The sequence below is a fragment of the Oncorhynchus mykiss genome, chromosome 7 (assembly GCF_057628025.1).
Source record: "Oncorhynchus mykiss isolate SJ-2025 chromosome 7, ASM5762802v1, whole genome shotgun sequence".
NCBI lineage: Eukaryota > Metazoa > Chordata > Actinopteri > Salmoniformes > Salmonidae > Oncorhynchus > Oncorhynchus mykiss.
The window spans coordinates 18750911-18877500 of NC_143028.1; the positions used below are offsets into that span (position 1 = coordinate 18750911).

The following is a 126590-nucleotide window of genomic DNA, read 5'->3' on the forward strand; positions in this document are numbered from 1 at the left end:
AACCACTTCAAACAGAAGCTGGAAAGATTGCAAACTAGCTGCACTTTGTTTCGTTTGACATTTTGTTCCATTGACATTTCTTTGTGTATATCCATAAAAATGATGTCAGCTGATTCGTGATTTCGACTGGCTGACAAACGCTGCCTGCCTGTCTGTCTCATCCCGACTCCCGACGTGTTTATTACTATGGGACAGCTGGAGCTTGAGTTTGAATATTGTAGTAATGTTTCAAATGTCAGAGAGACAGACAGCAAGGTTTATACAAATTAGTCTAAATGAAATGTGAGATAACATCTAGATGCTGTTTATTGCGGCGATCAAGTTTATAAATTGGCTGGCTGGGCTGATGAGTCAGGTGGAACAGAGTAAATAGGCATTTTAACGTCATATATTTAGCCGATGGAAACTTCTGGAATAGACACCGGCTGGAATGGGATTTTACACAATCAATATTCCGCATTAGGCCAATCTTTTGAATAAAGTTGACTAAACAACTACTGATTTAGAACCACAGAGTTACCTCAACTCCGCACAAAGACAACAGTAGCACCGCCTCCGCTATTCCAGCACCATTTTAACTTCAACATTTAAACATCATCAAATCAACAAGGCTACATGCACTTAAATTCAACTGGCTTCCCTTGGGGGACATTTTGCTCTGTCAGGACAACCCACAGTTGAGCTCAGCTCAACGCTGATTGGCTAGTTATTTATTTATTTATTTATGAAGGGAGGCCAAATGCCTGCTGGCATCAATCAACCAAATGCTACGGCGACAACATGTCATGCTCTTTTGTTCCAGACAGCATCAGAATCATGAGCTACACATACTGAGAGAGAGAAAATTATGAAAACACAGAGAGAAGAAAGATAAATTATTTTATATTTTATATTTTTTTTATTGGCCACTGCCAAGGGTGTGCCCCAATCTCAAGGGAATGTATTGAATGATGTGTACCTGGAACTTATCGATAATACAAAGTCAAATACATAATGTTGAGATAATAAGCAGTGTATATATTCTGTCATTCTCCCCATTTATAAGGTCATTCCACATTCATTCTGCTTGCTTACAACTGAATCAATTTGATTCTCTGCATTTATGGCTGAACTAAATTTCCCAATCAGGAAAGACACCGCACATGAACTCATCAAGCGGTGGAAATCAACAACATGGAATATATGAATCTTGAAAAATGAGAATGATTCTGATATCCACCTCTCTCCTCCTCCCTCCATCCCCCACAGTCTACTTGGCTGTGTAATCTACTAAAGATTAAAAATTACTATCATAAAACAGACATTCCCTGAAAGTAATCCCCCCTTCCTAAAAAAAAGGGGGAGGGAGAAATCTGCACCAAAGCCTTTGCTTCTAGTTATGTCAGACTGTATTTTAAACAGTTCTAATCATATACCTTTGTGGACACTTAATTAAAATTACAAAACCAATTTTAATCTGTAGTCCAATTAATATGCAAATATATGCAAATGTGGTAAAACAAGGTGGTGATTAAGTTAAGGACACTCTATTTCATGTCTCCTTTAAGTGTGAAAACAAACCATCCTTTTCCCCGACACTAGTTCTGATGGATTGTGATGTTTACTGGCTGCGTGCTGGGCTGAGTAAAATAACCTTTCCAAGTATCCTTTCAAAAAGGGAAAACAGCGAACCAAAGTGGCACAGTTATTCAGTGCCTGTGTCCCTCCCTAATCCACACATCAAGTCATTTTACACACACATCATGGTGATTCTCTTAAGGTCAGTACAAAGTTGCACGTCCACATCGGCCACTTCGCAGAGGGCTATTTGAAATGCAATACTTTTTCAAGGCTTGAGGTGAGAGAGAGTTGACCATTCTAAAGAGGGGATGTCAATTCTATAGTCTTTCAAAGTCATATCTGGAGGGAGGAATGTCCATAACAGGTCATGGATGTGAGTGGCTCTTAAATAACTTTCAGTTGGAAAAAGCAGGAGACACACATTAGCCAGATCTAGATGAGGGTAGGTCCTACAACTTTTAAGATGGTTACTCTAGTTAATTTCCTACTTTTGGCAGAACATTAGCTACATATTATGATTTTTACTTCATGAAGGCAGCTTTAGCACACAATGTTAATGAGTGAAAAATAAGTGCGTCTGTAATATATTCCTATAAGATAAGAATAATTATACCCATTGCTGATAAAACTGCCCAAACAGTCCAAACACTTTTGAAAATGAGACATTGAGTCGAGCCAAGATATTCACTTTTTCAGTAAGTATTGTCCGTCTTCAGTAACATAATTGCCTGTTGTGTGGAGGATTCGTTCCAATTAACTCTAAGGTTCCTTTTTCTCAAACATTTCAAACTTCTCCCCTTAATATGAGAAAGGAAACTACTCAAAAGCAAGTGTCACATTGTAATGTATGAGCCGTGTTTTTTCAGCTGGCTAATCAAATCAAATCAAATTGTACTTGTCACATGCGCCGAATACAACAGGTGCAGACCTGACAGTGAAATGCTCATGTAGAGACTGTAACCAACAATGCAGTTAAAAAATATACCTATAAAAGTTACAAATAATTAAAGTGCTGCAGTAAAATAACAACAGTGAGGCGATATACATGGTGTACTGGTAGAGTCATTGTGCGGGGGGGGGGGCACCGATTAATTGAGGTAATTGAGGTAATATGTACATGTAGGTAGAGTTATTAAAGTGACTATGCATAGATAATAACAGAGTGTAGCAGCAGTGTAAAAGAGGGGGGTGGGACCTTTTGAGGATCTGAGGACCCATCCCAAATCTTTTCAGTCTCCTGAGGTTTCGGAGGGAGGTGTTTAGTCCCAGGGTCCTTAGCTTAGTGATAGGCTTTGAGGGCACTCTGGTGTTGAACGCTGAGCTGTAGTCCGCGAATAGCATTCTCACATAGGTGTTCCTTTTGTCTAGGTGTGAAAGGGCCGTGTGGAGTGCAATAGAGATTGCATCACCTGTGGATCTGTTGGGGCGGTATGCAAATTGGAGTGGGTATAGGCTTTCTGTGTTGATGTGAGCCATGACCAGCCTTTCAAAGCACTTCATGGCTACAGACGTGAGTGTTAGTCATTTAGGCAGGTTACCTTAGTGTTCTTGGGCACAGGGACTATGGTGGTCTGCTTGAAACGTGTTGGTACTACAGACTCGGACAGGGGCAGTGTTTGAGTCTGTAATACCTGACTCAGTTATTTTGTTACAAACAGCGCAAAAAAATAAAACGAACAAAATAACGCAGTTGGTTAGGAGCACATAAATCCTCTCCGGCGCCATTCTACGTCCTACGTCCTACATTCTACATTCTAATGGCATTGGACCCATTCCTCCCAATTATGCTGTGATGTTCAATCTACCGTTGATCCGACAAAAAAGTTTGTCCGAAAATAGCTATCATAGCTAATATAACATATTGTATGTTAAAGCTGACTGGAATGCATTGGATTGACCTACATGGTGTGTATCCGTATGGTCGTGTGTGCACGTGTGTGCGCGCGCACGTGTGTCTCTCATGTCTAAAATCCTTCGTGGGCAAGGTAGTAGGTGAATTGGATTGGAAGCGGCTTGTACAGTATAGTGTCATAGTGTTTCTCCAGACCTGTAAACCTGTAATCCTGTGCTGAGCCGAGCGGGTAGACCTCCCCACAGCAGGAATCCTCCTGAGGCCACCACTCTGCTCTCTGCTGATACCTCCCAGACGTGGACGTTTCCAGGTGATTTACACACACAAGCACCAGGGGGTCCAAGCACAGCTGGGAATAGGAAGAGCGGGCCAACTCACTCACAGAGCGCCAAGTGTATGGTGACAGAGAACGGTCCCATTTCTGACACCAACTGAGTGGTAGAATACACAGGCAATGGGCGTTTTCTACTTGGGCCTCTCACTTCTGACACCAACTGAGTGGTACAGTCAAGGATGTAATTCCGGTATAAAATTAACATGTGCCAAAAATGTACCCCATGGTGAAAAGAATGCCGTCAAAGGAATCACTGTGGACAGACAGCACTGTTCTCAAATGACAAGTCTTTGTCGTGCTCTGCTATGTATGTCATAACGCAATACAAAAAGGCAGGGTATTCTTCAAAGGGGTTTTAACATGGTAATATTCATTATACGTTCTGTGAGCGCCACCCAGTTAACTTGGTTCTTAGACTATCGGCACCTCAAGTGGTGTGCATGCACATGTTTGTGTATTATGGGCGTAATCTGGAGCTGAAATATGTGCACTTAACTTGCGTGCTCCTGTAAATCTTGCATTGATATTGATGTCAACGGGGATTTTGACTGGAATTTAAGAGTCAGACATGTGGAATTCAAGTTAGGAGACTCCTTCCTTATTTCAAGTTCTTCTCCCGAGTGGCGCAGTGGTCTAAGGCACTGCATCTCAGTGCAAGAGGCGTCACTACAGTCCCTGGTTCAAATCCAGGCTGTATCACATCCGCCCGGGATTAGGAGTCCCATTATGGCGGCGCACAATTGGTCCAGGGTCGTCCAGGTTTGGCCGGGGTAGGCTGTCATTGTAAATGATCATTTGTTCTCAACCAACTTGCCTAGCTAAATAAAGGTTGAAAATAATGAAGTTGATTGCCACCCACTTCAAACAATTACTTCTCAGCACTACAAGAAGTAGACTGCAGTTGACAAACACATTACCTAGATCCCGGTTTCACGAAGACACTGTGTGGTAGTCAGAGGAATGTGACAGTATTGATGTTTGTGTCACTTGTCCTCCTGCTCTGTACTCCACATTAACACCAAGCATCTGGGAGGACGAGATGTAGGCTAGCCCAGACTTCTGAGAGAAACCAACACAAGGAATCCTTTTGTTTAGCAAATATAAAAGGAAGCAAGGATGCTTTTTGTTGAGACAGACTCTTACCGAACGCACGCATCTCAAATTAGCTGACACAAACAAGCAGGGAGACAAATGTGCATTGCATAACAAAGGTGCACGTACAGTAGGACAGTAATGTGTATCCGTATTTGTGTTGTTGTACGATTTGAAAACCGTGAGTTATTTTACCTTAACGAAAGACACGATTGCTTGTCCGTGTTTGCGATAACAAAGGTGTTATTGCCACTGCCTTACATCCATATTATAAATATCTGCCATTATTGCCAAAAGCCACACCAGACAAATGAAAAGGCCCGGGAAGAGAGATTCTTGGTGATGAAGTGGAAGCTCATAGTAAAGGATAGAGTTCTAACTGCTCAAAACCTCTCTCGTCTAAAGTAGACAAGGAAGTACTTGTAGAAAGGTATTAGGATAGTAGTGTCTGGCATGTCCGGAGAGAATTCCACTCAATAGGCAAATTTAAAATTGAATGAGGAGGTTTGACTAAGCAATAAAATGGTGCTCTCTGTGCCAGTGAGAGCTACTTAGGAGGAATGCCACCCACCAATTATCTTATTTATAAATCAACGGCAATTTCACTGATGGCTTTATCTCAAATTTGATTAAACACTCATTTCAAAGTCTAAAAATTATTTGATCTAATTCCCTATATTGGTAATAATCACAAGTCTTCCCCATGGCATCTACTAATCAAAAAATGCCATTGATTTCCACTGGACTGGACTGGACTGGACTGGCGAGAGTTGGGCTTTGAGTGAAAGAGATGAGAGGAGATGCCATGCAAGAACACAGAGAGAGACAGGGCTCAACATTCACATCTCGTGTTCAAACTGACCAGAGAGCCTGCCTGGTTGCACTTTGGGCACCTAAAATGCATGTAACCTAGATGTCAAATGCTGCGGACCACTCTCGGTGATCATGACTCATCATTGTAATAATGCTCTACTTCAGTCGACTATGCCACGTTATGCACCCCGATGTAGCCAAGCTACAAAGCCTGCCTGAGCAGAGTAAACAAGGTTATTCAATTAACTAATCAGGTTAGAAGGGGAGATACCGAATCTGTCATTACACCAGAGGTGTCACTTCTCCACCTCAACACTATCGTCATCCTCATTGCCGCTGTCCTGTTACAGGTGAAGGCGCCTTGCTCAAGTGCAGCCGAGCCTCTGCCAGCCAGCCAGCCAAACAGAAAACACCAAGACTCTTGTTGCATGTAAAATCATATCATTACAACACATTAAAATCCACATTACAGCCATTACATTACAGCCAACCCCAGCAGTCAAGGAGTATCAGTGACTCATCGTAACACAGTTCACTCTCTCCACTGTGTCCTAATGGCATCTCGTAAGGACTGCCTCCCTACTGATTCTTCTGGCATCATGATCAGAAAGCCGCGTCTCGGTGTCCGTGGGCAAACTCTGAGCGATCAGTCTGACAAAAGTAGAAGGATTCATATCCTTATTTAAAGGGTCCAAATATGCTGGGTGAACTCCAGTTTGCCTTCAGTTCCCCTGTGAGATGGGAGCGAAAGAGAAAAGAAAAACTCAAAAAACAGAGGGAAAAGCAACTTCCATAATGAAGACTACTTTTGTTCCGTCTAGTCTCTAGAGACAACCATGGTAGGATAATGAAATATGCATATTATGTACACATTTTTACATTATACATCGTTTTGGTAACAGAGACATGCTATGGCAGTCTGGCTGCTACTGTATGTGTGGAGGCAAGCAAACTCTGACCTTTGGACAAATACAGTAAACACAATACAGTAAACACGTGCAAATGTTCTTATGGCTTTATGGAATATATTTTTGTACATTTGCATATGTAACACTAAATACCGTATGACATAAAAAGGATCCTATTTTCGAAATAGAGCAAATGCAGTATAGTGTACAGCAATCACACACTGGGAATGAAATCATCACAACGCTGTAATACTTTCCTTTGTGTATCATTAACTGAGTGGCAGGATATAGGACAATACATTTAAACGTGCTTTAAAACAGGCAAAATGACCTTTGACAGAGAGAGCAGACTATAGAGGAGGATAGATATGGTCATGTATGAAGAAGGCGACAGTAAGGGTAATGTCTACACAGGATCACCTAGAGTTACGCCTGAGGCAATTTAGTCTCCTGGATAGGAATGGAGAAAGAGTGTACACATTTGAAGAAAGACCAGAGGGGTTAGCAGCTTGAAGCATGGCACGTTCATACGTGTCCTTTTCATCTTATATTGGGCTCTAAAAAGTCATCTTAGGAGTTGTCCAGTCAAATTAAACTGTTACAATTGTTTTGTTTCAGAGGACAGAATATGTCCAAAATGAATCATTCCACCTTCTGCCATCTACCGTGATGCTGTCCCTTATTCATAAATGTCAACGGACAAATGCAGAACAATGGATCACAAAGGCACATATCGAGAGATATATCGAGAGACACCATACCGTGCACACGGAAAGTATTCAGACCCCTTCTGTTTTTCAACATTTTGTTACGTTTCAGACCTATTCTGAAATTTATCAAATACATTGCTTTCCCTCATCAATCTACACACATAATGTGTAGATAATAATGACAATGACAACGCGAAAACAGGTTTGTAGAATTTTTTGCGAATTTATATTTAAAAAAAACCCATAAATAACTTATTTACATAAGTATTCAGACCATTTGCTATGACGCTCAAAATTGAGCTCCGGTGAATCCTGTTTCCATTGATCATCCTTGAAATATTTCTACACCTTGATTGGAGTCCACTTGTGGTAAATTCAGTTGATTGGACATGATTTGGAAAGGCACAAACCTGTCTAAATAGGGTCCCACAGTTGACCGTGCATGTCAGAGCAAAAACCAAGTCACCTTTATTTAACCAGGTAGGCCAGTTGAGAACAAGCTCTCATTTACAACTGTGACCTAGCCAAGATAAAGCAAAGCAGTGTGATTGTGTCGAGGCACAGATCTGGGGAAGGGTACCAAAACCTTTTGGCAGCATTGAAGGTCCACAAGAACACAGTGGCTTCCATCATTCTTAAATGGAAGAAGTTTGGAATCACCAAGACTCTTCTTAAAGCTGGCCGCCTTGCCAAACTGAGCAATCAGGGGTGATCTTCTCTCTGACAGAGCTCCAGAGTTCCTCTGTGGAGATGGGAGAACCTTCCAGAAGAACAACCATCACTGCAGCAATCCACCAATCAGGCTTTTATGGTAGAGTGGCCAGACGGAAGCCACTCCTCAGTAAAAGGCACATGACAGCCCACTTGGAGTGTGCCAAAAACCACCAAAGGACTCTCAGACCATAAGAAACAAGATTCTCTGGTCTGATGAAACCAAGATTAAACTCTTTGACATGAATTCCAAGCATCACGTCTGGAGGAAACATGGCACTATCCTTACGGTGAAACATGGTGGTGGCAGCATCACGTTTTGGGAATGTTTTTCAGCGGCAGGGACTGAGAGACTAGTCAGGATCGAGGGAAAGATGAAAGTAGCCAATTACAGACAGATCCTTGATGAAAAGCTGCTCCACAGCGCGCAGGACCTCAGAATGGGGCGAAGGTTCACCTTCAAACAGGACTACAACCCTAAGCACACAGCCAAGACAACGCAGAACTGGCTTTTGGACAAGTCTCTGAATGTCCTTGAGTTGCCGAGCCAGAGTCCGGGCTTAAACCCGACCAAACATCTCTGGAGAGTCCTGAAAATATCTGTGCAGCAACGCTCCCCATCCCACCTGGAGAATGGGAGAAACTCCCCAAATACAGGTGTGCCAAGCTTGTAGCGTCATACCCAAGAAGACCCGAGGCTGTAATCGCTGCCAAAGGCGCTTCAACAACAAAAAACAAAAAAACTGTTTTTGCTTTGTCATTATGGGGTATTGTGTGTACATTTAGACGAGGAAAAAACACAATTTAAGCCATTTTAGAATAAGGCTGTATCAAAACGAAATGTGGAAAAGTCAAGTGGTCTGAATACTTTCCGAATGCACTGTATAGCCACAATCTAGACTGTAATAACCTACTGTAATACTCCTTGGGCTTGTCATCGTCTTCCATTCTACCATTCTACTTTCATGCCAGCTCACTGCTTCGTCTCGTTATCAGCAGCCTACTCTGCCTTCAGACGTGAATAAAAACCCAGAGGTGCAGGCGCTTCTTGATTTGCTAAATTATTCACCAAAAAATATAATATCAAATGCATAAAGTACCTTGGTATACCTTTGTGCTTCACATGCATGGGGAAATGGTTCAAACAGGATATCCTGCCTGCTGCCATGGTTACAGACACTCTTCTGTGTTCCAATTCAGACACCCCAGCATCCCAAATAACGAAATGAATTAGTTGGAATCGCACATGAGAAAATCTAGTCTTACCTTCGCTCTCTAACCATGTCTAACAATCCAAGTTAACCTGTTAAACATGAATAATCCTGTAGTATGTCCACTCTAACACCGTGGTACAGGCCAACCCCAGCTCTTAACTCCCAACAATGAAAACCAAGAAATGAGCTCTATGCCAGCATGCTTCCACAGTGATAAATGAGTTTGTATTGTCTGCCAGCCCGGCTTCCTGCTAGCCCAGGTCAGTCCTTATTAAATTACCACTTGTCAATGTCTTAAATACTGATTGATGAATGAGCATGCCAAATGAAGGACTCAAACAGTTTTGTGTCCCCGTATTTCAGATCCTTTCAGACTGATATTGACATCGAACTAAGGTGTAAAACTTCCTCTGACAGAGAAAGCAAGTTTTATATTTTGAAATTGTGGTCCTTGTGACGTAACGTTTTTTTTTTTAAATAGGTATTTGTCTGACTATGAGGATAACAACAAATTTCAGTCACAAATTATAACGCTGACATTTACGTATGTAGGTAAGCGTTTCACAGTAGGGTCTACACCTGTTGTACTCGGGGCATGTGACGACAATTGGTTTTGATTTGATGTGTATTTTTTTGTAATGGAGGGGGGCAAATTAAAGATTACTTCAAAGAAAGGAGCATTTAAAGTCATCTCACTTTTTGTGCCTTTGGTCTCTCCAAGCATGTTTTTTTCAAAGACTGGACAAACAAGAGCAGTTTGAAAAAGACCGGAGGCATGTTGAATGATTGTCAGCCATGCAAATAATCACTTACTTACACTCTACGAGTTTGCTTTGGATAAGGCAAATTACCATTTGAAAATGAGCTGAAATACACTCTGGGCAACAAGCTTGCATTTTGAATTTCAGCTATTTCACCACAGCTACATAAATAACCATACACAAACGCTTACACACGAACACCAACACACTTCCATCGACAACATATCTCAGGCGTTTGTGAAGATGACCTGCCCAAGCATTGCCTTGCATTTAAGGTCAGTGGTGATCCGTTTCTTTCTGAAGAGTGAAACATTGGCACTATATATCGGTGAATAACAAAGTCTCCCTCAACATTTTTTTTTATGATGCTTCTTATCTTTGTCTGACAAGACGTTATTTTTCAAAAATCCAAAATCAGCCAGTTTAGGTGCTTAATTGGTGATACTACAATACGTGGGGAAATAGTTATTCATGACACAGCTACTGAGTTAAACTCATCCTACTCTTCAGTTTCAGCCTCAACCTTTCCTCCTCAGGGAGGATGCTTCACGAACGTACTGCTGGGTGTTGCTTAGAACAATGTTTAGATATGTATACTGTTTACATAATGCCTGACATTTTCCTCTGTGGCCGAAAGTCTGGACTATATGGAACACTTACTATTCAAAAACAGAAAAACAAGAAGTTGCTGAGCTAAGATGAATGTAGCTACAATGCTGTTATTTCTCACAGCTCTGTCTGTCCAGACCTGACCTAAAAGGCATTATTGCAGTACAGTTGGATAAATAAGCTGACTAACCTCATCTTAATAAACACTTACGACACTTAATGTCATCGTATGCCTGTCTGTGAACTGTCATGGCTGTCCTCCTGTTCTTCTGGGGCTTTGTTTGGGCTTGACTTGAGAAACAACTATGCTGCTTTTTAATTAAGTCTGGTTATCCCTTGAAGTAAAATGACTGTCGTTAGGATGAAACAACCCAACCAAACAACGTTTGGGAAATTTGATTGTTAAGCAAAGGGCTTGACACTGCATGGATGTATGAGCCACAGAGTTAGTTAGATGACTCATCTTATACAGTGGCAAGAAAAAGTATGTGAACCCTTTGGAATTATTTGGATTTCTGCATAAATTGGTCATACAATTAGATCTGATCTACATCTAAGTCACAACAACAGACAAGCCCAGTCTGCTTAAACTAATAACACAAATGCATGTAGTTTTCTTTTCTCTATTTGAATACATAATTTAAACATTCACAGTGTAGGTTGGGAAAAATATGTGAACCCCTAGGCTAATGACTTCTCCAAAAGCTAATTGGAGTCAGGAGTCAGCTAACCTGGAGTACAATCACTGAAACGAGATTGGAGATGTTGGTTAAAGCTGCCCTGCCCTATAAAAAACATTCACAAAATTTGGGTTTGCTATTCACAAGAAGCGTTGCCTGATGTGAACCAGGACTTGAACAAAAGAGATCTCAGAAGACTCAAGATTAAGAACTGTTGACTTGCATGAAGCTGGAAAGGGTTACAAAAGTATCTTTAAAAGCCTTGATATTCGTCAATCCACGGTAAGACATATTGTCTATAAATGGAGAAAGTTCAGCACTGTTGCTACTCTCCCTAGGAGTGGCCGTCCTGGAAAGATGACTGCAAGAGCACAGCGCAGAATGCTCAATGAGGTTAAGAAGAATCTTAGAGTGTCAGCTAAAGACTTAAGTAAATCTCTGGAACATGCTAACATCTCTGTTGATGAGTCTACTATACGTAAAACACTAAACAAGAAGGATGTTCATGGGAGGACACCACGGAAGAAGCCACTGCTGTCCAAAAAAAACATTGCTGCACATTGCTGAAGTTCACAGAAGAGCATCTGGATGTTCCACAGCGATACTGGCAAAATATTCTGTGGACAGATGAAACTAAAGTTGTGTTGTTTGGAAGGAACCCACAACGCTACTGTATATGTGGAGAAAAAAAGGCACAAAATACCAACATCAAAACCTCATCCCAACTGTAAAGTATGGTGAAGGGAGCATCATGGTTTGGGGCTGCTTTACTGCCTCAGGGCCTGGACAGCTTGTTATCATCGACAGAAAAATGAATTCCCAAGTTTATCAAGACATTTTTCAGGAGAATGTAAGGTTATCTGTCCTCCAATTGAAGCTCAACAGAAGTTGTGTGATGCAACAGGACAACGACCCAAAACACAGAAGTAAATCAACAACAGAATGGCTTCAACAGAAGAAAATACGCCTTCTGGAGTAGCCCAGTCAGAGTCCTGACCTCAACCCGATTGAGATGCTGTGGCATGACCTCAAGAGAGCGATTCACACCAGGCATCCCAATAATATTGCTGAACTGAAACAGTTTTGTAAAGAGGAATGGTCCAAAATTAATCCTGGCCTGAAAACGTTTGGTTGAGGTTATTGCTGCCAAAGTAGGGTCAACCTGCTATTAAAAAAAGGGTTCACATACTTTTTTCCAACCTGCACAGTGAATGTTTACACGGTGTGTTAAATAAAGACATGAAAACATATAATTGTGTGTGTGCGTTATTCGTTTAAGCAGACTGAGTTTGTCTATTGTGACTTAGATGAAGATCAGGTCAAATTTTATGACCAATTTATGCAGAAGTCCAGGTGATTCCAAAGGGTTCACATCTTTTCTTGCCACTGTAAAATGTTTGGGTCCTCTAACTAACTCTATGGTATGAGCCATTTCAACTCTATAGGCCTGTGGTCTAAGTCTGGAATGAGCACTGTGGTGGTGGTGGGTGGAGGGACTCTTTCGGTGTTGACTCCAAGTTAGAACCGCACATCTGCCACAAAGTTGGAGTGAAAAAGGAGAAATTAACAATATACATGATCAGAAAACATTGTCCATGCAATGGGTACATCACATGTTTTAGGAAACAGAATCAGTCTTTGCATAATGCATAGTAAAAGTGTGAGATTAGAAAAGGAAGACTACTAAAATAACACAACACTAAAATTGTTATTGATTAACTTGTAATTAATTCAACTGCAGGAACATGTATTGTGGAACATTACGTTTAACATTCAGGCCGTTCCAGTTTTTTATTTTTTTTTATAGCAGAGTCTAAAAGAGGTTTTCCTCCACCCTCATCTTCTTTGTTAGTCCTGTCTCCAGCTTCTAGACAGGTGTGACGGCCTATGAGCCTGAATTGGATTGCACTGTATCCGTGTGAATAGCAAGGTGGTGGAAAAAAAAGAGTATTGCTCAAAGCCCATTTCCCATCTGTCCTGATGATCCGTTTACTTGCTGAGTCTCTGGGATGAATTCAGATCTCCTGAGCACAAAATGAAGAGTTTCCCAGCTTCCAGATTCAGTGGTAAGCAAAGTTTAAGCTACAGTACCAAACTAATGCCAGTTTGATTAAATGGTTGAGGACACAAACAGCAGGGGTGAGTTTCTGATCCCTGCAACAGTGCAACTATAGTTCTCTGGTTTACACTGGGATCTGTCATTAGACTCCCATGACACCATGAAGAGCATCTTTGAGAGAAACACCCAACACTGTCCGCAATAAGTTATTAAGACTGGAAATACTATGCCTTCATAACAAACAAATATTTTAATTACAGTAGGGTAATTATAGTGTGTGTAGACTTTTCTGGCAATGGTTAAGCAGAACCTCATGTCTTTGTCACAGATCCATTCCACAGTTTGTTTTCTGAAATGTAACACAGGCCGTAAATAACGTTTGTTTACCACTACTAAATGAAAGCTTATTTGTTTGAGATTATAAACACAAATCATAGCGATGGCAATTCAATTCCAATAAGGCCTATCTTATTCACCCATTGACTTAAACAGTTCACTTAAAGAGTCCAAAAGTGCTGCCATACAGTATTTGACAGGGTTAAATAAACAAACAAAGATGGATTGGCTGCATAATTTCGGAGAATAACAATTCTGTCCATTGGAAAAATAACAATATTTCCCACGACATTCGTCTTCTTGCATATTAATTCTTATCGGGGCGATGAATAATCCTGCTCTTTCTGAAGAAGAGAGACAGACAGCCCCACTTTGAGCTGTCATAGTAATTAACTGTCTTCTCTCGACAATGGGCTTGTGTCTCTCAAAGAGGATGCTTTATTAACGCATAGACATTATGTGAGATCGAAGTGCACGGATCTCTTAGGGACCACAGAAGCAACTGCAAAGTGTTTGAGCCTATTGTTTATGTTTTGCATTGTTGTATGGTACCGTGGTGCCAGGCAACCAACCTATAGGCCATTTCATTTCTGCTGGGCTAAGCAGAGAGATAAGACAAGGCCTGTGCCCCCCCCCTGGTCTAAATCTGTCTGGCATGGCATGGCTCTCCCTCTTTCCCATTCATTACCCATGGGGCACACACACACACACACACACACACACACACAAACACACACACACACACACACACACACACACACCTCATTAACAACAGTGGCCCTTGGCTATGCATGTGCGCGATTCACCGCCCTAGTACATAACAAGCACATTGCTGTGATGTTAGGATGAGTGCCCCACCTCATGGTTAGGTTCTTTTCTCCTAACATTTCAATAACATTGTAAAACGGTGACTAGGTTCATGACCCTGGGGATAAAATGGAAGAAAAAAATATCACACAAAAGGGGGTCCAAATGGAACAGGTAATGGAGATAAAGAAATAACAGCTGTATATTGTCTCGTTATACGCGAATAGGAGCCACGTACATATAAATGGATATATGATGAATACATATGAAGTAACCGATGCTTAATCCTGAGTTTGAACTAAATAGGCTGATCCACGGTGTGTACATCAAGGTTGATTACACACCTACGTAGAAAATGAGATGTAGGGTGACATCGACCTCGTTTTGTTTGCATTGAATACCCATGTCCTTGCTCTTTTTCTTCTTTTTTTTAGCTTTCCCTTTTCTCTCTCTCTTTCTGTCATGCAGGGCTAGGTCAGGTCAGAGGCGATGTGGTTCAGGCAGGTTGAGGCCGACAGGCCTGGTGAGAAACAACCTGGAACAAAAGACAAAGTGTTCAAGTTCTGTCACTTGCTCCAAACATTCACCTTCACCCCTCAAGGCCTCAGCTCCCTCTGCAACACACACACACAAAAAATATATCCCCTGTGGGGACGCTTCAATGGAGGCCTCTGAACGACGAATCACCGAGGTCTCGCCTGTGAAAAGTTTTGATCTCGTCAAGGGAAGTCCCAGTGGGACCTCGTTGGTGAGCTCTAATGCAGGGAGAAAACGGTGGAAAAGGGTGGAACGCACCTCAGTTTTCATGTGACAAAGTCTAAAGGGACAAAGAGTCTCAAAGGACCGATAACCTTCACAATCGGTTTCAAAGGTTCCAATGGTGACCAAACATTTTAACTGACTCTGTGGAAAGAGTTCTTTCTGTGACATCAGCACACAGAAGATTTAGGAAAAGCAATACATATGCATGATTAGATTCATTGGGCTAAATATTCTCAGTACTGAGAGGCTGAAGGGTATTTACAGTTTCAAATATTTTCAATCAAGTAATACATATGCTAATCAAAACAATATGCTATGAAATTAGATGAAAGAGTATTATTTTCATAGAGCCTCTCATATACTGATGAGAGAAGGCAATCCTATGTATTGAGTTTTGCAGATAAGACTTGGAGAAACATTGGCACAGGCCTGCTACTCATGTCAATTCATTTAGAAAGCGACATGGGAGACCAGGGTTTTGGTCTTGAGAAGAAGAAGTGAAAAGAGTTTGTTGTTTCACCGCCTTTGACTAAGGTCATACCAAATTAACAGTCTTTCTACTGCATAAAAATAGCACACCATTAATTTTTTTCTCTCCTAAATCTTAAAGGTTGACCTGATTTTTAATGTTAAACTATGTGAAGAAATGAAAGAGGAGAGGGAGAAGAAGGAAAAAAACATTCCGATAAGCAGCCTGCCTGCCTGAACTAATTTTAGCATTGTCGTCTGCACAGGTTTTCAAATGGGATCTACAAACCCTGAGATACTTTGGGTTCTGGCATGGAAACAATTAACAAAATTCAAAAGACCCCAAAAATAACTAGTGTTTTTCAATTTTTTGAATTAAAATGTTAAAAAATTGAATTTTTGTTTTCATTATGTTTGCAGAGATTTGGCAACTTTGTGGTCAACCAATACTGCAATCCCTAGAATTGTAATCAACTTTCAGGTGATAAAGCCATAGCTAACAGTAGGGGGGATAAATAGTTTAATTGTCACCACATTTGTTCGCTAACAGGCTTAGCTCTGCCTCAGTACTACGGTCAGTATTCAGTATTTAAATAGATACTAATTATTTCCAGTTGAAGGTCTTAAGATTTGTCAACTCTTGTGCAACACAATGATAAACGCACGGCGTCTTTCAGAACCTAATCATTACGAGTACATTAGATGAGCATAACAAGCTAAGAGGTTATGACTTTATTAACATGTGTACCCACTAGTAAAGAGGTCTGGCATTAGCCAAAGACAGATTATGTCTTCAAATCAAGCCAGAACTGATGATCGAGTCCCCGTAAACACAGTCAATTATGACATTTTCATTAGGGTTCTTTTGTGCTGTGCATTTGTTATTGTTAGCTTGATAACATGGAACACTGACTTTGGATTGACAAGGATTTACAGTGTTGGATTGTATATAGAGTAAAAGCCCATCCCATTCCAAAGACCATAAATACCAATTGGAAAGAGTCTACTGAAAAGAATTACTGCAGTTAAATGGTGATTTTCTCTAAAAACAAAGGAGAAAATCGAGATATGTACAGCAGAAGAATGATGGGCACCACTCACATGATAATATGCTAATTAGCCTCTGAAATACTGATGAACTTTATTATTATGATAATTGAGTGTTTCCATGTTTCAGTAATACTTATTTTAAAAAAGAAAAAAGTTGAGAATTACGTAAGTAATTAGAAGTGTCTGCCTAATATTGTTGACATTATAGAACACATGGTATCTAGGCTAATGTAAGCCGTCTCCATGTGATTCTAACTTCACTACATCTGGAGCTACCTCATAAGGAAAACGTCTCCAAGGTTATTTTGCATAGGCCACTGTACTTACACTGGAAAGAAAATGGTGGAGCGAAAGAATTGACTGGCTATCCTTCTGCTAGAGGAGTAGGATTATGCAAATGAAGTCCTGAGGTATTTGGAATGAAAGTCAAAGTGAAGTCCACCACATTTTGCTGAAACCAGACCCAACAATGCCGGCTTTACTTTTAGCAAAACGAACAAGTAACACAACTGCCCAAAAACAATATCATACACAATGATATCAAAATAAAACAAATCATTTTCGAATCTCTGCAGTCTACTATTCTTTCGCACATGAACAACTATAATCAGACAAGACGCCTGTCCCGAACTCTGTTTCCCTGATAGTCGATCAAAGTATAATTTATTGCTCTTCAGCTTTAACATAGTATCTCGCTTTTCCTCCATCGACAAGCCAACATATCATGGCAATTAAAGAACAAAGGAAAGGGTTACCCCCCCCCCCCCAAAAAAAAAACCTCAACAGTATTATGAATGCTATTAATAAAATGAACATCTAGTCCCTTCCAATGTGACAGGCGAACCTATGAGTTTTTGAAACTCCTCGGTCTCCCTAACTTAACCCAGTCCCTGCTCATCTGTAGCTCTGCAAGGCCTTTAATGTGGTGAGCCCACGAGCCACTCCTACTGCCACACAATCACGTCACTGTACATCTTCAGAATGGGGATTATTTGCACTTCCTGGTCCGTTTGAGCTTCAATCAGAAAGCCCAGGACCCACGTACAAAAGAAAAAGAAAAGTAGTCCGTAGACTCAAACCAGATGAGACTTCTCTATTTTTTACCTTTTCCTGCCAAGAAGAGTCTGAGACATCCTGTATGGTTAAGGTTTGTACCCAGTGGCTTTAAGAACTCAATTGACTGAGGTTTGCTGAAGGAACAAAGACTTTTGGTGAAGGAACAAAGACTTTTGGTGAAGGAACGAATTTCCTGTCCAAGTTTCTTTTGTACTCCATCTAATGTATTTTGATCTTTGATCTTTGGCCTGGCTAAAAAAAAAAAAGAATCCTAGAAGTTGCACGTTTACTTCAACGTGGCTGGTCTTCATCTTATCAAGCCTGCTGATGATAACTTGTTATGATGTAGAAAAACAGGTGCAAGAGGAAAAACCCTTATCACACACCCTCATCTGAGATGTACGACTTTTCAGAATGTTTTGTTGACAGGTGTGAAATAAACTTAAATTAGGTACTGGGTATTTCAGAGTTCTCTCCTCCGCCGAACGCTGCAAATTCCGTAGTGATTTGCTGCTCATTAAGGAGTGTCCCCCCTCGGGCAACAATTCCACACCTGTGACCATTCAAAAATGGCTCGCACAAACTACGTACAATCAGCAACCACCGTACTCTAAATAGGAAACAGATAACAAATATAATTCGAGACACCTATCAGCTTCTATGGTTCTAATCAGATTAGAACATAAAGAGGTTGAACAAAACGAGTCTTACGCTGAGACAAGAAAGAGAATCCAAATGAGTTTTCTATTGCAAAATGTATAGCACTTGCTTGGCCGTTGTACTATGGGTTTCTATGGGAGTACAATTCAAATCAAATCAAATCATCTGTTTCCTAACTACTCTCAGATCCATACGCATTCAGAACCGGAAATTGAGATTAATTCATTGTATTTAATTCTAACCTTTTTTTTTTACAAGTCAAGAGTTCTGCTGGGTTATTTCTAGTTTACAACTGGAGCTATACCAGCCATTAACGCCCTCCCGATCCTTATTAAAGACATTTCAGGGCATGCCATAGCCACAAGGCATGGTTTAAATATATATCATTTAGTGTCATTTTCGAAAGGAAGGTTTAAGAGAGAACTATTGTTACTCTAATTCTGTCCTCGTTTCTATGTGTTTTGAGAAACAAACACACCATTTTAACTGGATCTGTTTACAAAGACAATGTATTTGAATGTGATGCTTTTGGAGAACGCATTGTTATTACACAATTAACGGGAAATTCAGAAATGGTATCAAATTGGTACCGCTTCTAATGATTGCTAGTCGACATTCTGTGTCACAGTCCATGCTAAAGGTAGAGTGTCAATGTTTTGTGGTGTGTTGTGTGTTTAGAACTGTGCTCATTTGAGGCCATAGGATGTGACAGTAGCCTGGGTATGTAAGCCAGCTGGAGAACCAACCATCCAGCCATCCAGCCATCCAGCCATCCAGCCATCCAGCCATCCAGCCATCCAGCCATCCAGCCATCCAGCCATCCAACCATCCAGCCATCCAACCATCCAGCCATCCAACCATCCAGCCATCCAACCATCCAGCCATCCAGCCATCCAGCCATCCAACCATCCAGCCATCCAGCCATCCAGCCATCCAACCATCCAGCCATCCAACCATCCAGCCTTACTGTTTCCTTAGCTGGCCAGACAACATGTGGTTACCAAAAAGGATCACATCAAAACACACGACAAATCAAACTAAACCAAAGACAAAAACAAAACAACTCATTTGCACACAAAGGAAAACTGAATTAAATATGGCCTTCCTCTGAAAATGACTCTTGTAAACAAGGAGCTGTGCTAAGATGATACAGCTGGATATCCACTCTATACGCAACGGTAATCATCACTCACTGTTTTCCTCAGCAGCCAGCCGGTATTCCTCTCTCCCTCCACCAAACAGTCTTAGGATTCCAAAACAGACCAAACAAGGACGGAACACAAGTTCAGTTGGTAGGCTAAATTAAGTTGGCTTAACTTATTAAAAGGTCATGTATCCCTCTATTTCACCTTGCGGTAGATTACACAGAATAAAATTGATAATGGGACACTACGACATCTATTCGTTACTATGGAAATTACTGTTTTGTAGGCCATGGCTCTATTTCTGTGGCTAATCTCTGGTTATTCCAATGTGCCAGGTGTTCACTGGAAGAAAAATGCATGAGTTTACTGGCCGTCCTTGAATTCCTGATGTCCCAATAAAGAAGACTGTTCCCTCCCAGTCAAGCTAGGAGCTCATACCTCCATACACTGTGTTGCCACCATTGGCAATTACGACTTGTCGTGATCAACAACAAGAGACGCTGCTCAAACGTTCCTTTTCAAAATATTGTGCTCTAACTCCAAACTTGGAATCGAAACCGGAATAGTAACCCACAAAAGAGTTGTCATGCCCCTAAAGTGAGACAAAAATAAGAGTTGATCTTCTATCACTATGTTCAAAGTCTTCTTAACGTCTTCCTTGAATGACTGGATAAATATCCACAAACATTGGGAAACCGTTCAAAATGGAATAACATTCCTTTTCCAAGAAAAAAGGAGAGAAAAAGATTATCATATGCAAAGTGTTTTAATGTCTTTATATTCATGTTATAGAATTTAAACTACTTCATCTTCTCTTCAATTCTCTGGGGAACGTTCTCACCAAGTTTTTCAGTCGCACATTTTTTTTTGGGGGGGTGACTTTAATTCAACTTGGCACATATTTCTTAGAATACAGTGAGGCTCAGGGGAAAACATAAATGTGGTCTCACTTGTTAGTGGAGGTTTTGTGCTAAAAAAAAAAAAAAATCAGACAATGGCTGAGGGAAAGGCCCGCCGTACGTCTTGCGAGTTATTGACACAGGAGCTATTGCAGAACAAAGTGGCTCCGTGAGAAAGGAGAGAGAGAGAGAGAGAGAGAGAGAGAGAGAGAGAGAGAGAGAGACAGAGAGACAGAGAGACAGAGAGACAGAGAGACAGAGAGACAGAGAGACAGAGAGAGAGAAGATTATCTTAATTATCATTCAGAAGCCGTTTAGAGCAGCACCTGTGCATGAATAATATCATTTATAGGCACATTGAGATGTGCATAATTCCCCTTAAATCATACACATTAACAGTATAACAAGGGGACGAACAAGTCTGGCTCTCTCGCAGGCTCAGCTCGGAGCGAGGGGTAGTCATTGTCAGGCCCTCACCTCCTCAATAAGAATGTAGTTCTTTATTCAAAGGTTCAGACTTTCTTTTCATTCCAACATTTAGACTACTCAATGTAGTCCGGTGGAGAGGTCTTATTAGGCTGCGTATGCCCAATCTCGTATCTTGTTTTGGAGTTACGTTTTTTTCCAGCACATGAAATAACTACGAGTGTGTTTGAGATTGTAGGGCTTCAACCTGCATTAACTTCAAGAGGTTACACATGACATAGTCTAGGTGTGAGAACCAGCTCAGTTGATCAACAGTATAAGCGAATGACTCAGACATTCCCGTGTCACAAATAATCTGTTTCATTCATGTCACACTTCACCAAATCATACAGGATCATTTGGTGAATTACAATAAGCTTAGGTATACAATCATTTAGGTGAAAAAAGGGAATACTCATGCTGTACAAGACCTTGATCAATGCCAAAGAAAGCATGGAACAAGATCAGAATAACCTCCCCGACAAACTGTATAGCATGTCTGTATAGCATGTCTGTATAGCATGTCTGTATAACATGTCTGTATAACATGTCTGTATAGCATGTCTGTATAACATATAACATGTCTGTATAACATGTCTGTTGCAGACATGATTACAAAGGTACAGTGAAATGATTGTGCTGCGAGCTGCAACAACGCAGGACAACGTGAAATAAAACAATGCAAATAGATAACAATAACAATTGAAATAATATATATATATATATATATACAGTACAGCAACAAATGAAAGTAGAGTAGATCAGCACACCGAAATGTCAAGTATTCACCCACTGCAGACCACAACCCGCGCTGTCAAAAGTTCAGTGTAATAAGGGAAGCCTTTGTGTGGTACTAAAATCCAACAGGCCTCCGTTTGAGTGGAATACTTCAGGCTGAACAATGCCAACAGAGATATGGAATTTGCCTCCATACATCATGAGCCTGCTGACCGTCCACTACAGTGGGATCCATGCAGTGTGTGTGTGTGTGTGTGTGTGTGTGTGTGTGTGTGTGTGTGTGTGTGTGTGTGTGTGTGTGTGTGTGTGTACCCTCTACCCCTCTCAATGGAGCGTTGAACTGCAGCATCCCTCTACCCCTCTCAATGGAGTTCTAAATGACTATGGGTTCTTATGGCTGCTTATAGCAAGCGGTCATATCATTAAAAGGAGCTACATGTATCATTTTTCATTCTAATTTCAGAAATGGTCCATAATATAGCTGCAGTATATATTCTACAATGCCGACATTCATATTTGACACAAAAAGTCAGACAGGCTACTCTTGCGCCCTTCCTATCTTACATCGGCATCACTAAGGAAATCCAGAGGAAATCAGTTCGTATGAATATTCTAATATTATGACGTCCTGGTTTATAATTAAATATTTGAACTCTGCTTTATTTTTCTCCCCAATGTTTGATTTCTATAACATATTGCATCACAATAAATTATTCATGTCAATTAGCTTTTCATCTTCTAAGATACAAACTCATGTGATCCTTTCCACAGCTATTTATTTCATAGCGACACAGAGCTCTCCCTAGAAGCGTACCACTATCGCCCGAGGACATATCTCTTAAATAAAAGCATCAGATCTTTGCATACCTACGATTTACATATTAAAGGAATGGGAGATGAATGTTAAAAGAATTGGGCATAGCAGTCTAATCATGCCTACCTCTGACTAGAATTCTAAAGTCTTCTGGGTCTCCCTTCTGAGACATAAAAGAAAGAAAATTAAGAGGATCTTTTCAAGTTCATTATTCTCAAGACTATTCGAGTGCTCAGCACACTTTTACTCGGAGCGATCAGACTCGGTTGGTTGTACGGTGCTCTGATTCTATTTCTGACAACTCAATTCCCAGAATTCATGGATAGCCTGTATTCTATCAACGTGGAGTGAGTGTCGTTGTCTTGCAGAAAGTCTGTTGTTCTAACAAATTGAAGATGCTTTGGACGTTTACCAGATTGACTTTCTGTACTGTATTACACTGAGTGTACAAAACATTAGGAACACCTGCTCTTACATTGACAGACTGACCAGGTGAACCCAGGTGAAAACTATGATCCACTTCAATCCGGGCAGATGAAGAGTGGTTTAAAGAAGGCTTTTTAAACCTTGAGACAATTGAGACATGGATTGTGTATGTGTACCATTCAGAGGGTGAATGGGCAAGACAAAATATTATATAGTGTCTTTGAACAGGGGTACGGTAGTAAGTGCCAGGCGCACTGGTTTGAGTGTGTCAAGAACTGCGAGACTGCTGGGTTTTTTCACGCTCAACAGTTTCCCATATGTATAAAGAATGGTCCACCACCCAAAGGACATCCTGCCAACTGTGGGAAGCATTGGAGTCAACATGGGCCAGCATCCCTGTGGAACGCTTTCGACACCTTGCAGAGTACGTGCACTGATGAATTGAAGCTGTTTTGAGGGCAAAAGGGGGTGCATCCCAATATTAGTACGGTGTTCCTAATGTTTTGTACACTCAGTGTCTGTAGATAAACCTTTTGGATATTAGCCTAGGTGGATATCTGGCATTTTTGGAAGAATAACTTTTGGACGAATAATAGTTTTATTACCGTGAAGGTAATACCTTTGACAAGATAGAAACGATAACCATTTATGAAGTACTATGATAACACCTATGACCAGAGTGACAGTATAGAACATAAATCTCATCCACTAATCATTGTAAGGTCATTATAATGGAAACTGCCCTTGCAATTACAACCTATGCAGATAGAAGGTCCAGCGAGATGGCATGAACCAAACGTATCACCCTCATCAAGCTGGCACACCATTGATTCATGTGCCCTATGGGTATGCTTGCCCTTTATATGAGCAGGCAGGAAACGAGGTTGCCTGACCGTGGCTCCAATGGGTCAACGCCGTCATGGCATCACTGCCATACCATGTATCGTCACTTTGACCAGCCCTGAGTCTGACCCACTTGTCCGCCCGATCCACCCATCCACACGGGGAAGTGCGGCTTTCCACTACGTCATCCCCGACTGGGCCTGACACTACAGAGGTCATCAGTGATGCAATCTCACCGCAGGGCTAATTAGGATATGCCTTCATAGGACACCAGAGGAAGTAGATGAAGTATCCCCCACATTAATGCCCCTCCCAGGGGAGACAGCAGATTGAAGCTCCACTGATCACTTAAATGAAGGACGGAGGAGACACTCAACTCAACCAACTTCATTCCTGTCCACTCGCTGGCTAACTTCAGTTTGGGAAATGTCAGCAGTACAAGCAGTACCCCGGAGAGATAGTGTGTACGTGATTGGACTCAACAGTTGCACGTCAACATTGTAAGCATGACAACATTGTGCATCTAATCAAGCACCGTTACTCATTGAACATGTAGATGCCATGTTATTATAAATCCACATAATGTGGATAGTTCACTAGCAAATATCTAGAACCAGCATTGTCTCTCTTATTCAGCTGTAGTCCCTCTCGCGGAAGTTATCACGTTTCAATGTAATGTGCATGTGTCAAAGACAGCAGAAACAGAAGTATGTGATGTTGTCTTAACTGGGTAAATGTGTTCATTTGAAGGCATCGGTACACACAGAGGGCTGTGGAGCATCACCCGTCTATGGATGGATCCCATTAAAAGTGTTCCCTGGAAGGTCATGTCTCATATTACACACGGGACAGACATGGAGAGTTACAGTAAGACTGGCTTTGTTACACACAGAACAATCTCAGCTACCACAGCGGTACAGCCTGGTCCCTGCAGATAGCTAGCGGCTGCCAAGGTGGGCCACACCACCCACTTTGCTCTAGTATCCCCCTCGGCACGGCACAAACACGGCAGAAAACACGGCACAAACACGTCACAAACACGGCACAAACACGGCACAAACACGTCACAAACACGGCACAAACACGGCACAAACGCGGCACAGACGCGGCACAAACGCGACACAAACACGGCACAAACAGGGCACAAACACGGCACAAACACGGCACAAACACGTCACAAACACGGCACAAACAAGGCACAAACAAGGCACAAACACGGCACAAACACGGCACAAACAAGGCACAAACACGGCAGAAAACACGGCACAAACACGGCACAAACACGGCACAAACACGGCACAAACACGGCACAGGGGCACTTCCCAACATTCTTCTCATTCTACTCAACTCCAGTCTTAACAGACACAACCAACTTATTTTTGAAATGGTTCAGTGCTGAATCAAGTCTCTGGCGTGAGAGGTCTCTGGGATTCACAAACCCTGGTTTTAATGAAGTAAAAACAACACCCACACAACCATCGCTAGCTTTTCCCGTGCAAATGTGGAGATGATTACAAGTGAGAAAAGCAGAGGGGGTCTGGCTTTCTATCAAATAAATCATGTTCCCCCCCCCCCCCCCCCCTTCCTCTTCTTCTTGTCCACACATATTTCTAGGTGATTAGTGACGATGAACGCTCACAACCACAACTAGGTCTCATTTCCAGTTGATACAAGATAGGTCAACAACAAAAAAAAGACTTACACCCTTAAATCAGAACCTGCTTGATATTGACAACCGGTCAAGCTTATCTCTACATGTAGTATATTTTAGAAGAAAGATATACTGTAGATATTGCAGGTTAAGTGATGCAGGTGTCCACCTTACAAACCCTCCATGAATGAATAATCTAGTGCTTAGTAGCCTACTCAAAGGCTTTCTGCATGTCCTGGCAGACAAAATATAGAATGAATTCCTTTACATAAATACAGTTTAACCACATGAAATGACATGCAAATGAAGTATGCATAATGTTATACCCAGTGAATAAGTTGGTACTACAGCCTCGAAACCTTCCTTTTAGAGTGAACAAAACACTTTCACAATACCATTTTTTGGTGGTTTTACGTAACAGCCTATGATTGAATAATCATTTCTCGGGGGTCTTTGATCTCATAAAGGGGAGGCAACTTTAAATGTTGTGCCCGATTTAAGGTTTCAAAGCAAAAGAACGACTGAGGACCGTTTTTGCGGCACGAGTCAAGTATCGTTACACATCAAAAGTGCAGGCCTCACACTAAAGCTAATCATTAAATAAAGGAAAAAATACCTGATTATTGGGAGCCAAATACATATTATGAATCTCTCTTGCTCACAGAGCTGAGCGCTAGGAAATACATATTAGCCTTGGGGGATTATTGCTATGTTCACCAGCCTCACCACTTTCTGCATTACCAGCCAGGTTTGCTCCACTGACATCCATAGAAGATGTCTGAAATGAATTCCTTTGAGTACAATATTTGTATATACGCTTTACAAGCAGATGGCACTGTCCCTATCTCAACAACAAAAAGAGAGACACCGACTGACTTTACGAGAGAGGCGGTTCAGTTTAATAAAGTTACTTTTCCGGTCCGTCTCTGTCAAAAAGGACATCAATCTATTCAGCTATAACAACGTTAGTCCATAATTGGTCAGTGTTAGAGGTCCCCAGCTACACTTTATCATACAGAACAATGTGCTCTAAAGACTTGTTTTATTGAAGCATGTAGTCGCATTAGGTAGCCAATTCAACCTAACGAATTGGTGATGATTACGTGATATTATCAACACTGGCATATATGTCCATGGAATGAAATTAGACTCCCAAAAAGTGCTTTTATCTCAACAGTGTTTGTTATATTATTTCCTTTTCCTTGAGATATTACACTATTTAATTACCGTTAAGATCATTAAGGAGTGATTTGAAGTATAATTTGCAGTTCGTGAACTGTTTAAAAAAATGACACTTAATATAATTAACTGCTGTCGTTAGGCCTAATCCCAGTAGGATAGGAGGGAATGCTTGCTTTAAGGAATTACATATATGTAAAATTGCATACATTTCAAGGTTTGGGCTGCAAAGGTTTGGCTCCCTCAATGGCATAATTATCTATTTCCAGAGTGTGCAGTGTAGAAAAACAGTGTTAAGTCCATTGACTCAGGCGCTTATTCACCGTGCATAACCATATACCTACCATGTACTAACCTCGTAAATGGATTGCCAATGGCCTCTTCAGATCCAGCGCTAAACGTTGTACAGGGGGTTAGAGAGGCCATACGAACATCTGAGCTTCAATCATTCTAGCTATTAACAATACCCTGTTTACTATAATTCAGGCTGCGTACAAATCATAGCTTGACATCAGGAAGGAGGGCAAGCAGACAATGAGTCTTGCGAGAGTTAAATGACTACATGAACCGTACTTTGAATTACATCGTCCTTTTTTTCTGTCTGGTGGTGAAGTATCTAATTAAAATAGAGATATTTTCCTGTCAAGAATAGTGGGGACCATGTTTAATTAAGTCAAGAGGACAGTAACATATTAGTGACATGAAAGTCTAGGCAGTCATCCACCATTCGCATGATGCCTTTCATAAAAAATGCATGTGCCCATCTCGAAAGGATCACTATAATTTGTGAAGGAGCATTGTGCACCATTGAAATGAACATCCCTGGTAAAGTTTTGTACAGAAAACCCTGAAGGAGATCGCTAGCTTTCAGAAACCTGGCTACTATAGCCTAATCACCCTGCATGGATACGGGATCATGTGGTTAACCGTTTCATTGATAATGTTAAAGAAGTGTCACTTTGTTTTGGCCAATAGTTTAATCAATCATCCCATCCTCCTATCCTATGGCACCGGAGATTATCATTGTCGTCGGCCATAACTGACCAGTAATTTAAATAGATATGATTACACCTACACCGGCATGCTGGGCCTAGCACGAATTAAAGTCCCCTAGAAATGTGTAATGAGTGATGTTCCCTGTACCCAGCTGAGGCCCTGCAGACACAGCCATGATCCAGCATTCTAATCACCCGTCAGCCAAAGCCGCTGTTGCTTCGCATTAGAATCTGTGTTTGTGCATATCAAAGATTCCACAAACGCGTTGGCAAAACACATAATCACTTTCCCCTCAGAGAGAGAGAGAGAGAGAGAGAGAGAGAGAGAGAGAGAGAGAGAGAGAGAGAGAGAGAGAGGGATGGATTTTTATAAAGGGGTGAAAGTATGGATAAACAGTGCAGACTGATTTGCAAGGAAAGAAAAACAAACAAAAAGAAAGGAAGCCTTGGTAGAGAAACTCCCTGAAAACTATCAATGTGTAACATTGCCTCAACAACAGTGTGCCTTCTCTATGTCGAGCAATGGTTTGCTATGGTATGAGAGTGCATTGACGGACTGGGGGAGCAGGGGTCCAACTCACCATATCCCAAGACCAACATATAGTCTAAATAGCTTACTTTCATACAACGCCTGCTTTTCCCACCATGCCTCCTTTCCATACCACGTCAACTATGCTGCCTGGGTGTGAACAAGGGCATCAAATAATACATGCAAAATAATAAAAGTCTATGCAGGGGCCTTTGCTCCACACAACGCCCAACCCCCTCCGATTTTGGAGAGCATTGTTGTCTTTGTGCCCTTTACAGCTCTCCTTCCTCCTCCCCACTCTGCATCTGCCGCATTCATCAGAGTAGGGAATGCAGGCAGGGCAGGCTTGGCCCTCTAGCACTCCCTCAACTGAGAGTGATGGTATTCAGTCTTGATCCTTCACCTTGGAAATCAATGCATGAGATAATGTTGAAATATGTCAGAATTGTATGCTATTGGTATATAATGTATTGTGGTCCATGAATTTTCGGTCGGTGAAGTTGCCTGTGTTTACAGCCCTTTTGAATAAATCGAGTATTGTACATCATCGGTCAGAAATGCATGTGTGTCAGCATCTTTGTCGCAGATGGTGTAGTCTTTCATGATATGCAACACATTTAAAAAGTTGAGAACTCCTTGGCTTGCCACCATTCTCAGCAGTGCATTGGAGCACAAACTTCACGAGAGACTCTGCCCTTCAATAAGGATGTAGGTCTGGTTGGGTGATTTTCTTTTATTATTATTATCATCCTTTTTTTTTGTCTGTTTGTGTCCCACCACTGGCACACTGGTGCACCACCTGCTCTGGGTCTCTTTCTGCTTGGGCCAGACTGAACAGCTAACAGCTGGCTGCTCTTCTGACACTCTGATTGGCTAATCCCTACTGGTCACTTGTGCTTCTCCTGCCTGCCTGCCTGCCTGTGAACTTTCTCTCTCCCAGTGCCAGGTCTGGGCCTTCTTCACAGGGGCCGTCCTTCATACGCCCTGAGAATGATATGGGCAGCATATGGGGATATGTAAATAATTTAACGAGGTCAAAAGTCTGAGCTCTCCCTCTCTACCTCTCTTACCCTGGATATATCCTGGATTCTACATCAACCTCCTCTTATTTTATTAATTTTTTGCTATGTCTTTACTAAATGTTTTGGAAATAAACTAAAGGTTTTGGAATTAAGTTGCATATCCTTTGTTCAGAGTTAATTCTACTGAAAATACCTTTTTTTTCAGTTCAGTGGTACACACTTCTATTTTATTTTCTTTTTCATCTGAGAACTTGGGAATGCCAAGGGACATAAAGTTTCCCTATATAATATGTCAGCGAGGTACAGTATGTGTTGAGCCAATGACAACATTATGTAACCATAGTAAGACTTGGGAGATATCAATGGAAGCAATTGCACACCCTGAAGGCAAAATCTACACTTAATGTCTGAGTCTATACCTAAAACCAGTGGTGAGTCATCAGAGTTCATATGTTCCAAACACACCACCAATCTGGCCAAAACATACGGCAATATGCCATTATTAAGAGTTACTGAAACAGCATGTTGTCATTAGGTGTTTTTTTTCCTCCCAAACATTCGACTAGCTTGGTTAAGTATTTTCAAATGAAGCTTTAAAAGGAAACTGTTCTTTACTTCAAAATGATTGACTGGGGGAGAAACAAATAACAGTACAATGTAATGATCTTAACGTAATGATCTTAACGTAACAGAACAACCTCCTAACGTCATGATCTTCCTTTTTGTGGCTCCGAAGGGTACTAGAATGTGTCAAATGCTTTCTACCTGGAGTGTTCTATCCTCCTTGAAGGCGTCTTCTCCTTACCTCTGATCTCTGTGGAAGCGTCGCATTCTTAATCGTCCCAACAGTTAACAGTACGTGGTTCAATTCAATGGGCTAATCATTTAAGACCTCCCCTTTTATCTGTGAGACAGCGCCGAGCGATCAGATGGCATCAGGATCAATATGAAAATTGGAATATGCAAAGCATGCTCTGCGTTTGGCATTGCTCAACCTTTTCCCCCTTTCATCTCCTTAGCCTTTTGATGTTGCTTTGAATCTGCGTGTGCAGTGTGAGCGGTTAATAGCTGTAAGTATCTTCACGCGAATGTACTTTTACAGTAGCCGGCGTCCACTTTTCATTTCAGTGACTGAATTTGTTTCTTTGCTTTTTTTTCTCTCTCTTGGTCATGTGACTGTCATTAAACAACCATTAAGTCTGTTGAATGTTATAAAAGTATTGAAAATAAATATTAAAAAACAATGAATTATTGTGTGACTCAGTGTGTTGAAAGTTGGATTCATACGAGGCAAACTCCCAATTTTGGGGGAATGTGGGTCTTTTACTTTCAGACAACTCCTTTTCTGAGTGACAGGTGTAGTTATGTGGCACTGCTACAAAAGCACGAGAAAAAAAAGATGAAACATAAGGCCTTTGTGTTCTGTAATTTGGCTACTTTTATTCGAGCATGGTCATTTCCAAGAGAAATTACAAATGAAAAATTCAATAATACTTTTACAAAGACATTTCAGGAAAGATTTTCTTCAGTCATGGTATCATACATTGTATCTTAACAGTCCCTCTTCATTTTTTTAGCAAAAAAAAAAAAAAAAAAAAAGATGAAGAAAGTGGAATTTTTTTAGTTAAAAATACAGTGTTTTCACAATATTGTATAAAAGTTCCCAAATTTGGTATTTCCAGTAATTGGAAAATAAAGGAAATAAAACAAAATAATATAGTTGAAAATTTGCATTTCACAATTAATGTTTCAAAACACAATAAATGCTCTCTTTACGTAAAATTTGCCCCAATGATCAACGCCAAGTTCATTTTTACTAAAATATATCTATATATTGAAGAACTATAATACTGTACACTACAGTATGAAATAAATAAAATTAGGAAATATAAAATGGGCCACATAAATAAAATGTTATTCAACCTACAAACAAAATGAATGCAATTTTGTTGTTTCAAAAAATTGTTTGGTGTAATACTGACAAAAGTTAATGAAATAAACCTGAAAATTGCACAGACATATGTAAACTAAGGAGCTGCTGCCTAGTGTCCTAATACTGACATGGGTGCTTGAAAGAGCAAGGTGAGCTATCTCTTAATACCGAAGCTGGTGAAGAGGTAACATGTGTCACCCTCCTTTCACACAATACAAGGATGGCACTTGCAGAAACACACAGATTAAAAGGTTTGCATATAAGGCTTTTTCTTATCAAAAACACCTTACAAAGGCTTTCTCCTTCATTGTTCACACGATCCTTCCATCTACTGTACTGTGCTGCCAAACTGTTTCCCCTTCCATTTCAAGGTCTCTTTAAGACTTCAGTATCTTAAAAATCAAACAGATAATATCTGTTAAGTTCCTTCACAGAGAAATTCTGAGGCCTAAAACTGTGTGGCTAGCTGGCCTGACGACAGGGCAAAAACAATAGACAACACATTAAGTGAAAGATAAGTAATACAACCGATGGACTGTAGCGTGGACACTACTGCTTTTTTCAACACTGTATAAATATATACATAGGCAATACTTTTTTATTATTTTTTGTAGTGATTATAGAAGCGAAGTGCAATTTGTACAAGTCACTAGTTTGTGCTATAAAGACTATGGGACACAGAGATTTTAGGATGTTAGCACCACACATATTTGTAGGCCTTAATACTGTACAATTTTTTAAAAATGGATTCATTTATTCATTTTTCATTTTTGCATAATGCAGCCTCTTCTTACACAATCCCCCCAACCCCCCCCCGCCCCACCCCAAAATCAAACTTCAAATCAATGTCTCCTCGGGCAGACATATACAACCACCACCCCTTGAGTCCTTCAATACAAAGCTTCCTAGAAGCTTCAGGCACGTGCATGTACAGCTTCAACACAGCAGCGTTTAAAACCAAGCAGGTAACAATACTGAACAGAAAAGTAAGATGGGAAGCTTTTTAAATGCAGTAGTTTTATTACATGCCGTCCTCCATGTTGTCCTCGTGATCCGATTTGGTTTCTGTTTTCCCGTCAAAAGAACTATCGTCCATCGAGTGCTCGCCGTTCTCCTCCTCATCCCTCAACGTGTCTGGATCTGTGTCCATGCTCTTGTTCTCGCTCTCCTCTTCCTCCTCCTCAAAATCCTCTTCCCTACGTCCTATTTTCGCGTACGTTCCTTCAACTTCCTTTTGGCGATCTCTCATGCCTCCGTTCATCCCGCCCTCCCTCAGAATGCCCTCGCGGTCCTCCAGGTCGGGGTAGCCCTGAGGGGTCATGCCCTGTAAGTAGGCCCGGCTCAACAGTAGCTCTGTGGGCTCTAGGTGGCCCTTCTCCCGGGCCTCTCTCTCGGCCGCCTCCCTCTCCTCGGCCTCCCTCTTGCAGTAAGAGTAGCGGTGGTTCATGTGCTGGGAGTAGGAGCCCGAGTGAGAGAAGCGCTTCCCACACTTGTCGCACTGGTACGGTTTCTCGCCCGAGTGCAGTCGTGAATGTTCTATAAGGTGATGCTTGTGTTTGAATGCCTTCTTGCAGATTTGACACTGGTGTGGCCGTTTACCTGAGGAGACACAAAAGGGAGAGGAAAGCAGACATGAGTTTCCCAGCTCGCTACTTTGTTACTACATTTCACACAATTATAAACATCAAGAGGAGAACAAACACAAACTAAAAGTACATTCAGATGATTCGAATGGTACGAAGCAACTTGAACTATCATTATAATTTCCATGCTAGCTGTGTCGTAACTTATTTGTTTATTCCAAATGAGGGGATAAACAGCTTAAATAAACCACAGGGTCTGTCATGTGTTTACATTATGAAATTCCCTCCTATCGCTAAAGCATGGAGGAACAGAATCACAAACACTTCTTTTTCGGCGTAAGTGCCACACTGATGGATGCAAAATAAATAAACCACCGCAAACTAAACAAACAGAAAGCTGTGACAAATAAGTCAACAAATAGGAGATGAAAATTGAACAAGAGACTCCTATGGCTACCCTGATAATCTCAGAAGAATAATTGTAGTTTCTAGACGCCTCTGTCCCTCAATTATATTGGGACTCATCTCTACTCACCATGTAAGATGGGATACCCTGAATGCAAAAGTGTGAGACGAGAAACTCGAGTCGCCCTACATTGATGGAGTGTCATTTCATTACATCATGCTACCAAATGATCTGGCTAAATAAAAACTCCCCCAGCAGCCAGCAATGGTGGCTGGTCATGGTGTATATCATGGGGTGGGGAGTCGGGGACAGTTGCACCCCTTTTTAAATTTACTACACCTCAGCAAATCCGGAAATATAACAGTCTATCTGACACAAATCGTAAGACAGAGTTTCTCCTTTGGCATTTCAATCAGCTCGTGACGCCACTTGTGCCGCCAAAACACATCTGGCCAATTCCTAGCCACAAACAGCCGTGGAATGCCTTTGACACTTTCCATAACTGCCGTTCTTGCAACACACACCTAATACCACAACCAGATCAACTGCAGGCTACATCAAGCACGTTCTGCTGCGTGCATGCACAGAGTCATGTGTGTGAGGAACGACGCAACTTTTAGTGAAAGAGTTTCATTGTGGGAAGTGCAATTATTATTTTATTTTTTTTAAATAAAAAAAAAATGGCATGAACACACAAATGTTCAGTGGGTTAAACCGATCGATCACTGATTAGGGTGATAAGTCAACAAAGGACCGTTTAGGTCAAGTGATACCGTCAGCAGTCTGTCTCTGTCTCTTCACTAGTTATACGTGGGTGCGCCCGAGTGTGTTTTGCACATCATAATAGGGTTCATAAAGTAACATGTGATGGATATAATTAGGAACGGCCAAGGGTGACATTTACTTCAGACAGTGCCCTCATGCATTATGCAAAGCAATGACACAACATTTAGTTCGGGAACTTTCTATCCCATTTTGATTGAAGTATTTGCGCTCATACACGCAGAGAAAAGGTATTTCTGGCATAACCCCGATAACGTAACGTCTTTGCGCGACATATTTGAGCGAGTACATCTCCTCGCCCCTGTCAATGAAGAAACAAGTTAGGTCTCGATTTTACACACAACTGAAAAAAAATAAGAAGAGCAAAGCGAGAAAGAAGTGGGGAATGAACCAAAATGAAACAATTGAAAGGGTTTAGTCACACAACACATTAGAAATGAAAGCAACGGGGTAAAATAAGTGTTCCGGAACAGTATATACCTGTGTGTTCATATTTGTGTCTTAGGAGGGAACTGCTCTTCTGGAATGTTTTGTCGCACAAGTCACACGCGTACATACCACTTTCTGTCTTCTTAATCTTCTTCCGGGACAGACAGGAGTCTGAATCGGTCATGTCATCCAGTCCTGACATGTAATCGGCTGTTCCGTCGAGCAGCTCCCCCTAGAAAAGGACACGTTGATCAATCCACACATGTCAACTAAACACAGGTACCGTGCCTCCTGATGTTTGCCTGCATGAAAGACAGAGTGGAACTTCCTGTTTGGCCTAGTTGCAAACACCATTACAGACCTCAGGTGTAAATGAGCAAATAAATATATAAAAAACGGGCTACATTGTAATGGTTGAGAATCAACCCTGAATGTTTTTTTGTGTGTTTTTTTTCCTCAATCTCCATATATTTGAATCCACATCAGTTTAATTTTATACATGAAAGAGTTTTAATTCTATACGCATCTGTTCTTTATAAGGGATAATGAAAACCGAAAGGCATAGACTTAAATTAATTGGGGGAAAGTATTATTACATTAGGAGAGGTCATAATAATAAGAGAAAGCCCTTTGCGGGGCCATATTGTCATATTCTTCTCATTTCCAACTCATAATGATTAAATCAAGAGGTGTTCTAAATGACCAATATGGAGACGCACCACTGTTCTCATTAAGAAGTGCTCGCTCTGGTCTGACAATGATTTTGTCTTTCTTTACACTGTTTTTTAAAGAACAGAGCTACTATCATCCCGCCATCAATTTGAGCTAAATGCCCGTAGCTGTATTAAAAAAAAAAAAATCTAATCTAATTTAATAACTTAGAATAGGAAACATTATTAATACTTTTTTTTGTTATCAAAATGGTTCCCTCCATGTTAAACAGCCTTCAGCATTCAGTGGGAATGAACATGGAGCCTGTGCATTATTAACCTGCATGTAGAAACTCATTTTGGCTTTAGAGTGCTAATGTCTTTCAAATAAAATACAAGAAAGTGGCAGAGAATTGGAGTCGGAGTCAGATCCTCTGTGCTGTGTGCAGCTCCAGGGCTTACCCTTTTACTATTGCACAGATCATGTACACGGTTTCCCACACACAATTCACAACACACAACACCTAAGGAGAAAAAAACTAAATAAACTAGGCTGAGACAGATTGATTTTAAAGGGTACGTAGTCTAGGTTTTACTCTGGAATAGACTACACTGAACAGCTGGAGACATGATGCTGCCTGCACTCTGCGGTAAGGACAATTCACGGTGGAGTCTGGCAACAACTGAATCCCCCACATCATAACCTCTTCTCAAACAGCAATTACATGCTGATATCGCTAATGACGCCTGCTTGGAGAACTGAACGACTCCAGGCGCGTTTGACAGCTGGTTATCTACCTGACTGTGTTTTCTCCCTGGTTCAACATGCTGCAGGTGAGCATTTGAGCTCAATAGAGTACCTTTTAATTAGTGGCACAATGAGCAGATCATTTTAGAGAATTTGAGAGGAGGGAGGGGGGGGGGGGTAGAGACGGAGGGAGAGAGAGAGGGAGAGAGAGAGAAACGGGTTAAATATGGAGAGAGAGAGATGGGGGGTGGAGGGGGAGAGAGAGGGGGAGAGAGAGAAAGGGGTTAAATATGGAGAGAGAGAGAGAGATGGGGGGTGGAGAGGGAGAGAGAGGGGGAGAGAGAGAAAGGGGTTAAAGATGGGGAGAGAGGGAGAGAGAGAGAGAGAAAGAGAGAGAGAAAGGGATTAAAGATGGGAGAGAGAGGGAGACAGAGAGAGAAAGGGGTTAAAGATGAGGAGAGAGAGAGAGAGAGAGAGAGAGAGAGAGAGAGAGAGAGCGAGAGAAAGGGGTTAAAGATGGGGAGAGAGAGGGAGAGAGAGAGAGAGAGAAAGGGGTTAAAGATGGGGAGAGAGAGGGAGAGAGAGAGAGAAAGGGTTAAATATGGGGAGAGAGAGGGAGAGAGAGAGAGAAAGGGGTTAAAGATGGGGAGAGAGAGAGAGAGAGAGAGAGAGAGAGAGAGAGAGAGAGAGAGAGCGAGAGAAAGGGGTTAAAGATGGGGAGAGAGAGGGAGAGAGAGAGAGAGAGAGAGAAAGGGGTTAAAGATGGGGAGAGAGAGGGAGAGAGAGAGAGAGAGAGAGAGAGAAAGGGGTTAAAGATGGGGTGAGAGAGGGAGAGAGAGAGAGAGAGAGAGAGAGAGAGAGAGAGAGAGGGGATAAACCGTAGGCTTAAAAACTAAACCACAAGTGGCTTATCTATTTACCTGGAAACCAGGCTTTCGCTGGTATTTTCTCCTCTGCTGCTGCTGCATCTCAGCAAAGGTAGCTGCTCCTGTTGCATAAGTGTAGGCCATGTGTGGTAGGAAGCTCATCTGATCCAGCCCTGGGTACGGCCTCAGCCCAGGCATGCTGGCCTGCATCGGCGACATGAAGGTGGCAGGTGGGAACGCGGTCTGTTGCGGAAGCGACGTGTACATAGGTTTGGCACCGAAGGGGTTCATCCCGAACAAGGGGCTGGTACTTTTGTTGAAGTCTCCATTGAGGTGGTTCTGGCCTCTGCCTTCAAACTCCTTCTTGAGATAGGCCAGGTTAAGTGGCTCTTCGAAGTGTTCTCGTGGGGAGGGAACACTGGAGTGGTCATGGTGGTTAATACCATTTAGTTTAGGTCTGCTCTTCACGGTCATGGCGTGTTTGGGCTCCTTCATGAGCTTTGGCAGTGACAGGTCCAGTGGTTGTTCAGACAGGTTCATGTTGAGGTTCAGGTCCTCAGACATCAGGCTGTTTGGAGTATAAGAGCTACTCTGGGAGTTTTTGGAAGATGTGGAGGAAAGGTTCAAAGGAGAGGGTGTGCTGCTCCTTGAGAGGTGGTCCATTTTGGAGTGGTCACCCATGTGTTTGGTGTGTCCACTGAACGTGTTGGCTTTCATGAGTCTGAGTTGGTTCTCACAGTTGTTGACGTTGTTATGGAGCTCTGCCATGGAGGGGGACATGATATGGTGGTCACGGTTGCGGTCACGGTCATTACACTTGATCAGGGACACTGGGGATCTAGCTGCCATTGAGTCTTTAGTGGGAGTGTGGTTGTGGTTGTTTGCGGCTAATACCATATCTGCATGGTTGTTCCTTCGTTGTTCTAGTGGTGGAGTTCTTGGGGTGCCGTACTGGAAGACTTTCCTCTGTTCGAACCACTCTTTGACGAATTCCTGAGGAAGGCCGACCGCTATGGAGATCTTCAGTAGTTCCTCTGAATTGGGCTCCATGTTCATAGCGAAGTAGGCCTTGAGCACTGACATGTGGTCCTTGTACGGGTTGATGGGGCTTTTCTCAGACAGCATGGACGAGAGCAGGAGGGCATGCTTCTCCGTAAACATCCCCTGTTTTGTGGGCATAAGGTTCTCGCTAGTCTGGAGAACAGTCTTGATCTCCTCATTCATTTTACACAGGTAACGTTCATGCTGATGCAAGGGAATTGGACCTGGGAAGGCTTCTTTGCAGTATTGGCAAGAAAAGGGTGTAAACATAATGTTGTTCTCATGCATCTTATCCTCTGTACCTAAATCTAGCATGTGGTTGGATTTCTCACGTTTGATAGTGCTAATTTGCCTCTTTGAGTCCGTGGTCAAGCTCTGGAGACAAGCTTTGGCTTCGTTCACTTTTTCTAATGTGTAGTCGATGATGCTTTTAGTAGCACCGTTATGGCTGACGACTGGCAGACCAACCTGGTGACCCCCCTGTGACGTCAGTCCCTGTTTCTGCTCCTCGATCTGGTTCCCGAGCTCCTTCATGTAAGCCTTGAGCCTGGAGATCTCCTCCGGTTTGCAGTCCATCTTCTGCCTGCACACAGTGTTGTCCACGATCTGGAGCACCTTTTGGACCTCGCTCAGGTTGTTGCTCAGGGACGGGTAACCAAGGAGCTGTTGTTCGATCCCTACCCCCAGGTGCTGCATGGGGCTCTGGGCTGAGCAGTGGATCCCTAGCGGGCTGCTATTTCCCCCCATCCCTCCGTTCATGAAGGGCCCAGGCGCGCCGAAGCCATGGGAGGCCATCATGAGTTTGTAGTCGTTGAAGTCGAGTGGTTCTGTTTTGATGTTCAGGTGGTGGTTGTTCTGGTCCTGGTGGTGGCCCAGGGGCTTGCCGTTTCCGTTCCCGTTCCCGTTCTCTAGCTTGTGTCTCAGCTGGGTGATGGCGGTGTTAGTGGGGGAGGACGAGGCTGATGTAGGGGAAGAGCCTGTCTTCATGTTGTTGCGCATCCTCCCGTTGACTGCTATAAGGCCGATGCACTTCTTGCTGCTGATGTGTGAGCTGTAGGAGCCTGAGTGGGAGAAGCGCTTCTTGCAGTTTGGGCATTCGTATGGCTTCTCACCTGAAAAGAGACAACGTATACTTTTAAAAAACATCTGCCATGAACACATTTAGAATGGCATAATGAACACACGTATTCTCAATTATTAAATACAAGTGGGCTAAGGGAAAATGTATCAACAATGAACACCTTTAATGAATGCCAAACTAAAGTGTTAACACTGAACTGCTCAATTGTGAGATTGGCAGATAGAAGGAAACAAAGTAGCTCAAGTCATCCATTGGAACAGTGGGAGAGAGAAAAGAAAAAGGCAATCGATTTTAGCACACCCTGTGCGAAGTTCACCACAGTCTTAAATCAAGGTTATGCATATTCTAAGAGGAGTGCACAGGCCCCCTTGCTACCCACCACTGTGAATCCGCAGGTGTTCCTTCAGATGGTGCTTGTATTTGAAGGCCTTGCCACATTCTGTGCATTTGAACTTGCGGTTGCCAGCCCCCTGGTTCAGCAGTTGGTGCTATAGAGAAAAGAAGCAGGTATTGACATGAGTTCTGCTAACAACATTACAGGGGGAAAAGAGTTCACTAAATAATCACAATCAGCCCTCGGTGCAATCAACCGACAAGCCAAATGTCTCGCGTTGCTACACAGCCCATCTTGCCTCTTTCTACTTCCAACTCCAACGAGAGAGTACAAGAGTGGCGCTGATAACAGAGGGAATCACATACCTTTTCATTTCCTGGCTCTCGATGCCTTTAGAATTTGGCAGCCAATAAAATAAAATAAATGAAAGGGGCTCTTTAAAAAAAATATATATAGTTTCCCCCTCATTAGAGACAAGAGATCTGATCTACTTTTATTCATTTGGGGGTAATCACTCAAAAGATATTCTGACTATTTCACAAGAAGTCCTTCCCTGTATTTCACATACCTGCAAACAACAGTCATTTTACATGAAGAAAGAACACATTTCCATAAATGTTGAAATGTCTTAATTGGAACAGATTTCCACTAATCATTTGAATCCTCAAACGTCTCTTTAATAATCTTAGACTATGCTGGATAGGATGGGCCTAGGCCTTGATTCTCTGTTCAAAGGTAAACATCAGTTGCGGCCCCTCAAATTTGCAATTCAAACAGGGGGAGGCCTCTGCCTGTTTCAAAATCCAAATATAATAGTAATAACAACAACAATAACAGCGCACGTGCAAACGGGGGGGGGGGGGGGGGGCACACAGCAGGCGTGCACAATTAATTCTGAGTGGGAGGTGAACACGTTAAATGCTTAGGCAATACAAAAGATCTCTCAGCAGCACTCGCTACGCGGGCAGGCGTAGCAGAAAGATGCAGCCAGCGTCCTGATCCAGCCTGACAACTGCTGGGGTGTGCTGACTCTACCCACATTCCTGGGGAGACAGATGGCGTAAGGGAGGACACAGGGAGGATTGTTATAAACGGCAGCAACCTTCAAAGATCGAGCAGGAGTGGGTCTGTCTGTCGGTGGGGCCGCCAAGCGCCAGTCAGGGACCCCACCGCTCGTACGTTGCTGAGTTGCATAAACAAACGGCAACAGCTGCTTTGGCTCCCCCTGCTTCCCTCTGAGGACCGCAGTAAACTTTAGTTGTGCCAATAAGATACAATCATTCTCTAATCCTAATTGTCAATGGCACCAACACCAGCAAATGTGAATTTTTGGGAGAGGGGGACTTGCTATCCTACATGACTCAGGGAAGGTTAGGGATGGGATGGGATGTTGGATGTTGTTGTCGGGGCGCATGGGCTGGGTATTCAAATATTATTGGCTCGTATTAATGACATGTTTTCTCTTGATTGGTTAATTGGATAAGGAGAGTTATAGGTTATTTTAGAATTTTGTGTGGTGTTTATGGCGAGGGCATCTTTTCCTAGGTAGAGACAGCTCTCACGGGACATGGGATTGGGACTTGCCTGTAAGCGATGACACAATGATTCACTAACTTCACAACACATTTGATCTTTCTTTCTTCTTTCTTTTGTACCCCAAGAGGACTTAAATTGTCACTGCCGGTTTTGTTCAGATTCACTTATTTTTAAACATGGTTGGCAAGCAAATGTAACATCTATGAATAGAAGGTGTTTTTTTTTTCCACACAGGGAGTTGGATTTGATGCATGGAAATTGCCAACAAATTCCCAGGTTAGTTTATATTTAAAAAAAAGCACATTGAGAGTGAGTGAGACTCAATAATAAGTGCACTTGTTGATTCTGTTTACACAATGTAAGGAAATGGTGGAATGTATGACATAGTACTGCATAAAGGAAATGCTTGATTTTAAAGAACATAAAATCTACTAGTTGAAGTGAAATTAAGGAGCAGATAAAATGTCTAAATTGGAAATTAACATAATCATTCGATCGTGAACATAAGACGGCAAAATCATATCAGACGGGGCCATCAAAAAACCATTTAGGGCCTCAATTAAAGTTATTACCATTAAAAGATCTGCATCTTCAAAATGTCATGAAAAATTAATAACGACTGCCAATCAAAATTATATCATTTCCTCCAAGGGATCATAGCACATTAGAAATGAAGTGATAGGGGCATATGATCCTGGAAGTGATTGAAAACAGCAACCAAAAAAAAAAAAAACGAGGGCATATGATCCTCACCTGATCTCTGCCGGGCTTGTGCGTGGCCATATGTCGCTCAAGCTGAGTGCGGTAAGCAAACGTGTAGTTACACAGGGGGCAGGCGAAGTTCTCCTCGTTCTTCTCGTGGCGGTACTTGATGTGCTCCTTGAGCGATGTCAAGCGCTTGTAACCCCGGTCGCAGTAGGGGCAGGTCAACAGTTGGGCGAAAGCATCTGGAGTTCCAGGTGGCAGGTCTGGGTTGGGGAGACGGGGAGACGGGGGGAGAGAGAGAAAGCGGTCCAAAAGGTCAGTAAATCAATGGCAGCTAATGGGCGTACTGCCCGGAATGGTATGGGAGGTATCACTGCAATCTGCTCTACAGAGTGCCATCGTCTCAGGCTGGCATCCATGCCCTGACACACACATACACACACACACACACGCACGCACACACACCCACGCACACACACACACAGACACACACACACACACAGACTCTGCCCCTCCTTTTTTTATATCACATACTAAGACACCTTAAAATTCCCGCGTACTAAATTGAATGAGCTTTTAATTGACCGATACACTTCCGAATGTGTTGCATAACATACTTTTATCTTAGTTAAGTAATTGTGTTTTTTCTTTGACTTTTGATTTAAGACACAAACTGAACATGATATCTGATCTTACACTGATATTTGACAAATGTCAGTCGGAAATGAAGCACCTTGACCTGGTTTTTAAGAACACTACCTTACCCACCCTCCCCCCCTCGTCCTTCCTTGCTCCCCTTAAACCATAGTCCCCTCGCCTAATTGCTTTTAAGTGGCTTATTTAATACCATCCCCCCCCACACACACACACTTTCATAATTTCTGAAGTACAGATCATAAATCCATTCTAATTCAATCCCTGTTCCCCCGGGGTCTGGGAGGTGTACTATCTTATTTCAGACCTCTGGCAGCTGCTGCTGCTTAAAGACTGGAGAACCGAAGGTAAACACTGAGGCATCCAGTGAAGAATCTGTGAGACCAACAGCTGCCCATGTCACTGTGCCACAGAGACCAAGAAGAGTCCAGCCACACCACTGCTGCTCTGTTCTCTTCTGGGGAACGTATGTAGCAAGAGTCTCAAAGGAAGAGTGCTGATCCAGGATCAGCTCCCCCCTGTCCATGTAATCTTATTCATTGTGATCTAAAAGGCAATACCGATCCTAGATCAGCACTCCTACTCTAAAAGGCTTCAAACATATGGCCCCAGCTCACCCCTGCCCGTGTAATCTTATCCATTGTGATCTAAAAAAAAAAGAAGCAAAACTGATCCTAAATAAGCACCCCGTCTCTAAGACGCTTCATACATACAGCCCCTGTCTATGGATTCGTACCATTTTCCTCCTGGCCGTTTGTTTCAGACGCTTCGGGCGTGCCCATACGGGACAGCTCCTCTCCCTCGGGTGCTTCTGGGTAAATGATGGCAGTGTCGCCCCGCTGCAGGTACTCAGCGATGCTGACCACGTGGCTCTCCTCCTGGAGCTTGCTACGCTTGGCGAAGAACTCCTCAAACTCGGAAGTGCAATCAACAACATTCTTAACTGGAAAGAAGAAGAGAACGAGAGAAGGAGGAGGGAGAGAGAGAGAAAGAAAGAGAGCGAGACAGAGAGAGAGAGAGAGAGAGAGATGGGTTTAAAAAAAAATGGGATTCTTCACCAAAATAAATGTGTGTTACAGCAAAACAGGGAACTTGTCGGGTCTAACTGTGATGAAGAAATGCCACAACAGACATTAAGAATACATCTGAATTACTGTTTTATCGTGTCACACAACAGCCTCTAAAACAAGAAATGTGAGTTGAAGTACCACCTTAAATCATGGGGGAAAGTATTTAAGATAAACAGATTGTATTTACTTTAAGCATATTACCAGTGACACAATAAATGCGGGGAACACAATTTAAACTGGTCAAATGACTTCTAATGTTCTGTATCATACTTGACAATGAGAATCACTTGTATTTTACAATGTTGAATCTTTAAGATTACCGAAAGACATCCATTTATTTAATTACGACCTCAGCGTTTAAGCCTCTCGATTAACATTTTATTTACACATTGTGTAGCAACAGTACAAACAAATCCCCTGCGTATTGACTTCCACACAAGGGGTCAATAAAGGGCTCTGGTTAGTTGATTGGCTGCGGAACAGATTACTGAGGACAAACCACAATGTTGCACAAAAAAAGCTTTAACCATAGTCAAGAAAACACTTTTTAAAGCCGCCTTTCTGAAATTGCTGAAGTCACACATTACGTGTTTTCTCATATTCTCCAGTCCCTTCTCGTTGGGGAATCCCAAAGCTGTGGAGTAGAGATAGCTGTGGCTCCAGTAGCAAACAAAGCTAATCAAGAATCTGCAACCTTTCATTATTCAACAGAAGATGATAGACCCTCAAAGGTTCACGTTCATTCAAAGCTGTGCTATACAGCATTGCAACAATCTGAGGCGAGTCTACATTCTATTGCATTCTACATTCTATTGCCCCACCCCACCCCCCCCACCCACAACCCCCTATCATATCACTGTTATAACACTCATAAGACATTGTCGTGCTAAATATTACAGGACGTCACACAAACTGCTTTATTTTGACTGGATTTAGATTGTTACTTGTTTAATTAGACATTTCCAAGCCAAGGTACATTTTTTATATTGTGATTTGTTTGGCAGTGATTATTTTACGGGCCCAATTTGTGAAAGGTCAAGGTAGTGGATGCGGTTGTCAAAAGTGGCATGAAAATGTCACTGGTGCCAAAGGATCTTTTATGAAATCATATGAAACAACTACGAACTAGGCAGCTCAATTTCCTGCATTCTCATTAGGACTTTGTGGGAACAATTTGAGAATCATCTAATGTCAATTTAGAGGCAAACCTGGGAGGATGCTTGAACTCTCTACGTTGGATTCACATCTCACCGTTAAATCTTAAGGATTAGAAATACATTCAAAAGATCAAACATAGACTCATTTGATTTTGCAAATGAAATGCAATTTAGGAAGTCGCTGTATTGCCAAACAAGCTACAAGCTCAACCTCGTAGTGTCTCCTTTGAAATTTCCCCTCTAAAAAAAGAGGGGCTACTTTCTTCTCTGTAATAGAGGAAATCACCTGGATAAAAGAGTGCTTACAATTTTCATTTCTTAAATGACATCACATGTAATCCAGTGGTGGGTTTTTGCCTTCCAATGCAGTGCCACTACCTTGTTTCCACGACCTTAATGTCCTGAACGGAAACATTTGCGGTGTCTAAATTTCCACACCAAAAAAAAGGAAGAATAGAAGATTCCTAAGGAGGGATGCCCGTTAAGTGGTGAGTATTTACTCAAACGGTGCCGAGGCCGGTTGTCAGCAGCGGTCGGGATGATATCACGGAGGGAAAACTTAATGCCCAAGAGACTTGTGGGTGGAAATCAGCTTCGTTTACTTAATTAAAAATGGCAGGTAGGATTTGGTTCCACAGTTTTGTGTAGAAAGGACCATGCAGGGACACTAATGCTCTCACGGACACAGAGACACACAGCCACCCACACAAGGATTGGAAGGGTGGTTGGTCTCGGCCTCATCTTTCAACACAATACAGATATAGGATCTTCATTTGAGACAGTTTGCTACAGCAGGAAAATAATCCTGCAGCGACAGGAAATGTGAATTATTATGTGGATTATAATTAATGGATTACAATACATTTTGGTCCAGGACTATGCTTAATCTGTGTCTGGGAAACCGGCCCTACAAATTTTACATTTCCTTCATTGCAGAAAAGTTCTTCTGCAACAGGCTGATCAAATGAAGATCCTACATCTGTACATCAAATCACCTCACAATGGATTAAATCAACTCACCTGTACCGTTTCCAACCGTCTGAAGAGTGGCGTCAGGCCCCATAGTGTCATAATCATCTTTCATTTCATCTGTGGAGAAAAGTAAGGGAGGGAGGAGGGGAGGAAGAAGGGAAGAGGAGGAGAAGAGAAGTCCAGTTCAATGTTCAGTGCTGTAGTGTACCAAGCAAACCCAAGCCTCACAATGAAGCCTTCAGAGGAAGGTACGGAGATATAAAGGGCTTGCTGTGTTGCACTGTGCCGAGGCTTTGTGTGGCATTCTAAATGAATGCTATCATCAGAAACAGACAGGGCCTTATTTACCTTAAAAACAACAACAAGCAGTGGGAAAGAAAGCTGCTCTGTCATTCCGGGGGTAGCGAGAGTTGCCAGAAAGAAAGATTAATTCAAGAAGCCAGCCCCATCCACCTGAACAGTCAGACAGGAGTAACCGGCACAAAAGGCCTTGCAGTTGTTATTCCCTCACTGTGACACTACTAACAATCTACACGCGGCAGAAAAAAGGACAAACTATACAGGGGGGTTTTCACAGAAAAAATGACAAACTATACAGGGGGGTTTTCACAGAAAAAAGGACAAACTATACAGGGGGGTTTTCACAGAAAAAAACATGGGCTGTGGGCTTAGACTCTATTACCAATCAGCGTAATGCATAGTCTTAGGAACACCAAAGGCAGACTTGCATTTTGTCCTGGCACAGGTAAGACAGCCATAAATAAAGGACCCCAGATTGACAGACAGGCTCATAAACAAGGGAGGGAACAACTTTGGACATTGGTTGGTAAATTCTCTTGCCGTATAGGTGGCGGCGAACAAGAGGACATTGTTGGTGTTCAAGTCCACAGACAATTAACTTAAGGAGTCCTCTGTGACTCCTTTCTTCCGTCCTGTGTTTGAAAATTAAATCAAGGTACTTCCGAGAAGATAGTGGCTGGTAATAAAATGGCTCCTGTCTCTCTCTGTTTCTCCTCGTTTCAGCCATGTGATTTCTATGGTCTCAAGGATACTGTGTTGCCATGGAGGGGTAAACAAACAAATCAATGGATTAAGGGAATAGAGGATTTCTCTTCTTTACTGTCTCTTGTATCTTGGACTTAACAGAAAAACATTTTGGAAATGAGTTTGAAAAGTAGCTGACAAGCTGTGTAAAATCTTCAGAATAAAAAGTGAATTAGCAATCACGAATCAAATGCAGAAAAAATTAAAATTATATATATATATATATATATATATACTGTATATTTTGGTGTAGAGTGAAAAATCTGTTGTTTAATGGTTTGGTTCATTAAGCGAGGGTTTGTTCTGTTTCTTTCGCTTGAAGTGAGATGGTTTCCTTCTGCACCAAAAATATATATATATTTTTTAACAGCCAATAGCTTCAGAAAAAAAATGGACTCTTTTGAATGAAAAGTACTCAACTTTCCCTTGACATGAAGCTTGACTGTGTGGCGGAGAAACTTGCCAGCCATTTTCATTTGCATATGAGGGGGTTTGGAGTGCCGTTGTCTTCTCAGTAATGACATCAAACCAGGCTGCACTCTAAGGAAATGGCCCTTTAGCAATATTTTTGAAGATACACTGGAGTATTGTGAGCAATCAAAAAAATCCTCCACCACAGCCACAAATATAATTCTGGCGTTTAAGAGACCAGCATATATGAATAGTTACTTTTTTGTCATTTATAATTTACTGAATGTTAATCGAGCTCCCTTTTCCTCTTGCCCTCGCGTTTCTTTTTCCCTGGAAAGTGGGAGAGTTTGCAGGGATGCAGCCATTTTGGTTTTTCGCAGCCTTTAGTAAATCCAATTTCACTGCATATTTTTTTTGATATGACTCAAAGGAGCACAAGTGGGGATTTTGCTTTTCGTTCCCTCTTTACCTTGAACAGTCCCTATTATCTGCGTGAGGTCAAGGAATGAGAGTGAGGGAATTTCCAGCAGGAGGTAGGCTAAGACCACTTACACCTACCTCACTTCTATGGCCCTTTGCACAGATCCTTTTTGGGCCATTCCTATTGCTTCTGACAGCTACACATCCATTGGAGAGAGAGGCCCGTTTTTATAGTTGAAAGTGTAATGTGAGTCGAGAGCCAGTCTGGTCTGTCTCTGCCTGATAAATCATGCAAGGAGAGGGGGGAGCGTGAGCGAAGGCCCGCGCCTCACTGAAGGACGATGTTTAAGTTTCTGACTGCGACCGAGGAGGGGTCCAGAATACCTTTCCCCTGCCATAAGTCCACCTATTTACTTAACGCCATTGATGCTGTTTGTTTGGAAAACATTCCTATTTTTATGGCCAGTTACCAGTGGAACAGGGCGCAGTAAAAACAAAGGTCCTCCTCCTCCTTTCTGTTAGTTCTCTGAACGGCCTTGAACAGAGCCGGGCCAGGAGAAGAAAGAGACAAGGGCAGACAGGGGAGAATGCAGGTGATTTCTTTTAGAGTGATAAGTGATGTCATGTATTCCAGCCCACTGTGTCCACCGCCCCATTGTGGGGTGAAAGAATGCCAAGGACCATTCTAGAACACAAAACTCTGATTGTGCCGGGCACCGGAAAGGCACAGCTAAGAAACTTTTGCCGTGCTTTTCCGTTCAAAACCTGCCTCCTCCGGACAGAGTACTAAAGCTGACGTGGAAAAGGCAGGGGAGAAAAGCACAGCTTATCTCCGGGAAAAGTTATGTGCTGAGGTATCATTGTAGACAGTAAGGCACCGTGAGAGAGGAAAAAGGACAGTCAAACATAGTGCCCACAAGCTTGGGAAAGAGAAGACTCCCATCATCTGCACTAATGAACCACACAAGGTCTCAGAAATATGGCCGAAGACGTTTTATCACATGAGAAGCAGATTATCTGGGAATTGCGACATAGTTGAATTACAGACATTAAGGCACCACAGGCTTTTATCAAATAAACAATTACTGTACGCTTTGACTACTTGTTTATTTTTGATCTTGATTTGAACATTTCTGTTTTGAAAGAATCAAACCCCATATGAACTGTTACTAGCGGGGCAGAAATAGAAACAGAGCAAAAATAATACAGAGACTGTCTGCGACAACTATGTTTCCGATTTGCATGTCGATAATCAGCAACCACAAGGTGAACTTCCTCCTTTTTTCGATAGAGGATCCTTTTTGGAGCGCAATGACATTTCAGGGGGTGAAATATTTCCCCCCTTTCCAGCACTCTACAGAGCCCAGTTCATTAGTAGAAATGAATAGGCAACACACCGGCTCATTTAAACGGGACGTCTTACATGAGTTCGCGCGACACTCTGTTTCTGTCACACCGCTGCGAGAATCATTGACTCTTATTATACATGTAAATGGCTATCATAAAAATAAAAAAAAATCATTTAAGATTGTTAATGACTTTTGCAGCAGTCTGGCTTCCTTTAATGATTATCCCCTAGCCCTAATTAAAAGTATTTATCTTTCAAGCATCCATGACTAGGCTCTCTGCTCTCAGCGATGCTCCAAATGAAACTAAATGGAAGGCGCCACCAAAGTTGTACGCATCACCTGCCCGAAATGATCTAAACTAGATTATTAGCAGATGAAGCTACATCAATCACATACTGAAAGTCTGATCATATTGCGATAATGTAGACAATCGAAAGAGGGCGATTCTAAGATGCTCTTAATTTTTTTACGATTGAAAAGCTATCTGTTAATACCGTCTGATATAACTCTGGTTTATTTAAGTGAGGATAAAGACGAGAATAGACATGGTCGGAGATTTAGCGTTGGGACGAGCCGAGTGAGTCTCAGTCATGTGGGGTGTAGGAATCTCCGACATTCCTCTGCCATCTTACGTGGCACCGCCATACGTTTCCTATGTATCGTCAAGTTACAGTAATGTCTCCTGACTCTGCTTGCCCCTGTCAACTCACTGCATGTCAAAATGTGGTTTGATCTCATAAACTTCTTATGACTAGCAAGCGCGGTCAATCGCTGCCCCTGTTACTGCGGAGGTGGTGATGGTGGAGGGGAGGGGGGTTGGCTAACCTCTCATCTCATGGAAAACAAAATAAATCGGAAAAACATTTTGGCTGTGATCCGCACGCTTTTGTGTGTGTGTGTGACACTCACCAGTACCGTCGACTGAGGCGTGCAGCATGTCGTTGTCATGCCAGACATGGTCTACTCCGCTGTCCCTCATGTCATCGTCCTCATCCTCCTTTGTCATCAGGGCGTGGCCCACCCTCGGGGATCCAGCGTCGTGGTTGTTCAGGCTGGCAGGGCTGCCCACCCCGTTAAGTAGGCCGTCCTCCTCCGATACCAACAGCTTGTCCTCATCCTCTGTCTCTGAACCAGTATCCATCACATTCTCGTAATTCAACGCTGCAATGAGGGAGAACACAAAACAAAACAAGATGGGTCACTGCAGAGGAATTCATGTTTGGTGTTCATTGTACTGACCCTGAAATGGGAAAAAGGTCAAAGAGGATTATGTCCTCAGATGAAGTCATGATTGCACTGCACTGTTAGGAGCTAGTAAAACAATCGTTTCGCTGCACCTGTTATAACATCTGCTAAACTGTGTAAGAGACCTATAAACTTTGATTTTATTTGATTACAGGTTTAGACCCATTCCTGTTTGAGACGTGGGCCCTTTCTTCCCAATTACAACAACACCCACCGCGACAGACTGGAATCTGTAACTTTAACCATCATGGTGTGTGGAGTCAGTCAGCTGCTACGTAGACACGCCAAAATAGCCACACATTTTCTCCCGCAGTAGACTGCCTGAGATGCCAACCTAGCTACACCTTTCAGTTGGGGCTCACAGATCTGAAGCATACCCAACGTGGCTGAGATACTCTGCACTTCTGATATTTACAAATGTCAAATAGTCATACCACCCTGGATGGAAATGGCTTAACCCCTAGTAATTTCATCACATTCACCACTCCTACGTAATTGACGCACCTACTGTACTGTGTTTTTCCCTCAGAACTTGACAGATATCAACCGTCAAGTCAGATCTTGACAATGATACATTAAATAATATAAAATACCCCTAGCTTCATTGAAACAGGACCTGCATCCCGCCCCTTTCCCTCCGTTCCCTCTCCTCTTGTCTTTTTCAGGGAGTGTTTTCAATGAGTCATGGTTTGCGGAGAGAAACACTTGCGCAGTCGAGCCCCGCATTAAAATAACTCACACAAGTAGCGGCCCGCTTGATTCCACAACACTTGGTCCCAGACACATGGCAGCCTCTCTTAAAAATAGGCAGCCTGTAAATAAGGGCCGTGAACTCAATTGAAGGTGGCTGTTTGTGAATTAGTCTGCCCTCGCAAGGGCTGTCTCTCTAGCCTCTCCAGTCTACACACAAGGTCCATAAATTGTCTGTCCTACGAAGGAAGGCAAAAGACTTATTAGAGGAATAAACACAGGACGTTACCTCGGCGAGAGAAACAGGACCACCGCATCACACAACTCACTGCTAGTTCCTAAAACACTACTCTGGAGAAACAGACTCAAAACAACCGCAGATGGGGGGGGGGGGGAATCAGAGTATGACATCATGGGAACCAATTTCAAATGTGGCTAGGGGAAGGCGAGGAAAAAGCAGAGTGCAAAAATGTTTACAGTCCGTTTTAATTGCTGTACTGTAGCTATAAATGACTACTAAATACAACTCTAAAACCTTCTAAAATTCCAAAACGGAGAAGGGAAAATAAATCAGATATTTACTTGTTATATAGCACGGAGAGAAATAAGATTACTCTGAGCGTATACAGTACGTTCATACATGATCTTTGCACAATCCGCGGGTCTGCACTTGCCTTCCGAACAACAGGCGCAAATTACAAGGAAAACGGCTGCGTAGACAGGGCCAGCAGAATCAGCTGACCTGGTTAGAATACCAATTGACGGGGGAAACAAAACCTTTTCAAGAGGTGTGACCACAAGGGTTTAGGCAAGTTCAGACTGGGTAATGCCCTCAGACATGAAAAAAAGAGAAAGCCAAAGAAAAGCCAGAAAGAAAGTGAGACATTCAAACTCCTGCTGTGTGGTCCCCGATATACCTTGGCCCACAATTGATAATATGTTAGTATTATTATTGTATTTCCCCTTTGGTCCCTTCCCAACTTACCCCTAACCCCCCCCCCCACACACACACACACACACACACACACACACACACACCCCCTAACCCCCCCTTCTTAGCAACACAACGTGCTGTGGACTCCCTACTCCCCTTTCTCCCGGGCAGGTTTCTAAGGGTGGCCTAGCAGGCGGGCGGCAGGGGGTAACAAAGAAGCAGGAGGCCTGGGAAGCTATTACCCCGCCCCTTGCAGACCTGATCTCTGGACACAGCCTGAATACCGACGAATACCCAGGAGGGGTGAATGACATTATCTAAGGATGGACAGGTTTTAAAAGGCCTTTCTTTGCACCCCAAACCTCTCATAGGGCATTTTTCTGTGTGCTACAGGTCCATGTGCAGTGTATAGGTTAACGCATGAAGAGAGGCGCTACAATGTGACGTCTTCAATATTGAGCAACGGACCTGGAGACAATGGACCTCGGATCATAGAGGGGACGTGAAGATCACCCCACCCCCTGAAAACCTCTAGACATCTACGGTTGTCCAAAACAAACCATGAAGAGCTTCTAACGCCAGGTTGGGGGTCTGTGCTTCCATGCAGGTCTACGTGTTGGTGGGGAGAGGTAGGGAGTAGGAGAGGGGAGATCACTGGATGTGATCCAAGCTAGAACATTGGCTATCAGACAGAGCATTACTCACCAAAGAGCCTGGAGAAGACAGAAATGACCGGGTGCAACTTGTCAATCAAAGAAGCAAGTAGCATTGACTTCAGAAAGCCTGCTTTGTTGAGGTGACATCTCTGACAGACGCCTCAGTATAATGTAAGCACCAGCCTGACGTCGGGCATTGTACTCTGAAACAAAGTCATTTCGAAACCTACTAATGTTAGCCTACACTCTGCCATTATTTTGTTCTATACCTCGCCGCTAATCAATCTTTTGTGTTTCTAGACGAGATAGACAAAGAAATCATCATGTTTACTTTCTAGGGCTACGTTTTCTTTCAGATGACACTTTCTATTTTTCTCCTGCTTTAGTTTAAGTGCCACCCGCAACAAAGGCAATTACAGCTGGCATTTTGACTGATGCTACCTGTTACCAGCTGATTTCACCAGCTCTCTTCTTTCTCCTGATTGGAGGTAAATAAAGGGAAGGACTTTTACAGATAATTAAAATGACACTTGTAATTGCTCACTTTTTGAGTCTTGCTTAATATCAGGCTTATACGTGCCTGGCGTAACTCTTTCAGAACTCTGGTATTAGGCTGTCAGGCATACCAGTGCAGAGGGCAGTTTCAAAAGTGCATTGATTATGATGTCGATAACCTTCCACAATGACCGTGTTTTTTTTTTTTTGTGTGTGTGTGGAAGGACGAGAGAGCGAGTCACCCTTTCAACGTCTGTGGCAAAACAACAACAAAAAAAGAAGTCTGATTGAAATCTCATCAACTTTCTTAAAACAAATAAAGATCATCGATATTGACCATCGATATTTCGACTGTGACTGTTTCTCTGTACCCTTATAATTTTTTTTTTTTAAAAAGTCATCGAAAACTAAAAGATTCTACCAAAGTGAGAAAAAACAGCATGTTATGAACAAAAATGTGATTGTGTTTTACTGTCGAGCTGTTAAACAAACCCTAACTCTCCCACTACGAAATCTGCGTGTCGTACAGTCAGACATCAACCGTACAACCCTTGAGGCATACACTGACCATCTGAACATACCCAAAGCACCCACTCAAATAAACATACCTTGGGTCAATGTGCTGCAAACATGCATCTATGTGCCTACTCTTCCCCTTTTCATACACTCTTCCACAAATCCCCCTCAACGGGCTCCCGAGCTGGGAGGCGTTGGATCTGCACTCGATCCACAACGAACGACCCAGAAAAAATATCCAAATAACCACTTCTGTCTCACGGAACACATGACACAGGAAGGCGCCAGAAGATCTTCCACCCAGTGTGTCTCTATGTCCATCACAGTACCCTATATTTTGGGGGCAGAGACTTTCCCATTTCCAGCCAGCTTCCCGTTAGATTGTGATGGGGAAAGGTGGTAGGTGACTCACACTGAGAGCCTGGCTAACTGACCGCTGAGGCTTATAGCTCCAGGTAATGTTGTGTTTCCTGTGGCTATCGGCGTCGGTAATGAGCAAGGACATTCACCCTATTGGAGGATAACTGCCCTGTCTCATGAATGAGAAACATGCTGATCAACTGAATGGCTAGGAGGGCAGGGGGGGTAGAGGTGAACGGGGGAGGTAAAGAGGCATTAAGGTAGAAATTAGGTCATAGCCTTGTGGCTATGGTTGTTTTCTCGCTTTCTTTTAATTTACATTTTTTTACCCCCAATTTCGTGGTATCCAATTGTTAGTAGTTATTATCTTGTCTCATCGCTACAACTCCCGTTGCGCCCAGCCCGCTACAGGAGTCGCTGGTGCGCGATGAGACAAGGATATCCCTACCGGCCAAACCCTCCCTAACACGGACGATGCTAGACCAATTGTGCGTCACCCCACGGACCTCCCGGTCACGGCCGGCTGCAACAGAGCCTGGGCACGAACCCAGAGTCTCTGGTGGCACAGCTAGCGCTGCGATGCAGTGCCTTAGACCACTGCGCCACCCGGGAGGCCCTGGAAGGGGTTTTAACAATGACCTTTTCACTTTCAAAATTCCTTTTCACGACAGAGTTTAGGGCTCTGAGTAGGCAGTTCCGTGAACCTTCATCCTTTTAGGGTAGGAAGCGTTTGGGGGTTGTAAGTGGGAGGAACCGAGGGAACGTTTAAATATATTCTTCTGTCTTTGGAATTTTTAAATATGTCTAACTTTGGCTTTTTACTCATTAGGAGCACTGGCTGTTTTACATTCATTAGAAATACCGAAAATGCTTCTGACTGTCTGTCTGTATTCCAGTGAGATACACAAGAATGCTTAAGATCTTGTCCAAGTCTACTGGCCTGGTGTTTCACATGGGCCAGACCAAGCAAGCCATGAGCAATAAAAGGACAGTGGCAGAGGGCAAACAAAGAGCTGAAAGGAGAGGGGCAGCTTTGTGGAGGCGATGAATGGTGAAAATTCGGCAATGTGTAAACCAACCTGGCAGTGGGGAGTACGTGTGTGTGTGTGTGTGTGTGTGTGCGTGTGTGTGTGTGTGTGTGTGTGTGTGTGTCTCTCTCTCTCTCTCTATGTCGGTGTGCATGGGAGTGAGTAGTGAGTGATTCTGAGTGTGTCAGGAAGGGGTTGGTTATGTTCAATAATGTCTGCCATGAGGCACCCACAGTAGCCTGATTCTAATTGAATTAAACTCCCATTTGTTTGCAGAGGCCTGAGCAACAGGCTGGAAAAAAGAAAGCTTCAAGGTTTTCTCAACCACTCAGAGGGCCCACCTTTCCTCGCACTGTACAGATCCACCATCTGTACAACCCCGCACACATGTTCCTCCTCCTCGACAAATGTTCTGGGCCCCCGCCTCCCCAACGCAGGAGCCCAAAAAAAAAAAGGGGGTGGGGAGGCAAGGCACACAAAAGCTCCCTAGGCTGCCCTCAGGACTGAAAATGAAATGAAAAAAATATATATTTATAAATAGAAATAACAATATCCTTAGATAACCGGCTCAGGTGAGATCGATTTCCAGCTAAAGGTTCCTCTGGCTGCTGACATACGTCAAGCAAAGGAAAAGGTTAAAATTAGAAAATGTAATTTATTTGATAATTTCCCAGAATAATTAGTGTTAATATGGGTTAATTAATATGCAAATCTCTCAGCAGATGTTCTGCAGCGGGTCCTTGCTACGAGAGAGAGTGTGTGTGTGTGTGTGTGTGTGTGTGTGTGTGCGTGTGCGTGTGTTTGTGTGTGTTTGTGTGTGTGTGTGCGTGTGTGCGTGTGTGTGCGTGTGTTTGTGTGTGCGTGTGTGTGTTTGTGTGTGTGTGTGTGTGTGTGTGCCTTTGCAGCCTCTACTTTCTCCTGTCTGATTTTGGCTGTCACTTATTGGCTATAATTACTGTAACTAACCAAATACACACAAAACCTTTCGGAGGAGGAAGGATGAAACACTTTCCAGTTTGAGTCGTTCATCATGGGCAAACTGGTACTTTGCTCACATAAAGGGAGACAATTTCAAATTTTCTTTGACTATAGTATAAAAGCCCTTTTTAGGCTTCTTACCAATTTTCCCAATGAATGCAGCAAGCGGGTACTTAAACTCTTCGAAATGTGTGTGCCTTTGTACGTAAATGTGTACAAATGTAAATTGTATAGTAATCATTACTGGGAATACCAAGGGAGCACCACCTGCACATCAATGTCGATGTTGGACTGTTGACAAATCACCTTTGCCTGCTCAATTTATGCAGATATTTATAAGCAGATAAGTAATGAAATGTCCTGGAATAGGAACAGGGGATCAAAGAAGTAAATGAAGGGTGCTTTATCCAGAAGAATCAGTTTTTCCTATCAAATATTCATGTCACCCCAAAAAGCGCTCAGCTGGAAGACTCCCCTCAAACACACAAACCCTTGCTTTAGTTTGATTCACAATCAAAATATAGCATATAAATCCAATGTGTAAGGCGCAGGGAGAATTCATCTTACAGTGTAACAAACTTCCTTTGGAATCTTATTATTTCTTGATATATTTTAGCTTCCTAGATGTTCTCAGCCTGCTAGCTGGGGTACAGTGCTCTGCTCTGGAGGCCTGCTCACTCAAGAAGAGAGTATCCATGTTCTTGATAGTGGAGTAGTGTGTTGCTATAAGCTGAGAATCTTATCTGGACCTGTCCTCTCTCTCTCACTCTCTCTCTTTCCCTCTGTGGCACTGTCTCATTCGGGCCTTCCGTCTCTCCCTCTCTCTCCCTCTCCAGCCCTCCTCACCAGTTGCAAAGGGACACCATGGCTCGCTGCCACAGGTTCACGCCTCCCACCTCCGCCTCCCCGCCCAGTGTGCCCTCCCCTCCGAATGCTCTTTTAGAAACACACATACACTGGCATCGAGAAATACACACACACACACACACACAAACACACACAGAGACACACACACACAAACACACACAGAGATACACACACACACAGTTACAGTTCCGTTCCAGGTAAAGGAATTTGCTGACGGGGCCAGAGTAGGGCCAGGGACTGATGTTGGTTTCATGTGAGGGGACGGGGGGGCAACAAATTGATAGTCACAGCACAGTGTTATCAGCTAGCTGTTTAATATGACCTGACTGTTGCTCTGTCTGTCTGTTGTTGCTGTGAGTGAGCTCAGGCCCTCAGAGAGCCAGTGGGGCCTTGCACCTTGTTTACAGCCAACAGCATAACACCACTAGTTCTCCCTTTATGCATCCACGCATCACTGTCATCAATCACAGTCTACTGTACTACAAGTGACTGCTGCAGTGTGAGCGCCCGTGTGTGTGTGTGTGTGTGTGGGGGGGGGGGGGGGGTAGCATGTGTGCGTGCATGTGTGTCAGAGAGAGCGAGAGAGGGAGAGCGAGAGAGAAAGAGAGATGTTCTTCCGAACGTGTCTTCAATCACATTTCTATTTATCAGGGACAAAGAAAGGAAAGGTGCGTCACGAGGAGTATCATCTAGTCTCACCAAGGCCACAGAGCATGACAGAGTGACTGCAGTAGATGTCAGAGACCTGGCTTGACAAACTCTCAAATCTATCCAAATTGACAAAATAGAGCCTGTTGTTGTTGGATACAGGTCATATTGATAAGTCATAACCTTGTCATATAAGGCAGACCTAACAGGAAGTCGTTTTAGCTGGAGATTTTGCTTAAAAGGACATAGTATTTAATGCAACTAAAGTGAGGATGGTCTGTGGAAAAAGCAGCAATGTTTTTTTTTTTTTTGCTCAAGGGCCATATGCCCCATTTTAATAAAAAAAGGAATCCATGAAAATAAATTACTTGCACTAAGTATATGCAAATTCAAATGTAAGCAATCAGTGAAAAATTAATTTAGCCAGAACTGATTAAAAGATTTAATAAATCTATATACAGTATTGCTTCAATCTGATATTGTAAATGTATTACACTTCCTGTAAGATTAATTAGCATGCTACAATAACATATTGCACTGCCAGAATGGATTACTGTAGGTTTTTGTTAATACCAGCTAAGCAGAACCTGAGTTGTAATTATGCACTCTTACAAAGTAATTTGATGGTGATTTCCTTACAATGTGAATAAAATAGGTTCAAAAAAAAGTCACAAAACGTATAGGCCTGAGGTTAGCTCAAATCCTTTCACAAGTCTGACAAGTTGAGTTGTTTTGTGTTCCCACAAATGCGTCTCACCTTTCCTAACTCGCCATAACTATTGTACAGACCCTGAGAGAAGTAAATGGGTAAAAACAACGGTTTGATCTGGTCAAGGTTGTTATGGTTTCCTGTCCAGGCGGCTGTAGCCTCCAGCTACATTTATCTCAGGAACACTGAGTTTGCACCTGAAGCCTAACACAATCTGTCAGTTACTCTATTCGCTCTCTCTCTCTCTCTCTCTCTCTCTCTCTCTCTCTCTCTGTCCCTCCATATACCTTAGCCAAATACAAATAAACTCAGTTTTTCACAATTCCTGACATTTAACCCTAGTGAAAATTCCCTTTCTTAGGCCAGTTAGGATCACCACTTTATTTTAAGAATGTGAAATGTCAGAATAATATTAGAGAAAAGGATTTATTTCAGCTTTCATTTCTTTCATCACATTCCCAGTAGGTCCGAAGTTTATATACACTCAATTAGTTTTTGGTAGCATTGCCTTTAAATTGTTTAACTTGGGTCAAACGTATCGGGTAGCCTTACACAAGCTCCCACAATTAGTTGGGTGAATTTTGGTCCATTCCTCCTTGCTCGCACACTCTTTTTCAGTTCTGCCCACAAATTTTCTATGGGATTGAGGTCAGGACTTTGTGATGGGCACTCCAACACCTTGACTTTGTTTTCCTTAAGCCATTTTGCCACAACTTTGGAAGTATGCTTGGGATCATTGTCCATTTGGAAGACCCATTTGCGACCAAGCTTTAACTTCCTGACTGATGTCTTGAGATGTTGCTTCAATATATCCACATAATTTTCCTTCCTCATGAAGTCATCTATTTTGTGATGTGCACCTGTCCCTCCTGCAGCAAAGCACCGACACAACATGATGCTGCCAACCCATGCTTCACGGTTGGGATGGTGTTCTTCGGATTGCAAGCCTTCCCCTTTTTCCTCCAAACATAACGATGGTCATTATGGCCACACAGTTCTATTTTTCATTCATCAGATCAGAAGACATTTCTCCAAAAAGTATGATCTTTGTCCCCAAACCGTAGTCTGGATTTTTATGCCAGTTTTGGAGCAGTGGCTTCTTCCTTGCTAAGAGGCCTTTCAGGTTATGTCGATATAGGACTCGTTTTACTGTGGATATAGATACTTTGTACCTATTTCCTTCAGCATCTTCACAGGGTCCTGGGACTGATTTGCACTTTTCACACCAAAGTATGTTCATCTCTAGGAGACAGAACGTGACTACTTTCTGGTACCTTCAGGAGTTTGCAAATTTCTCCCAAGGATGAACCAGACGTTTCGAGGTCTACAATTTTTTTCTGAGGTCTTGGCTGTTTTCTTTTGATTTTCCCATGATGTCAAGCAAAGAGGCACTGAGTTTGAAGGTAGGCCTTGAAATACATCCAGAGGCACACCTCCAATTGACTCAAATTATGTCAATTAGCCTATCAGAAGCTTCTAAAGCCATGACATTATTTTCTGGAATTTTCCAAGTTGTTTAAAGGCACAGTCAACTTAGTGTATGTAAACTTCTGACCCACTGGAATTGTGAAACAGTGAATTATAAGTGAAATAAATCTGTCTGTAAACAATTGTTGGAAAAATGACTTGTGTCACCAACTTTCCAAACTATAGTTTGTTAACAAGAAATGTGTGGAGAATAACTCCAACCGAAGTGTATGTAAACTTCCAACTTCAACTGTATGTTTACATTGCCAAAGCAAGTGAAATAAACAATAAACAAAAGCGAGATGAAAAATATCTCTCTCTCTCTCTCTCATTCTCTTCCCCGCCTATCTCTATATTAGATTCTAATGAACAAAAACAAGAGAAACATCTGTATTCACACAGTTTTAAACACTGCAGGAGACAGCTTGTCAAACTGACTAAACCCACAAGAGAAACACAGAGCGAAGTTTATTATTCTTAAATAAAATAATTTACTGTTTGCCAAAATGATGACCAAATTTAATTCATGACCTTTTACCACATAAAATGTTACAGCTCTTTGTCGCCTACGAATGAACTGTGTCCAGCGTATGAAATAGAGGCTCACTGTCACAAGGTAGCATCTTGGAAGACTTCCAAGCAAACCGGCATTGTTTGGGATTCATTGTCAGGGGCCGGGTTAGTCGAATTTTCCTGATGTGTATTAAACACAATGAACGAGGTAAAAAAAAACAAAATTGGTGTGAAGGCACATTTTCTGAATCGCATCTGTGCTTTGAGCTGGAGAGACAGAGAGAGACAGAGAGAGTATAAAGAGGAGAATGAAAGAGAGAGAGAGAGGAGAGAGGAGAATGAGAGATAGAAGAGAAAGAGGTGAGAGAGGAGAGAGAGCAGAGGAGAGAGAGAGGAGAACGAGAGAGAGGAAAGACTGCTCACTGTCATAAAACGCTGCCGGTCTGCCAGTCTGTCACCAGCTGGAGGCCAGGGGGAAGGGAAAGGGAAGGTAGGGGGGTTTAGAAGGGTGAGGGATCAGGCCCCTCAGATGGGATAAAGATCAGAGGGGAGAACGGGAACCCATCCACCCACACAGGTGAGGACCAAGCCAGGCAGTGGGAGTAAGCAGCCCCCCCCCACCCCAACCCCCGGTCTGGTCTGCATGGCCCCCAATCTGATCTGATCCAGCCTGGGTCTCAGCCTTTTCATTCAGATGCTAATGAGTGTGTAAATCACATCTGGTCCCCCCTCTGTGCCTGGATCTTTGTCACCTGAATAGCATCCCCACCAGGTATCAAACGAGCTGCAGGAAATGGGCCTCTTTTCATCCCCTCATCCCCACTTCCCCACCAACCTCTCTCCACCTCTCTCCAATCAGCAAATGAGCGGCGGGCAAACCCCCTGACAACGGGTGAACCCCCTGACAACGGGCCCCAGCAAGGCTCTGTGTCCTACAGGGAGAGAAACAGCCTCGGGAGACTCAGAGGGACACAGACACTGGACCTGATACTGTTACCACTTCCCAATTAGTTAGAGCAGCCAGGAGGATGTGGCTTCCACGAGGATACCAGGAAACACATTGGATGCAAAAACTACGATGCTCTTATTTTAACACTCTATATGACGAGTCACATAGGTTTCAGAACCATGTGTACTGCATGCGAGATGAGTTGTGTTCGTCGTAAGTAACCTCTCTCTCTCTCTCTCTCTCTCTCTCTCTCTCTCTCTCTCTCTCTCTCTCTCTCTCTCTCTCTCTCTCTCTCTCTCTCTCTCTCTCTCTCTCTCTCTCTCTCTCTCTCTCTCTCTCTCTCTCTCTCTCTCTCTCTCTCTCTCTCTCTCTCTCTCTCTCTCTCTCTCTCTCTCTCTCTCTCTCTCTCTCTCTCTCTCTCTCTCTCTCTCTCTCTCTCTCTCTCTCTAAATGAACAACATCATCACACGTCCCAGCCCATAAGTTATGGATGACGTGGGTGTGTGTACACACTATCAGAGACAGATTTTCTCACATTGTCTGCCTCCCGCCTACTACTTCCATTTTTCACCACCCAGAGCGGAACCTAAACCTTTAATTACATCACAGGAGGGTCTGCTCGTCCCCACAGTAGCAAAACAAAAAAAACAGAGCTGCTTCTTCCAAGTCAATTCTAATGATGATTTCTGACCAACAGAGTGGCCAATCCACAGGAGGACCCACGTGACACATGGGGAAGGGTCTTTGTCATGCTAAACACACCTTTATAAGACCTCATCTTGAACCAGGATGCTTCGACAAAACACACCCCCTCTAGTTTATTACGTAACAGAGAGGTTTCAACATAACAAAGAGCCACCTACATCCATTCACTCTGTTCCTTCATCAGTAGAGTTTAAGAACGTCATTGCTTACTGATGTTGCCGTTACAACATCGTAGTACTTAAAAAAAAAAAAAAACAACAACAACAACAACGTTATATCGCAAATCAAAAGTTTAAAGTCATGCCGTGACATTTTCTAACATACGACGTCGAACAAATGCAAAACAAATGTTGTCTTTAAAATGCACATAGCCCATCAAATCTGCAATACCTGAGCCAATTTTGTCTGTGCAGTCGTTTAAAAAAAAATAATAAAGCACTTTTGTTGAATATTGCCAAAAACATTACCTCTTGCCTGTCAGTCCATGAAGAAAACGAGCCATCATTTAAAAACAGTTGTTTTTCCACACAAACCACACAGACCCATTTCCCTGTCAATTACATGCAACCTTGGCTACGTACTATATGATACATAGTACATGCTTGTGCCTCTTACATAATTGAGCAGTTTCTTTGGCATAGATGATGTGGAAAGGGACCTAGGAAACATAACGGTGCGTGCATACACACTGTGAGTTACTTTTGTCGTAAAAGAGTATAAAGGACATTTTGATCTGAGGTTCCCCCCCCTCCCCCACCCGCCCGCCTTAGCGCTACCCTTGGGTTCAGCCTCCCTGTGTTTCTGTCAATCCGTTTCCTTTTTTGATCAGGAGCATGAAAGAGTGAGCATGTGTGAAGGCTGCAGGTACCTGGGGTAATGCAAGGTGCTAATTAGCTCAGCGGGATAATTGATGTGTAGATTACACCGCGAACAAATGCTTCGACTTGTTTGTGCTTCTCACTTTTACCCTGCTCCCTCCCTCCCTCCCTCCCTCCCTCCCTCCCTCCCTCCCTCCCTCCCTCCCTCCCTCCTCCCCTTCCCTCCCAACACCCCCTCTTTACCTCAGCCTTAATTAACAATTCACCTGCCTTGTTAAGAAGATGGCAGGGCATGCCAGGCTGCCAAGGCAGCAACGCAAAGTGGTTCGTAGGAGGAGGGGGATTCAGCTTCATCAGGTTGAGATACCTTACATTCTATAGTTGACGTCAACCCCGGCTCTATTCCCTGTGGCAATGAGCCCGGCCTGGGGAGAAAAACAGCAGCTATAGCTGTTATATACTCAGAGGCGAGAGAGCATTATAAAAGAGCAAGACGAGCACATAGAAATTCGAAAAGGAAACCATTTCTAAACGAAAGAGCATTCCATTAGAGTGTTTCCAATGGGCCTCTATTGTTTTGCCCCCTATAATGCTATTTCCTTAATCTTTTGTCTTTGGGAAACTATTATCAGCTGAAGCACTCACAGCTGCCTGTGAATACGCTCTGTAGAGGGGGTTTGAATGCGTTCATTAACAACTGAATATCGGCTAACACATTTGCTGAGGCTCGCTAATAAACTAATAATGACTGTTTCTTTTAGTTGGGGAATTGGAACGAGGGGAGACATTAAAAAGGTGCCTGAGGTTCGGTAAGACAGAAGAAGAGCGAGAGGGAGAGAGAGAGAGAGAGAGAGAGAGAGAGAGAGAGAGAGAGAGAGAGAGAGAGGGAGAGGGAGAGAGAGACTGGGCCATTAGTAGGACAGATGTGAAGGCAAAAGGTGAACAGTTTAAATGTTGCCTCCTCACCTCCCTGCCAACCGCCAGTAATCTGTCTCCGACTAGTTTACAAGTTAAACACATTATAGTGCTTATATAGTCTCATGTTGAGACCGCACCGGCACACATCACACACACACACACACACACACACACACACACACACACACACACACACACACACACACACACACCTCTGTCACTGCCTGGGAGCTATCACCATTTCTCTAAGACACACGATTTGGACCAAAGGACGAGAGCTAAGCCAGGCAAAGCATTAAGCTCATTGTTTCTTGATACTTCCTCAAAGTTCCTTGGAAATGTCCTTCTCTCTCTTTAAGACCCCCAGTGACTTAGCTTTTATCAAATGTTCATCTAGACCGGAAGTCATATTAATTCTCCTTTCCCTGTTAGAGCTCTCTCAGGCAGAATGATTTGTACAATGTAAACTAGAGGAAATGTGCTGTGGGAGAAGACTTCCCTACTGGCCTCATTTAACTCTATACCTGCTAGGAAACTGCTTTTAACCTACACTTTACACTTTTTCACAGATTTAAAGGAAAAATAACTACAGAAAATAAGGATGGGACGTCTATACACTTAATTATCTACAATATAATCCCTAAATATTCTATAATCATGGTATGTTTTCTTCATACTGTATATACACTGTCTTTTTTTCTCCGGTTTTCTTTTCAAGATAAAAGATATGTGGGGGAAATGATTAGATATATTATTAACTTCTTTACATGTCCCCAATGTGCCTTTTCTCAGACAGATAGGTGACTCCGCCCTCCAAAAGGTTCGAGAAGCAGAGAAGCTTATTTGTACATATTTGAGTCAGACAAACTGGCAGTTTCCGTCACCAACCTGATAATTCTCCCCAACATCCCTCACCCACCCTGGCCTTTGTTTTCCCTCCCTGCCTTTTTCCTGTCGCCATCTCGGTATTTAATCTTATACAGACAGGCGGCACGGAGGGTTTACTTTCCCCCTCAAAGACAGGGTCGGCTACGCAAGCAGGCAGGAGGAAGAGAATGGAGCTAGGAACTTGCTAGGGACAGACAGGGGAGTTTAGCAAGAAAGGCACAGGAAACCTGTCCTGTGCGTAACTTAAAAAAAAACAAAAAACTTTCATCTTCCCAAGACAGTGCACTTCCAACTGAGTTTCTCCTTTGTTCTATTACCTGATAAGGAAACTTTCCTTTTTTTCTTTCGGGAGCCACAGAATGAAAAGGGGGGGGGGGGGGGGGGGGGAGTATCCCCCCTCTGTATACACGTTAAACCCCTCATCGCTTTGGGATGCCATTGGGGACGCAGGCTCTACACTTAGTGCGTTAGGTAGTTAACAGGACAGAGGTAATAATGCCAGGCTGCTGCGGGATCCATTTGCGGATAACTGCTCCGCGGTCTAATCCATTTAAGTCACAAGGTCTTTGTGTAAGGAGGGAGCTGTGTGTGGAGACGGTGAGAGGGGAGAGCACCCGTGGGTATATCTGATGGGTGGGTCATAAATCACATGGAGAGAGAAGTTTTAAGAAGTGGAGCGCAGGCTCCCACAAGTGAGGAGTGGATGTGGGGAACACCCCTCAGAGGGAGAAGGGAGAGACTCTGAGCCTGAGACAAACACGGGGTCAATCAACACTGGGTTAAAACAGCAGTGAGCCCGGAGGAGTGGAAGGGGAGCTGGATTACTACCCCCGTGCCCCTCTCTCTCTTTCCCCTTCCTCTGCTCTACCCCTGGATCCTCCCCTCCTAGCTGCACTCAAATACATTGAGAGATGTTAACCCAAATAAAAAGAGGTGAAGTATTAGTTTGCCTCTGGCTGATCTACAGTAACAGGAAGTCCAAGGCACTTTCAGCGGTGCCCTTCATTTATTTCTCTTTTCCCTCTCTCTCTCTCTCTCTCTCCTCTTTCTCGATTGTTGTTTCAGTTAATGAAAACAAAGAGGTGACGAGACATTTTATGGTGTCCTTGTGACACACACGTCACGTCACACACTCCCACATGGGTGCTCAGGGTCGGACAGGAAGGGCCAGTCTGACAAGGTCCCTAAATGTTCTGGTAGTATTTAAAATCTCCCAGATACTGATATAATACATATGTAGGTGTGTGTGACTTTTCTAACATGAAAACACTAAATCCTTTGTAATGGACAGCTAGTACATCCCCCGGGGCTTTACACAGGGCAAAGATAGAGCTTTCTGTTGATTCTGTGTAGCTGCTGTGTGGTGTTTCAAAGGTGCTATACATATGTCTGTTTGTTTCTTTTCTCGTTCTTATCTGTTTTGGTCGGTGTGAGGTGTGACAGAACGAACGGGTAACCAGTTCCCCTTTCAACTGTGTTCACAGGGTGACAACCACCCAGCCGATCTACTGCAGAGAGGGAACTAATCATGCATTGACACCTTGAACCGTTCAAGTCTCTCTCTCAGAGAGTGGCGACCACATCTCTCCCCCTGCTTGGCCTGTTCGCTCGCTGTCACTGCCACAAATTGGCTTCAAACTTGAATCCAAGGTGCCAGAGAAACATTACACAGACAAAGGCTTGAATTCCGCCCAGGGCCTAATGTGTCAAAATCCTTACCCTGCACTACAGAGGAATAAACCTCTTCATTATAGCTCGTTATGGACTCTATTGTACACTTGCTTTGCCAATACCCGAGCTCGTTAGACTCGGCCGAAACTAAAGCTCTTCTCCTATTGCGTTGGTAAATGTCTGTGGATCACCACAGTGTTTGTCTGTGTCTTACTTGAGAGCAGGATATTTAGCTACAAAATCACGTGGGGAAAAAAAAAAAACGGAAAAATTTCTGACAGAAAATGATGCTCTCATTTACCAGCAGAACTATGTAGAAGTAGAAGGAGGCTTTTCTAAACCTCAATTCTCAATAGGGTTAAAAAAACAAAACAAAAACAAGAATGCAACAAGGGCATACCCAACCAAAACAGACACCTGCGCCGTTCGGTAAACAGTCTACCGCTGACGGAAAGCTGTCTGTAATTAGACAAAGTAGTAATCTTGTTCTGACAGAGAGGATTATATTTGGTCCCGGTGTGTCTGGGGAAGCCGATTTCATTTCCTGGAAAAACCTTTCCTTCCTCCCTCTCCGCTCCTCTCCTCAGATCCTCCACAGTTACCTGACTCAGCTGCTTGTAGGAATCAAATTCAGTCAACAGATAACAGCTAATCATTTGTCACCCTGAGAAGCAATTCCCTGCGATTGCCGAGGAAGAGTGCGCCACTTTATTCCGGCGCTCTGTCAGATGGCGAAGAAATTGCATTCCGCCGCGCCGCGCCTAACCTCTTGCTCTCCAGAGTCACCCGTAACAACAGTTGACTTCATCAGGAGGACGCCACCATGGCCAACCCTGAACAGCATCAATTCAGGCGAGGCCCACCCTTGGCCCTCTAAGATCCCCTACCAATCCCCCAGCCGCACCCCTTCCAACCCCCAGACTACGCTACCCAGTGGAAATACAGACAGACTCCACACAGCTGTTCCCTTCCAGTATTCCTTGAGGTGTTACACCGTGTCGCTCCTCCTACCGTCTTAATCAACTGATCGTCATCGCCGTAGCTACGCTATCAAAGTAGCAGAACATATCCTGGAAACAGAATCCACATTCCAAATTCCAAAAGAGAATGTGTCCATGTTTGTTGGGACTGGAAGTAGCCTAGGCTGCTTGTTGCATAGGGAACTGTCAGGGCTTTGCTTTTTCATGTGACCTGAAAAGAATTGACGGTTTTCAGAGCGAGAAAAAAAATAAAAATTCCCCAGGTTCATAAGGGTTTTTAATTTGTGTTTGTTAACTGGCTCCTGGAATACAGCCACACAGCTACTTAATTACATTACACATGGCATGGAGATGCTCGTAGCAGGCAGAAAAAACACAACATTGCCAGCGTGCAAAAGTACCTTTAACGACTAGCAAATTTAGTGATTTCTTTGAAAGGGACCATTCTATTAGATTAGCAATGGCATATTAGCGACAATTTGGTAAAAGAGGCTAACCGAACAAAAGATCTGTGAAAACGGCAGCGTCTCAGAGAGAGTGCTCATGTTGATTACGTAATGCTACGCCTGTGTGTTGCAGATAAGAACCAGGTACAGATACGGGGCCGGATGGTTTGTAGCCTACAGTATGTGTGTCTCGGTGAGTACAGAAGAGAGACAGTTGGAAGGAAGGTCAGAGGAATTTTTTGTTTGTTTTACTAAGAAAAGGGAATGAGTCAGCTCCTTCTGTCAAACAAGTGTCTAAGCACAAGCGGGAACTAGTGAACCTGACACCTTCACAAGGCCTCACCGTTTCACACTGTAGTGTAGGGTGCAACATTTCTGTCTGTCTTTAAATAGTGTATCTACAGTACTGTAGATATTTCTAGAAGTAGATGAGTTATCATAAATGACTCACTACAGCCTCCATGTAAACGATAACTAATGGCTTGCCTTTGCAGAGTAAATGGAGTCAGAAATATAATGCATCCAACACTGAATATTCAGAGGATGTTCTTCAATAATCAGAATATTTGACTATTTCCAAATATTCCCACGGATTAATTGATGTAGGTTTTAGTTATTGTGCTGGGAGGAAAGAAAACGTCCACCCCTCTGAAATGTAAGTAGGCTGCAAACAGACACAAATTCCCAGGGAGAAGTCACATTTTCACAGGTTAGACTAAATAATGTATGCATTCATTCACTTTGGCGTGATGAAGCAATTTTTGCCTTTTACAACCCAGGAATACTCAGGAGGAACAAGACCCAGCTTCCTGCATGGCTGAATAATTCAAACATCCAGGTGGAAGAGTCTCAGAATACTTCTGGTTACACAGAGGAAGAAGCAGAGGTTTCGATTGGCTAATACCTAGGAGAGTGTCCAATGAAATCTCACCAGATTTGCCTCTTCAAACAGATGGTAGAAGCATATATTTTTTGGGTAAGAAGACAGATATTGACACAAGATAACGATGAACATCTGTGTCCATGACTACAATAAACATGGTTTAGGAAATCAAATGTAAGAAGAAAAATAAAAAAAGAAACGACGAAAAAACACAAACGTGGCGAAATCTAAGGTGTTGAAATGAGAGAAGGTTTGGTTACCTCTCCACTCGGTCTGTCGGTCGCAGAGCGTCAGAAGTCAGAACCCAGATGAAGGTTAAAAATTGCATTCTGACTCAGTGTGTGTGTGTGTGTGTGTGTGTGTGTGTGTGTGTGTGTGTGTGTGTGTGTAAAAATGGCATTGTGAGTCAACACCCTGCTGGCTTCTTGTCAGGTTTCAATATGTGCCACAGGGAAATTCATACGCCTTCTCTCTCCCAAATCTGTGAGGACATGCTCAGAATCACTCCCAAATCACTACTGCCTAGGAGTTGCTGGAGTTCAGGTTGCCCCTTGGAGAAAGAAAATGCTTCAAAAAAATACATTCATCCTGAGTGAGGGAAAAAAATATACACAAAATAGAATTGAGGTGTTTCAGACATCAAACAAGATGGTGTCTGGCGGTTTTGATGTGGTACATGGTCTGGGGATGGATGGACACCTAGTTGGTTTGTGCTCTGAACAGATGTCGGCCTCCAGGACGGAACTGTGGGGGGGATTCGGCGAACCTAAAGTGAGCACGTTAAAAAAGGGTATTAAATGAAGGACATAGCTCACTATCAGAATCCCGGGACAGCTCAATCCTAAATTAAACCTATGGTTGCCAAAGTTCACAATGAGCTGAGGTGTCCAACAAGCCTTCACGAGTGAGCTCACCAAGGAGAGAGGAACACCTTTATTATTACAGTTGAAATCTTACTAACAGCAACACTTGAATTGTGGTTTCATTTTGGTTTGAAACAATACAGAAACTAGAGAGGGAAGAGAAAAGGGGGAGAAGGAGGGAGAGAACAAATGGAAAAAGAAAACAATGGTTACCCGGACTAGAGGAGGGATGTGTAAGTCTGTTTATCCTTCTACCTCATACTCAACACCCAAACCGGCGCTCAATATTTACTGCCCTTGGTGGCCAAACAAAGAGAGGTATGTCGTCAGAAAGTAATAAAAATCAATAAAGCAGGAACCCCCCCCCCCCCACCTGGCCAAAGGGCCCCAGTGATAAGTTGTATATGTTGTAAAAGCTCGGATCATTTTCCACATCCTGGCAGCTAGGCCCCGGCTTCCTACGCCAAGACAGAGCAGCGCGAGGAGAGTGGGGCCGCTGCTGCAAGGCCACCTGGGAGGGCCTGGAGCAACGTGGCTCATCCCACAGAGTTGTCTGGATGCCAGCTCCATTGCATCAGCGTCCGTCAGTACCGGAACGCGGGATCACGCACTCGGCATGGAGCAGCAACTGGACACCTCTGACCCCGTTCCCGGAACCACCCTGCCGCTACGAACCTCGACCCCCAACCCAGTCACCACCTACTCAGCCTGGCAGGTCTGCATGGAACCTTCACAAACTGTTAAAAAACTTCACAGGTCCCCGGGGATGAGTTCTTGCATGGCGGACGTGGTGGAGGTTGCCTTGGCTAATTTAATAGTCAGGTCTCCACACTCACCCGTGGTGGGTGACCTCCCTCTCTCCCTCCCTCCCTCCCTCCCTACCCACAACACACACACACACACACACACACACACACACACACACACACACACACACACACACACACACACACACACACACACACACACACACACACACACACACCTTCTCCCGGCTTAGGAAACAAGGCAACTGGCAACAGGCAACATGTGGCTAAACAACATAAAAAGCTGACGTGTTTCCAACAGTGGTTTTAAACTAAACATTGAATCATTCAAATACTAGGCCTATACAGCGTGTATTTGACTGAAGATCAGAGGAACCTTGGCTCAACTCTTATCCAGGAGAGCCTGTTCCTGTTCCCGTGTAACCACAACTAAGGGCAGGTGAGCAGTTGGATGCTCTTGTAGAAGACTGTCACATTTAACTTCTCAGTGGTCTGAGGATCCAGGCTAACACATTGTGGGGGTGAGGTCTGTACTGCTGGGATGGAGGCTTGGCTTGCTGTTCATTCCTGGCATGCAATCTGTATTAAAAGCTCATTCGATGGGGAGCATCGCGCTCTCACAGCAGTTTGGTTGGAGCGTAAAAACCTGTGTGATAGGTGTAGGTGTGATAGGTCCGCACTCAAAACGATGTCGCATACATTTATTTCATTTCATTTTTTAAATGATTTTCACTGCATCAGGGATAGCGTACACAGATGTTTCGGCTTCGCAGCCTCCTTCAGTGTGTAGGTGACAGGAAGTAAGCTTTATGCAACTTCTTTTTTTTCAAGTGCGGACCCCATCGCTCCTTTTTGTTTACGCAATCTGTAGACAGTCTTCAGTGGGCTGTTCTTTTCTCTCACAGGGGCTGCTTCCAAAATGGCACCCTATTGGCCTATGCGGCGGACTGCAAAAGTAGTGTAGTGAAATTGGGAATAGGGTGCCATTTGGGATGGGGCCAGGGTTTGGCCGAGGATAAGCCACGTTTGCCAAGTGAGATTCCTGGGATACGTTAGGCCCGCCCACACATACCCTCCTCATCATGAGTGGATAGGCTCGGGTCACAGATATGAACATGACCTCAATTCCGTGGGTCTCTGGAGCTGAGGACATTACAATGTAGGTGGATGTTGTTCTGCTGGAGCCAGAATATCTCCACAGTGCATTGTTGCTCCCCTTTGTGAACTGCATGAAGTGTATCCTTGGTTCACTGTGAACTGTACATTATCAACATAAATGCTGTAGGGATTTGACGTCATCAGTTATTTACCGACCAGGGATTTGTTGTTGTTGTTGTTCTTGTTGTTGTTGTTGTTGTTGTTGTCATACACTTTTTGGTTATGAGCTAATTCCTTTCATCTTTCTTCATCTCTAAGTGTTACCTAAAGCTAGTAAACAACATGGGTCTCTTACAAGAAGACATGAACAGGGATTATTGAGCGCGGTTGATAAATAAATGCATCGATAACTAGGTCTCTGGACTTGTTTGGTTGAAAAGAGGCAACAGAAGAAGAAAACAAGCTGAACATTTGTAATAAGCACCAAGGCTAAAATAGATTTCCTCCAAGTGTATCACATCCCATACAAATCGGCATTCATTAAGCCTTCCTCTGTCTTTTATCAGCTGCAGTGGGGAGAGAAAGAAAAGAGATTCAAGCATGATGTCTAATTACAGTCCCAAAAGGAGAGCTCCTCGCTCCCCCACTCTCGCCCCGCCTCCCCTCCAACCTTCCCCTTTCAGAGAGACGGAACATTTTGAGGACAAGGGCAGGCATTTTTTTGGAAATAAACATGACCCTTGTGAATTCTCCCAAGGAAAGGAGTGACTATTTGCTGTTGGCTCGGAAGGGCCTCGGAGAGAAAGAGAGGGAGGGAGAAAGGCTCTTGACGGTGACACCTCCCCTAGCAAAAAGACAAGGGGCTTTATCAGACAGAGGTTGCCCGTGATAGCACTCAGGCTACGGAAGTGCCACTCACTGGCACTTAAAGCTGTGCCACTCCATAGCCTCCATAACCCCTAAGAATAGCATAAAGTTCAGTTGATAAATGAGGAATTATCACGCACCACAACTCTAGGCCTCCTTCCTTCTTGCAGGTTAGGGTGGCAGAGGGAGAGGGAGGGAAACTGGGTGAACAGAAGTTGTAAAAAGAAGCAAGAAAAAACTATTTGAAACTCTTCAATCTGATAAAGGATTATGACACAGATAAGAAATATATTCAACCTTATAAATATTTTAGCTTGGCTACTCCCTGGGCTTAATGTGCTGTACAGCGTCTAATTAAGCATGTATCTGATAGATGCCACTACATAATGATGTGCTGATGTCTAGGGGGTTGGCCAGGAAGAGAAGTATCCACTGAAAGGCATGATTTGTAATAATGATAGCCATGATAATGATGCTACTACTACTTCAATTAAAAGTACTTACGAGTACAGCTGCTACTACTTCGACCAGTGCAACGGCTACACACACACACACACACACACACACACACACACACACACACACACACACACACACACACACCAAGTGATAGGCATTGATTTACATGGCTCAGTTACACTCTCTCCTCGATTAGGTAGAACTACCTTTTTAGCAGTTAAAGGTACAGTGTTATTTCAGTGCAACTAGTTGTGTAAATTTCCTGCTAAATTTTGCAGTAGTGAAACTGGTCTGAGTTCTGCTGATCAGGGCAGTTTGGCCTCCAGGACATGCTTGGCCAAGCACTATTTGAGCTGTGATACACTGACGCTGAGAACTAACGCACGCACGCACACACACACACGCACACACACACACACACACGCGCACACACGCGCGCGCACACACACACACACACACGCACACAAACACAGACACACACAAACACTCGCTCCAACCAATGTCAGAATTCTAACACACACTTACACACACAGAACGGTAAGTGTCACGCTAGCAGTAAAATATCTTGACGGAGCAGGACAGAAGTGTGAAGTCCTGTGCTACTAAGTCACTCTAATAACAAGGACCAATAGCTCACCGACCCCAAAAAATGTTTCCTTTTTTAGATAACGTATTTTTCAACTGTATGGGCCCTAATGTCATTGGTGAAAGCCCATAAAAGGCCTAACAATCACGATAAAGAAAGGAAACCTAACATCGTTCTTACACAGGATCTAGAGACAATTTATAGTCCCCGATTACATTCAAAAATCACCAATCGGTCTCTACTCTGGGGAGAATTCCAATGTGGACCCAAACTAGTTGATTCTTCTGAGCTTCCCTTTATTTAAGGGTCAACAGCGTTAGCAGGGTAACATTGAGAATGGCTTTTTCAACGCCCCTTGGTTCAAAATGTTACCTATTGTCCCTTGAACTTCTGTTCCAGCTCCTGCATTAGCTCTGCCCTGAGTCCACTTAGACACGGTGGGAGAACCAAATGCTAGCGAGACAACAACAACCAACACGACTTCATTGCTCAATGATTTTAACATTTGATTTGTGTGCTAACCAGCTGATCGACGCAGATTAACACGTCATTGTCATTTTGGAAGCGTTCCGCTCCTCCGGCTACCTTTTAAAAGTGAAGCCTATAGACTAGGTTGGTGCAAGTGATAGGCACAGCGATGGGGACTACACGATCCCCTCCGCTCAGGTAGACTGTACACACACTGTATTTTTTATTTTTTAAACCACACCAGTGCATTACACTATTACACTGAGAGTGCAATGCCTGCAGTTTAATATCCCTCCCTCCCTCCCTCCCTCCCTCCCTCCCTCCCTCCCTCCCTCCCTCCCTCCCTCCCTCCCTCCCTCCATCAGTGACCTGGTCTGTGTCTGACAGGCTCTGCCCTGCTCTTATTTCTCTGGAAACACGGCTGCCAAGTACCCACGAAACAGGCCTTATGAGATCATCATTTACCTCAGATAAGGTGAGCTGCCTGAGTAGATAAAGCCAAGATAACACATTGTTTGAATGGAAAACGGACGCGTGGTGTATATGTAGGTTCTTTGGCGTTCGAAGCACTCCTTGAAGCTCAACGTTTCACTGTACTCTATAGTTTTCATATATATTGTATTGTAATGACATACAGTATATATATATATATATATATATCATATTAAATGTGCTATCATTCTTTTTTCGTGGTGTATAAAAATGCATCTAGTACATACCGGTGAAATAAACAGTCAACAACTCAAATAAGGGTCAGTTAGCAGTAGTTTTAAAGCAGTGTTTGTCCATGCGTGTTTGAGACCTCCTATCGCCTCTCGGTGTTCTAATTGCTAACTGATATTTCTCTACCAAGTGACCCAGTGACGCTCACACTGGAGGAAAGGTCATCGGTGAGTCCTTGATTTGATCATCTCTGGCCGCCCGCAACACATGACCGCATTAGTCCCTGGAGCGCTCTCTTCAGATTGAAGGCATCTCTCTATTCATCAGACGGGGATCCTTAAAATGTGTCAACCATTGACCAAGGTTCAGCAGGAGGTCATAAATACATGGATGGACCTTGACGGAGAGACAGGTGGACACTTGGAGTGTCTCACAGCTCAATAATAGAACTAGGATACATCCACCCATAAGACGAGGAACAATGCTGAAGTGTGGCACGCTTCATGGAGGAAAAAGGAGGTATCCACCGCTGTCAATTTTATGTGTTTTATACTTCCTGTTTCAAAGTATTTTGTCCCCCGGCGGCACCTATAGTGTTCCAGATGTGTGCCTCCTGCATGTGACCTGAGACGGCCCTGGAGCCAGGAGCTGGGGTCATTTCTCGCTCTCATTCTACACCGTCGACCGCGGCAGCTTCTCGAGGTGAGAGAAACTGACAGCATTAACTCTCCAGGGCAGAACTTTCCAGTCAAGTGGATCAGAGGACTGAAACATCGCTTATGAATAGTCATTAGGCCTTCATTACAAACGCCTCACAACCCACTTCTTCCCGTGCGCAACACAATGCCTTTTGTCATCTTCTCAAAGGTGCATCGTTTAATTGCCAATTGATTTTCTTCCCTATATGACAACGTGTCACATAACTAAATGTAGCCCCGGCTTCCTTTAGGGGCAAGAAGTCAGCTGTTACTCTTGGCATCCTGGATGGCTGTCGAATAGTCCTTAGTGAAAAATATATACAACATAAAGAAGAGGATGCTTCGCTGACAAAAAGCTTTCAAAAGCTTGCATAATATTTATAATGTATAATATGTACTCGGAGGACCAATGCTTGTTTACATGTCTTTTTCACTCTATTTTCAAGGCACTAACCTAAAAGCTGTGTTGGCTCATGGTTTTACATAGTGGAGGCAGACCACGTCTTGTGTTCGGAGACAGTAGAATGTACAAACAGGTCCATTCACTCAGGAATATAACCCCTCTCGGTCCATGACACTGAGAGATGTGCCATGCCTATTTGTCGCCACCATAAATAAAGGACAAATGCCCTGATCGCAATGGAGGCAAGCTATCAAAAGATGTTCAGGTTAACATTTTGGTGAGCATTTAATCAGACAGCCTTTCAAATGTATCTTTTCGACATCCCCCTTTGCTGTCCTCCTGTCTTACCCTCCTCGTGAGCGTACAAGATGGAAAGGGTATGGTACTTCCCTCCTGATGCACAGTGTGTATAAACCTATTTGATATGGCAACGCTCAACATTCGTCGACATCCGTCCTGTTGTGGTTATAACCCTACAGGTGTTCTTTACTAAAGAATTGGAGCGTGGGCGCTCCCTATTGCAATGACATACAGTATCCAAATCAACAGGGTTATCAGTCAGGTGCACTTCCCCTGGCTCCGTCTCCTGGGAACACCAGTATTGTGTCAGCCGGGCAAAATATTAGAACGTCACCATATTTACAGAACAATTTCATCTGCCTGCCTGCGCTGAACGGATTGAGTCTGAGCCTGCCTGCATTCGTCTAGCCTGCATTCAAATGTGGGTAAATCAACACAGTTCCCCTTTGACACAAAATGCAGCGCGATTACCGAGTTGGTACAGCCTTAATAAGCTGAATAATGAGAGAATTTCAGAAATGCACAAGCGCCATTATAGCCCAACAATAAGAGCTAGGAGTGAGTAAACCAGCGCAGGGCAGAAGGTAGGCGTGGGGATATAATGAGGCCAGTGTTGTAAGTAATGTACTCTCCATTGTGCTACCATGTAAATGCTGCTACCCATTTCTTATTTCAAACACACACAGCCCCGGATTTAAACCCAGTCTCAATCTGAGATTTCTTCTCTTTCTTCGAAGATTTCTTCGATCACTGTCTCCAGTCTCTCTCCTCTCTCTCTCTCTCTCTCTCTCTCTCTCTCTCTCTCTCTCTCTCTCTCTCTTCTCTCTCTCTCCTCTCTCTCTCTCTCCTCTCTCTCTCTCTCTCTCTCTCTCTCTCTCTCTCTCTCTCTCTCTCTCTCTCTCTCTCTCTCTCTCTCTCTCTCTCTCTCTCTCTCTCCTCTCTCTCTCTCTCTCTCTCTCTCTCTCTCTCTCTCTCTCTCTCTCTCTCTCTCTCTCTCTCTCTCTCTCTCTCTCTCTCTCTCTCTCTCTCCGATGAGCTGCAGGTGTGTCACTGCCAGACTCGTAAACACGCCACTACTTACATATTTCCCCCTCCGAATGACAATTAAGGTCAGTGAAATAATTGCAGTCCTTTATAATCCTCGCTGCTCTAACTGCGGATGATAGGGACAGTTAGGAGCGGACGTTCTGCTCCAACAGTGTTTGGACTTCTCTTCCTTGGTCGAGGTGCTCCTCCTTTCCCTGGTTCCTACCGTACCAAACACTGTCTGTGAAGCCCTGTGTCTTGTATACCTGACAACCCTCTTATGCCATTACAGGAAGATGGAAACAATTGCAACGTCATCATTATCGCCATTAATTGTATTGACATTTCGCAAGACAATATTTGTCCTGCCATTTGAAGTATGTGTCTACATGATACTGAATTATGTCGCGCCTCTCACAAATCAGGTCTTGGGCCGGCTCAGTCATTTTCTCATTGGCAAATGGTTGGAGGAGTGCAGCATTTCAGCTAAAACATTCAAAACCTCTTCTCCTCTACTGTCAAGAGGCAGGGGGCACTTTGTGAATAGACACATGCATCAAAAGAACTGCCAAATAATTGTCTGTTTTTCTTAATAAGTCCCAAATATTGCTGTTGGACAAGGCCAGTAGAAGTGCCTTGGTCTGCACTTCTTCTCTCTTCTGTCCTCCTCCAACAACTTGTCTGTTATTGTAACACAGCGCAGGTGCAGGATTTAACCAACACACACTTGGTCGTCTTGACGAGGGCCATAAACCGTGCTTGTCTATCAGGAGAGCTGTGCTTGTCTATTGGAGACAAGCATCCAGCCGTGCTTGAATATCTGTCACGTGTTTCTGGGCTTGGGAATACGTCATCCAGGTGGATCACATTTGACAGCGAAGTCCCACCAATTCCCCATAAAGGAATGAAGAGAGAGAGCCCTCTCTTGTCCATGGAATCCCATAGAACTATAGTACCATTCCATAGAGCTCCGCGAGCCTGAAAACAGACGATCATGTCGGGCGTAAGACAGATGCTGCATATGACATACCAAGGAAGCTTCACAGGAACCCTAATAGTACAGAGTAAAATGACAAGTTTGAAAACGGAGGCTTGATTCAATGCACATTGTTTAAAGAGTCTCTGTTCCATTTGTTGATGCTAATCTTTGCACTACTTTTTGTTTTTGTTTTTACAAGCTGTTCATATTGATCGCTGCAGAGTGAGGATAGGAGGGAGGCGGTTCAATCACAATAACAGCATACCATTATGAAGACGCAACAAAAGAACCCGTGGCTGTGTGCAGCATCTCTCGCTCATATACCGTAAAGCCATGGTGTTTAGAATGTTTATCAAGTAGATACGGACTGAAATGGATTCGGGTAATGAATGCCTGCACCTTGAAATATAATAGCCACTTAATAGTAATTACCTTCGCAATTATCAAGGTCACCTAACAAAACGATGACAAAACATTTTGAGGACCCTAGCTGACACACGTTTACTGTGACACGATGTCATCCTCGTATCTTTATGTATTTACAGTGATACGTGGGATTTTTGAATTTCTTTTTTACAAATACATTGTTTTGTTTTCTAGTGTATGACAGAACTATGGGTTGTATATGCTGTACCAATTCAATAAAATTCATCTTAATTGTTTTAAATTGGGGAAATCATTGAACTATGAGAGAAACGCATAAAACTATTTATTTTCTCTTTTTGTATTTAAAAAAAAACTGTCCTTCACTCTTGTTCCCTTCACCCAAGCCCTTGATGCATGTCAACGTGTCAGCCAAATTGGGATGACAACAAGTGAACTGTCACTCAGAGCACTTCAGCTTGCCCACTCCCAGATATCGAAACCTATTTGTATCAAGTCAAACATATTCATATAAAATTGTGTACACGCTTGAAGAACACTTCCCCGTTTTAGAATACAGAAAGAAAGGGGGGGAAAAAGTCACACAGCTGAGTCTGACGTCTCTTTTATGACAAGTTCAAGCTCGGAATTCAAAATGCACTCCGGATTCAAAATGTCAATATGAAGCATAAACCAGCCTTTACTAACAAGCAAATTTTTTCAGACTAGAATTAACAGGCTTATTAGGAAAACCACACAGCTAGCCAAGTGAGCTAGCCAATGGTTTTCCCAATGCAGTGCTAGAGTAGAATATTACTCCCGCTATCTTTTAAAGGATCATTTGACCATCAAACAATGTTGGAGTGGGTTTCCTTTCACACACAAAGCCCAGTAATAAACGCTTGGCCTTTGTCTCACATACGCTCGGCTAGAAAGATGACCTCAGCTTCAAAACAATAAAGGCCCTGTAATGTACTCTCCAGAGCCCTATTGCACTAACTTTGTTTCACTTCAATACAATTTCTGAGAAATGAAAAAAATAAGGAAATACGTTGGACCTTAACAAGTCCTGCTCCATCACAAAGTGTGTCAAATCTGACATCAGGGCATACCAGTCAGAGAGGCTACAACAAACTGGGACTATAATAGGAGTGTAATGAGTTTCAGTGTGTGTGTGTGTGTGTGTGTGTGTGTGTGTGTGTGTGTGCGCGCGCGTGTGTGTGTGTGTGTGTGTGTGTGTGTGTGTGTGTGTGTGTGTGTGTGTGTGTAAGAGCGAGAGGGGGGAGATTGAGAGAGAGAGAGAGAGATCAACATAGAGAGAGGGAGAGCGTGACTGTGCATTTGGTGTGTGGCGGTATAGTGGTATTGGGAGGTGAAGCGGGGGGCACCCTGAACAGCTAAGAGGATCAAATATCTAAGCAAAACAAAGGCTGTGTCACAGGGGCGTTCAAGTCACAAGCTCTCTCACTCCTACAACAACAGACCCCCCCCCCCCCCCCCCCCCCCCAAATGTCTAGTCCCGTTGCCCCGACAGCGCCGGTCACAAAGAGACCCCAGATATTACAGAGAACAAAACAGGGGACAGATGTAGGTATTGTTATGCAGAGTATCTTCCTCTTCCCCCAAGGCTGACCGTTTCCACTAAACGTCAACAGTGGAAAAACTCTTGATCTCTGCAATCCTTACCACTAAAAAGAACAACAAAATACCTAGCGCTTCCATTTTGACTTGGGCCTGTTTAGCAGTCTACACTCTAGATCAAGCCGAACCACTTTCTATTTCTGCACTTTCTAAACGCTTCTTTTTTGTCTTGGCCTTACAATAGGCTGATGGAGTCTGGACTAGGACTCCACACCCACCCTCTCTCTTCATGGTCATCTCGTAGGATCTGACCCATGCCTGAAGTGACCTGAGATGAAGCTGTGTGTTATTACAGCTGGGAGCCCAGCGAGACTCAGTGATAGGATGAGCCCTGATTGATTAAGACCAGATGGGCGTCGTCCACCGTCCACACATGGCAAACAACAGACATGGAAAGGCTGTGTCTACATTCCCGGAGTAACACTCACATTGGATGGTTTGATTTGATCGCGCTCCTCTATAGTAGTCAGAGCTGGACAAACGTCGTCTCCCATATGATCTTACTCCCTAAAACCGTTGATCCATCTTTGACAATAAGGGAATATTACTTACAGTCTATCTTGGGAGAGATTTTTTTTTTTTTTAAAGCTTACAAATATTGTCCAAGCAAAAGGTTTTCTTTAAACCTGAAGTCCCTTATGGCCTTACCGTAGATAGGTTCACACCTGCTAGGGTTCAACCTGACCTGACTGTTGTGGGTCTGTAAGTAAAGCTCTCTTAAATTAGACATGACTCTATCTAATTGTTGAATGTCATGCGGTCCAAGCCACAGTGTAAATCCTACCCCAGTCTAGACAGAATTCTTGACAGTCCTACACTAATGTCTGTCGCAGTCAGATGGGGAAAATGCAGAATGGCAAGGTAATTTGACATAAGGCACTTCTCCCGGCGAGTAATATAATGTGGCAGCAGAGGCAGCTTTTTAAAGGAATCAATTAAGTTTTAAAAAGGTGTTCCCTGGCTGGCCGGGGTGAGGAGGGTTATTATTCTAGAGGATTGAAGGGGGTGGGTGGGGGCTGGCGGGTGGTTGGGTGGGTGGGTGGGTGGATTCTCTGGAGGCAGAGCAGACCTCTGTCTTTCAGTGGCAGTGGTCTCCCAGCCCTCATCCTCCTCCTCACACAGCATGGTTTATTTCCTGCTCACGCTGTGGCCTTAAACTGCTACCTTCTCGTTATAAATCTTCTCAGGTTTCACCTCCAAGTGTCTGTGCTCCTGATCTCTGACTGGCGTTCCTAGCAGCTATGTATGACTCCGCGCCTGGAGGGCACTGATGAACTGCCCCCTTCTGCCCTTGCTCTGTCACACCCAGTTTAAGATGAGCTATCAATTTTCAAAGGACTGCTGCGATTGGTTCGGAGGGGGGCTTTGGGATTGGGGCGCAGCAGTAGAGGGGGTAACAGGGAAAATCTGGACTTCTGGATAAAGTGGATTCGTAACAGTTGGGTTCTGTTGGACTTTTTATAAAGCCCTCCGTCTTCGTTACACATAAGGTGAAACTAACCACTGTTGGATTTCAATTGGTTACAACATGTAGCCTTCCCCATCAAAGAGGTGGACAGGAAAAAAGGTGCTTCTACACCTAACATAGGCTATAACTGTTGTCTTCGGGCTTGGTTCTTACAAACACCTTAGCCAGCAATCCCGTGGTCTTAAAGTTTTCCCTGTTTGATGTACTCATAAACAGGAGTCTTTTTTTCCCAAAGATAGTCTACTGCTTCAGTGAGCGTAGACAATGTGTGTTGTACTCAGCAAAATAGCCATTGCTTCTTAAACCTCAACCCCCTGTCTGCCCCCCCCCCACCCCCCACCAGTGCTTGCTAGACTACATGGATACACATCAACCAAGAGGGGAACAGGCTAAACACATAACTCTTATTTATGCCGTTCAATTCAGCCTCAGCAATTCCGCAATTCATTTTCATGATCAATTACAAAACCTGAAGGCATCTGTAAAGCATTTTGTGTGACAGCACACACACACACACACACACACACACACGCACACGCACACACACACACACACACGCGCGCGCACACACACACGCGCACACACACATACCTACACTGACTAGCTGTTCATAGTGTTTGCATAGTGTTCCTGCAGGAATACACTCAACTGCCTAATTTTCTTTTATGACATTTGTTTTGTGTTTTCCCCAGAGAGTTTGAGAGACACCTAGATGTTTGGTAATTACTGCAGGATTTCTGTTTGGTTGAGACTGGTGAGTTTTGAGAGACACCTAGATGTTTGGTAATTACTGCAGGATTTCTGTTTGGTTGAGACTGGTGAGTTTTGAGAGACACCTAGATGTTTGGTAATTACTGCAGGATTTCTGTTTGGTTGAGACTGGTGAGTTTTGAGAGACACCTAGATGTTTGGTAATTACTGCAGGATTTCTGTTTGGTTGAGACTGGTGAGTTTTGAGAGACACCTAGATGTTTGGTAATTACTGCAGGATTTCTGTTTGGTTGAGACTGGTGAGTTTTGAGAGACACCTAGATGTTTGGTAATTACTGCAGGATTTCTGTTTGGTTGAGACTGGTGAGTTTTGAGAGACACCTAGATGTTTGGTAATTACTGCAGGATTTCTGTTTGGTTGAGACTGGTGAGTTTTGAGAGACACCTAGATGTTTGGCAATTACTGCAGGATTTCTGTTTGGTTGAGACTGGTGAGTTTTGAGAGACACCTAGATGTTTGGTAATTACTGCAGGATTTCTGTTTGGTTGAGACTGGTGAGTTTTGAGAGACACCTAGATGTTTGGAAAAGAGGAGAACATGTGAAGGAGCCAGGTACCAAGCTCCTAAGACTTGACCTAAGACTTGACCTTCTACATTAATAACATACTTTTAATGTAAATATATATATATATATATATATATATATATATATATTGGCTAATGTCAGCATTATTCAGTGCTTTATTTGAGATATTCAAACAAGCGAAACTCCCCTGCTTATGTGTTTCTCAACATTACTTCTCACAACATGTTAGATTTGATAAATCATTACTTGGTTCTCTGTGGAATATTCTGCAGTCAGAAAAGCGGGTCTGAACAGTTTCTTTCTCACGGACAGGGAAATTCATTTCAATATATTTATCTTCATGAATACATTTTTGGAGTGGAAAAAAATAATACAAAAATCACAAAAGTGTGTTGGGGGATGAATAGATGCACGATGGTAGTTGGAAGCTCCACAAAACATTAGAAAGGGAAATTGCACACAGCAGGAAGAGAAATCGTTGTGTTACCCCAGGTGAAAAATATTGTTGCTTTGCTTAAAAGTGCATGCAAGGCAAAGGCAAGCTACATTATTAGAATGTTTAAATATTAATTATTCTGCTGGGTAGTAAAGATGATCGAGTCACAGTGTCAACGACTTTATTTTCCTTCCAGAAGCCAGAGGAACTCCTTTCTGCGAAACGTGATCCTGTATCGTTTCGCCATCTTGCCAAACAAACCCATGTTTTTACTGTTCTGCGGTTTGACTGTTTTTACAGATTTTGAGTCATTTTTAGGACTAATGGTACTTGCTTTAATTTCCTTCATTTTTTATGCATCTATAAACATCTCAATGCTTTTAGCAGGACTACCGCATAATGTGTACAGGAGAACGTGTGCAATCTTATATTTGGCACAATGGCTATATAACTTCTTTCAGGTTTCTTTCAGACTTTACACGGAATCTGGACATCTTCATTTAAAAGAATTTGGAAGGCAAATTAGAATTGATCTCAGTTGTCAGTCAATACCTAAGTCAGATACATTCATATTTCCTTACAACCTAGTTTTGAAATGACTTTAGAGTCATTCATGGTGAATCGTGTCACTCCTTAGTCCTTTTCTAAAGATGTTAGTGTGAGAGGCTTCCTGCTATCTTTTGCCAGAAAGGCAATACAAATACACTCAGATACATAGGGCTTGCCCAACAAAGCCCAGTGTTATTTCTGAAGATCTTTCCTGGCTTCTCAGGTAAATCAGAGAAAGCTGCTAGTTTCCCCGCTGTATGTCAGAGAGAGATCCAAAGCCGCTGGCTTAAAGATAGGTATTAAGGCTGTAAGATCTAAAACACTTTGGGAGCCTTCAGAGTGAAATAGATAAAGATACAGAGGGCTGAGGGGCAGAGACTTGAGGGAGAGAAAGAGATGGGGTTGAATAGAGAGAGAGAGAGACAGAGGTGGGGTGGGGCGGGGGGGGGGGGGGTGGAGGGGAGCTAGAGAAAGAGAGAGAAGAAGAGGCCCCGGCTTCAGCTCTCTGAGACCCCTCGCTCCTTGCTGTCACTCATGGCTGCCCTGCCAGTATTCCCCACCTGAGACGGATTGCGATGCATGTTCGAGTCACTCATGCACAAGAAGCAATACACAAGTTCGGTGTAAAGCCACTTTAAAAGCTCATCAGGCGCATACTTTGCTTGTAGGAAATACCTTATTCATGACGGAGGGAGCCGTAGCCTAGGTAATTACTTGAATCAAGGTGGCCTCGGAAATGTTTAAATCTACAAGGACGTGCAGGAGCATGAATAATGCAAAATAATTTGCATCTAAAATTTTTTAAGTGTGCTTTATTCAAAAACTAAAATGCGGCTTCGATTAAAGTTTGATGAGTGGAAGCTGAGAGCTCTGTGCATGCTGAGAAAAGCTCCTTATTGGTAGAAATTATTTAGAATGGTGATAAAGAGGCAGGGAGAGGAGAAGAGGAAATGGGGAAGAGAATAACGCCAGAAGAAGAAACTGCCAATAAATAATCACTAAGGTAGATGAGCATTAGTGCGTCAGCGAGGGTGTACTGTATAGAGAGAGGGATATTGCAATACGCTGCCTTGTAAGAAAAGTTTTTCAGACAAGGTGTTTGTAACCACACACAGTACAGACAGTACAACCACACAAAGGAGAACACAGTACGTAGCTGTGTATTACTCTTCCACATGGCAATGCATTTTTCTTAAAGAGGGCATTGTCAGAGCTATTTGTTTTCTATGTGGATGCATGTCATATTCAAATATCTAGGGGAGCATATTTTCCATAAAATCGTGTTACTAAAAAAAAAAAAAAAATCATGCACACTTTCATTGCATGAAAGGAAGTTCACAAAAGTTGACCGTTTGACTTGTGTTTGTTTCATTTACAACATCAACCACTTGACAGCGCTTTACCTGCTTCTTGACGAACGCACCCCACAGCAAGTTGGACAGCACCGAGAAGAAAAGAAGAGAGAAAACATGGACTCGTTTAGTGTCATAGGTCATGTTATTGAGACCAAAAAAGAATGAACACTTTCCTTTGGAAATAAGGAAACAAACGATGCAACACACAACATTGTACTGACTAACTGCGACACAGAAAGGCACACGACAAGAGAGAGTCATTGCAGGTTATGTGGTAAGGTCATGATAGGTGATGATGCCATACAGGTCTAAACAGACATTGTGTATTTGGCTAATTCCTTACCATGACCTCTTAGCTTCGTCAAATGAGCATGGCACTTGGAAGAGCAAGTGTGAGTTATTCTTTTGATATTATTCCTTAATAGTAAGTGTGAGTAATTGTTTTGTCATAGACACTATTTGATGCAATATAGTCATTTGTTGTCCTATAGATTGATTTTATGGGTAAATGCAGAAAATACCATCTCTTCATAACTCCTTCTGGGCCACAGCACGTATATATACTGTAAGTAACATGTTAATTACTGCTGTCTGGTACTCCTGTTTAATTTGCATTTAACCTAGATTTAGTGTCAAACAGGAGTCCCTGTTTACAGCCTAGTGTTCACATTTCACAGTCTCTCGTTTCATCCAAACGTCCTCAATCTGGCTTGGCAGTCACTATTGAATCTACTGAGGCTGAACAAGGAGACCAGGGCCTTATTTCTGATGATCCTTACACGAAACAGCATCGTAAAAGAAACAGCCATGAACCGAGGCAATATTTTCCCCTCCATCCATCCACACGCCCACCCAACCAACACACACACACAAATCTGCACACACACCCCTCCCTTTGTTAAAACAAACCATATATCACCAACTTTTTTTCCCCCTCCCCGCCTGCATTGCATTAGCCAGCCAGGCTAAAAAAGGGGGACTATTTTTAACGTGGGCAGTCCAGAAACAAAGGCCTCTCCTGATGCAGACCCCCCCCCCCCCCCCCCCCCCCCCTAGTGGGTCACCTAGCTCTCTGCGACACTGCTTCTTTTCCCACGCTAACCTCGGGGGGCTCATTTGCATCGCGCTGGCTGTTGGGGCGATTATGTTCAGGTGAGCTGGTTTGTATGGGGCCGGGGCCATAAGATATGACAGGCACAGGGGCTTGGGGGGCTGGAGGCCTGCCGCCTAACCCTGATCCTGTCCTTAATTGCGACTGACTGGCACCAGACACAATCACCCTCTTGATTCAGCAAATTGTCCTCAGAGTAGCTTGTGGTGACCCCGACCTGCGCAAATCATCTCACAGCAGCTGGCCGAGGTAAACAAGGAGCAATCTCAATTCACCCAGGACAAAAGAGAGTGCTCGTATATGATATTTTTTGTCTCTCTATTCTATCAGTACAGGTCCTCCTTTATACAAGGACAGCATCAAAGGATCACAGCTCAGTGAATCCAACTGGATTTGTCATATTGCAATATAGGTAGTGATGTTGATGCCTATACAAATACACAAATACCCTCATTAGTTGAAAACCAAACCAGTCTAATACAACTACTATTTGAGATGTTACATACTAGACGAGACAAGGGGAAAGGTCCTAAAGTAGCCCGTGTGTGTGTGTGTGTGTGTGTGTGTGTGTGTGTACAGTGTACGTGTATTTCTCAAATATAATTGTCAGCATCTGGGCCTGTCCCTCCCAGTCTCACAGAGTGCCAACAACGTCAAACAGGACAGGGTTCTGTGTTCACAGAGGAGTGTAATTATCATGTTTCCGAAAGGGAGGATGGAGGATGTAATCTCAGGCCTCTGATTAAAAGGGGAAAGAAATAGAAGTGAGCAAGTGAAGGCTCCCTTACAAGTGTGTTTACAGGGAGACACACCTTCCACAACCACAACACTTCCACTGACCACTGACCAAGGAGATGACGCTTGGCAAGACGGAAGGTTAGTTAGCATCTAGCCAGAGGCGGAAGTTCGGACTCACACTGTGAATAAACATGGCATCCAACTGATAATAGATTCCAAATACAAGGTACTACAATGGGGCACTTCGACGGGATCCTTTTGAGTATGCTGCTGGGGTATCTTTTGCACTGGCAATGCTAAATCTATGATGCCCGTGGTAGTTACCTTGTATTATCAGGAGAACATGGGATGTAAAAGGGAGTGCAGCTTTGCTTCCAACGAGATGGGGAGAGAAGAAGAAAAAAAAACCTAGATAACTGTCAACATTGCCCCTGCAAGGTTTTCAATCTGTCAGTGTGTCAAGCTACCTTCATTTCCCTCTCCTCCCAGAGAACTGACCATTTGATCCCGCCCAGAGAAACCACTCCAACACATTTCAGATGCAACATCTCCTGTGACAGAATTCTTTTTTTTATTTATTTAGATACCCTTTATTCACTCAGTCCAAGAAAAGAAAAGAGAAAAGATCAGCATGAAGAAATCGAGCGCACCGCATTTGTCCCCAGAACATCGGCCTCTCAGTCGTGCCGTTTTATCAACGTCACATTTGGAACTAAGTTGAATTTCAAGATGTTATACCATCCCTACCCACTTTCGAACAACTGCTATTCTCAATATATTCTATTCTCAATATTCTCCCCCCCCCCCCCCGCCGAGTATATCATTTTCTACCGTTTTGTCAGTTTCGTGTCCTTTTCCATAGATTAACCTGCGATTGTGATCCGTTTTCAGTCTTCCAGAGAGGTTGCCATTGTGGGGAAAGTGATGTTTATCTCCGGAAGACGTGCGAACACAGAGCGCGACCAACAATGAGATGGGAAATACAAAAAAAGGCAAAGTGTAAGAAATGACAGATTACAACTCCATGAATTGTTGGGGGGACGTTCCTCTTCCTCACTTTCTTTCTTTTATTATGAACAGCTTTTCTTGTTTCACTTTGCTTCCGCTTCTATGGTGACATGAATGCGGCTTGTCTCTGATTGGATGAAGAGAGTAAACAACGACAAAAGCAGCCCATTTAACCCGTGTGCTTTACCACGACTACATCACATGATAACTCGACAGACAGAAGGTTGACTGGATGAAAGCTGAAACTTCAGAGCCAAATCATCCATTTTAGTAGCATGGATGATCAAATAGCACTAATAAAGATCTGTAATGATGAAACCGAAGAGAACATTTCTTGGAGGCCTCATTTGGTAAATAAATGAGCTGAAAGAACTGTGCAAAAGTTCTTTTTTAAATAAAAAAAAAGGTCTTTCAAGCTCTTCTAAACACGCCTGGGCTGAGTTACGCATCACCGAGGCTATAATCTTCACTCAATCTCAGAAAATTACCCCCATCCTCCTTCTTCCTCCTCCTCCCACCCCCCAAAAAAACCTTATCAGCAGATACTCCCCTTCACTTTATTTCATTTATGAATTACAAGAAAGATGCTATTATATATTATTAATTTTGGTGCTGTTCTTTGGCTCTGGCTTCGTTCGGCGGTGAGCTGCGGATGTCGGCGCGGTGTAATTATGTTCTAGCCGGGCAGCCATCCGTTTCCTTTCAAAAATTTACAGGATTCTTAATCACGTTGCTCATTTGGGTGCACAGTAGCGAGGATGGCGCAACACAAACAGGGCACGTCTGTTTACACAGAAACACCTGCTTAGCATTGATAGCAGATGTCAGTCAGTGAACAGAACAAAAAAGGAGGAAAAAGGAATTAAAAAGGCAAGCATCACCAACTTCTTATTATTTACTTTACTGCGAAAATGAACTACTATAATGGTGGATAGAGAGGAGGGAGGAGAGAGCGGAGAGAGAGAGAGAGAGAGAGAAGAGGGAGAGGAGAGAGAGAGAGGAGAGAGAGAGGGGAGAGAGAGGAGAGAGAGAGGGGAGGGAGAGGACAGAGAGGAGAGAGGAGAGAGAGGAGGGAGAGGTTGAGAGAGGAGAGAGAGAGGAGAGAGAGAGAGAGAGGGGAGGGAGAGGAGAGAGAGAAGAGAGAGAGGAGGGAGCGTATTACAAATGCCAAGAAAACTAGGACTTATAATTATGCCCAGTTTTTTTTTCTTCTCTCATTTATTTATCTTTTTCCTCTGGTTTTCTCCCACCTGCATGGAATGAGAGCAGGCAAGCCAGCATCTTAGGCATGATGAGATTTGGAACCCGTTTTTCTCCTCTCTTTTCCGGTTAAGAAAACATCTATGGCCTTATATTTCTCTCCGTTTGCATCAGTCTTTACTGCATTATTCATTAGCATTTTAGCGGGTTGGGTAATTAAATCTCTCCTAGCTGGGATGCTGTTTGTTCATTTGTGTTTAAATTAAATGGGAATATTTTTGTGATGAAAATGAAGAATGCTGTCAATCGACTTTCCTCACCTTATAAATGGATGACTACGGGCGAGCAAGCTTTGAAAATACTTTATTGTTCTTGCCGGTCTCACTAAATGGCTTCTTCTTAAGAATAATATTCACAAGTCAACTACCGCATTGACAAACATATTTCACTGGATGAATGTGCTCGGCCAGGGATATTGGATCCCATGGTGACCTGGCTTCCCCCCACCCTATAGTAGAATATCAACAACAAAATGGCCACTGAGGACCTTTGTGACACACTGAGAGACACAGAGACAAAGATACAAATAGCGGAGACACTGTGCCTTTAAAGCCCATCTGGCCTGGAGACGTAATAAAATTGACGTATTGATTCCTTTGAATTTACGAATGCCTGTTTCATAAACTCCATTTCCAAAGCCTAGCCCTCTTTAGAGCGCTGTCATTTTCCCCCCAAATGGATCAATTATGTGCCCACGTAATCCCGTTACCTGTGAAATCCACGCATACTTCCCCCATTTGCGGCGGTTCCCAGGCGGACAGACTCACATTAAGCGCACATAAACAAACTCGAGGTTTTCCCTGACATTAGGGATTGTTTTCTCACTGTATATTACGCACCGAAGACGAGTTACTCCCTTAGGGTTTAGGAGAATATCAGAAAGAAGCTCTCTCCCTCTTCTCTTTACATATGGGTAAGGGAGGCATACCCGCCTTTTTACATCCTAGTCAACACCCCCTCCTTGCTTACCCTGCCTTGCTGCCCGCCTAGGAAAAACTGAATTCAATACTAATGTCTCATCTTTATCTGCTCACAACAAGTTCAATGCTAATCTATGACACAGCAAATAATACATCCAATAAACTGATTGGGATTATTTCGTTTGTTGCTCAATCACACCATACAATTCCCTCAATATGTGCCCCTATACCCTCTAAACATTTAACATCCATCTGGTTGTCGATACTGTGTTCCTTTGCGTCCATTTTCACACCCGCTGTGTCCCAGGCACCTTCCACGAGGAGTGAAGTGATAGCTCAGACGGTATCTCCAGAAACGCTATCTCCAGAAACGGTATCTCCAGAAATACACCATGTTTGTGGGTTTCTACCTTCTCTGTATCACATCGAAAAGAAGAAAAAAAAGGTGGGAAAGTTTTTACAATGTTGTACCTACATTACCCGGTGTGTAGACATATGTGGAATGTACTGTACCAAGGCAAGGTAGCTAGGCATAATATGAAAGGCTCGGCCCACTCCCTCCCACCCTCATCTCCACCCACAACAAATCTGTTTTGCTATCTTACATTCTTGAAGTCCCCCCAAAAAAAAGATTCAGAGAAAAAAAAAATCTGTCCTGGATCTTATTTGCCACACTCCAGTGGCAACAATGGCTCAGTTACACTACACTTGCACTGAACAATCTGTCTGGTGAGGGTTCACAAAACTATGAAATACCTTGTCAGATACTGCCTGACCTGTTCAGCAGAGTGACTCTGAAAATAATCAAATACAAAAATAATAATAAAGGGATATTCTGCGAAGAAGAGAGGCGAGGAGGACGGAAGGAGGGAGAGGAGGGAGGTGGTGCAGCGTTTATGAAAGGGGGGCACTTTCTGCCTTTCTACTCAGGGAAAGCTCGCTGCTCTCTCCTCACAATCAGCCATGCACACCCCCCAGCCATAGTGCGCAAGGGGCTTTAAAGATAAATGTTTGCATGTTAACAACATTTGACATGCTGTACAGTAGCAGCCACCTTGGGTCTCAGGATGCAGCCAAACAACAACAAAAATAAAACATGCAATCCCAGCAAGGATGTCAAACATGAGGAAGAGCACAACAATTTGTCACATATCTGTAAAAGTTGTGGCTCGCTCGCTGAGTGCACCAGAGGATGGAGAAAAAAGGGAGGGAGGTGCGTGTGTGTGTGCGCGTGTGTGTGAGCGAGTGAGTGAGTGAGTGAGTGAGTGAGTGAGTGAGTGAATGAGTGTGTGGTGAGGCCTAGAGATTGATGTGCAGGGGTATCATAAGGCACACACCTGAGTAAATGTTGCCACTATCCCAAACTGACAAACTTGTGTCATATCACAAAACACCACAATCAAAAAAGTGATATTGTGAGGAACATCATGTAACATTTGATATCCCTCTCATGCCAGTGCTGACGTCACAAGGTCAGTCAAGTGACGAACACGTAGTTCATTAACAGACAACATATGCAGAAGTACAGGCCATCAGTAGCTAGCCTGTAGTCTGCTCCTTCCATGGATTTCTCTGGAAATCGGACTGAGGTCGTAACTGAGGCCAAGAACCTGACCATAGAGTTCTGGAACCAAATCGTGTTGTTCTGGAACCTGACCGTAGAGTTCTGGAACCAAAACAAGTGGTTCTGGAACCTGACCAAAGAGCTCCATCCCAATGTGTGGTGCTGCTAAGAAACTGTGGGATGGAACCGGACAATGGAGAGAACCCATTGTTTTTACAACTGGACAAGTCTTCCATTATCCTAATGCCACACACATGACCTTATTCCATGCGCCCTGCTTTTCTGATGGATTTATCAGGGGGGGGGGAAACACCTAAAAGACCTTTCAAATGCCACATGTTCCTATCTCTGGTGTTTATTTTATCAGTAGCAGCCGAGAGGAATTGCTAAAATGATGCTAACGAAGACTGAATTCCAAATAGGTTCAGTGTTTTGCAAACAGCTTCAGCTGCATGCTGGGAACAGGGAAGAGCAGACAGGAGGAGGATGGCAATCTCAGTTTACACAGTCTCCGCAGTGCTGCTCCTTTTATAAATTACCTCATCAGTGACTGAAATTAACACCGATTCTTGCAGGCAATTTCTCAATTTCCAATGCTAATTACGTTTTTCTCTTTACTTTTAAATTCTGTACCACCTGTTTAGGGGGGGAAGACATCTTAGGCAACGCAGCCGCATTTAATCACAATTTTAATTAACCACGGTGTAGATGTGAAAAAGAAGCAATTATAATGCAGATGAATGATGATTTTCCCACATTAAATTGTTTTGTTTCTTCGTTATGTTGATTGCATAAATACAGGCAGGGAACAATTTTTATCTACTGTAATTTTGTAATTGTTTTGCAACAAAAAATATATATTTGGACAGAGAGACTGAGTTCATCTGTTTACAGATTGCTTAATTTTTGTTTAACCCTGTAATTACTGCCAATACGTATTTGGGGTAAAACTTCATTTTGACAAGCAGAAGCTAGGCAGCCCTGCTACTGATGTGCTTACACTGTATCAAGCCCAACACCTAATGTCTGTACACATTGTGGCATCTCTGTCACACTCTTTCTCTCCATAAAAAAAAGCAAAAAAACTTAACTACATCTTTACCTCCATCGACCTTTTCCAACTATTTAACTAAAGGAAAGTCATTCTCCCCACTCCCTCCCGTTTTACCATTGAGCAGACAGTTGCAAATGAAAGCACAGATGGGTACTACAAGAATGGACCCATAATCTTTACTGGCTCATGAAAATATCATTGGGTTTGAAGAAGACTGGTGTCTTAGAGGACTTTTACAGGCTGTGTTCTCAGGAACTTGCGTTTATATTAATGGCACAAGCACTGCCACGATAAAGAATAAAAGACATCAACATAGCAAGTTCCCCTAAAATGGTATTGTTTCTTCCGCTAAAAGCCTTTGTTGGCTAACAAGCTCAACTGATATAGAGATGCACCTATTCACCTCTGTGTTTGGCACAGAGGTGAATTAGACAGACCGGAGTCAGAGTCACTGTCATGGCTTGAAATGGTGGAACCAACCGACCCATTAGAGACCAGAGGACTGTTCGGAATTACTGTCCACATTTGATTGGGAGAGGAGATATCTGGCATGGCTGATGGCTTGGGGCCTACAGGCCTTTCACCCTGACCTGGCTAGCGTGGTCTGCTACCGGACATCTTGTCCCCCCCTTCCCCTGTCTACCTTCCCCCAGCTAGCTGCCTGCCTCCCCGTCCCCTTCACTAATCTCACTGCAAGCAGCTTTCAGTTTGAGCAGAGACCATAAAGAGGAGGAGAGAAGGGAGGGGAGGCATCAGAGTCCTGCAGCCACAGGCAGTGCCGTGAAGCTTCTCTATGAACAAAACTTCAGTGGGAAATAGGGAGGGGCTCAAGTACAGTATGTGTATGCGACTATAATTTGTTGCTTTTGTATGGGTTTTGAAAACTGGTTTGCGAGAGAGTTTGAGCACAGTGCGTAATTCCCCAAAAAAACAACAACAAAATCCGTAATACCGGTCATGAAAATAACCCATATATACTACGCAGTAAACACAGAACCTCTGAGCATACATCAACACTAGAAAAGAGAATATTTATGAGTCTCTGCTCTTCCGACTTTCCAAGAGCACCTCAAGAGATTCACAGCAAAACTTGGTATATATATAATCATATCTTTGGAGAAAAGAGGCAACCCCATTCTGAATATTAGTGGTGATGGCTAGGAGTAAACAGAGCATAAAATCCGTAGGAACTGTGACAAGGCCCATATGCACGCAGACAATACCAGGCCGGCATCTCCATGCCTTTGTTCCCAGCTTAACAAAACTCTGCCGTCACACCACTTTGACTCAATGCTGCCTGTCGAACGGCCATCAACCCGTCAGGCCCTGGCTGTCACATGCAAAGCTCACAGAGAGAGAGAGAGAGGGGGAGTGAGAGACAGAGACAGGGGAGAGATGGAGATAGAGAGCAAGAAAGGAGAGATTGAAAAAGAAAAAAAAAAAAAAGATGTGCGAAAGTGTCATACTTCTCCGAGGCTGTTAAAGGGGCGAACACATTTTAAGCATGTGTGCGTGCGGAGGAAAGATTAAAAAAAGAGAGAGCAAAGATGAATACAAGAAACAATGATAGTCACCTAGATCTCTGACTTCCCCTTTAATAAGAATATATGTTAAGAGGATTTCAACTCTGCTCCTCGGGGGATTTGAAACATTTTACAGCGGAATTCTCGTCCTGCTTTGTGACGTCGCAGAGACAGAATTGGAGCAGCGAAGAATCACTAAAAGTTTCATCAAACAAAATCCTTATCTCGATTTCTCTAAGGGCTATAGAGGAGAGTAATTCAAGAAGATAACGGTGCTGCTCATCTGTGTCCTGCTACAACCCAAGGTGCGACAATTGCATTTGTTCTCTCTCTTTGTGTGTGTGTGTGTGTGTGTGTGTGTGTGTGTGTGTGTGTGTGTGTGTGTGTGTGTGTGTGTGTGTGTGTATGTTAGTGTACAACTTTTTCTGAAAGCCTGACGTTTAATATCCACCACTGCACTGAGTGGTTTTGATCCTCAGCAATATCATCCATTGCACTAAACCAATTTTTCCAAGTCACTATTCCAGCTAAACAACAAATGCTTGTCTTCATACCCATCCCCCCCAAAACCCAATAAAAGACAACACTAAAGTTGACCATTACTGCAGAGATTCGGAAGCAGAGGCGAAAAAGGGAAGAAAAAAGTCGAGAAAAAAGGCCTACTCATCCCTTCATCCGCCTAACTTTGCGCCCATTACCCCTGTGGCCTAGCTCACTCAGGGGCCTTTTCTCTCGCTTCTCTCCTCCACCCTGGCCAAGCCAGGGAGAGATTTGTCTCACCCTCCCGCCCTGCCACTGTCAGTTCCCTGTCTCTTTCCCCAGTCCCTACCCTGGCTGTCAGGTTCTGGCCTGCCAATTTCAACTTGAAGCTTGACTGAGCTGATTTGATGCAAATACCTCAGGGGAGAATCCTGAAACTGATGAACAGTTATGTCAAGTCGATTTTGCACCGTTGGGAAAAGGTAACCTCTGCGTCAGAGAGGAAGAAAAAAACACAACAAGGTTAAAGAGAGAGGGAGGCTTTTGGTGCACATGTAATAGCACCCGGCTCCGCGTCCCCCCCCCCCCCCCCTCCGCCCCGTGTCCCCTTGCTGCCTCTTACCGCTCCTCAGAAATGGTAACTGTCAGTAGAAGTACTAATTGCAGATGTGCCAAGCTGCCATTATAATAAAATCAGAGGCCGTGTGGACATTAAAAATGGCTGCCTCATTTGAGAGACTGCTGAAAAGGTAGGCATAACTGAATATTTCATGACTTTAATTACTAAGGAATATTCCTTTCCGGCAGTATGGACCGAGTGTTGCTGTAACTAATTATGAAAAGTAATAACATTAGAGATCCTGTGATAGCCAGTTTACAAGGTAGCCTACTTGGCATGTTGAGCCACTATAATATCCCAGACCCATTCAATACTAGAATACATACAGGGAAATTATCTCTCTCTTTCTCTGCCTCTCACAGTCTCTCTCCCTCTACCTCACCACCTCTACTACATGTCCCTGCCATTTGAATGAAAACAGACAGAATATTGAGAGACTTTCTCCTCCTACACATTTTCTTAACAAAGCACTGATGCAACCAGGTACCTGGACCGTGAAGTGCCATTTGATTAATCCTTTAATTCACAAGACTAAGTACCTGTGTGGCTCTAACCTAACTTCCGTGCTACCCAGCCATATATTTACACAACTTCATCATCCTGACTCCCTGTGATGTCAGTGGCTCAGTTCGATACGACTCTGCCTGAACACTATTCAACTATGCTGCCGCCAACGGTGCATCCCTGGCGTAATGTACGACCACTGATATGGCCGTGGAGAGAAGGAAAGTACAAGGTCTGCTTTGATGGGCATGCTAATTCTAATACCCCTAAGTAGTAAGAATAACAAAGTGATGGAGAATTTATCTCAGGAATGTTGGAACAAGACGCTGGAGTGATAAGAGTGAATCTTCCTTTGGGTAGGAAAGCAGGGAGTAGCCAGTAATTACTGACGGCTGGGGTCGAGCCTGGATTTACAGAAGGTAAACAGTCAGTGATAGTGCAGGTAGAGGCTAGGGTAGTCTAGGCACTGAGTCAGCCCAGGCCTTTTTTTTGCCGCAACTAGTCCCAAACCCTGCCCCAATCCTAACCTTAGCCCTCCACCCCTACCCCATTCCCAGAAACATACCCTAGCCCTCAACCCCAGCCCTTTTCCCCTGACCCTGCCTCCACCCCATGGCTCTGGTCCTGTGTGTCAGAAAGGCTGAGGACAGGCCTGTCGGTGTGATTATCCTCCAGCTACCTGAGGAGGTGTTTGTTTGACATTGGTGTTTGACAGCGGCGGGGCGCAGGCCGTTCAGTGGGGGCTCCATCGCCAGTCAGAACCTATTAACACGAGAATTCACCTCGGAGTTTTTACAAGGCCAGACTGGTTCACACACTATCTTTACACGTGTCCTTACTACCGATGACATTTAAAGGGGGGAGGTGTGTGTTTTTTCTCTCTCCTTGGCTCACTTTTACCAAAGGTTAAATGTATGTTTGAATAACAAGGGGAAACGTAATTTCATACAATTTCCTCCATTGCTGCAGCGTTCGGTTAAGAGCTCAGTTGATCAAGCGATAAGATGAAAGCGTATAAAGTGACAAAAATGTAGCGCTACAAATGACTGAATCTGCCCAGCAATCAACTGCAATTACAAAGAAATAACAGTGGCACAGTTACCTTCCATAATATTCAACACGGACCCAGTACGTCCTTAATCAAGACAGACACAACCGTCTCCATTTCCAACCGGGCAAAGGTAGGAAAGGAGAAAATATCTCTAGGTGACTTGGCTTCTACATGATTCAAACAAATGGAAGGAAATGAGCTGGAATGAGGCAACATGTTCTATTAGGTCTTAGTAAGGGGAATAGCATAACAGTGTAAAATGCATTGAGTCATATGTGGGGAAAAAGTCCTACATGTCATGATACCTTAATCTGACAATCTCTTATTGATTGTCCCATGTGTCCATGACCTTGCCAGGAGTGCTCTTCCACCTGACAGTCAAACATACATCAAAGAGTATGTGTGTGTGTGTGTGTGTGTGTGTGTGCGTGCGCGTGCGCGTGCGCGTGCCTGGTCAGACTTGGTGAAAAAACTAAATCCACCGACTTCAGAGGACGAAACAGGAAACAGAGGGACCACTTTCGGGCACTGTTTTCCCGTAAAGGGTGACAACTTTGAACATGCGGATAACGAACAGCGGACAGAGAAACACAGCGCCATTCACACACTACCAACCGGATCAAAAGGCATCTGATGAGATAAAGCGCCTCTTATTTTCCTCACAACTAGTGTTGCTACCTTCCTTTTTTAGCTTTTTAGTAGACCCTCTCCCCATCCCCGACAGCAGTATGGAGTGATATACTCTTAGCCATTATCATTAGCACACCGATATTTCTATAGGCCATAATACAGTCATTATTGAACTTGCGGAATACATGCTGTTTAGGCTATGGGGGGCGTGTCATGCATGTGGGCACTATACTTACTCACTCGTGAGGAAAATCCAGATGTATATTGTAAGAGGACAATCAGCAGAAATGGGAGATTTCCATTGAATTTGTCCTTGTTCTGAAGCCCAGACGGTGTATTGCTAGAACTGTCGAGTTGCTGTGTATTACGCTGACTGCAAGTCAGATGCAGCACATCGTAATGAAATATACCATTATGCGCACAAAACGCGGTGCCTTTGAACTTCTAATTTGTTTCGTTAAGAAATGGAAATGTTCATTCCCACCTGCTATGCAACCTGTCGCAAGTCACACCAAGTGTACCTTGCAAATAGGAGGGTTGACACGTGGAACATTTTGAAAATCACACGCAAGCCATTGTAAACAACTAGATGTGTGCAAACAGCGGGATAGGAACCGAATGGATGGGCCGAAAAAAAGACTTCGCATTTTCACTTGAGAAAATGTCAAATGAGGCATGATATTTTTCAAAAATGTATTTTTCTCACCCAATGCATAAAACATTGTGGGCTTAGGATAAGGAAGTACACACATAAATGTACAATCCAAAATGCATGCAATTATTTGCCAGTCCACTGAAGTTTCAATTTCAGTGTTTGCCTTGTGTCTGTATCACACACACAGAAAAAAAGGAAAAGAGCCAAGGAACGAATGAAAGAAGAGAAAGACAGTCGACTGAATATGCTCCAGCTTCAGTGGTGTGTGAGTTCACATCACCTTACAGGGGAGTGGATATGAACTGTCAAGTCACAAGAGGACGGTGACAGAGACGGGGTTTAGAGGACGAGTCACGGCGGAGCGGCGCCGCAAACACCTTTAATTCTGTCACTTCTCCTCCATCATTCAATCTTTCACACTCGCGAGTCGCTAAGGTCCTCACACACACACACACACACACACACACACACACAACCTGTTCTACGGACAACACACACACAGCCAAATACAGCACGATATGATCCAGCGCAGGACGAAGAATTAGAGGGGGATAAAGTGAACCGGGTCTCAAAACAAGTCAAACTTATTAAGACTTGATCCTCATCAAAACATGATCAAATGTCTATTCGCCTTAAGCATTATGAATATTGAGTCATCAAATCAACATATTAAGCCAAGGGGCTTGAGGACTGCCTCCTCATTGGTTATGATTCATGCATTTTTCTTATTCACCGATGACGCAAGAAACTAACCAGTACGTGGTCCTCGACAGTAACATAAGTAAGCAGCACAGAAGACATTGCCAGCAGAACAGCAACTAGAGCTGAAGCTATTGCAGAGGGAAGGAATTTCAGCTATAATGATGGGTTGGGTATTCGTTAAAGCCAAGCGAGTCCCCTATCCAAGATCTCGCAGCTTTTCCACACACACACACACAAAAAACAAAGCAGAACATGGAACAGGCTGTCCTGACTCTTTACTTCAGACAAGGTACACAAGAAGAAGGCACCGGAAAGGGAGAGAGGGAAAGTTGTCAAAAGAGATGAGAAAATGTTCTATGCATGCGAAGAGCAGAAACCTGAACTGTCCAAGTAAAGAGTGAGTGTGTGCCCACAAAGAGTTAACCACTTCCCCTGGTATCGAAGCATGGGTTAATATCACGCTTGCCTAGTAAAGAATTATCCCTGCACCTCTCGGAACAAAAGACTCCTTTTGCAAACAGACTCCTACTTTCCCCCAGTGTCCAAAGGTGTTTGCTGAAGTAAATCTGTCTAAATCCCGGTCAGCTTGGGATGGGGGGGGGGGGGGGGTGGGGGGGGGGGGGGGGGGGTGTACTAATAACCTTTTTTTTTTCTTAACAAAAAGTTCTGGTTGGAAAAGAAAAAAGAAAGAATCTGGAATTCATATCACATGATGCATTTAAAGTTGTAGGCTGAAGCATCCCCCCTTTCAAAGCTTGGCAACGGATTTGCATACATGATTCTTTAGTCTGATTGAGAGAGAGGAGAGAGGAGAAATAGATCTCACTAGACAATAAAGATATCTTGCCAACCAACTTAAGAGAAGTGGAAGCATGCGGTTAAACTTTGGTCCACATTTCTAGGGGGGGGGACCAAATCTAATCTTAAAGTAGAGAGAGTACTGAGCTATAAAGTAAAGAGAAACAAAAATGGCAACACTGTTTGAACTGGGTTTTATTTTCATCACATAACACAACGACTAAACTTTTCTCAGTAAACCCAGCATAGTGTATCAACTAACATGATACTTTGAAAGATCACACTGCAACAACTCCAGAAATAGTCTCTCCTATTGACCTCTGACACACCTGCTCTTCTAGTGACATACAAAACACACATCCACAAGGAATCCCTACAATATCACGTGAGAATGCAATTTGACAAACAACAGTAGACATAAGCACTGCGTTGCGCCCCAATTCTTATTTCAAAATGGACAACAACAACAAAAACACCCCCCCCCAAAAAAAGTAATTGTGTAAAAACACACCTGCCCCTAGTTAGTATAGACTTCTTAAGTTAGAATCTGATCCGTTTCAGACACCTTTTCATTTATTTTTATTTTTTTTTAAGTGTGAGAGTGAGTGTCCATGAATAGTACAGGCATGCCATCTCGTAACACTATCTGACTGTCAGGAGGGCCAGGCCTACCCCGGTAGAGTAGGAGCTATATTAGGCTAGTAACCAGGGGACACCCAACAAACAGCCACAAACACCTAAGTTATTTTGTTCACCACCCACCCTTCTGCCATTTTTTTTTTTTTTTTTTGTTGCTATTGCTCTCCTTTCTTGCTTTCCCTTTTTCCCCCCCTTTTCATCTCGGCCTTTCTGATGCTGAATGCAAATGTAGCCTGCTGGCGGTGAAAGGGCTGAATTGTGATTAAGAAGAAGAAGAGCTCCTTTCTTTGTTCTCCCCTCGGGGGATGTTTACTGGGAGAGACACGGCGGATCAGATATGAAAGACATTCAGGTCAGCATTGATGTGAGCAAAAGTGAAACCATACCTAAGGCATTCCAAAGACCGTGGTGTCAGGGGTTCAGCTAACGGTGCCTCTGCTGTGTGTGTTCTCCCTGTTAGGCGGAAATATCTTCACAAGCCAGAGACGGAGAAAAAAAAAAAATATAGAACCCAAAACAAAATAAAAATGGTATTTTTTTAATTTATTTTTAAACAGACAAAATGTTTTGGGATAAAAGTTGCGAATTGGTGTCCGACTGAGGAGATGGTCATTAGTGTTCTGTCAGATTCATAATCGTCTGATACTGGCATGAATCTGGTTCCTCACGACATGTGTTTGTGGCTGAACGTGATGTCAGGGAGATCTATGTTGTTTTGAATGAACTAAAACCTTTAAAAAGTCGAAAGTCGCCCACACTAGGCGATGGAATGCATATGGAGCTTTTTTTAATATTCTGGAAGTTCTGAAATCTAACAGGTAGAGATCCAGTAACACAAAAGTGTTCAGTGGTGTACGTCCGACTATAGTCGTTTTAGCAGAAGGATATATTAAGCTCATGATGACCCCCGTTTGATAAAAAAAAAAGACAAACACCAAACTACAGTGAAGCATCAACCAAACTGTATCTGCTTGAAAAGCGTGAAAAGGGCAACAAAGGTCTCTCGCGTGACGACATGCCAGAAATCAGGATCAGGATGTTGTTTTGGGAACAGTGCACCAAAAAAAAAACACACATCCTCAACATGCCGCATCTACCATTGCCAGACACCATCAGCCTATGAGTCTAAAGTAAATAATCTAATAATACCTCATCATATGACATATATGAAATAGCTTTTCTAAAAATAAAAAAAAACCTGGGTCTGTCTGGACACCTCATGCCTCACCACTGTCACTGCTGCCATGCGAACAGTGCAGGCCCCTGCCGAAGGGAGATTATTTCTTGCTGGCTCGTAATATCTGCAGTAATTATTTCACTTGCTTAAACAAAATAATCCTTCTCTAAACACTGATGCACCACGGCAACACCGCCCTTCCCATTTTTTTTTTGCCCGAGTGAAAAAGCCATCAGAAAAGGTGACCGGCTATGGCTACTTAGACAATTGCACCCTTGTGGGAATGGCAGCATGAATGGTACAGTGGACACCCCAGCACTATTGACATTATAAAACATGTAAATGAAACACATTACGACTGACAATCAATTGTCCGTGAGCGCCAGCGAACCTGCCCTCCTTTTCCCTGTGACAGCAACAAAATAGTGCCTACCTTGGAAAGAGGAAAACATTTGTGAAAAGGGAAAGGGGGGGGGGGGGGGGCTTGGTGGGGGGGAAGGAAAGGGAAGGGGAGCTTTTTCTCTTCGACTCGGGAGCAAATGCACCTTAAAAGCAAATGAATAATAGAGATGGACAAAATGTTTAGACTGGAAGGAATCTGCCATTGTTTGGGCTGAAGGCAGGGCTGAGGCTAAAGAATTAGTAGGACTCCTTTATATCTTTAGCGTGAATGCACACAGCCTTTTATAATCACATTCACAGCATTGTATTAAACTATTGGAGCCAGAGAGAGAGAGGGAGAGAGAGAGAGACAGAGAGAAGCTGGAAAGTGTCATCCTTTGGTTTTGTACCTTTAATTATGTAATCAACATATCCTGGAGCATGGTAACATCTATGGAGAGGCTTTCTGTTGATTGAAAATGTATAGGTCTTTGCATTGTATTACAGGAAATGTCAGAGAAACAGACCTTTGGAATTGACACCTTCACATTTGAAACGTCTCCTGAAAAAGTGGTAGCGTTTTTTATGTACCAACTCATAAAATGGCACGCGCTGTACAGGCAAAACCACATAAGGCACACAACTCCAACATTACTCCGAAGTTGAACGTAAAACAAAGTAGATGGAGATACAGGAGATGCTGACCAGTACCACTGTCTGTCATTTCCATAGTACATTTCTCTTTACCCATACTGAGAGAGGAATAAAAGTGTGGAAACTGAAAGTATGCCGTGCAAAAGTACTACTTTCTAACAGTACTGATTTGACGAATCCAATTAGAAGGGAAAAGGTTTGTGGAGTACTTTTCCAGCTGTACTTAGAAACACACAGCGAGGTAGAGACCCCGCAGCTGGGTCTGACTTGCAACACCTGGGAAGGCAGGCAGAGAGAAAACTCCAACAAAACTACAGGGTTGCCAATATCACGTTGCACCGAACTGTGAGATTGACTTTACACTCTTTAACTCTGGATGTGATAAGCATGTATATGTGGGCCTATAGAATCTCACGGCGTAGGTGTGTTATCAACAAACAGCGAAGCCAAATACACCATTTATGGCTATAGAACCATTATTGCCTACTATAATGTGACCAAATAACCTAATCTGAATAAATTCACCTGGAATTGCAGAGTCTCACTCTAAGATCAAAATACTGGCTATAGAATTTAGCTATAATTGTGAGTCGAAACGTTTAAATCCTACTCAAAATATTCTACAACTACAGATACATGTTTTCTGGGAAACATGACAAAACTGCCATGCAGAAAAAACAACATTTATTTCTCTACCCATATCATAAATAAATCATTTACATCATCAATCTATCAATATTCAAAATATTTCAATAGATGGTCTATTTAAAAAATATATATTGTTTAAGTAATCTCAGTATGTAGGCTATCTGTCTGATAAGGATCCTCATATATAGCTATATAGGGGTGCTATCTATCGGCCAGACACACAAGCTCAGCTCCTATGACATCTCCCCATGCATCCAGGGGAGAAAATGAAATCCACTCTGTCTGAATAGTTCAACCACAGCATTCCCAAAGGGAGAGAGCTATTGAAGGCATCCCATGACGAGAAAATGTAAAAAATGTAAATGGGGGGGGGGGGGGGGGGGGCAACTCCGGGACCACAATGGCATATTCAAAAAATATGATAGAATCTAGAATGTCGAATTTCGACTTGCTCAGTCAGCCTATAATATGTGCACGCTGCACACCACCTCGGCACTGAGGGGGAAGCGACTAAAATAACATGTTAATTATTTTTTTTGCATTTGAGAGTGTGTGAGGTTGCTTTCTGCTGTTGCATGGCGGGAACTTGAAAGGATTTTTGTTTCTGACAAATGCAAATCTCAATCATCAGGTGTGTGTTTGTCAGAAAACACTTACTTGAATGGAGTGTTTTAAAGTAATCCAAACTTTTGTTTACTGGAACAGGTGGGAACTGGTGCTCAGAGGAAAGAACATTCTTATCTCCTAGAAACTACAGTGAAAAGGGGGAACCTACTTTCACTCCTATCTTTTGATATTCAGAACAACAACAAGCTTGAAGCTTCACTTGTAAGCATCAATGACTCTCCTTGTATTGATTGTGCAAAATCAATACACAACATTTAATAAGGAAAAGAGCCACATAAAGGGAGACATTTCACAAGTATGAGCAAAATTCAGACGCATTTGATAAGGCTACTTTGTACAACAACAGAGACTGAAAATCCCAGGGACAAAATAAAATGCAAAGCATTCCCGTGTAAGAATATATCTCGGGACCCAGACATGTGGTGATGCTGGATTTACTTGTGCACGGGGTGTATTGTAGTCAACAGTCCACAAAAGGGAATGGAACAAACGTATACTCCCTCCGAAAAGCGATCCACGACATGGCTCAATAACTCCCAACATGTAACACAGTTCGGTGGGTGGACAAACAGTTGACAATAATAGAGTGACAAATGTATGCTTCGCCGCTATTTGCTCCACACAAAGCACTTCATATTGCTAATAATACAATAAATGACACGAGACACACCACCGGTCAATACCACCATCTTAGCGCACATGCCATCTTATTTGGTTACAATAAATTAGTAAACTAAGCTATTGCAGCCTGTTCACTGCGAATTGTCCCCCCCATGTTCTGTTTCATATTCTTGTCAATTGCCAACGGTGTGGGACACTAATCATTCCCTACTAAAAGGGGACTATGCTTCGAGAGAAAGTAGATAGACACTACAACAAATCATTTGGGTAAAACGCGAGAACTAAACATACCAATAACGTGTAGACATATAAAAATGAATTACATTAATGTCATAATATACTCAGGGGTGTGAGAGTCTAAGCAATGCGTAACATAAGGAACAAACACTTGCTGAAATAAAATACTCAAACAACTAAATCTACAGGTACGTCAAGTACAGAACAGCAAATAAAATTAGTCCTCATCTAACGGGTTTGTCTTGGTGGAAAATAAGGGACTTCGCGACTGAACCGTTATCTGGGCAGGGGGAACTTTCTGAAATTCCTCCCACTGCTACTCAGTCTTTTCGCACAACGATAAACTCTCAACTTATTACAACTTCCACCAAATTGTCTCTGTAAAAATGACGAAATGAGCGAACACGTTGTGCTCCTAATTTCACAACGAAGGATAGACAGTCCCGCCTGTGTACACAGCACAATACTGACACATTACGCATTATTTCCCAGTTAGAAGTGTCCCTTTATTTCCTATGAGACGAGAGCAGAACAGAACACGCATTTGGCAATTCGTAGCCAGCCCCTCTGAACTACAGTCAACAGTGACAACATTACAAATCTAGATCCACAACAAACATATTTCGCAAATGACAGTTTGTTATTTTCCTGTCTTTTCTTACCGTTTTTTCTTCTTGGATTGGCTTGTTTTCGCCTCTTACACCTGGGGCCATCCGCCATGATCTCGTGCTTCATTGATAAGAGTGGATCAGATGGCAGCTCGCATGGACTCGACTCCTTGAATCAGCAGCAGCAGCAGCAGCGGCACGCAGGCTCAATATCTAACAACCAAACACAGGCAGCAACAATGTGGGTACACTGGACCGACTGGGAGTATCCATTTAAATATCAGGCGCCAAATGAAACAGAAAATAATAGAAAACCCAACTGATATACAAAACGTTTATTTTATACCCATGCTAAATAAAGTACGATAAGGGGTCGATCAATGTATTGTTGATCTGTATAATGCCAGTGATCGGGATGATGATAAGTGGAAGTGAACATTGACGACGGGGAAAGAGAGGATGCAGAGAAAGGGGGAGACAGGGAGATAGATACACCTTCAGCATGAGGAATAATTCACACGGACTGGCCCTGCTGGATTAAGCATGCGTTTTTACATTGTGTTAATTTAAATAAGAAAAGTTTGATCATTTCTCTTTTTTTTTTTTATTTTGTGCTGTTTCCATTTTATGTTCTGCTTCGATATATCTATATATAAAATAATAACTCGTACATCGCAAACAGCAGGCCTACATTGATTTATCCGGGTTCATGTTTTTTTAACCTACATTTTTTTAAATTGAGAGTAACCGATATTGATGATGACACAATGTTAAAGTTGTGAGTTCAACGTTAGGCTTTGTGTCAAATGTAAATATCAGAAAGGCAGAAAAAAGAACAGTTTCAATCCGCCAGGCAATATATCACGTACAACACAAGACAATACAAAATAAAGATGATACATAAAGCTGTGTTGTGAAATACGTAGATCCTAAATGCCTAAATGTAAAAGAACTCCACCATTAATTTACGAACATTACAAAATGTGTTAATTTAAGATTCATTTTAGATTGCATGCCTATTTTATGTTTTTAGGCCTATCATGCTGAAAAACGTACGTGAATAAATAAGTAAAAACTGACAAAACATGAAAACATTCATGATTTCAATGTACTAATCGAGCAAAAATTAGTGGGTTAATTTCTGCCATTGGATTGTATTGCTATGGGGAACGACCCACGACAGGAAGAACAAATAAACAAAAAAAACTTACAAATACCAGAAAATGATGTGTCAACAAAAATACAATTATCCAGACAGGATATGAAACAGATTATAGCTATCTGAACAAAATAATGTAAATGACGTTGAAATGATAAGCGAATATTTACCCTATTGTGAGACAGATAACTTCTACTCTACGAAACCAAAGGATACAGAAAGACACTAACAAAAACGAGTTGGACACAAAAGGGTGCATGCATGGCTCGGTGAAACTGAATCCAAAGCTGAAGAAGACCGAGCTTATTATTTATAGGCTTTTCAGCAAATTCTACAAAACTGCATCTTCTCTGATGAAACGCACTGCAAGCCTAGATACTTAAAGCGCACCGCTCCCTCATCCACCTGTGCAGGTGGAGAAAGTTTAACGTGAACGCAATGCTATAGCACCAAAGCCCCTACAAAAGCTCTAAGTCGCAATCTCTAAAACTATAAATGACCCATTGTATAAAGGTTATTAGTCGAGGTAAAGAAATGGACACATACCTGATTTCCTATAGTAGTATCTCTTCGGTTGACTTCGGTTGTAGTGATAACACGAGACTGCAGCGGTAAGCAATTGTGGAGAGAAATGTGCAGGGATCCTTGCAATGATAATAAAGCCTTAGAAATAGTGGTTCGAAAAGGACCGTTATTCCTGCTAGGGCAGGTTAGGACTGATCTCTTTCAGACACTCCAGGAAACAAACCTGGGGACGGACTGACGTGTTACGCCTCTTCTAATGACATTTTTTTCTTTCTCTTTTCTGTAATACAGTGGAGAGGAGAGAACCAACCCTGGGACACGCGCCACCTATCGTCACCGGAGGGGATAATTGAGAAGGACCAAACGTGAGCATCTTTTGCTAAACGTAATACGTTTTTTTTCTTCTCTCTCTCTCCCAGGCTGTTTGATCCGAGTGAAATTAACTGTGACTGTCGGACTATGACTACCATGTATAGCAGCCGAAGAAGAAAGAATATTATCCAGAAGAAGAAAAGTTGGAACACTCTTATTCAACCGACATGACCACAACTGGAAGGGGGAAAACGGACCAAAATGAAAGCGTTGGAAGTTTGACTGACTCTCCAAAACAGTCTCACACATACCAGGGATGTGAAAGAGATGTGTATATTGAGGTGCTTCTCGCACGTGCCAGGTGCAGTCAGGTGCGTACAGGTACTTTCGTTGAAGTTTTCCCGGTGTGTTTCAGGTTTGAAAGACGTCAAGTGTATACTTCATTCATTTTTTTTCACTGGTGTTATTCAAGGTTATATCGACGAACATATTTCACTCTATTGCAACTATACGACATGGCTATTACTCCAATTCATGTTTCTCTATTTGATTAATTTATTTATTTCCTGGTGATGCTGCTGCTTCAATGTATGTCTCTCTCTCTCGCTGTAAATGGAGAGGAAGGCTCCACCTTTGCAACGCTGTGATTGGTTATGTAAATAAAGTATTATATTTGCTGTCCTGTCCTATGCAGTTATCAACTGTATGGATAATTAAATCATCAATCAAGATGCTCGACTGTTTGATGCCTTTGTCCGAAGCCAATCAAATTCCAGAGAGCTCGGAAGCACAGCTCGAGAGGAAAAGGTGCTCAGCATCTGGCATTAAATGTTCCAAAAGACGGTCGATATAGACAACACAGCTGAAAATAGATTGCTATTAGAGTATTTTTCAATATTTTTTTTATCTGCAATTAATTTGAATGAATTATATATAATTGTAGTCATTATAATTCAGATTATTATAAACCATATGAATATAATGTTGTGTTTGTAATATTATTATTATTATGTTAATTATTACATGTACAGTATTGTATTTATTTACAGCCTACGACTCTATTTATATTGCACTGTTATATTTTCATTAGCTAGTTATGTACAAAATAACTTTGTTGTCATTTATGCAGCTGTTATTGGTCACAGCCAGGTGATAGAGCGTTACAGACTTGAAGAGAGGTGGACCCGCTTTACTGCAGCTGGTAGGTAGGCTACTCCCAACTCAAGTTTTGCAGCTCCACGGAGTTATCTGCTTTGTGTGAGGTTAATGTTATGTACAGCGTGTGTGAGAGATGAAGACTGGTGTAGGCGTGTGATTCGCTTCCGACTTTGACAGCAAATAATAGCCTACAATTGCAAGCCAGATAAAGACGCAAAGTCATTCATTTTAAGTGCGCACTGAATGTATGTCAAGCAAGTGCAGGGTCTCTGTTTGACTTGCCAAATCCCACTGTGCTGCCGCTCCACGACTGGAGCGGTGTCCCCTGCTCATTCATCCCCTCGCGCTCTGAGTGACACCGCTCCTTGCTTTCAGCTTGAATATTTTATACAAACATATACAGCGTGAAAAGGGATTACTGACGATGGTTGACCTATAGGGGGACTTTAGGGTTAATGAATCTGTTCATTTAATTGAGAGGCAACACAACACACTCTTGTGGCTCTAGAAAGCAAGTGTCTTTATTTGCACGTGCCATGTTTGGTGGTATGAATATCAATGCAGCATATATATGCCCTTTGTCCGTTTTATCATTACTTATGTATTTATCAAGGACTCAAATACGACTGTTTCATGAAGCAGTAAATGCATATAGGCTATGTCCATTTCAACTAGGTTGACATTTAAATGAGCATGTTGTGCGACAACAAAAAAACGATATGGCTTATATCCTATGCTCCACAGAAGCAATGTTGGCCAATGGTTTATAACATAAGTGTTGCAGTACAGAATGCACAGTGGAATCAGTAATGATCCTGGTATTTAACCTGGTAGTTGATCAACCGGTCAACTGGTTCACGCACCTGTCAGGTGTAAGGAGTCCAGTGTTAAAACACAGTGCATTTGTGTCTGCCACACTTTGAATGCAGAGGACAGGCGGTGTCTCCGTTCAGTTCATAGACTCCACTGCTGAAGCACACTACTGTTCATGATTATATCAGGCACCAGATTGGACTTCCCACGTGCTACAGCAGTGTCATAAAGCATAGTGGGTGTTTTCTTTGTACACTAATACGCTGTTTTGTCTGACCACAACGCGTTGGCAGGAGAACTCGACAGGTACAAGTACAGCAGCTACACACATCATAGTCCGTTGTGCCATTACAAACCAGGCACAAAACGATTCTATTTTCCCAAAGATATATCATTTCTGTTGTCCTCCCCACACAGTCCCATGGAAACACACGTATCTTTGGATTCCAACTCCCTGCAGGCCTGCTGTTCTGTGCTGAGAAAGGAGCGGCGACCGAGATGGAATTGCTCCCTGGAAATGTCACATCTACGCTACAACTTAGGAGGAGGAGGAGGGAGAGGAGGAGAATGCACAGGTGGTGGTGGGGAAAGAATCAAATGGAGTGGAATCCCCAAACTAAATAAGAGAGCGAGGGGTGAGGGGGATGAGTGGAGGAGGAGGAGAACAGGACTATGTCATTTCCTGTACATGAGAACATACCCCAAAACTGCTCTACATTTCACTGTTTTAATGTCTCCCCCTGAATAATTTCACGTACCTCAAGTACGGTATATGATACATTATGTTAAGTAAGATTTATGTTGAAGATAATTCAATGTCTCACACCAGGTACGACTGCCTTTATGACTACTTATATCCTATACACCCGCTGACAGCTCCTTACAGCGATGGTGAGTATAAAGTATGTCCGAGGCCCTAAACATGCAGTTGACAACCTTCTAAAGGTGTTCGGTATACAATACAATGTATGAGGGCCTACATGAGAATGGTGTGACACGAAGCATCTTGCCCAGGTCACATCTATCCCTCTATTTGGTTTGTAACTCTCCCTCCCTCTCCCTACACTACAATGACGACAACAACATTGACTGTAGATCTCTCTATGGGACCCGTTTTGTGATGTGCGGATCCCACTACTGTAACTAGCTGTAGATATAATGCCATTTTAAACTCCGCCGTTGCTTGCAGTGTAACAGAGTGAGGAACATGAGCGATTGATGGACAATTGGAGAACAGAGGTGACCATGTGTGTTTGTGTGATCGTCGAGGAGAAGTCTCAAACACGCAACGTGAATTTGGTTTACATTCGCTACAGGCCTTACAGGCAAACGAGCACTTCTCCTTTGCTTGTGCTTTTCTCAAAAACACTTCAGATGTTTCTCAGTGTATGTAAAAGAAAGTGAAAGCGAGGAGAGAGGGAGAGAGAGAGAGAGAGAGACAGAGAGAGAGAGAGAGAGAGAGCGAGAGAGAGAGACAAAGAGAGAGACAGAGAGAGAGTGAGAGACAGAGAGAGAGAGAGGGACACAGAGAGAGAGCGAGAGAGAGACAGAGAGAGAGAGAGAGAGACAGAGATCACAAAGTAACAGAACAGATTGCTTAGAAACAAAACTCTTACGTCAGAAACGTATTGATTTTTCTTCTGTTGGTTGCTCTTGTTAAAATCAACAGAGTAAGTGCATGGTGATTGAGACTGCGAACGACAACTTATTCAGTTGCACAGCTCAATAAGACACAGATCAGATGTTCTGCTTTACTTTGTATCTTTCCTGTGGAAAGAGGTCAGGTCCCCAGTGGCCAGAAAAGTAACAGATTGGTGGAGGGAGGCTATGAGGGACTCAGAAAGACCAGCATTTCTGTGTTAATATTTTGGTTGTCCCTCTTTGTGAAGCATATATACCAAGAAGGGATAGAAACATAAAACACAGTCAATTCATGTTTAGCATGGACAAGAGTTAGTCCTCTTTTACCTAAAGGTAAGCTGTTCAGGAAAACAGGAAACGTATTTCAGTCTCGACTCTTAAAGATGACTTATCACTCCCTGGAATTAATAAATGAGGGTGGCTATGATGCGTGATTGATAAAACATTTGAATAATTGTTGTATCTCTAATCTCCACCTACATTTGCATATCAGCCTTTTTTTTACGTCTGCTTCCATATATGACGCAAGCTACTTCCTCTTAGGACATAGAAATACAATTAATATAACTGACTTATATCCTCAAACCAAACCATGTCTACCCTCTCTCTCGCCCTGTCTCAGCAATCTCTCAGCAATTCCAATACAGTGTGTTCATTTACACTAACCTGGTCCATTGCAAGGGTAATATGTCATGGAGAAAAAGCCAATAAACTCAATTTGACGAGGCTGAAGTAACAATGCAGAAAATGACATGTAATTCTCCCCACCCTCCCAACTACCAGACACTGTTTATTTTATGAAATTATGGTAGGACAATTACCAGGTTCAGTCCTCCTAAGAGAGAGAGAGAGAGGGGGGGGGGGGGGTACTTGACTCTTTAAATGACCAGGATGTAAAATAATAGAGCATACTTTAGTCATTGTGAGTTGTAACGCTGTCTATCTTAACATTGTTTGTGATTTATTTTCATCCTCAGAGAAGTAATAATCAACGTGAAGCTGCTTGTCACTACAAGGTAGGTAAAAGAGGACTAGCTGTTTTATTTATCTTATTTACAATGACAATGGCGTTCCCCGGCCAAACCCTCACGACGCTGGGCCAACTGTTCACCAGCCTTTGGAACTTCTGATCACGGTCAGTTGTGATACAGCCTGAGATTGAACCAGGGTGCGTAAGGACATCTCTCTGCCCTGTGATGCAGTACCTTGGACCTCTGCGCCACTCGGGAGCCCCGCAGCTAACAGGTGTACCCGCAGTGGTTTCTCCTGCGCTGGCACACTGAAACAGTTTTCGGCAAATAGAGGTGTCGATATATTTCTCGTCAAGAAAAAAAAAAGGCAATTGCTATTACAATACTCTGTCAAACAATACATACTGTACCAATAGGTGAGTCAAGCTTGTTGTCAGATGTAACTGTCTTGTGTACGGAGCACGTCAATACAGGAGCACTGTCAAATATCAGGGTTTTAGAACTATGAACAAATGACGATTGTGATGTGATAATTTCCCCTCTCTCTCTCTCTGTACAGTGGTGGTCTGGTGCTCTCTCTCTCTCTCTCTGTACAGTGGTGGTCTGGTGCCCTCTCTCTCTCTCTCTCGCTCTCTCTCTCTCTCTCTCTCTCTCTCTCTCTCTCTGTAAAGCGGTGGTCTGGTGCCCTCTCCCTCTCACCTCTCACTGCAGTCTTTTTGGCACTTCCATAAATGGAGAGAAATTGAAGGGAGTTGGTTCCTCCTTTGATCCTGGTGCTTGTTGTCAAAGCGCCTGGGATTGAAGAGACTGTTGGCCACAATTGACTGCGACAATTAGGAGATGATCAGAGCCCTGGAGTGGAGCACTTAAAGGGTAATTTACATGTCAGTTTGTTGAATAATAAAAAAATATTTTAAAAAAAAGAAGAGGGCCAAAAAAAGATATTCAGCTCAGATTTTTTCTTTTATTTATTTTTTCTTCTATGCCCGCCTTGTAAACTGTAATTTGTCCTCTTGCTAAGGAAAAACCTGGCAGAGGAGCTGGATTCTCATTACCATTTGAAAAGAAGCAATCATGGGGCCACTGCTGAGCCTATTGTCCAGTGAAAATGCTGATTTGCAGGCAGTGAGTGAAGGGAAACCTTCTGCTGAGGTAACTCCTGTAGTAGCCTCCTAATGGTCTCTTCTCTCTTCTTCTGAGGTTTCTACTGCCGGTCCCATTATTGGGCTGTTTTATAGCTCGGAGAAGACAGTGGACTCTAGGCAACCTCCTGGTCACTGAATAACCAGAGAGGAGGGACGGCAGGACGGAGGGATGGAGGGAGGGGGGAAAAAGGGAGGGTGGTGGTGGTGGTGTAAAGCTAACAGCAGGTTGATAGGATAATACCCGTCATCTGTTGCCAAGGATAATTCCTATTGCACCTTGCGCCTGGTCGCTCCCTTTACTTCATTTCTCCTGACTGCCATGTCAAGTCCGCTACCGCTGTTTTGTCTGTTCGTCTGACTGGGGTTGTAACACTCAGTGGGACAATACATCGACTAGGGAGAGAAGGTGGAAGGTCTTCGAGGTGTTTTTGTCCGGCCAGGTCTCCCTGTTTGAATAATCTCTTCCACAATAATCTAACTCCCCTCTTTTTTCTACTGTTAATTTATTCATCCAGATTTTCTTCTTCCCTGCCAACCTATAAACACATCCCTAATCTAAATCTGTCCAATGGCCTTAGAAGTGTAAATGAGTAAAATGAGTAACAGAATCAATACTGAAAAAAATATAGAAATTTAAAATATAAGTGTAACATTGAACAATTTCATTGATTTTACTGAGTTACAGTTTATATGAGGAAATCAGTTAATTGAAATAAATTCATTAGGCCCGAATCTATGGATTTCACATGACTGGGAATACAGATATGCATATGTTGGTCACAGATACCCCCCAAAAATGGGCTAATGCTCACCCACACAACGCCATACTCATCGTCTGTGATTGTGAGGCCGGTTGGACGAACTGACAAAATCTCTAAAACGACGTTGGAAGCGGTTTATGGTAGAGAAATTAACATTCAATTCTCTGGCAACAGCTCTGGTGTACATTCCTTGAGACATCAGTGGCATTGTGTTGTATGACAAAACTGTACATGTTAGAGTGGTCTTTTATTGTCCCCAGCACAAGGTGCACCCGTGTAATGATCATGCTGTTTAATCAGGTTCTTGATATGCCACACCTGTCAGGTGGATGGATTATCTTGGCAAAGGAGAAATGCCCACTAACAGGGAAGTAAACTAATTTGTGCACAACATGTGAGAGAAAAAGCTTTTTTGTGCGTAAGGAAGATTTTGGGGATCTTTTTTTTTCAGCTCATGAAACATGGGACCAATACTTTACGTGTCGCGTTTATATTTTTGTTCAGTGTAGTTCACTAATCCCAGGAAAATCAGATTGATTAATCTCTCTGCTCTGGAAATTAAACCCAGCTGAATTAGGAATATAGAGACAGGTTGAGGTGGGATTACAGATGACAGATTTCCCCAGATTGGGAATATATGCTCAGTCATTCCCGTTCACACTCAAACAACCATACTGTATGGATCTACACAAACAGACACAATAATAAAGACATACATGAATAAAAATATCACAATTTGCAATGCATTTATTCCTGAAACACCACAATTTGTGTTTAAGTGTTTAAACTCTTAAATCCTCACCACTTAATTATGTTGTCAGTAATGGACTGGCTATGTATAATGCTCTATTCCAAACAGGCAAGATGGTATTTGGTAAAACACACACACACACACACACACACACACACACACACACACACACACACACACACACACACACACACACACACACACACACACACACACACACACACACACACACACACACAGGGTAATGAGAGGTGGAGACACACAGACCGATATGTGTGTGTGTTTGAGTCTTTGCCTTGTTCCGTCGGAGTAGACAGAGAGAGGGGCTGGCAAATCTGGATCAAACCGCAGCCACAGCAGGAGGTGTAGGTCTCCCAGGTAATGGTTAAATGATGAGCAGATGAACTGTCAACCTATTGATTTAAGTGTTTTGTTCCAGCCAGTCACTATTAACTTTGACTAGTTGTGTCCCTTATATTCACAGTGAGGTACTGAATGAATAGGTGGGTGTAACAAAGTACCAGGGAAACAAAGACCCTTTTGTTTGTTTGATGTGTGTAATGACAGACAAATAGAGGTGTTTCCTTTATGTCAATGGTTATGTCTGTACTCTGTGCATGGGGCCTTTCTGCTTTCGTTTAATGCATACTGTATCTGTTGTCAGAACATTCAACTACATAAACCACTGTCCATTTAATAAAACATAGCAATAAAGTTAGCCTTTTTCTAATCTCCATACCATCTGCTAAAGGTTAACCATTGCCCCTGACCTAATCTTTGACATCACTGATCTGACCTGATCTTTGACACCGGGGCTAATCAGTTGCCCCGACACTTGTTTTGCAAAGTTGTTTCCAATTACAGGTGAGTTGTGGGTGGCTCAAACCTTTTCTCACCCCTATGTTCACCTCTTTGACCACTTTGACACGTTCTCCCGCAACCCAGCGTACAAGTCTAAGCCACGGTATAAGACAGTCCTCAGTAGCCTGGTCTAACGGACAGGACCAGGGCCTGAGCTTGTGGGTTTTGAGGTCTGTGGCCTTGAACCATGAGCACGACCTGGTCACTGAAAAACACTGTTAAAACCCCCTCTTCTCTTTTCTCACCATCACTCTCTCTAACTCACCTCCTTTCTCTTTCCCTCACTCCCCCTCTCTCTCCACCTCTTTCTCTCACTCTCTCACTCACTTCAACTCCCCATCACCTCTCACTTGCTGACCCCCCCACCTCTCCCCCCCCTCTCCCCCCTCCTCTCTCTCTCTCTCTCTCTCTCTCTCTCCCTCTCTCTCTCTCTCACTCACTTCCACACCCCTTCTTTCACCCTCTCTCTCATACCCCCCTCTCTCTCACCCCCCTCCTTTCCCTCCTCCCTCACTCCCTCTCTCCCTCGTTTCCTCTCTCCTGTTGGTTTAGCTCTGTCCTAACAAATAGGTGTTTGTATCCCAAACAGTGTCACAGTAAGTACGTTTGATCCTCTGCCAGCGATGGCATGGTCCACGGATATTACGGTTTAATGTCTGACCTGGTGCTTTTTTAAAAAAAAAGGTGGAATGCTTTATCAATTGCTATTAATGTTCAGGAAATAGATAAATACTTTCATTTTCTCAGATAATTTACATAGAAACGTATTTGTTGTGTTTCAGTGCGCAACAGAAACATTACAGTTTCACTACCTATGAAGTGTCAATGGGGCGGCAGGTAGCCTAGTGGTTAGAGCGTTGGACTTGTAACTGAAAGGTTGCATGATTGAATCCCTGAGCTGACAAGGTAAAAATCTGTCGTTCTGCCCCTGAACAAGACAGTTAACCCACTGTTCCTGGGCTGTCATTGAAAATACAAATTTGTTCTTAACTGACTTGCCTAGTTAAATAAAGGTTCATAAAAAAATACGGATTTCAAAATATTTCCCCAAATAATATGGTGACGATAATCTTTTTAATAAAAAAAATAAAAAAATCAAATTATATCTTATTTTTCTTGCCAAAATAAAAAAGATTTTTACAAAGAAAATTCCACACCAAAATCCACCCTAAACCCAAGAGCTCTTCTCCGCCCAAGTATTCTGTCTCCCTCCCCAGCTTCCTCCAGCGAGTTATATTTGGCTTTTTTGGACCCTTATTACAGAATTGTTTATCAATAGGTGCACCGAGTGTCAGTAGTTTTTCTCATCAAACAAGGTCTGACAAAGAGAGTGCGGTGCATGGGAAAGAGGCAGCTAGGTGAAACTAATGCCATAGATGTTTGATTCATCAGGGGCTTATTGTTAACAGGGACGTCTGATTGTAAAGGCTCAGTCAAGCAAAAGAGTGCAGAGTAATCAGTCGGATTTATAGTTTGCAGAGTTCCGAAAAATCAACGCCACAAACCTTTGGGTCTGGCCGAGATGAGAAAGAGAGAGAGACAGAGAGACAGAGAGAGACAGACAGAGAGAGAGAGAGATGGGCGACTACGCCCACTCCTCCTCTTGCTTCATCCACCCACCACCACCCGTCCCCCAACAACTGTCACACACTGCCCACCCTGCCACTGACGTCCCTCTCTACAGCTCTGTCCCCTCCCCTTTTCACTCTGTACCTTGCAAATTAGAGACAGGCCTTATTGAGAGGCAGATGTAGCCCTCCTAGCGAATGAGCGGTAAGCTGTTGTACTTTAAGCCTAATGGGAAGTTTTATATGCAAGAGGCCTTGAACTGATTAGTATAATTCCTGCTTTAATACAGCAGTCCCTCCAGATTAAGGTAAACCAAATGTTGCAATCAGAGATTAGTGTACCTTGCTGGTTATTAACATCCCTGCTTGTTCCCAGCAAAGCACGTCAGAGAGAAGATAGAGAGAGAGAGAGAGAGAGAGAGACAGAAGGAGAGAGATAAAGAGAGAAGGAGCCTTACTAAAGTCGTGCATTTATTTCCGAAGCAGCTCCCCAAAAAAAGTGCTGAAACATGAGCTTCTGCACCTGTTGGGATCTTGGTGGTGTGTGCTGGGAAGGAGCTTGCTATGGGGGAGGTGTGGGGACTGGTGTGGGGAGAGGAGGGAGAGTGTTCGGGCATGAAGCAGAGGTGTTCTAGCTCTAGTACCTGTGCACCTGTTTGGTCGTGTCACGTCTTCCGGGGAGCTCTGCCAAATATGTCACATCCTGACTGGACTCTTAGAGCGCTTTGTGCGTTCGACTCCGCTCGACACACTTGGCCTCCTGTGTCTCTAATCCCATTTCCTTCCACTTCAGGACACACAACATTAAACCAGCACGGGTCAGCAACATACAAGACAGACGTGTTTGGATTTATAGACAAGAAGTTTCTTCTCACAAATACCTCAAAGATGTATCTGTGTGGGGTGTCTAAAAACATTTCCAGAAGCAGAGACGAGAGAGAGAGAGAGCAACCTTGTGTTATGTTTAACCATTGGCTGTAGCATGTTTGCTGCCTGAATATGTGCCAGGCCAGGCAGTAGTATTTGTCTTTTGGTTAGCACTGTTTGGAGGAAAAATAATTGGAGTTTTGCAGTTCAGTGAGAATGCTGAAATGCCTCGGCAGCATTTCCATAGCTAACTCGCTCTCTAAGAGCATCTATGAGATCTACCAAAGGTGGCAACACCACTCTTTCTGCCTTTCTGACACTGGTTAAGATGGTTCGCTAGTTGATCCTCAATGATAATGCAGGATATCAAGGTCAGCTGTGTGCCAGAGGAGAAGCCATTATTATGGACGCTGACCCAAACAAACTGATCATTGGATAATTGGAATACAAGCAATGCTTCAAATGGCAGATTACAACATCAAATGGCATGTTTAGACATTCCGCGCTGCGTTCCAGTTCACCTGAGTATCGGACGGTTGATTGCAGACAGGCTAACAGGTCAAAGGTTAATAACACTTGACTCATCGGCCGCTGTAGCCGTCTATGCAGCTTTCGTGTTGAGCACAGACTTCCCACTGTAGATCCCATTAACCTGGCAAAGACCATTTAAACACAAAAAAAAAACTATTAGGTTCACCCTTTGCTAAGTGGTCTATACCGTTCAACTGAAGTGATCCTTAAATGACTGTGTCATCTATCGGGCATAGTTAAACTTTCCCCTGAAGAAAGAAGTAACTATCGACATTAGCACAGACTTCATTAGCACAAGGCGTTCAATGGTCGTTACCAACCGACTTGTTGACGAGAGCGTTATACTATCTGAACCCTTTGTCGACACGCCAGTCAAGTCAATACCAAAAAGAGCAAAGACATCACAGAGGTAACAGTCGAAACGCGTTTCCTGTAGCGTGTTCACGTCGAAAGCCTTGTTGCAGACGAGCTGCTGTGCCCGCGAGTTCAGATGTAAGAGCGAAGCTCAACATTTGCACCACTGCACTGTGCCGGGGCTGATTCTATTAAGGTTCGATGCTGGGGTGGAGGTAAGTGAGGATGCCTTTCATGCATCATGCTCTTTCACGATGTTCACACACATCTGATTCCATCTGGGCGACGTACAATCATGTGCACAGCAAAAGGTAGGCCTGCTATGCTAATGTTCTGCCCCGTATTTCAGAATAACATTCTCATGTAACAAGCACAATTCTGACTCACTCTTGCGAGCTGTCACCTTATGATGAGGACCCTAGGCTACTTAGGGGCTAGGAGCTAGGAGAATTATAATAAGACGCATCACTCTGGTTCATTAACCTGTTCCGAGGTGAATAATATTGTTGTTGTGCCACACTATTCCTATCCTATGTTTGTGCTTATCTGGTGCAGTGCACGTGGCTCTGGTGTCTGTTGAAGCATTCCAAATATTCTGTTATAATTAACATCCATTTGGACTCTGTGCTAGAGAGAAACGGATACAGTTGAGCTCTTCATTTCAGGACCGTGCTGAAACATGCAGGAGAACAATGCAAAACCGAGCCCCGTGCGACCCCTCACAACATAATCAAATGGGGACACGGTGACAGTACGAGCGTCTGACAGGTCGACAGTTCGGATGGGTGCCTGCCAAGCAAGCCATCGCTAAATATACACAAGGGTCGGTCTTTGGCAGCTCTTCTCCATTGTCAGTTGCTGGGGCTTCGGGTTTTCTGATAAAAGAGGTCTGGTTGAGAAAGTCAAGTGACAGCCATGACAGTGGAGAGGACGTGGGTTGGGGGCCTCCTAGGCTGGGCTGGGGGTGTGGGAGTGTGGGGGCTAGTGGTGGACGTGTGTAGAGGGACCTGGTGGTCGTGACCTGTGGGAGGTTGATAGCTAGGCCCAGGCGGCCGGTAGGGAGATAGGACTTGTCATGGAGGTCCCCAGGCGTTGTGGCCAGCTAGAGTGATGGTCCTGACTGCTGTGGTTGTCCTGCTCTTTCCTGTCCTGTCGGGAATCTGTGGCTCTGGGCCGCGGCCGCAGAGCTTTGATGAACTCAGCACAATGTCGAATGGGAGTGCTTTGGCAGCTGAGACAGTGGGGATAAAGCTGCAGGTCAGAGATAACACAACCTTACAGAGCTCCCTGCGTGCGCCCACTAGTGATGGCCGTCCCATCACAGAGGAGGAACAGGAAACCGTCCAACAGGCTGTAGTTAAATAGGCTAAACTTCTGGGCGCCTCTTCTCCTTTTGTCTTCCTTAATATTGGGGGAGGTTGTTGTCTAAATGTAGTCTGACAAATAGGGGCAACTCTTCCCCCTACCTGTACCAGTTACACACACACACACACACACACACACAGACACACACACACACGCACACGCACACGCACACACACACACACACAAACACCACTTTTGGTATAAATCTTAAATTGTATCATTACGAACTGTATCCACAGCGTTATATTCCATTGTTGTTGCAACTCGAACAATACCTCTCCGTCCATTCTAGCAGCAGGCTACACGGGGAATGGAACTGTTGGAAAGGGGAAACAGCTTGAGTCTCACAAAATGGGATATAACGTTGTGGATAAAAGTTCATAATGAAACAATTTCATGTGTACAACATCTAAAGACCTGCATCACTGTACTGAGAACTTTTCCGTTTCTTAAAAGATGTATTTGGGTGTTTTTTTCAGAGCCCCTGTACTGCACAACGAAGATGAGGAAGTGACTCGCTGGTTGGGGTAAGTTTCTCAAAAACGAGTGAAATCGGCAAAAAAGTGTCTGGACCCTTCCACAATATGCCATTTAAATTCGGTTGTAAAAAAAAAAAATTATCCTTCAACTTCTTCACTTCTGAAGTAGTCTTCGGGAAACAAGGTCTAATCTCAGAAAGAAGGTGATGCTCGATTTTTCAGTGGAAAACAGAGAGGATGTGACTGGCCAATGGAAGCACGCAAGACCTGTTGACCTTGTCAATGTGTGTGTGTGTGTGTGTGCGTGTGTGCGTGCGTGCTTATGTGTGCGTCATCACATGACAAGTCAGGTCTCTAGGAGAAAAACAGGACTGTGCATCAGTCAGGAAGGAAGTGAATGCAAGGAATGATAACGAAACACTATCAATTATAACCTATGTTAGTCAACAGTTTAAGCCTCTGTCTGTGTCTCATCACGTCCAAACATTGTTGTGAGATTTCATTACTGAAATATTCATGCAATAGAAATTGCACGTTTCACAAAAATCCCAGTGTTTTTCAGCGTCTTGCTGTGTTCTGATGTCTCGTGTAAACTCTGAGCAAAGCGGTGTTATCACACAAGATTATACAGTGTTTGCCTTGTTGTTTAGGAAATCCCACACAAACCTGACAAATGTTCAAAAAATGTCACCTGAGCGGCACCGCGCTCTCACGCTCTGTTTTGACGGCGGCTGATCTCTCAAAATGTTGGATTTGGCCTTTTTCGCAACAGCACAGGAATGTTACAGTAACTCGGCAACACAAGAAATGGGATAAGGGCTTGATCTCCCCTCAGAGAGAGAGAGCGAGAGAGAGAGAGAGAGAGAGAGAGAGAGAGAGAGAGAGGAAAGGGGGGGGGGGGGGGTCTTCCTGACAGTTCCGAAACTGAATTAAATCAGAGGGATTAAGGTTACCTGTAAAGAGCTGTCAGGTAGATTTACAGGGCCTGCTGATAAGTCCGGCAGGAGGGTCTAAATACATGCTGGCATCCCGTTGCTAACAGCCAGTCAAAGGAAAATACCCACACACACGGACACAGAGCACACTTGGACGCACAAACACACACACAGCCACCACCCACTTTAATATCTGCCTTAATGGGGGGGGTGGGGGGGGGGGACAGCTGCCTTGATCCAGGGGAAAATACACACATTTCAGGCAGAGAACACTGACATACAGGATTGGCCTCCATGGCCTGGCCCTGGCCATGGAGGCACAGCTGCAGTTTAAGCAACCATTCAACACCATCAGATAGCTGCACCATATCGCTGTCGTATGGGATATCTTCTTCTATGGTCCTTCAAGAGCTGTGATGAACATTTAGTAGAACTTTCAATTCAAAGACATTCGGGTATTCAACGTTTTTTTTTTTACTAGCTAAACACACAGTTTAGTACTTGTGTTCAAGCTACAAGGCAGCAAACCAAAGTGGACTAAACGGTGAATCACAGAATGTTATGTCACGTGTACAACTAAGACACATGCACACTCTGTCACGGCTTTCTGAGAGTCTTCTCCTGATAACACGCTGTAGGAAAGAGTGATTAACCGTGTTGTGGCAGAGAATGTGCCAAGGCTGGAGCACCGTGACATCACCAGTGGGCACACAACAACATCCACGGTCCTCGTGAGGAACTGTACAGTCATCTGAGAGCAAAAGTGACTAAAGGTTCCTCCCACTAATCCTTGCATATCTTGCACTGATATTTTCAGTGAGCCATGCAGCTATGCAGACATGAGTTGGCAGTTCTCCTTTTGAGAAAAAGGTGCTATCTAGAACCTAAAAGGGTTCGTTGGCTGTCCCCATATGAGAACCCTTTCAAGAACCTTTTTATGTCTCAGGTAGAACCCTTTTGGTTCCAGGTAGAACCCTTTGGGATTCCCCCTGAGGAAAAAGTTCTACATGGAAGCCAAAAGTGTTGCTACCTGGAACTAAAAACGGGTTCTACCTGGAACCAAAAATGATTCTCCCATGGGGCCAGCCGAAGAACCCCTTTGGAACCCTTTTTTCTAAGAGTGTAGTGTGTACACTGCCATAGTATTTTTCATAAGAACAGGGGTGAATTGCACCGTGTAAAATAAAATACATCTCATTGCTATGACCTGTCAGCTAGTGTCAGTTACAGCCGGTCCTTCAAGACCACTCAGAGGCTATGTGAAGTGGTTCAGGTCCAACTGGGGAAAATATCTCCTTTGGTGTGTGGCTAACTCCCCCTCCACTATGTGCTGTCTTCCTCATGAAGCCATATTCTCTCATAACATCTGAGTTATGGCTTGCTGAAACCTGCTTCCCAAATGCCACCCTATCCCCCCTTTTGGTCAAAAGTAGTGCGCTGTATAGTGAACAGGGTGTCATTTGGGACTACGTCGAAAAGCCATTAAAGCTCTGAGCAATGGATTAAAAGGCCTTTGCTTATTTTAGGCATCAAGGGTACGAACCCAACCATTTCTGAGTCGTTCTAATTGGAAACATCAGTTTGCAACATTTACAAGGCCGCCGTAAAAAGGGTATTCCCCCGTGCTGCATTAGGTCACTGCACCTCGGTGTAGCCACAAAATATATCATCCCTCCTGTCACCGCCTGACGCTCAGGTTTGTATGGGAAAGAAATTGACGATTGTTGAGTTATTTAGCCTACTTTTCCCACTTTATTTAGGTCCTAGGTGTAGCCAAGCATCCTTGCGAGAGTTGGCTTGCAGGGAATTGCTACAGGTCGACTTTCAAAATGCCTGGAAAATACAAGTTAAAGATAGAGACCACGTCCCTTGTGGAAATGTTCTCACTCCTACACGATTAGGTAATACCTAATGTATACAAATGTTATTTGATTTGACATCATGTCAGTGAACTGCAGGTGGGGAATGCTAGCTAGGAAACTAATGTTACAGACTGATTTTGCATCAGGTGGTTTGACTCAAAACAAAATATCAGCGAAGTTTGGAAAGGTTATGTACAACGAATAAGAAAAGGTTTGTTGTCTCACAGTATTCTAAAGTAATATTTATAAACATAGCCAGTTATAGGGTACAGAACCTGTATAGATTTGCATATTTAGGTGTATTAGGAGACAGGATAAAACAAAAACAAATTCAATACATATACATGAATATCCTCTAGAGCATAACTTGGCAGACTGATGTACAGTAGGTGGTCACAGGTGAAGAGAACATTCTGTCTTAGTTTTCCAGGATATGCCAAGAGCAATACATTAGGTTAACAATCACCTCAACCTACAGAGCCACCCTCCATCCTGCTCTCCTCCCACTTCCTCAGAATACTCTACGTCTGAGAGAGGTAATGTTCTCTAACCACGACTAAATGTGTTTAGCTTGGACCAAGGAGACTATGAGCTGATAGGTTGGTACGGGTCAAACCTATTTTTTCTTCTTCTTCCCACGTAGATTGCTGGCATCCCACATGATTGGTCATCGACTACTGGGCGGACATCAAATGTTTGGTTTGAACATGACACCGACAGGTTTGAGCTGCTCGAACAAAAGTGTAGAACGCCCTTTGGACATTTCATGGAAAGCATTTTGACGTTTCTGACAGTTATCTACCAAGAACAAGGGAGATACAATATTGAGGGATGCCATTGTATTGACGCCATCGATTTATTACGTCGGCGCACAAGGCCCACGTGGTTGGCTGTACAACACAGTGAAATACACGTGCTGGCAGACCCCCCGCGACCATGTTCCCAGCGATTCCACTGATAATCACTGCAACTCAGGAGGAGCTTTCTGAGTCTTTCAGTCTTTGTTGAGCGGCTGGTGGAGACAGAGGGCGGCAGTGGGCTCGCGTTCACATCGCACCTCTACAACAGATGCATGAACAATTGCGTGACGGAACACAAAAGAGCTTTACGCGGCAAGGCTTTGCCAACATCAGCAGCTTCATCGGCGAGCGGATCACAAAGAAACCGAGAGCTGAACGGCCTCTCTTGTTGAAGAGGGAACGGGCTTTGAAATGCAGATTGGGTAACTATCAACTGTCAACCTGTTCAGAGCACTCCGACTCCGGGGTTACATCCCAAACGGCAACATAGTCCCGATGTAGTGCACTGCTTCTCAAAGGGCCCTGGTCAAAAGTAGTGCACCATATAGGGAATAGGTTGCCATTTGGGATGAAGCCCTGATGTAGCTGCGGCAACTGAAAGTAGTATATTCAAGGAACACTGTTTGATCTTTATCAACCGGCAAAGCCAATTGGGGTTGATAGCTCTATTTTTGCTGTCATGATGGAGTAAGGTGTTTTATCCTCAGTCACTATGAGTTCGAGTGCCATTTCAGTTATGACCAAAAGGGATAGCCTACAACCCATATGTCACAAGGGAAAACATTTATCGTCCCTATAACGTCATAAACCTTTAGAATTTGTACAATATTCAAATTCGAGTTTTGAACTAGAAACCCCACTGCAGTAGATTTTTATTTTTTTGCATACAGGTTTAATAGTTGGTCTTTACTGTATTTAACCTAGCGTGTGTTGTCCTTTTTTCAAGTTGAAATGCTTCCAGCGATTTGACACAATTACACAGTATCTTCCCTCTGTATTACCGCTCGTCCCTTTGGAAATGGCTCATTATCACGAGGCTTTGCCTTTTAGATAACTTATAATGAGGATTGGTGGTGTTACATTTTGCTTTTCTGAGTACACCCGACTTCAAACAGACCTACTTCAGCCCAATTAGAGCCGCGTTAGCACTGAAATGCCTTTTTTCCTTCCACATAGATATACTGTAGGGGCAAGTCACGGTCAGCCAGTTGCCACTTGATATCGTGGCACATTCAGTCAGTCATTCATTCGTTTAAAAAAAAAACAGAAATGTTTATTTTCATACATTCATTCATTCATTGATGTCGAATCTTTGACACCTATCATTCATGCCCAACACATACAATTTATAGTAGACTTTCACTTCCCCTCTTGTAACAATCTCATTGGGTGTCACGGTAACGCTCTGATAGGTAGATACTTCCCTTAAGTACAATAATAAAGAGGATCCCCGTTGCCCTTGTTTGACTTGACACTTTTCAGCTTTGTGCTTGAGTAACTGCTAGGTGTGTTTGGTTCGTGGGCGCCAGATTGTTTCAGTTAAAATGAGCAGCACTGAACTGGTCCCTGAGCCCAGTGTTTTACCCGACTGTCTGTCTGGGACAATAGCCAGCTTCCTTTCCCATAGTGCAGTTCCTCTTTCCGGGGCACAGAGCCTATAAAGCTGTCAGTGAGCATGTAGGCCACGTCACCTTTGCCACGGTTTACAGACAAATCCACCTTACTCACACACACACACACATGGACGGATGGACTTGCAAATGTCCACACATGCACGCAGACAGAAAGTCACACACACACACACACACACACACACACACACACACACACACACACACACACACACACACACACACACACACACACACACCACACACACACACACACACACACACACACACACACACACACACACACACACACACACACACACACACACACACACACCCACACACACACACACACACACACACACACACACACACACACACACACACACACACACACACACACACACAGCTACAGATTTCATCAGGTTAATGAATTCCTAAAACAAGCATTTTGGTGTCAACTCTTCCCAAATAAGGCCATGCAACACATTTCACTTTCCAAAAAGTATTGCATTATGAAATGGATTGGTTACTGCAAGGTGTATTTCTTGGAGTAAGAGTAACTTACGAGGAAGCATTGACACTGAAAGACTAAATCTGAAACTGCTGCCATGTTACTAGAACGAAGAGTCAGAATGATCTGGATAGATGAGCTGATAAATGTCTTTCGTCTTTTCTTGTGTTGTAGCAGTGTCACACACACACACACACAAACACACACACACACACACGCACGCATGCACACACGCACACAGAGAGAGCGAGCAAGAGAGAGAGAGAGAAAGAGCTTAGAGAGACTGTATAGTAGAAGTCCAGTCCAGGCAGAGCAGAGTATAGTATGCAGGGCCAATGGGCTCCTTGCCCTGACAGGGGATTATAGAAAACAGATGACTTACGCTTCTAATTTGCGGGCTTAAATTGCAAACAGAGTTTCAGGAGTCTGGGAGAGTAAAACATGGCAGTAGGGGAGAAGCCACACACAGCCACATCACTATGTGGCCATTGTAGGTGGAAGTAAATGAGAACAGACAGGTTATGATGGTATAGTGTATTACCATACACAAGTCTTGAATTACCACAGTGGAGACAACATTACACTGAGTGGAGGGAAACCAACACTAACAGTAACTATCTACTATCAGTAATTTAAGGATAATGATCTGCTTATTGTCATAACCCCGGTACATAATGAAAGTTAAAGCCCGTATCAACCGACAGAAGATAGAGCCTACTAGGATAGGCAGTAGAAGTGCATCTTTTCCTTGTAGTCTTGGTTGCGTCTACATTACTGGAAGTGGTCAAACAAAGTTGCATTGTAAGTAGACGTAAGAAATATTCACGCAATGCGACTTGCATAGCTGCAGCATGATTTGTAAGGCGTTAAAGGCCACAGTCAGCAGCACGTTAAACCTCCACCTGTTGGCAATTACCCTCTTTGCTGGTCTTCAAGGTATGGAGAGAGACATATCTGGTTCCTGTGGCTGTTCCTGGAGAGTTGTGTGAATGGGACCATGAGTGTGGCACTGGGGTCTTGAGAAAGGTCTCGGGAACCGAAACATTGACAATGAATGTGAGGTAAAATTGTGTGCGAGGGAGTCCTATTTATTTTTGCTACATGGCACCGGGGGGCATCGAGGCAAATTGAACGGAATCTTCCAGTTAAACAAGGGCTTGGAGTCTTGAACGGTTGGAGGCCACAGGAGCGCAGAGCAATAGGAATGGAAATATACTCCTCGCCTGGGATAGATGGAGGAGGCTGGGGGTGGGTGGGTGGGGGGTGCAACCCGGCACCTGTTTGGGTCCGGCTGGGGGGCCTTACAATGTTGGCCTTGTGGCCAGGGGGACTGGGGGAGGGGCGGGGGGGGGGGGGGGGGGGGGGCTCCTGGATACACCGCAGGATTAGCCCCTAGCCTGCTGCACCATCTGAATCCATAGTCCTGTG

General features: G+C 43.3%; 1 protein-coding gene and 2 long non-coding RNA genes across 4 annotated transcripts; 2 read left to right on the forward strand and 1 right to left on the reverse strand.

Moving 5' to 3' along the window:
- Nucleotides 1-30562: 30562 nt before the first annotated feature.
- Nucleotides 30563-106100, reverse strand: LOC110527541 (zinc finger E-box-binding homeobox 2). 2 transcript variants are annotated; one of them, XM_036983025.2, is made up of 10 exons: nucleotides 105886-106100; nucleotides 104235-104393; nucleotides 49230-49481; nucleotides 45145-45213; nucleotides 42634-42840; nucleotides 41292-41506; nucleotides 39048-39156; nucleotides 36601-38699; nucleotides 34412-34514; nucleotides 30563-32680 (listed from the first exon to the last, which is right to left on the reverse strand). In XM_036983025.2, the coding sequence occupies exons 2-10, from the start codon at nucleotides 104305-104307 to the stop codon at nucleotides 32103-32105; spliced, it is 3705 nt and encodes a 1234-aa protein (XP_036838920.2). In that variant the 5' UTR covers nucleotides 104308-104393; nucleotides 105886-106100; the 3' UTR covers nucleotides 30563-32102. The 2 variants fall into 2 exon arrangements, with proteins under 2 accessions (XP_036838920.2, XP_036838918.2); XM_036983023.2 differs by having other exon boundaries at nucleotides 34334-34514.
- On the forward strand, nucleotides 104287-107235 carry LOC149982343 (uncharacterized). The gene is made up of 2 exons (XR_016497520.1): nucleotides 104287-104421; nucleotides 106284-107235. It is a non-coding gene; the product is annotated as an uncharacterized LOC149982343 (long non-coding RNA).
- A 3520-nt stretch (nucleotides 107236-110755) lies between these two features.
- Nucleotides 110756-113392, forward strand: LOC149982344 (uncharacterized). The gene is made up of 2 exons (XR_016497521.1): nucleotides 110756-111632; nucleotides 111781-113392. It is a non-coding gene; the product is annotated as an uncharacterized LOC149982344 (long non-coding RNA).
- Nucleotides 113393-126590: the final 13198 nt, after the last annotated feature.

Coding starts and splice junctions, on each gene's coding strand:
- LOC110527541 (XM_036983023.2), bottom strand. CDS start 104,307: ATGAAGCACGAGATCATGGCGGATGGCCCCAGGTGTAAGAGGCGAAAA. Junction 45,214..49,229: donor CGCCTCAGTCGACGGTACTG/GTGAGTGTCACA, acceptor TTTTCTCCACAG/ATGAAATGAAAGATGATTAT. Junction 38,700..39,047: donor ACACCTGCGGATTCACAGTG/GTGGGTAGCAAG, acceptor GTCTCTTTTCAG/GTGAGAAGCCATACGAATGC.